We start from the raw sequence: 122437 nt of genomic DNA, 5'->3' as shown, positions 1-122437 counted from the left end.
TCTGCCCGGTTGCTTGGGTGGGCGTGGCCATGGTGGGCGTGGCCTAGTTGGCCTCCTGAACCATGGTAGGCGGAGCACTTTTGCCCTCCCCGGGCTCCGGAGCAGTGGTGAAATCCAATATTTTTTTACTATTTTTTACTATTCTGTGGGCATGGCTTGGTGGGCATGGTGGGTGTGGCAGGGGAAGGATACTGCAAAATCTCCATTGCCTCCCCACTCAGGCCAGTTAGAGGTGGTATTTGTCCGTTCTCCAAACTATTCAAAATTTCCGCTACCGGTTCTCTGAACTACTCAAAATTTCCGCTACCGGTTCTCTGAACTACTCAAAATTTCCGCTACCGGTTCTCCAGAACCTGCTGGATTTCACCCCTGCTCTGGAGGCTTTCGTCTAGCCTCCGGGAAGGCAAAAACGGCCTCCCCAGGCTCCGGAGGCCCTCCGGAGGCCCTAAAGGGGTTTCTGGGCTTCCTGAACTTCCGGTAGACCCGTTTTTCGCCCTCCCCAAACCTCCATGCGTGCTCTGAACTTACCTCATCCAAAACGGGCCGTGTGGGGACTCCTGGGAGGAGTGAGGTGGGGTGGGCGGGGCCAGCCAGGAGTGGGATTTGGGGGTTTTCCGAACTGCACAGAATCTTAGCTAGAGGTTCTCCCGAACCCCTGCGAATCCCCAGTAACCCCCCGGGGGGGGTTGCATAATGAGGGATATGCATGAGCTTGCCGGTAAGAATGGTGGTAACCATCTTTGGATTTTACCCTGATGAATGATGGTCAAAACTTCAGCGACGCAAAAAAGGAATTGAATGAAATTATGCCTCCTGTGTGATTTTAAAAAAAGCCACACATGAAGAGGGGAGAGGCTTAAAGAAAGTCAGTTCTGACTCTTGCAGATTCTGATCTCTTGCCGAACAGATCAAATACGAAACCATTTCTGATAGCGAGATGTCTTCTTTAAAAGAGGCCTCGCGATACAGGTAGTCCTTGATTTACGACCACAGCTGAGCCCAAAATTTCCGTTGCTAAGCGAGACAAGTTGCTCAGTGAATTTTGCCTCGTTTTGGGACCTTTGTTGGCACAGTTATTAAGTGAATGGTTGCGGTGGATAAAAGTTAACAACCTGGTTGATAGGGGAACCCGGCTTCCCCACTGATCTTGCTTGTCAGATGGTCGCAAAAGTGGAACATACGACCTCGGGACACTGTAACCGTCATAAATGTGTGTCAGTTGCCAAGGGAGTGAATTTTGAACACGTGACTGTGGGGATGCGGCAAAGGCCGCGTGACAGTCGTAAGTCACTTTTTTCAAGTGCCGTGCCGTGGTTAACGTCAAATGGTCACGAAATGAATTTTTGTAAGCCGAGGACTCCCTGTACTGGATCCTGATTTTTTTTTAATCTCCATCTCAGTCTCCGACATGCTATTAGTTGGCTTTCCTTTAAATCAGAGGTGAAATGCTCCTGGTTCGGACTGGATCGCCCGATCCAGTAGCAATGGAGGCGGGTGGTTCGGAGAACTGGTAGCAAAAATCCCTGCCCCTCCTCCCCCATGCCCAGCTGAGCCACACAATAATCAGAGGCTTTTTTTTTTTTACTTTTAAAAGCATTTTTTCTACAACCTCTTTGGCCGAAAAAATGCTTTTAAAAGTAAAAAAAAAAAGCCTCCGATGATCGCGCGGCTCAGCTGGGATTGTCAAAGGCTTTTAAAAGAAAAAAAAAACCCTTTTTTTCTTTTAAATGCCTCTGACGATCCAAGCTGAGTTGCCTGATCAGCAGAGGCACTTAAAAGAAAAAAAAGCCTCTGCCAATCAGGCAACTCAGCTGGGATTGTCAGAGCCTTTTGAAAGCATTTTTTTACAACCTCTTCGCCGAAGAGGTTGTAGAAAAAATAGTTTTAAAAGTAAAAAAAAAAAAAAAAATGGCCACGCCCACCGTCACATTACCCCACGCCCACAGAACCGGTAGTAACAAATTTTAGATTTCACCACTGCTTTAAATATATACACCGTTTCCCCCCGAAAATAAGACATCCCCTGATAATAAGCCCAGTTGGGCTTTTGAGTGCATGCGCTAAAGCCCTCTCTGAAAATAAGCCTCCCCGAAAATATTTAAACGCATGCACAGCTGGTCCCCGCCATTTCCTCTGGTTAGGGTTAGGGAGACAGAGCTGGAAATCAGGTAAGACAGCAAGAGGAGCCCCACGCGCCCCAAAATAATAAGACCTCCCTGAAAATAAGGCCAAGCGCTTATTTAGAGGTTCAAAAAAAATATAAGACAGGGTCTTATTTTCGGGAAAACGTGGTACATTTAAAAAGGCAAAGCACAATTGTAGCTTTTTGGAAAGGAAAGTAATGTAAAATTGTAGAGCAAAAAAAAAGAAAAAAGAAAAAAAGAACGGAAAAAAAAAGGCTTTTTTTTTTAATCTTTAACCTGAATGACTAAGATGCATAAGGCGGTGTGGACTCAAATCGTGCTCGGGACTAATGGCAGCCCTCTCGCGATAGAGAAAACGACCATGGCGCCAATAAATAATAAGAGATAAATTTCCTTTTTTTCCCCCCCCTTTATTTATTACAAATATCTAGCAAACCAGTCACAGGGGGAGGGGGAAAAAACCCGAACCAACAAACCAACTAGGCCTTAATACGACTTTCCTGAAAAAAATTCAAAACCTCGGTCACTGTCGGTAGGGGAAAACAGCATTTGAATCAAATTCACATCCAACGATACGGAATTTAATCCGCGGAACAAAAACACCAGCCCAAACCTTTAATTAAAGGGGAAAACGAGAGGCAATTCTTTCTTTTTTTTTAAAAAAAAAAGAAAATTCGGTTTTCTCAGCGAAACACGTCTTTCCGATCACCGTTCTTTCTGCTGGTGTGTATGTGTGTTTTTCTTCTTTTGCCCTTCCTCTCTCTCTCTCTCTCTCCATTTTATGGCTATAACTCTGCCCGGCTGTAGCAAATCACAGACCAAAAAGAAAATTGCAATGATTCATCCCAATTTTCCTTCCGTGTTTTTTTTTTTTTTTGGCAAAAGAGCACGTGATGGATGGCAGGCGGTGATAGGCTCTGGCAGGCATCCAAAGGTTTAAATCTTTGCTATCAGGGCTCCGGAGAGTTGCAGAGCACAGAACTGGTGGAAGGGGTGCCGCTTTTCCCCACCTCTTTGTCTTCTGTTTTTTGTTTTTTGTTTTACAGCTGTACCTTATGTTTTCAATTCAACTGTGGTTCATTTCATAAACAGAATGAAAGATGGTTTTTGATAAGCTAGAATTAGAGAAAGGATGCCCAACCTTGGCAATGTTAAGACCTGTGGACTTCAACTCCCAGAATTCCCAGCATGGCATGGCTGGCTAGGGCATTCTGGGAGTTGAAGTCCACGAATCTTGAAGTTGCCAAGGTTGGACACCTCACTCTCCAATCCCTTAACCTGTAAAGGGGAAGGCCAGGATCACAATTCAACTGCCTCGTGACAATCAACCTGAATTATAGTTGGAAAACCAAGCGCCGAATTTATTCGGGGTGGGGTATATGTCTGGGGTGGGTGCCTGCAATACATAACCAACAGCAGGCTGGCAAGAGGACACTGGGCACCGATTGTGCCCACGGTTATTACACCACTTGGCTCCAACAGGGAAACTGAGGTCTTGATTAAGGAGGGAAGAGACAGCAGGAGATAAAGACTGGACGTATATGGCTTAAAGCAGCTTTTTTTCCACCCGGTGCTTCCCACAAGGTTAGGGATACAAGATCCATCATCCACTGGTCTTCTGGGGTCATAGGTTGTGCCTCAAAAGCACTGGAGGGCGTCATATTAGGGGAACGTCATATTAGGAGAATGTGGCCATGTTGTGCCTTTTTTCTTTAAAAAAAAAAAAAGCACGAAAAAGATCATTTTTTAAAAACCGGATCCAATTCCGCCTTTGACGAATTATTCGGAAATGCCCTCAAAGCACCCTTTCGGGCTGAACCTCCAATCCTTTGGATCCTGCCTCAGAAACGAAGAGACGCGGTCGAGTCGAGTCTCGACGCAAGCCGACATAATCCCGAGGATGATCTCCAAAAACGGAGCTGCGTTCAGGATTGGGACTTCGGAGGCCCCTTGAGGAGATCCAGTCTAGAAAGCTTAAAACGGCTGCGGATGTATCGAGAGTTGCAAGTCCCGTTTTTGCTGAGGGAGGGGCGCCTGTTGCGACCGGCCGAAGCGCGCTGCACAGAATCACAACCTAGTTTGGGGGAGGGGGGTGTACGACGGACATTGTGTGACGTTTTGCCGGACGTCTCTATTTTCGGAAACGGCACAGTTTTCAGCTGGTCTTTGGAGAGGGTGGGGTTCTCTACATGTGGGGGCTTAGGTTGGAGCTTCCTCCTGGCTCAAGGGGGCGCTCCGAGAATTTAGCAGCGGGTGAGTACGTGTGAAGTCTTGAAGCAAAGGTACATCCCGATCCCACCCACGCCTGGCCCAGCACCCACCCTTTATGATTGGCGATCTCCAGAACCTGTGGTCGAGCTGAGGAGAGTTGCAAGATGTTATCGGTGTTCTCTGTAGCTTGGATGAAGCCCAATTCCAACATCCCCCCCCCCCAAAATCCATTAACATGTCACTGAAATGCAATTCCCATTGGCTTTGCGTGGAAGTGCCCATCGAAAGTGGCATTTTGTACGCTGAAACGTGGCGTTCCTTCCTTTAAGAGCTGGCTTGGAACAACCGAACGAAGGCAAAGCTGTTAAAAAAAAAAATAACATTCCTTCACAGCCTGCCTAAGGACTAACTCAGGGGACTGAAACTGTGCAGCTTCAATGGTCTGGAAAGACCCAACGTGGACTATTAAGAGATGCAAAAAAAAAAAAAATGTTCCTTTTCCAGCGGCAACCGAAAGGCCGGTCGACGTCAAACCGCTGCAGATCGGCTGTTTCAATTCATCGGATCTCTCGTGCGAAGATTCGTTCTTTTGCCAGGTCCTTAGCATCTACGAGAACTTGTAGTAAAGTCTTGAGTTCCTTTAGGAGAATGTTCCTAACTATCTGGGCATCTTTCTTTCTTCAAGTACTCTGAAGTCAACCTCCTAAATTAACTCACCGGGCGGGCCTCCCTTGGCCAAACTCCACCCATAACTAGAAAATATAAGGATACGGGGCACGGTTTTCACAACGGGAGGGAGGAAGTTCTGCATTCAGACTTTCTTACCTCCCGCGTTCAGTTAAGAAGCATAACCTTAACCATTACTACCAGTGGAGTAGGCGGGGCAAGCAGGAAGAGATCAGGTCACGTACTGAACCCTTCCCAAGAAAGCCAGATCTGTGGAATGGATGATGCGGCCTCCAAGACGCTCCTCAAATATAACGATCTGGAGAAGAAAGAAGAAAGGAAGGGACAACCTAGCTCAGATAAAAGAGTGCTTTTCTTTTGCACATACTCCTTCTTCCCATTTTTTCCCCATGACATCAGCTCCGTGAAGTGGGTTGGATTGAGGAAGAGGGACTGGCCCAAAATCACCCAGCTGGCTTTCATGCCTAAGGCGGGACTAGAACTCCCAGTCTCCTGGTGATTGGTTCAAAGTCACCCAGCCAGATTTCATGCCTAACGTGGGGGACTAGAATTCACAGTCTCCTGGTGATTGGCTCAAAGTCACCCAGCCAGATTTCAAGCATAAGGTGGGACTGAAACTCCCAGTATCCTGGTGATTGGCTCAAACCCACCCAGTCAACTTTCATGCCTAAGGTGGGACTAGAACTCCCAGTCTCCTGGTGATTGGCTCAAAGTCACCTCGCCAGATTTCAAGCCTAAAGTGAAGTAGAAATCCTAGTCTCCTGGGAGACTGGTTCAAAGTCACCCAGCCAGATTTCATGCCTAAGGCGGGACTAGAACTCCCAGTCTCCTGGTGATTGGCTCAAAGTCACCCAGGCAGATTTCAAGCATAAGGTGGGAGTAGAACTCCCAGTCTCCTGGTGATTGGCTCAAGCTCACCCAGTCAACTTTCATACTTAAGGTGGGACTAGAACTCCCAGTCTCCTGGTGATTGGCTCAAAGTCACCTCGCCAGATTTCAAGCCTAAAGTGAAGTAGAAATCCTAGTCTCCTGGTGATTGGCTCAAAGTCACCCAGGCAGATTTCAAGCATAAGGTGGGAGTAGAACTCCCAGTCTCCTGGTGATTGGCTCAAGCTCACCCAGTCAACTTTCACACTTAAGGTGGGACTGAAACTCCCAGTCTCCTGGTGATTAAAGTCACCCCGCTAGATTTCAAGCCTAAGGTGGAAGTAGAACTCCTAGTCTCCTGGTGATTGGCTCAAAGTCACCCAGGCAGATTTCATACTTAAGGTGGGACTGAAACTCCCAGTCTCCTGGTGATTGAAGTCACCCCGCTAGATTTCAAGCCTAAGGTGGAAGTAGAACTCCTAGTCTCCTGGTAATTGGCTCAAAGTCACCCAGGCAGATTTCAAGCATAAGGTGGGAGTAGAACTCCCAGTCTCCTGGTGATTGGCTTAAGCTCACCCAGTCAACTTTCATACTTAAGGTGGGACTAGAACTCCCAGTCTCCTGGTAATTGGCTCAAAGTCACCCAGCCAGATTTCAAGCATAAGGTGGGAGTAGAACTCCCAGTCTCCTGGTGATTGGCTCAAACTCACCCAGTCAACTTTCATACTTAAGGTGGGACTGAAACTCCCAGTCTCCTGGTGATTGAAGTCACCCCGCTAGATTTCAAGCCTAAGGTGGAAGTAGAACTCCTAGTCTCCTGGTAATTGGCTCAAAGTCACCAGCCAGATTTCAAGCATAAGGTGGGAGTAGAACTCCCAGTCTCCTGGATTATAACCTGGTGTCTTCACCACTAGACCAAACTGGTCCGGAGTAAATTGAGAGACATGAAAAGAAAGAGAGCAAGATTCAAATTAAGCAACTCACTTCGTTGTACCCTTGTTGGAGCCAGGTTCCCGGGAGGTAGAGAGTTTCCTGAGGACCAATTTTCCAGTAGCGACCGAGGTTCTGGCCATTGACAAATACAACTCCCTTTTCCCAGCCCTGCAAACACAAAAGAGGATCCCACTATAAATGGACTGAGATATTATAGAATTCTCTGATGGACCACCTGGTGCCCTTACAGGTGACAGGTGTCACCTCAATAATGAAATGCCCTGAGAATCACATCCAATAAGCCACGTTTCAGAAACTACTGCAGTGGTGCTAGAAGCCCTACACATATTTTTTCTAGTTCCTGCTGCAAAAAACTAAGAATAAAAAAAAGAAAGAGAGAGAGGACAAATGCATATTCATCTTTACAAATTAAGTATTCTGAGCCAAGCACACGTTTTAAACTATTGTCAACACATGGATGCTAACAAAATAACAGGTCAATCCCAAATGCGTGGAAAGAATACTAACTGGAAGTATACAATTGGCCGTCCAATTGTTTCCTTTCCCTTCCAGTGCCTTACCACCACAAAATGCCGATAGGCAACCACGAACCGAGGCACAATTAAGGCCGTTTCATCTAGGAAAGCAGGCGCCGATAAATCCAGGCCGAATTGGGCTGATCTCAGGGGTGAAATGCTCCCAGTTCAGACCGGATCACCCGATCCGGTAGCGATGGGGGCGAGTGGTTTGGAGAACCGGTAGCAAAAATCCCTGCGCCCGCCCCCTCCACCATGTCCAGCTGAGCCACACGATCATCAGAGGCTTTTTTTTTTTTGCTTTTAAAAGCATTTTTTCTACAACTTCTTCCACCAAAAAAAATGCTTTTAAAAGTAAAAAAAAAAAGCCTCTGATGATCGCGCAGCTCAGCTGGGATCTCAGAGGCTTTTCAAAGCATTTTTTTAACCACCTCTTCCCTGGAAGAGGTTGCAGGAAAAAAATGCTTTTAAAAGTGCCTTCCGCCGTGCCCTTAAAACTTTCTTTTTTCAACAAGCCGGGCTGGCTTAATTTCTTTTTAAGGGTTTTTTAATTGTTTTGTTTTGTTTATCGTTTTAATTAATGGGGCCAAATCTATATATATATTTTTAAATGTGTTTTAATATTTGTATTTGATGTTTTTATTTGGCTGTTCACCGCCCTGAGTCCTCAGGGAGAAGGGCGGTATACAAATTCAAAAATAAAATAAAATAAAATAAAAGTCTCTCTGATGATCCCAGCTGAGTTGCCTGATCGTCAGAGAGACTTTTCAAAGCATTTTTTTTCTGCAACCTCTTCAGCGGAAGAGGTGGTTACAAAAATGCTTTGAAAAGCCTCTGACCATCCCAGCTGTGTTCCTGATCGGCAGAGGCTTTTCAAAGCATTCTTTTGCATTTGCAGAAAAAATGCTTTGAAAAGTTAAAATTAAAAAAAAAAAAAACAAGTTGGCCACGCCCACCCAGTCACATTACTCCCCCCCCCCCAGCTATGCCCACAAAACCCGTAGTAACGAATTTTACATTTCACCCCTGGCTGATCTACATTTATCCTACACCTTGTACATCTCCTTTTTAGGGCTCTGGTCAACCTATCAACAACTTACCTCCAGCTTCAGGAACGTATCCTGAGGCACATACTGTACTTGGAGTGTTCCTCGGAAGAAGGCGGGGCCCACCGCGCTGTCAGGGATGGCACTCCAGGGGGACGCGCCTCGTAGACTAGGGGAGAAAGAAAAGGTAGTTTCTTCAAAGGGATCACCAGGTGGGGAAAAAAAATCCATCAGCATCCCCAATCGGTTTTGATGTAGACTAGGTCCTGCTTGAAGGATCCTTGGTGCTCTGAACTTGGCTTTCTTGCAGATGTTTCATTACCTAAATTAGGTAAGATCATCAGTGCTAGAAGGGGAGGGGGCATTGTGGAGAGGAAGAGGAGGAGGAGGAGGAGGAGGAGGGGGAGGAGGAGGAGGAGGATTATGGGGTCCTTGGTACTCTCTGAGCTTGGTAGATTTCTTGCAGATGTTTCATTACCTAAATTAGGTAAGATCATCAGTGCTAGAAGGGAAGGGGGTATTGTGGAGAGGAGGAGGAGGAGGAGGAGGAGGAGGGGGAGGAGGATTATGGGGTCCTTGCTGCTCTCTGAGCTTGGGTTTTCTTGCAGATGTTTCATTACCTAAACTAGGTAACATTATCAGTGCTAGAAGGGAAGGGGGTATTGTGGAGAGGAGGAGGAGGAGGAGGAGGAGGAGGAGGAGGAGGAGGAGGAGGAGGAGGAGGAGGAGGAGGAGGAGGAGGAGAATGATTATGGAGTCCTTGGTGCTCTCTGAGCTTGGTAGTTTTCTTGCTATTTATTTATTTATTTGTTTGTTTGTTTGTTTGTTTGTTTGTTCGATTTATATGCCGCCCTTTTCTGGAGACTCAGGGCGGCTTACAATGCGTTAAGCAATAGCCTTCATACCTTTGTATATACCTGCTTAGTAGGGCTTTCGGCCTCCCCTAAGTGGTGTTCTTTTTTTATACAAAGTCAGCTTATTGCCCCCACAATCCGGGTCCTCATTTTACCTACCTCGAAAAGACGGAAGGCTGAGTCAACCTGAGCCTGGTGAGATTTGAACTTGCAGTAATTGCAGGCAGCTTAGTGCTACTTAACAGCGCTTTAGTCTGCTGCGCCACCAAGGCTCATTACCTAAACTAGGTAACATTATCAGTGCTAGAAGGGGAGGGGGTATTCTGGAGAGGAGGAGGAGGAGGAAGAGGAGGAATAATCATCTTCGGGAGAGAAAAAAATCCATCAGCATCCCCAATCAGTTTTGATGCTAGGCCTTGCTTGAGGAATCCTTGGTATTCTCTGAACTTGGTAGTTTTCTTGCAGAGGTTCCATTACCCAAATTAGGTAACTTCACCATTTTTTATTTTTTTTTAAATTTGATTTATATGCCGCCCTTCTCCGGAGACTCAGGGCGGCTTACAGTGCGTTAAGCAATAGCCTTCATACTTTTGTATATTTATACAAAGTCAGCTTATTGCCCCCACAAACTGGGTCCTCATTTAACCTACCTTAGAAAGGATGGAAGGCTGAGTCAACCTTGAGCCTTGGAGAGATTCGAACCAGCAGTAAATTGCAGGCAGCTGTGTTAATAACAGGGTGCTTTAAACCACTGTAGTACCAAGGCTCCATCAACATCAAGGACCAAGGGGCCCCTCATTTCAACCCTGAGCTACAAATACTCTCCTTTGTAAGTCTTGCTTTTTGGGTAATGCATGCCTTTCCCCTACTTTCTAGCAACTTTCTCTTGAGTATACTTTCGTAGACATCCTCAACATCGTTCATCACCCCTCGGGTCAAACTCTTACTTCAAAAAAAATTGAGATTCTTTCAGCTGGGCATTTGAAAACCTGGCGAGATATTTATTTATTTATTGGTTCAATTTCTATATGTATTTGTATTTATTATGGCTGTTCACCGCCCTGAGTCCTTCGGGAGTAGGGCGGTATACAAATATGAAAAATAAATAAATAAATAAAATTTATATGCCCCCCTTCTCCAGAGACTCAGGGCGGCTTACAATGCTTTTAAGCAATAGCTTTCATACTTTTGTATATACCTGCTTAGTAGAGCTTTTGCCCCCCTCTAAGCGGTGTTCTTTTTTATACAAAGTCAGCTTATTCCCCCCACAATCCAGGTCCTCATTTTACCTACCTCGGAAGGATGGAAGGCTGAGTCAACCTTGAGCCTGGTGAGATTCGAACTTGCAGTAATTGCAGGCAGCTGGTGCTACTTAACAGCACTTTAGTGTGCTGCGCCACCAAGGCTCTTGGAGATATGCTAAGGGACCCACTGAGATTCCAGTTTGCAAACGTCAGAAGAACTTCTAAGACGGATAGAAAAGAATATGTGTAGCTGGGGGTTGAACCGTTGAGGTCCTTGGGTGGTCTCTGGGCGTGGTTGTGTTCTTGCAGACGTTTCATTACCCAATTAGGTAATGTCATCAGTTTAACAGTAACAGAGTTGGAAGGGACCTTGGAGGTCATCTACTCCAACCCCCTGCTCACCTCGCACAGGAGACCTGTACTAGGGATTCGAACCGCCGAACTGCCGACCTTTCTGACCGACAAGCCCAGTGTCTTAGCCACTGAGCCACAGTGCTCTAGAGCAGGGGTCTCCAACCTTGACAACTTTAAGACTTGAGGACTTCAACTCCCAGAGTTCCTCAGCCAGCTTTGCTGGGAGTTGAAATCCACAAGTCTTAAAGCTGCCAAGGTTGGAGACCCCTGCTCTACAGAGCAAACCCGTTCCCGTCTAACACTGATAACGTTACCTAGTTGGGTCACGAAATGTCTGTAAGTAAACCAAGCTCAAAGAGCAACAAAGACCACCCCAGAACATCTTAAGAAATGTTCACCCATGTAACCAGTGACCCGGAGAGATGACAGGCTCCTCTTGAGAGACACCTTCAAGGCAGTGGTGAAATCTAAAATTTGGTACTACCGGTTCTGTGGCCACGGCTTGGTGGTGGTGGGGTAATGTGACTGGGTAGGCGTGGCCATTTTTTTTTTTTTACTTTTAAAACCATTTTTTCTACAACCTCTTTGGCGAAGAGGTTGTAAAAAAATGCTTTCAAAAGGCTCTGACGATCCCAGCTGAGTTGCCTGATCGTCAGAGGCTTTTTTTTCTTTTAAATGCCTCTACCGATCAGGCAACTCAGCTTGGATCGTCAGAGGCTTTTAAAAGAAAAAAAGCCTGTGACGATCCCAGCTGAGCCGCGCGATCATCAGAGGCTTTTTTTTTTTTTTTTTTTACTTTTAAAAGCATTTTTTCGGCCGAAGAGGTTGTAGAAAAAATGCTTTTAAAAGGGGGAAAAAAAAGCCTCTGATGATTGTGCGGCTCAGCTGGGCATGGGATGGGGGGGGGGGGCAGGGATTTTTGCTACCGGTTCTCCGAACCACCCGCCTCCATCGCTACCGGATCAGGCGATCTGGTCCGAACCGGGAGCATTTCACCCCTGCTTCAAGGTGAGTTTAGGCAGCCGTCTGGCAGGTGCAGTTTGGATCCCTGCGGTAAGCAGGCTGGCTGCGTTTAATTGCCGCGCGGCTCCTTTTAACTTTTGCCGTTGTGGCGTTTTGCAATTCGGCGAACTTCCTCTGCTTCTGTTCTGTTCTGTGAATTGGTGTTCAAAACCACCATCCCTGCTGACAACAAATTTCAACGGTTTGGAAAACGGGAGGGGGAAGGAGGGAACTTGACAACCAAGCGTGCCAAATTTTGGGCACCTTTTTGAGGATTGTTAACGAGATTTAAAAAACACCGTCCCCCTCGCTCTGAACTGCACAAGGATATTTTGAAAGGAAGGAGAGAGAGAAAACAGAAGAGCCCTTTGTCAAAAGCTGGCATTTATTGGGATTTCTGCAGATGGCAGGAGTTGGAACTGATGGCCTCAAGGGTGCCTCCCGGCTATTATAGCTTTGAAGTGCTTACCTCTGTGATTGCTGTTATCCAGCCAGAGGCCTCTAGACTACAAGGACTCTAGTACCCGTGCTTTCCCTTCCCTCCTCCATCAGCCAACCTCCCTCCCTCGAAGTGCCCCCTGCCCTCCTATAAAGGGCGAGAATCCAGACTGAAATGACTCCAGCCTGTACTGTAACCAGCAAACAATAATGAGCAATAAAGGAGAATATTTGTAGCTCAGGGTCTACCGGAGGGGGTCCTTGGTACTCTCTGATCTTGGCGGTTTTCTTGCAGAAGTTTCATTATCCAAACAAGATAACATCATCAATGCTAATTTTTTTAAAGCTGGCAAGACACTTTTTCTTGTGGCAGTCAGTTCCACAGGTTCAGTAAGCTTTGTCTTGCTCTCCTCGGTGGCTAGTCTTTTCTTCTTCCAGCAGCGGGTGGGCAGGGAGGGGTTCCAGGCTGCCTCCTTTGCTTCGGGAGGGGAGGGGGGCTAATGAAAGCAAGACACCCCCCTCTGCAAACGCCTCAACCCACATTTCTAGAAATCCAGGGGAAGGACTTGAACTCGCGCCACAGGGGCTGCAACGGTTCCAAAGATCATGATTTGTGCCCTCCACAATTCAGAAAAAAAAATAATAATGTTGTATTACAGGATTGTCCATTTAGGGTGGGGTGGGAGGGGGGTCCGTCCAATTTTGCAACTGTCAAGATCTAAATTTAAATCTAGCACCAATGACGTTAGCTAGCTTGACGAGCACTCCTCCTCCTTCTCTTTTTCCTTCTCTTCCTCCTCCTTCTCCTCTGCTCCACAAATTGCACTCTTTGCTTGCACTGAGGATGTTATCTATTCTGGGTAACGAAACCTCTGCAAGAAAACCACCAAGCTCAGTAATAATAAGGCAATATTGCTTAGTGGTTCTCCAGCTAACAGTTTCAAACCACGACACAGCCTAAGCCAACTTGGCTTGTTCTTGGTCAGGTACAAGAGTGCTGATGTTTATCTCAAAAGCTTGAGTAATTGTGGAACCTTCCTTCCTTCCTTCCTTCCTTCCTTCCTTCCTTCCTTCCTTCCCTTCCTTCCTCCATCCACCCATCCATATCTCACCTTAATTTTTTTTTATATAATTAACTGAAAGTGGGTAATATATTTAATACGCCTGCCTCCTTCTATTTCCCCTACAACAACAACCTTGTGAGGTGGGATGGGCTACCAGAGAAAGACTGGCCCAAAGTCAAAGTCACCAAGCTGGCCTTTATGTCTAAGGCAGGAGTTGAATTCAGAGTTTCCTGATGTTTGACCCAAAGTCATCCACCCTAAGGAGGAACCAGAACTCACCATCTCCTGGTGACTGACCCAAAGTCACCCACCCTACGGAGGAACTAGAACTCATCATCTCCTGGTGACTGACCCAAAGTCACCCATCCTAAGGAGGAACTAGAACTCATCATCTCCTGGTGACTGACCCAAAGTCACCCACCCTAAGTAGGAACTAGAACTCACCATCTCCTGGTGATTGACCCAAAGTCACCCATCCTAAGGAGGAACTAGAACTCACATCTCCTGGTGACTGACCCAAAGTCACCCACCCTAAGGAAGAACTAGAACTCACCATCTCCTGGTGATTGACCCAAAGTCACCCATCCTAAGGAGGAACTAGAACTCACATCTCCTGGTGACTGACCCAAAGTCACCCACCCTAAGGAGGAACTAGAACTCATCATCTCCTGGTTACTGACCCAAAGTCACCCACCCTAAGGAGGAACTAGAACTCATCATCTCCTGGTGACTGACCCAAAGTCACCCACCCTAAGGAGGAACTAGAACTCACCATCTCCTGGTGATTGACCCAAAGTCACCCATCCTAAGGAGGAACTAGAACTCACATCTCCTGGTGACTGACCCAAAGTCACCCACCCTACGGAGGAACTAGAACTCATCATCTCCTGGTGACTGACCCAAAGTCACCCATCCTAAGGAGGAACTAGAACTCACATCTCCTGGTGACTGACCCAAAGTCACCCATCCTAAGGAGGAACTAGAACTCATCATCTCCTGGTGACTGTCCCAGTCACCCACCCTAAGGAGGAACTAGAACTCACCATCTCTTGATGATTGACCCAAAGTCACCCACCCTACGAGGAACTAGAACTCATCATCTCCTGGTGACTGACCCAAAGTCACCCATCCTAAGGAGGAACTAGAACTCACCATCTCCTGATGCCTGACCCAAAGTCACCCACCCTAAGGAGGAACTAGAACTCACCTTCTCCTGGTGATTGACCCAAAGTCATCCACCCTAAGGAGGTACTAGAACTCATCGTCTCCTGGTGACTGATCAAAGTCAGTCCAATAGCCATCCTGACTCTTCTAGTTTTATCTATCAAATGGCTTAGGACCTGGTTATCTATGGGACCGCCTGCTACCACCAATAGCCTCCCACCGGCCAGTACGCTCCCATAGAGAGGGGCTCCTCCGGGTGCCGTCGGCCAAACAAGGTCGACTGGCGGCCCCTAGGGGGAGAGCTTTCTCTGTGGGGGCACCTACGATCTGGAACGAGCTCCCCCCAGAGATACGGAGGATCCTGGATCTTCGCACCTTCCGTCGCGCGCTTAAAACGTTTTTATTTCATCAAGCTGGCCTGGCCTAAATCTTCTCCTCTTTTAAATTTAAATTTTAAACATAAATTTTAATCTGTTTAATTACGGGGTATTTTAAAATTCAGCCTAAATTATTTAATTCGTTTTAATTTATTTTAAATTTTGTATCTCTGTGTTTTATCTTCTGGCTGTTCACTGCCCTGAGTCCTTCGGGAGAAGGGCGGTATAGAAATTTAATAAAATAAATAAAATAATAAATAAAACCATTATCAATACTGGCGGTGCCAGTTGGCACGGAAGCGGGAAATTATATTGAAAAACGGGCACTGCTAAGAAGGGCTGCTGCACGGCTCTGCGGGTTTGAGAGCGACCAGCCCAATTCTTTGCCAGATGCCAGATTGCTGGCAGGTGGAGCTGCTAACTAGGATTTGGACCCTGGCCAAGCATAATTCCAGTAAACAAAGGGAAAGAGGGAAACAAATCACCGGAACGGAAAAAGCAGGGGAGGGGGAGGGAGGAGCGGGGAAGGGGCTGCTGTTGTTGCCGAGTTTCACTGAGCAAACCTTTCCATGAAGCTGGGTTTCATTTCAAGGCTGTAAATCTTGAAGTTTCTCAAGGAGGTTTTGTTGAAAACAATGTCGCCAATTAAGCCTGCAAGAGAAACGAGAGCAAACGTTGAGCGGAGCAGGGACAAGGCTGATGAATCACCTTTCAAAGGGGAGGCACGGCCCGTTGCCGAGAGCGGCAGCCGCTGCTGCCACCCTCCGTATTTGGCACACAATTCTGAATCAGCTGGAAGGGACCTTGGAGGCCTTGTAATCCAACCCCCTGCTCAAACAGGAGACTTAATTCCAGGTTGCTTCTCTCCTTGATTAGTTTCCATCCATTACTTCTTGCTTTGGGAAATAAGTTGACCCCCTTCTCTTTGTGGCAGCCTCTCAAATAGCAATAGCGCTTAGACTTATATACCGCTGCACAGTGCTTTATGGCCCTCTCTAAGCGGCTTACAGAGTCAGCCTCTTGCCCCCAACAATCTGGGTCCTTATTTTACCCACCTCGGAAGGATGGAAGGCTGAGTCAACCTTGAGCCTGGTGAGATTCGAACTGCCAAACTGCAGGCAGCCGGCAGTCAGCAGAAGTAGCCTGCAATACTGCACTCTAACCACTGCGCCACTGCGGCTCATATTGGAGTATTGGAATGAATGAATGAATGAATGAATGAACGAACGAACGAATATTTTTGTGTGTCCATTGTGCCTGGATCTCATCTTGGTTTGGGTTTATATTGATTTTTACGTCATTATTTATCAGTCGAGAGTCAGCTTGAATTTGGGTAGTGTCTAATTCAATCACAGCAACAAATAAAGAAAGGCAAATACAATTACAGCTAAAATAAAAGAGAAACTCTTTGCAGGGTTTGGAAACGAGCAACTGCCAACTCCCTACAAAAACAGAATAGGGGCTTAATGAAGACATTATTTCACAGAGGTTTTTCGGTGAAGGAATCCTGGCTGTGGCATACTCTCTCTGTCTGTCTGTCTCTCTCTCTCTCTCTCTCTCTTTCTCTCCCCCCCCCCTTTGTTCTTTGTTAATCTTCAAACGACAGAGTCCATCCTGCTCCTTTCAGCCAGTCGTGGCCAAGGATGCTGTTCATTCTATAGTAGTGGCCAAAATTGTGGAAACCTTTTGGGAAAAAGTGTATTTTTGAGCTTTGATGGCTAATAACACCACTTGGAGTTTCAAGATAATCCTATTCCACTGCTGGAATGGCCTGGGAATAGCCCAGACCTTCACCCAATTGAAAATCAATGGAGCCATCTAAAGAAACTTGTTAGTCAGAAGCGACCCAGCAATAAAACCCAGTTAATAGAAGCCATCATTCCATCTTGGTTTCACATTAGAATAGCTGCAGAACTAAAAGACTTGGTTCACTCCATGGGAAGACGTTGTAAGACCGTAATTCATGCTAAAGGTTACCCAACTAAGGATTAACTGACGTGGTGATCATTTTTGTATATCTCGTTTTTTCTATGGTGATCATTTTTGTATATTTCGTTTTTTTCTACGTCTTTCACTTTTCTTCTTTAAACTGTAACTGCTCTTCTAATAGCAAATCCTTCCTAAAAGTTATTGCATTACATTCTTGATTAAATTATCTTTCTACTGATATATAATTTTATTGCTACTACTCCAAAAAAAAAAAAAAAAAAGTGGTGTTATGAGCTATTTTTAGAAAATACACTCCCCCCCCCACCAAAAGGTTTCCACAATTTTGGCCACTACTGTAAGATTCTTGGCCTTGAATCTGATCCATTGAGCGGATTGGAATGGGACTCTGTGTCCAATTTCTCCTGATCCAATTTTTAAGATTCCTAGCGTCTGTTTCAACAATTCAAGAAGGGCGTATGTGTGTGTCCTTGTGACAAATGATTTTGCTGCCAAGTGTCTCTTATTACAGGCAGTCCTTGTCATACGACCACAATTGAGCCCAAAATGTATGTCGCTAAGCGAGAGTTTTGCCCCGTTTTATGACTCTTCCTGCCACCTGGGTTAAACAAATGGCTGCAGTCGTTAAGCTAGTCACATGGTTATTAAGTGAAAAGGGCTTCCCCGTTGACTTTGCTCGTCAGAAGGTCGCAAAAGTGGGTCACGTGATCCCCAGGGACGCTTACAACCGTCATAAATGCGAGACAGTTGCCAACGGTCTGAATTTCGATGACGTGAGCCTGCAACGGTCGTTAAGGGTGAAAAAAAACAATCCTTAAGTCCCTTTTCTGAGGGCCGTTGCAACTTTGGTCACTAAAAGAACTGTTGTAAGTTGAATACTATCAGTATTAGATTATTTGATTCATCACATTCAGCTAGAATCTGTCTTCCTGGAACTTTAAATTCATTCTTCTGTAATCTGATTGCTTGGCTTCCCCTCCCACCCCCCTTATTAACACCTTTTCTGGTGTCTACTAGAAATCTTCATGCATCTTTCTGAGTATCTATGGAGATTCTCAGTCATCCAGGTCATGACTGTCCCAAAGATGTTTTTTTTCAAGAGGCAACTGGACTTTCTGTTTATCCTTGAAGACGTTTCGCTTCTCATCCGAGAAGCTTCTTTGGCTCTGACTGGATGGAGAATTGAAGGATTTATACTCCTTGCAGACAGTTGGTCATTTGCATCCTTTTAGAGGGTCGTTGAGGGCACCTGGAGGTTTATCGAAGGGGCCATCTATGACAAAATTGAACAGCCCTCTCCCAACAGAGGGTGTCCTGCCCCAGCTACGGACCCCAAAGAACGCAGCACACACAAAGTCTGTACAAACCTTAGTTTACTAAATTAAATCAGTTTTTTTTTTCAAACAAAGGCTGTTAATTAACCTTCTTAACAGTTTACAAGAATCCAAAGAATAAATAATCGTAATCTTACTAGGGTTGGCAGAAAGCCCAGAAGCAATTTGCAAAGAACTGAGATCCAGACGCGAAGGAGTGTGAATGAAGTTGTTCCCTGCAAATTGCTTCAGTCGGCATTCTTCCTTAAATAGGCTAAGGGAGTGGCCAATTAGCCCCAAGCTTTACTCTCGAGGAGACCTCCTCCTGAGGAGCCACTCCTGCTTTTTGGCAGCTCTGCATGCCTGTGCATCGAGAAGAGGCTCCTCCTCTTTGTCCTCTTCACTTAAGGGAGCTTCTGAAGGCCCTGGCTGAATCCCCGCCTCTGATACCACATCTTCTCCAGCCTCCTCATTGTCTAACTCGAGTGCCAGCTGCACAGGCTGCTGGCGCAGCACCACACCAGCCTCCTCGCTGTCGGAATCAGCTACTAGCTGCACAGGCCGCTGACGGGCCACAACAAAAGGGGAGAGATACGACTTCATCTATCTCCAGTCTACAACACAGTCCTTTCAACAGTTCCAAGAAGGCTCCACAGCCATTTGCACCATTCAGGTGACCCCGATGACAGATAAACCTCCAGGCGGCCTCAACGACTCCCTAAAAAGGATGCAAATGACCAGCTGTCTGTAAGGAGTATAAATCCGTAAAGAACTTCAATGTTGTTGCTTTAAAGCAGGGAGCGGACAATACAGGCAAAACTTTCTTTCAATTACAATTAAAGTCACGAGAACAGTAAACAGCGTGACTTACCTTTCCGCTGGTTATTCAGATTAAGCCCATAGTTGACTCTCCCGGAGTTCTCGACTAAAATTTGCAGCTGCCTATATCCCTGCACGGGATAAGAAAGGAAAAACAGATCATCCTCAACTTACGACCACAATGGAGCCCAAAATGTGTGCTGTTAAGGGAGAAATTTTGCTAAACGAGCCTTGCCCCATTTTATTACTTCTCTTGCCACCTTTGTTAAGTGAATCCCTGCATTTGTTAAATTAGTTAAGGCCGTTGTTAAGTGAATCTGGCTTCCCCATGGTCTTGTGTTGCCAGAAGGTCGCAAAAGGGGATGAAGGGACCCCGGGACACCGCAACCGTCATAAATGTGAATCAGCTGTCAAGCATTCTAAATATAAATCCCGTTGTCAACTTATATAGCTTTCAAGTTGCCATGAGCAGGAGGGAGAGAGAACTGATGGAGCTGATTGATTTTCCTAACTGAAACTACATTCCATAGATGCTTTCTTACCGCAATCAGTAGGAGAGTGTTGGGTTTCACAGCCAGCCAAAGTGGTTAATTGGAGAATGTGATTTATGACACGGCCAGGGAGGAGGGGGAGAGAGAGGGTCATAGGGGAACGTAAATCTACGTGGGATTAGTTCTAACTAACTGCATCCAAATATTGCCGAAATGGTGCTCCTAACAAATGACTGTATTTCTTTTGAAGTTTGGCTCGTGGCTCATGAATTAATTAGGGCATCTTTCGGAAACTTCACACCTGTGACCATGCTGCAGAAGTGTGAAAAACGGTCGTAGGTCACTCTTTTCAGTGCCGTTCGGTCACTAAGCGAACTGTTGTAAATCGAGAACTACCTATACCTGAATTTTTGAAAGAAAAGGAAGCAGGGATGCAGGCAGAAATCTGGGTAGGTAAAGGAGATCTGCAATTCCAGCTGTTTTTTCTAGCTGCTCACCTGCAGGTTAGGAATGGACAGCTCCTGTACATTGTAATCGAGGTGACCGATGTAGCGAGTATTAATAAACACCTGCAGGAAAAGAAATCAAAGACAGACACCTTTTAATTTTCACAAAAGTCAGGAGATTAGAGGAGGATTTAAGAAACCGTAACAACGAGAAGGCCAGGAGTACCTGGTGAGAATCGCAGCTGTGGGAATCTGATCCAAGCACCGGATGTAGCCGTGTTATAATTAGAATCATTTAAACAGATCATAGAAACGAAGGGAATGAGGGGAAATTAATTAAGGAAACCTCGATTATTCAGCCTCAGCAAGTTACAGTTAAGCAGGTGATGGCCATCCAGTTGTTCCACAAAAAGAAAATATGTATATATATATATATATTCTGCTTTTAATGGCGTTCTGTAAATTGTGATCACCAAAGCTTTCTTCTGTGTGTTTAAAGCAGGTAACTAGCATTCAAACCTAGTTTAATGGGTCAACAGGTAAAGGGAAACCTTTCAGAACAGGGTCTAGATAAGGCAGTCCATATTAAAAGACCAGATTTCTGAGCACAACTGGAGATTATGTGTGTAACACTTACAGGTAATTGTCAACGTACGACCGCAATGGAGCCCGACATTTAAGTTTCTAAGTGAGAAATTTGTAAAGGGAGTCCCCCCCCACCCCCGTTTTACGACTTTCCTTGCCAGGTTTGCTGCAGTTGTTAAATGAGTCACACGGTTGTTCAGTGAATCTGGCTTGTCAGAAGGTCACACAAGAGAATCAAGTGACTCCGGAACATTCAACCATCATAAATACGAACCAATTGCCAAGCATCCGAATTTTGATGACATGGCCATGGGGGTGCTGCAATGGTCATAGGTGTGAAAAATGGTCATACAGCAGTGGCCAAAATTGTTGAAACCTTTTGGGAAAAGTGTATTTTTGAGGTTTGATGGCTAATAACACCACTTTGTCTTTGGAGTTTCAAGATAATCCTATTCCACTGCTGGAATGGCCTGGGAATAGCCCAGACCTTCTTAACCCAATTGAAAATCTATGGAGCCATCTAAAGAAACTTGTTAGTCAGAAGCCACCCAGCAATAAAACCCAGTTAATAGAAGCCATCATTCAATCTTGGTTTCATATGATAACAGCTGCAGAACTCAAAGACTTGGTTCACTCCATGGGAAGACGTTATAAGGCCATCATTCATGCTAAAGGTTACCCAACTAAGGATTAATTTACATGGTGATCATTTTTGTATATCTCGTTTTTTTCTACATGTTTCACTTTTCTTCTTTATATTATAACTGCTATTCTAATAGCAAATCCTTCATAAAAAGTTATTGCATTACATTCTTGATTAAATTATCTTTCCATTGATATATAATTTTAGGGTACGACTCCAAAAACAAGTGGTGTTATGAGCTAGTTTTAGAAAATACACTTTTCCCAAAAGGTTTCCACAATTTTGGCCACTAGTGTATGTCCCTTTTTCCAGTGCCGTTGTAACTTCAAACAGTCACTAAACAAACTGTCGTAAGTGGAGGACTGCCTGTATTAGGGCCAAATGACCTAAACACCTGGGAATTATGGCACCAGAGTGTCAATCTGTTTACTCCAAGAAAGTCACCTCGATCCAAGGGTAAATTATGACTTGACTAAGATCGAGCCAGCTTTTCCCTCCCAGGAGGAGGTAGTAATCTCACACGTCCATCCTCACCTGTGCTCGGTCTCGGATGTAATCCCGGGAATACAGGGTCCCTCCGCCAAGGATGACCGTCTCATAGAGGGTGTAGCCAAACGCCTGTCCGTTCCCATTATTTATCGGCAGGTTCTCCATGTTAATGGGGTATTCCGATTTCACAATCTGCAGAAACCAGAAACCAGAACAGGATCCTAACAGCGACTGCTAAGAAATAAGATGTTTGGTTTTTTTTTTTTTTACCCTCAATGGGTTCGTGAAACAAGATGCGGCTCCATAATAAGTTAACACCTTGGTGATAATAAGGAGGGAGAAAAAAATAGAGTTTTGCTTTGAGGGTGCTTGCTGCATTTTGAGTTTGTGTTGTGGCTCCGTTACCTGAGCCTGTGTCATTGGTAGGAGAGGACTCCGAGAGTGAAGGAGAGGAGTTGGCAAGGCCTCCCTCTCCAGGACCCTCCTCTCTGGCAATGCCTTCGGTGTCCGCCAAAGGGCAAGAGATAGGGCTGGGGCCAAGCACGTCCACGCAGCCACAGATGGACAGTGATGAGGGTAATGAGTCTTGGCTGGATCCACGCCAGTGTCACAGAGATAAGCACGCACAACAGAAGGAAAGGCGTGCCCGAGATTAGGCTGAGTCACTGGACCACACCCCACAAGGTAAAAAAGGGAGTGTGGTGGCCAGTCAAACCTTCTGACGAACAAAGCTGAAAGCTTCCACGCCATTCTGCATTGCCGGACTTTTGCTATAGACTTTGCTGGATTATCTTTGGACTTGATTGACTCTGTAATTATTCAGCTGTTTCCTTTGATGTACCAGAAGCGGGGAGAAGTTATCTCTCCTCTTCGTAAGTAATAAACTCTTGGCAGGCAGCCACTAGGTTGCTGCCAAGTTCCGTTATCATAAGGAAAAGGATTTTGCCGGCTGGTTTGGTCTTTAACTCTTGAACGTCTGTTGGTGTGTGTGCGTGTGTGTGACGGGGATAGAACAGTTTGATTGTTTTCCGGTAGACGTTTCATTACCCAAGCTAGGTAATATCATCAGTGCTAGAAGGGAGTGAGATTTTCTCTCTGTTTACATACAAGTCCCTTCTGGCACTGATGAAGTTACCTAGTTTGGGTAATGAAACGTCTCCAAGAAAACGTCTGTAGAGATTCCCCGTCATCCAAGTCATGGTTGTCCCAAAGGTGCTTTTTCAAGAGGCAACTGGACTTTCTGGTTTTTCTTTGAAGACGTTTCACTTCTCATCCAAGAAGCTTCTTCAGAGCTGACTGATGGTGGAGAATGGAAGGATTTATATTCCTTGCAAATAGTTGGTCATTTGCATCCTTTTAAAGAGTCGTTGAGGCCACCTGGAGGTTTATCAAAGAGGCCATCTATGACAAAATTGAACAGCCCTCTCTCAACATTATCTATCTCCAGTCTACAACGCAGTCCTTTCGACAGTTCCAAAAAGGCTCCACACCCATTTGCACCATTCAGGTGACCCTGAGGACACAGACAAACCTCCAGGTGGCCTCAACGACTCCCTAAAATGATGCAAATGACCAGCTGTCTGCAAGGAGTATAAATCCTTCCATTCCCCACCATCCAGTCAGAGCTGAAGAAGCTTCTAGGATGAGAAGCGAAACGTCTTCAAAGAAAAACCAGAAAGTCCAGTTGCCTCTTGAAAAAAAGCACCTTGGGGATCTCCAAGAAAACAACCAAGCTCAAAAAGCATCAAGGACCCCATAGTCATCGTCATCCTCCTCCCCCTCCCCACCTGTAATCTCCACCCCCTTCCAGCTCTGATGGTGTTACTCAGTTGGGTAATGAAAGGTCTGAAAGAAAACAACCAAGCTCAGAGAGCACCAAAGGCTTCTCATTTCAACCCTGAGCTACAAATTTTTTTTTTTTTAATTTGATTTATATGCCGCCCTTATTTGATTTATAGCCTTCATACTTTTGTATATTTATACAAAGTCAGCTTATTGCCCCCACAAACTGGGTCCTCAATTTACCTACCTTAGAAAGGATGGAAGGCTGAGTCAACCTTGAGCCTGGCGAGATTCGATCTTACTTTAATTGCAGACAGCTGGTGTTAAATTTGAGTTTTTGAGTTTGGTTTCATGTGAATGTGTCTGTAACACCTCCTCTTCAGATCCTGCATGGATCACGTCATTCAAACCAAGAAAGATCCAATCGTAGCAAAGACCTGGCTAATGTCTGGCTTCCTGCTTACACACAGGACATGACTTAGTCCCTTGTCAACTTGGAAATCTGTGATCGATTCGGATAGGTGAGCATTATGGGCACCAAGCAAAGCATCAAATGCTTGTTTGCAGAAACTAAATCAAGAAACCATATTTTTTTTTCTTCTTCTGAAATCTTTCCAGCTGAGAGACAAAGGGTTTGTGGCACTTCGAATGCTGCAGAGTTTAGACAACTAGGCTAAGGGTTTTCCCCCCCAAATGCCATGCAAAATAATCTCTCAGGGATGCAGAATTGTCCCTCTGCTTGCTCCAAAAAAAAAAAAAAAGTGTTAAATAACACTAGGAGCCTGGTGGTGCAGTGGACTAAACTACTGTTAAAGTAGTATTTAGCTGCCAGCTGCCTGCAATTACTGCGAGTTCAATTCTCACCAGGCTCAAGGTTGACTCAGCCTTCCATCCTTCCGAGGTAGGTAAAATGAGGACCCGGTTTGTGGGGGCAATAAGCTGACTTTGTATAAAATAGAACACCGCTTGGGGGGGGCCAAAAGCCCTACTAAGCAGATATGTACAAAAGTATGAAGGCTATTGCTTAAAAGCAGTGTAAGCTGCCCTGAGTCTCTGGAGAAGAAAGAAAGAAAGAAAGAAAGAAAGAAAGAAAGAAAGAAAGAAAAGAAAGAAAGAAAGAAGAAGAAAGAAAGAAAAGAAAGAAAGAAAGAAAGAAAGAAAGAAAGAAAGAAAGAAAGAAAGAAAGAAAGAAAGAAAGAAAGAAAGAAAGAAAGAAAGAAGAAAGAAAGAAAGAAAGAAAGAAAGAAAGAAAGAAAGAAAGAAAGAAAGAAAGAAAGAAAGAAAGAAAGAAAGAAAGAAAGAAAGAAAAGAAAGAAAGAAAGAAAGAAAGAAAGAAAGAAAGAAAGAAAGAAAGAAAGAAAGAAAGAAAGAAAGAAAGAAAGAAAGAAAGAAAGAAAGAAAGAAAGAAAGAAAGGACCAGAATGAGAGGATTGGGGTTCATTCAGACATGCATATTTAACCTTGCAAATGACTTTTCAAGCAACTTAAGTTCCACAGGCCTCTCATTATATTTGCATACAAACACAATGATTCAAAGTGGCTCAGTGGCTAAGACACTGAGCTTGTCGATCGAAAGGTCGGCAGTTCGGCGGTTCGAATCCCTGGCACCGCGTAACGGGGAGTGAGCTCCCGTTACTCGTCCCAGCTTCTGCCAACCTAGCAAACTGAAAGCACATAAAAAAATGCAAGTAGAAAAATATGGACCACTTTTGGTGGGAAGGGAACAGCGTTCCGTGCGCCTTTGGCGTTGAGTCATGCCGGCCACGAGCCCACGGAGACGTCTTCGGACAGCGTTGGCTCTTCGGCTTTGAAACAGAGATGAGCACCACCCCCTAGAGTCAGGAACGACTAGCACATATGTACAAGGGGAACCTTTACCTTTTACAATGATTCCATTTTAAGCGTGCATCTTATCCATCCATCTCACACCAGCGATATCCAAACACATAAGATACATGCTGAGTTCTTTAATGTGTGGTTTGTTCCATTTCCATCATCTGGGCCAATTGGAGCACATCCCTCCCTGGAGAATGACTTACCTCCATTCCCGACAACAATTCCCACAGTGAGATATATTGCTGCATCAGGATGGCCCCGTAGGATGCTTTATGTGAAATTATCGGAGGCGGAGGGAGAGGAGTCTCTTTGGAGAAGGAAAGAAAAAGAACCTGGTTGAATTCAAGCACTGGATTGGTGGGAGAAATTACTCAATTTCACAATTTTTGGGGGGGCTTGAGAAGAGCTTAGTTAGTCCTTGACTTATGAACACAACTGAGCCCAAAATTTATCTTGCTAAGCAAGGTTTCAGGGTTCCGATGCCTTAATTAAATAATGAGCCTCAAGCCAAGCTTCAAAAGAAATCCAGTTATTTAGCAGGAGTTTCATGTCGGCACGCTCCAAGTGAAGCCAACTCTGACCCCACTTAATTTATGTTCCGGCTCTGACCCTGTTTCCCCCCTCCCCCCAAGGTGTATCATCAGTCACATTCTCCAACAAAGCAATTTTGTGGGTTGTAGAGATCACTCCCCTCTGGCCACTGTGGGTAACCTCGGAGATGGCCTTGACAGAGATATGGCTGGAATGTGCTTTTGTTCTGACTGACGTGCTGCCTCGCTGTGGCTGCAAAGTTCATTTTCCCATCCCCCCTGCCTATGGCAACTCGAGAGCAGGGATGCTTTGCAAGTTGACACAAGGCAGTTGTTAGGTGAATTTGGGATGAGGGAGGGAGGGAGGATCATTCTCTGCGTTGAATGAGGTGTAAGACCTAGCTGATCTACAAAAGCTAAGCATGGGCAGACCCGGTTAACCCTAAACGGAGGAAATGTTAGGGCTCTTGGCTAAACTGGTAAGATGAAAAAACAAACAAACCCCACACCCTGGAGGAAGGCAATGGTAAAACACTGCGCTAGTGTACTACGGAGAAAATTCAGGAATTTATTAATGTCATCCAGAATGAAGCCCGACTCAAAGGAGACAGTACTGAAAAAGCCTCTTCCCAGGGTCAAAGAAAATGCTTACAAACAAAGGGAGACTGGGGAGGAGGTATTTACTACCCAGGGAAGAGTTCTACAAAGAAAAGACGAAGGAAGGAAGGAAGGAAGGAAGGAAGGAAGGAAGGAAGGAAGGAAGGAAGGAAGGAAGGAAGGAAAAAGGGAAGATGTACAAAAGTTTCTCTCTTTCCCTCCCTCCCTGCCTCCCCTTCCCACTCCCACCCCCTTCCCTCCCTCCCTATTCCTTCCTTTCTCCCTCCCTCCCCTTCCCGCCTGTCCTCATCCCTCTCCTCTTTCCAATCAGCATTTTCTTTAAGTCCACTAATGTTGTTATATAAGGACTCATCTTTCCTTACAGCCTTGGAAGTCACCAGTCTCATAACAAACCTCCCTCTCCAGAAAGCAGCCCCCCCCCGCCTGATCAACAGAATGAAGCTACACCAGAAGCATCTGGGGGTCCCACACGCCCAGTGGGGTGAGCCAGTTTTCAAGCTGGGCTCCTCTGGCCCCACCGGCCTCCAGAGAAGGCAGAGGAGCTGCTCCTTCGTCCGTGCAATTACCTATCATGCTGGAAAAAAGCTTGCGCAGTTTGAAGTACTTGGCGGTGTAATCTCCAGCCTCAGTCAGCACGGCATCGTAATCTGGAAAAAAGAAAAGTAGAGCAAATAGAAAAAAAAAAAAAAAACCCTTGTTTGCTTTACTTATAGGTGCATGTCATGAAAATCACAAGAATGTAACACACACGCAGACAGATATTATAAGACAATCATACCTATCATCTGATTCTTAGCTCACTCTTAAATTCGCTGTACTAACGCCAGTAGGACACCAACAAAGAAGAATATTTGTAGCTCTCTGAGCTTGTGTGTTTTCTTGCAGAGGTTTCATTACCCTAATTAGGTAACATCATCACCACCACAAGTAGGGCATCATAGCAATTTAATAATAATAATAATAATAATACAAATTAACAGAGTTGGAAGGGACCTTGTAGGTTATTTAGTCCAGGGGTGAAATCTACTTACCTTCCTTACCGGTTCAGAAGTGTGCAAGCCACGCGCGTGTGCTCGCTTTGCTCTTCTGCGCGTGCGCAAAACCTTCTGCACATGTGCAGAAGGTAAAAAAAAACATTACTTCCTGGTTAAAACCAGGAAGTAATGACACCCGGGCGGCGATCGCTACGGGATCGCCGAACCACAGGGAAAAATCGCTACCGGATCAGCCGATCCGGTCTGATCTGGGAGTATTTCACCCCTGATCTAGTCCAACTCCCCACCCAAACAGGAGACCCTACACCACTTTTGACAGATGGCAGTCCAGTCTCTTCTTGAAAGCTTCCAGGGATGAAGCTCCCACAACTTCCGAAGGCGACTTCTGTTCCATGGGTTGATTATTCTCATTGTCAGAAAATTCCTCCTTATTTCCAGGTGGAATCTCTCCTTGATCAGTTTCCATCCATTATTCCTTGTCTGGCCTTCAGGTGCTTTGGAAAATAGCTTGACCCCCTCCTCTCTGTGGCAGCCCCTCAAATATTGGAAGACTGCTATCCCTGCACAACTCCAGGGCACAATGGCCTTGACTTTCTAGAAAGAATGTTATTTTGACTACATATCATCTTCCCTCCATACAATCCCCTCTCCCATTTTCCCACAGTAGAATTTGTGGCAGGCCTCAAGGCTCAAAGGGAAAAGATGGCTTCCAGGAACCTTACCATAGCTGGTGATGGCTGCCTTGTAGTCGTTAAAATGCAGAGCGCCGTTCATGAATCCAAAATTGGTCCCTCCGTGGAACATGTACAGATTGATGGAGGCTCCTGCCCGGAGGACATCCTCAACCCTATCCAGCATCTCTGCAGAGAGAAACAAAGCCTCTAGTGTAGCACGGCACTGGCGCGTTATTCTTGTTACTACAGGTAGTCCTCGACGTACGATAGTTCATTTAGTGACTGTCCGAAGTTACAATGGCATTGGAAAAAGGGACTTCTGTTTTTTACACTTTAACGACCATTGCAACATCCCTGGGGTCACGTGATCAAAAGTCAGATGCTTGGCCACTAACTCACAGTTATGATGGTGGCAGTTTTTCCTGGAATCCTATGTTCCCCTTTTGCGACTGTCTGTTCTGCCCCAGCTACGGACCCCAAAGAACACAGCACACACGAAGTCTATACAAAACTTAAATTTACTAAAACTCCTCAGTCTTTTCCAAACAAAGGCTGTTAATAAACTTCCTTAACAGCCTACAAGAAACCAAAGATAAAGTAATCACAATCTTACTAAGGTTGGCAGAAAGCCCAGAAGCAATTTGCAGAGAAACAAGACGCGAAGGAGAATGAACTAAAGTTGTTCCCTACAAATTGCTTCAGTCGGCGTTCCTCCTTAAATAGGCTAAGGGAGTGGCCAATTTGCCCCAAGTCTTACTCTTGAGGAGACCTCCTCCTGAGGAGCTACTCCTGCCTTTTGGCCACTCTGTGCGCCCGTGCATCAAGAAGAGGCTCCTCCTCTTCTTCCTCTTCACTTATGGGAGCTTCTGAAGGTTTTGAAGGCCCTGGCTGAATCTCCACCTCTGGCACCACATCTACTCCAGCCTCCTCATTGTCTGACTCGAGTGCCAGCTGCGCAAGCTGCTGGCGCAGCACCACACCAGCCTCCTCGCTGTCAGAATCAGCTACAATCCGCACAGGCCGCTGACGGGCCACAACACCGTCTGACAAGCAAGGTCAATGGGGGGGAGCCGGATTCATTTAACGGCCGTGTTACTCATTTAAGGACTGCAGGGATTCCCTTAGCAAAGGTGGCGAGAAAAGTCGTAAAACGGGACAAAAGCTCGCTTAACGAATTTCTCACTTAGCAACATCAAACTGGGGCTCGATTGTGGTCATAAGTCGAGGACTACCGGTACTGCTACTTGACTTTATGCAAGTAGTCGTCGGCTTACGACCGGTGACTCAGCAACTGTTCAAAGCTATGATGACCTCCCCTAAAGATACTTATGACCCAGTTCTAAAGTTCGGAGGGCCGGGTTCTTCACCTGTGGTTGTGTAACCACATTTTGGGTGCTCAACATTTAATCCCGCATTTACAGCTACTTGCCGTGTCCTGTCACATGACTGTGATTTATGGCATTTTTGTTGAAAACCTGCTGCTTACTTCCGGGTTTTGGCAAAAAGGCCCTATAGCAGAGGTGGGATTCAGCTGGTTCTAGAGAACTGGTAGCGGAAATTTTGAGTAGTTCGGAGAACCGGTAAATACCACTTATGATTGGCCCCGCCCCCATCTATTCTCTGCCTCCCGAGTTCCAGTAGATCGGGAGGGAATGGGGATTTTACAGTATCCTTCCCCTGCCATGCCCACCAAGCCACATCCACCAAGCCATCCACGCCTACCAAACCACGCCCACAGAACCGGTAGTAAAAATTTTTGAATCCCACCACTGCCCCATAGCAAACAATGGATTTGCTTAACAGTTGCCAATTCTTTTAACAACCGTGGTGATTATTTCAATCATCATCTTCTTCCTTTAACGACCCCATAATCCCTTGCGGGGTGGAGTCTGGGCAACTGAATGGAGCAAGCAGAGTGTTTTAATGGCCGGATGCCTTTCCTGTCGCCAATGCGGAGTTTTGTTCAGCAGATATATTCTCATTTGTGCCCAGAGAGAGAAATATCTGCCTCTACCCAGGATCGAACTCACAACCTCCCGATTGTGAGGCGAGAGCTCCACCTCTAGGCCACACCGGTGATTAGCTCGATGATACTACAAAAAAGATGGCTGACAATCACGTGACCCTGGATTGACAATCACGTGACCCTGGATTGACAATCACGTGACCCTGGATTGACAATCACGTGACCCCGGGATATTGCAACTGTCGCAAATACATGCAGGCTGATAAGTGGCGAATTTTGATCAGGTGATTGTGGGGATGCTGCAATGGTCATAAGTGCGAGGACCGGTTGTGAGTCACTTTTTTTCCCACTGCCACTGTAACTCAGAATGGGCACTAAATGAATGGTTATAAGTCGAGGACTACTTGTATAAAGTCAACATGACCTTTGGTAACACAAAGCCATGCCAGGAGACCACATCTGGAGAGATACCTCTGCTTCTACTATTGTTTGGAGCAATAATTAGAATAAAGGAGGAGGGGTTGGGAACACAGATAGAAAAGGAACAGCGCCAGCAAACAACTTACCATCTGCATCAAAGACGTTGTGAGGTCCTCCCCAGCTATCAAACCAACCAGTCCAGTACTCCATCACCATCATTGGCATGTCATGCTGAAAAAGGGCAAACACACCAGGTGAAAACATGGCCTCGTTTGACATTGATGAGTACGTGTTCACTCTGCGATCATTTAACTGAACTCAGGAATTTTTGACACTAGAACTCCCAGTCTCCTGGTGATTGGCCCAAAGTCACCTAGCTGGCATTAATGCTTAAGACAGGACTAGAACTCATCATCTCCTGGTAATTGGCCCAAAGTCACCCAGCCGGCTTTCATGCTTAAGGTGGTACTAGAACTCACTGTCTCCTGGTGATTGGCCCAAAATTATCTAGCCAGTTTTCATGCCTAAAGCAAGACTAGAACTCACTGTCTCCTGGTAAATTGGCCCAAAGTCACCTAGCCGGCTTTCATGCCTAAGGCGGGATTAGAACTTATGGTCTCCTGGTGATTGGCCCAAAGTCACCTAGCTGGCATTAATGCTTAAGACAGGACTAGAACTCACCATCTCCTGGTGATTGGCCCAAAGTCACCTAGCTGGCATTAATGCTTAAGACAGGACTAGAACTCACCATCTCCTGGTGATTGGCCCAAAGTCACCTAGCTGGAATTAATGCTTAAGACAGGACTAGAACTATCATCTCCTGGTGGATTGGCCCAAAGTCACCCAACCAGCTTTCACACCTAAGGCAGGACTAGAATTCAATCTCTGGGATTGTAATACCATTGTGTTACATTAACTCATCCTTGATTTGTCTATTTTTTCCTCTCTCTCTCTTCTTTCCCGTCTCTTTTTCCTTGAATGCTGTACCTTTTAGAATTCGAGCCTACAGGCCAGTATCTAGCGTTACTGAGATATAAGCCACTTTGAAAGACCTCCTGGGTGAAGATCAGAGAATGAATGTCTCTTTTTAAAAAAATAAAATGAACACAGAATGCGACGGTAGGATTCAATGAAAACGGAAATGACTTTTGTTATCTTCTTCACGTCCAGATCCTGCACCGACCGAGGAATCAATGAGCTTCTCAGTGGGTTATTTACTGATTGTTGACAAGAAGGCTAAAGACAATCTTCCAACAGCACATCAAGTAAATACTGTATATTTCCCGAAAGCCAGCTTTGTCTGGGTATAAATTCTTTGGGGCACAATTGAGCAGCGACCAATTATGGGTCTCTAATGACCATTTTGGGCTGCAGAAAATGAACCCCAAGAAACCCAGGGAAGAATTTACATTTGGAAAGCAATCTTCTATATATATAAAAATGGCTGTGTGTATGTATGTTCCAGCATAACTCTGGAATGCCTCGAGCAATTTCAACCAAACTTGGTACACAGATGACTTACTCTCTGGAAATAAATACTGTGGGGGTAAGACACCCCTAACACCCCTCGGGGGGGGGGAGTGTTCTGTTAAGATGTTGTGCCTTAAAATGGCTTCTACTGTACTGCCTTAAAATGGCTTCTACTGTGCAGCACAGTGGAGTTGCCATGGTAATGGCTTCACAGTACTCCACAAGGGGGCTCCCTCTGGTAAAGGGGAAAATCCAACATTAGAAATTACGTTGGGTCTGGACATTTTCAACAAGGCTTTGATTATTCTTGAGGACAAATGTATGGCCATGATCAATAAAACCAAGATCAGGAAAAAAGCATACCAAATGATCAATGATCAGCTAGCAAAACAACAAGGCGGTATCATTTTACTGGATGCTTCTGGGGGCACAGGGAAAACATTTTTAACTAATTTAATTCTCGCCGAAATTAGGGCTCAGGGTGAAGTTGCTCTTCCTGTCTAATACAGGATTGGGATAAATAAATAGTCGGGCAATGCCGGGTTATAGCTAGTGGTAAATAAATACAGTTCCAGGAATCAAGAAATATCAGCATTTTTGGCACATGGTACCCTCCTAGTTCTCGGATCATAAAACACACAGCAAGAGCCTTAGAAGGTGAGGTCTCACCTTGGGAAGCATCTTCCTTACCTGCAGCTTCTTGAGGGAGGACAGGAGTCCCCGCTCCATCTTCTGAAAGTTGATCGTGGCCAAAGCTATTGAGAAAGAGGGGAAAACGGGCAGAACAAGGAAAGATTTCAACTAGGCTACAAGAAGTTAATTCATAAGAAATCCTTGACTTACTATAACTGGGACTAGAATTTCTGTGGCTAAGTAAGGCAATTGTTAATTGTACTTCTTCTTTTTTTTTGCTGTGGTCCTTAAGTGGAAGAGAAGGACACTGGGTGCTAGTCAATTAACGATTGCTTTGCTCAGCAGTGGAAATGGAGGTCATACGTCGAGGACTGCCTGCACTGCCTGAGATTCGAAGGTTCTGCTCATACGAGCAGACTCTCAGACTGACATGGACTCAGGAGGGAGTTACATAAACCATCATCCGCAAGCTCCTTCATTAGCAAGGAACAGAGCCTTCAGCTCGTGGCAAGTCATAGGAAAGACAAAACAAAATCCACCTTAAATTAGTTAGGGATATATCTATTATAGACGGGAAATCTTGTACTTCTTCTAAGTTCTTCTGTAAGCCACCATGAGTTGCCACGGACGAATAGGCGGCAATATAAATTCAACTAATCAACCAATCAATAAATAAATATATCCCATTCTTCAAAATGAATCTTGCTCAAGAGACTATGAGGCTGTGAAATAGTATAGGTCCGTGATTTATTATTATTTATTATTTATTATTCATATTTCTATGCCGCCCACTCTCCGAGGACTCTGGGCGGCTTACACCAAAGATAGTATACTAAATAGCATATTGCCCCCCAACAATCTGGGTCCTCATTTTACCCACCTCGGAAGGATGGAAGGCTGAGTCAACCTTGAGCCGGTGAGATTTGATCCGCTGATCTGCTGAACTAGCAATCAGCTGAAGTAGCTGCAGTACTGCACTCTAACCACTGCGCCACCTCGGCTCCTATGTATGGTTTGCCATGTGATGGCAAACCTATGGCACGTGCCAGAGGTGGCACGCAGAACCCTCCCTGTTGGCACGCGTGCTGTTGCCAAGTTGGTCTTCACGGGCACCGGAGCGCCAAAAAACAGCCTGAAAACGGCCAAAAAAACAGCCTGAAACAGCCAAAAACGGCATGAAAACAGCCAAAAACGGCCAAAAACCAGGCATGTGTGTGCCAGCCAGCTGGTCTTCGGAATTTTGCACTCTGGCGCGTGCACATGGATACACACACATGTGTGTTCCGGTTTGGGCACTCGGTGCCAAAACGGTTCGCCATATCACTGGTATAGGTTCTCCTGCTTGAGCTGGACTAGAAGACCTCCAAGGTCCCTTCCGGCTCTATTCTATTCTAAATTCTAAAGAGACTGTGAGAATCTTAATTTGAGACACGCTATCATTTTTGTTCTAGGTAGGTGCAGAAGAACATGATCACACAGGTAGTTATCGACTTACGGCCACAACTGAGCCCAAAACCTATGTTGCTAAGCGAATCATTTGTTTGGTGACTTTTGCCCCATTTTGCCCGTTGACTTGGCTCGTCGGAAGGCTGCAAAAAGGGGATCACATGACCCCAGGACACGGCAACCGACGCAAATACGAATCAAGTTTCCAAGCATTTTAATTTTGATCATGTGAACTGCCCCCGGAGATCTGCATGATCCCCAACTTACGTACATTTCGCTGTGCCCTTAAGACTCTTTTGTTCCAACAGGCCGGGCTGGCTTAGAAAATGAATTTTATTTATTTTATTTATTTATTGGTTCGATTTATATGCCGCCCTTCTCCGGAGACTCAGGGCGGCTTACAATGCGTTAAGCAATAGCCTTCATACTTTTGCATATACCTGCTTAGTAGAGCTTTTGGGGCCCCCTCTAAGCGGTGTTCTTTTTTTATACAAAGTCAGCTTATTGCCCCCACAAACCAGGTCCTCATTTTACCTACCTCGAAAGGGTGGAAGGCTGAGTCAACCTTGAGCCTGGTGAGATTTGAACTTGCAGTAATTGCAGGCAGCTGGTGCTACTTAACAGCACTTTAGTCCGCTGCGCCACCAAGGTCTCTTTTAATTTTAACTGGGTGTCTGTAGTTTTTAACGTAAGGGCCAAATTTTTATATATTTTAAATTGTTTTTAAATTTTGGGGTATATGTTTGTTTTAATATGGCTGTACACCGCCCTGAGTCCTTCGGGAGAAGGGCGGTATAAAAGATAGATAGATAGATAGATAGATAGATAGATAGATAGATAGATAGATAGATAGATAGATAGATAGATAAATAAATAAATAAATAAATGTGACTATGGGGGAAATGCTGAAACGGTCGTTAAGTGTGGAAAAACGGCCACACGGTCCCTAAATGAACCGTTTGTTAAGTCGAGAACGAACCTGTAGCTTCTATTCAGGACGACAATTGCAAGCACGCATCGTGCTTTATTGATAAACCAGAGGGACTAGCAGCTTAGTTCTTTCCAAAACGAAGACACTCCCCCCCCCCAAGGCAGCGCGGATATAAAATCCAGAGTGCAAAACTGGATCTCGACAGTTAATTGGACAGTCGGAGAGAGAAAAAAAGAGAGAGAGAGAGACAGAACTGCACCTAAACCATCCAGGATGGCATTTTCTCTCGCGGGAAGAAAACGCATCCTTTCTTCTCCTTTTCTCCAGCCTGCCTTTTCGTGCACCCTTTGTGTATTCTCACAGCCACCTCTTCCGAGGTTGTCATCATCGCGGCATCACTCAGGGTCCTCGTTATTCTGCATTCCTGATTAACTTGACATGTTGACTCTAATGAGCAGATTGTTGTGACATCTGAAGCAGGGGCTGTGGGATCCAGGCGCACGGGACACACAACTCCCAGCCAGAGGATGAATGAGCGAGCGAGCGAGCAAGCAAGCAAGCGCTCGCAGGCAGTCAACACATTTGTGCAAAAACACAGAACGACGAGAGCTCAAATCTCTCTCCAGCCCCCCCTCCCACCTCCATGGTCCCTAGCACTAGAAGGGAGAGAGCGCCTCCACCTGGACAAAGAAGGGAATGGCTGCCACGTACGAGAAGGAGGAAATATTTTAAGCGGGAGGTGTGATAGCCCAAATGGGCAGCCTGCTGGACAGTCCTCTGGGCTTGGGTTTCCAAAACGGGAAAGGCCAACAGGAAGGAGCCGTGAATGCTCAGGTTTTATTAATGTGGTGGGCATTGCAAGAGGTTCTGCTTCGAAGCCAGCAAAGAGAATCTCCACATTAAGATTGGGCAAAAGAATAATATCGAGAAAATGACATGAATCGAGCTAAGCCTTTGGAATAAGACCCAGGTAGGGTTTATTGACAGAATCGCAGAGTTCGAAGGGACCTTGGAGATCTTCTAGTCCAACCCATAGTTCTAAGTTGGCTCTCTCTTTGAGAAGTCTCCATCCGTTCTTTCTTGTCCTGCCCTCAAGGGCTTTGGAGACTGAGTTGACCCTCTCTTCTCTTGTGACAGGCCCTCAAATATTGGAAGACAGCTATCAAGTCATGCCTAGTCCTTCTCTTCATTAGATTGCCTAGTTTGCATTTATTTATTCCAGGAGTCGGCAACCTGTGGCTCTGGAGCCGCATGTGGCTCTTTCATCCCTCTGCTGCGGCTCCCTGTTGCCAGTCGGCTCCACAATTGATAGGTTTTTCGGTTAGGACAGGTAGAGGAAAAAGGACGCCGTGCTAGGAGGAAACTCTATGGTGGGGGAACCAAATTTCTGGTCAGCTCCAGAATTGAATTGGGGGGCGGGGGGGGGGCTTCCGGTTAGGACCTTTGTGGCGCTTTGAGTGTTTAAGGTTGCCGACCCCTGATTTATTCATTCATTCATTTTGGCCATCTCTTGAATAATTGCAGAGAAGGGCAAACCCTTTAATTTTGAACCAGAGCATTGTGATCTATCATCACGAAGTTCATCTTATCGTTTTGATTAGGTTTAGTGAAGTTCTTTCTGCATATCTGATTGGATGACTTGCCTGGAGCATACTAATAGGATGAGAATAAGTTTTAATAAATTAGCAGGCAGAGACGCACACACACACACACACACACACATATTCTGGAAGCCAACCGTATAAATGATGCACTCATCCTTCGCATGCAGGCCGCATAAAGTAAGGAAAATTGAAATGATTTCCTGCCAATCGTTACAGACTGCCTCTTGTGCATCCTTTTTTAATGTTAATTTCAGAAATATGAACCACAAACATAAACCAGGGTTACAGATCCAGCTTGCAAAATTTCAGGACAGCTGCAAAGGCACTTCTGTATATTGCAGTGGTCGAGACTTCTGTATCCCAACTTCAACAACTAGAAAAGAAACGTGGTACAGATAGTCCCTCGAGTTACGAACGGTCATTCAGTGACCATTCGAAGTTATGACGGAAACCCCCCCCCTTGTTGTGGCCCGTCAGCAGCCTGTGCAGTTAGTAGCTGATTCCGACAGCGAGGAGGCTGGTGTGGTGCTGTGCCAGCAGCCTGTGCAGTTGGCGCTCGAGTCAAGACAGTGAAGAGGATGGAGAAGATGTGGTGCCAGAGGCAGGGATTCAGCCAGGGCCTTCAGAACCTCCAGAAGCTCCCATAAGTGAAGAGGAAGAAGAGGAGGAGCCTCCTCTCGATGCACAAGCGTGCAGAGCTGCCAAAAGGCAGGAGTGGCTCCTCAGGAGGAGGTCTCCTCGAGAGTAAGGCTTGGGGCTAATTGGCCACTCCCCTAGCCTATTTAAGGAAGGACGACAACTGGTGCAATTTGCAGGAAACAACTTCGTTCATATTCCTTCGCTTCTTGATTTCAGAAACATTTGATTCGGTTCTTGTTTCTCTCTTGTCAGTTTTCCTGCAAATTGCTTCTGGGCATTCTGCCAACCACAGTAAGATTACGGCTATCTGAAATACTGTGCCTCAGAATTGAGTTATTATTCTTTGGATTCTTGTCGGCTGTTAATGAAGTTAAATTAACAGCCCTTGTTCAGAAAAGACTGATTTAAACTGTACTTGTGTTCGAACAACTACTAAGAAAGCTCATTAGTAGTCCTTAATTAGTAAACTAAGGTTTGTACAGACTTTGTGTGTGCTGCGTTCTTTGGGGTCCGTAGCTGAACACCCCCCCCCAAAAAAAAGCTACTAATAAGTTTTAATAAATTAGCAGGCAAAGACGCACAGATATAGACACACGCACACACATTCTGGAAGCCGACCATATAAATTATGCACTCATCCTTCGCATGCAGGCCGTATAAAATAAGGAAAATTGGACGTAACAATAGGGTGTCAGAAGCCATGGCCGGCAGCAGACAAGCCTAGCAATTTTAAGCATTATATATATACCCAAATTCTTTCTCATTAGCCTCACCAATATTGTTCTACTACCAGAAGGATTAGAGGCTTTATCGGCAAAGCAAAACGAGGGGTGGGTTGGGGGGAATGCAGCTATTTAAATTCTAAGCAATCAACCGTATTTTTAAGCAATTGGTGGCAAGTCTCTTTTTTTTTCCAGTACCATTGAAACTTTGAATGTTTGCTAGATGAATTGGTTACAAGTCCAGCATTACCCTTACACTCTGAGCTTTAAATAGAGGAATGATTTCAAAAGCTTTCTATGGCATGTACAAATACTTTACAGCGATGCTGGTTACTCGTGTGCGTTTAAACAAAAAAAACACCACACTGCCCTTTTGTAAAATTGCAGCAGATAGTTGTACAGTGGCACGTGTTTTTTTAAAAAAAATCTCTGTCACAACTTTGCTCCAGAATCACACAACTTACCTCCTTCTACGGTGCCGGCACTCAGTCCATCTTTATTATCCGAGGTCACCAATAATTCCACCACGTTCCTGCTCAACAGGGCCTGCGAGAAAGAAGGATCACCATGCTGAAGTTCAGAGCCGATACCCCCAGAAGAAGCCAGGATCAGGAACAAACCACGGTTTGAAGGGAGTTAACTCTTTCCGGGACCAATGTCATTCTGACCCAGATGTCCCAAAGATGCTTCTCCAAAATGCAAACTGGATTTTCTTGGTTTTTTTTTTCTTCTCGGAAAACGTTTTGTTTCTCATCCAAGAAGCTTCTTCAGTTCTAACTGAAGTTAAACCAAGAAAAGTCCAGTTGCCTTGTGGAAAAGCAAAAGTTTGGGACAACCGTGAGACCTGGATGATTGAGAATCTCCATAAACATCCTGACCCAGATGTCGCGAGGATCAAGAGAAGCTGAAAAACATCTGTTGTTGATCAAGATGATTTCTGATATTAGCCCTGGTCAATGGAGAGGTTTCATGATTTCCTGCCAATCGTTACAGACTGCCTCTGTTCTGCAACCCAACAAGACGGACACAGACTTCAGAGGATCATTAGAACTGCAGAAAAAAACAATGGCTACCAACCTGCCTTCCATTGAGGACCTGTCTACTGCATGAGTCAAAAAGAGGGCTGTGAAAATATCTACAGACCTCTCGCATCCTGGATATAAACTGTTTCAAGTCCTTCCCTCAAAACGATGCTATAGAGCACTGCACATCAGAACAACTAGACACAAGGACAGTTTTTTCCCGAACGCCATCACTCGGCTAAACAAATAATTCCCTCAACACTGTCAAACTATTTACTAAGTCTGCATTACTATTAATTTTCTCGTCGTTCCCATCACCCATCTCCTCCCACTTTTTTTTTTATTTTATTTTTAATTTGATTTATATGCCGCCCTTCTCCGGAGACTCAGGGCGGCTTACAATGCGTTAAGCAATAGCCTTCATACTTTTGTATATTTATACAAAGTCAGCTTATTGCCCCCACAAACTGGGTCCTCATTTAACCTACCTTAGAAAGGATGGAAGGCTGAGTCAACCTTGAGCCTGGTAAGATTCGAACCTGCAGTAATTGCAGGCAGCTATGTTAATAACAGGGTGCATTAAACCACTGTACTACCAAGGCTCCTTATGACTGTAACCTTGTTGCTGGTATCCTTACGATTTATATTGTTTCCTAGTATGATTTGATTGCTTATTTGTACCCTATGACTATCATTAAGTGTTATACCTTATGATTCTTAACAAATGTATCTTGTCTTTTTATGTACACTGAGAGCATATGCACCAAAGAAAAATTCCTTGTGTGTCCAATCACACTTGGCCAATAAAGAATTCTATTCTATTCTATTCTATTCTATTCTATTCTATTCTATTCTATTCTATTCTATTCTATTCTATTCTATTCTATTCTACTCTACTCTACTCTACTCTACTCTACTCTACTCTACTCTACTCTATTCAGTCAACCAGGTAACCCTGGCATTTATTCCTCCGCACCAGCAAGCTGTCAGCTTTGGAAACCATATTAGCACCGGAGGCTTCCACGCTGCCACTTTCTCGTGTGTGGGAAAGTAGGAGGAGGGGATTTAGTAGAGGGAATGTAGTTAGACGAAATAGCATTCTTCCCTTCAGTCGAGGTCAGGACAATCCTGCATCTGGAGAAGGAGTGGTTGGAGTGATGTCTCGAGATGGGACGGATGGTGATCGGAGCATGCGATGGACTGATGAGTGAGGGGATGCTTTTCGGGGTTTTGATTTACTGAGTGAAAAACCCAGAACTCTCAGATTCGGGTTTTCCCAGATGTGCCAGTCATACCTACTCTCATAAATGGAACTTTGAGAAAATGCTTGTCTCGGAGTTTTTAATTGGAGTTGGGTTTTTCTGGAACGCTGACACAAGCATTTCCACCAGGTAGGGGATGGGGGGGGGGGGGGGCGCAGCTTCAGGAGGATTTGCCAAGCTGAAACTGATCATCTCCCAGGACCTGCCCTGCCCAGGACACAAGTGGGAACTTGCCAAGTTCTCTTCGCTGGGTGAGATGACAGCAGGAGACCTTAATCAAATTAGCCGTCCTTCTGCTTTAGCCCCGGATTACCAGGTTTTGCAAGGCAGCTTCGGTCTACTTTGCAAAAAATAATCTACAGCAAAGGAGGCTCCACGTCTTTTATGACAGGGCCAAAGGTTCATTTCGTGATTCACAAACTATTTGCTTTGGAAGAGCAGGGAGATCTCTCTGCTTTTGCGAGAAAGCTCAGAGATCCCTGGGTTCGAGAATGGGAAGGAACCATCCACTCTCACCCCTGTTCTGTGGAGGAATTCCAATTAAAGCGGCCTTGATGGATGGCTGTCTAACCTTCGCAGGTCTTAACAGAATGACAGAGTTGGAAGGGACCTTGGAGGTCTTCTAGTCCAACCCCCTGCCCAGGCAGGAAACCCTACACCACTTCAGACAAATGGTTATCCAACATCTTCTTAAAAACTTCCAGTGTTGGAGCATTTACAACTTCTGGAGGCAAGTTGTTCCAGTGATTAATTGTTCTAACTATCAGGAAATTCCTCCTTAGTTCTAAGTTGCTTCTCTCCTTGATTAGTTTCCACCCATTGCTTCTTGTCTTGCCCTCAGGTGCTTTGGAGAATAGCTTGACTCCCTCTTCTTTGTGGCAGCCCCTGAGATGTTGGAACACTGCTATCATGTCTCCCCAGTCCTTCTTTTCATTAAACTAAGCATACCCAGTTCCTGCAACCGTTCTTCATATGTTTTAGCCTCCAGTCCCCGAATCATCTTTGTTGCTCTTCTCTGAACTCTTTCTAGAGTCTCAACATCTTTTTTTACATCGTGGCGACCAAAACTTCTAAGAACTGGCTCTGTTGCTCTTAGGAGCTTTGGAGATGGGCAGTCAATACATTTTAAAAATAGTAAAATAAAACGGATTAAATAAAATCATTTTACTATTTAACCAGCATCTCTCCTCCCCCGCCCCCCCCCCCGGCCCGGTAACGTTCATATATTACTTGTATCTGTCCCAAAGGTGCTTTTGCAAGAGGCAACTGGACTTTCTGTTTTTGTTTTCTCTGAAGACGTTTCGCTTCTCATCCAAGAAGCTTCTTCAGCTCTGACTGGATGGTGGGGAATGGAAGGATTTATACTCCTTGCAGACAGCTGGTCATTTGCATCATTTTAGGAAGTCGTTGAGGCCACCTGGAGGTTTGTCTGTGTCTTTAGGGTTACCTGAATGGTGCAAATGAGTGTGGAGCCTTCTTGGAACTGTTGAAAGGACTGTGTTGTAGATTGGAGATAGGTGATGTCATATATCTCCCCCTCTGTTGAGAGAGGGCTGTTCAATTTTGTCACAGATGGCCTCTTTGATAAACCTCCAGGTGGCCTCAACAACTCTCTAAAAGGATGCAAATGACCAGCTGTCTGCAAGGAGTATAAATCCTTCCATTCCCCACCATCCAGTCAGATCTGAAGAAGCTTCTTGGAAGAGAAGCGAAACGTCTTCAAAAGAAAAAACCCAGAAAGTCCAGTTGTCTCTTGAAAAAGCACCTTTGGGACAACCGTGACCTGGATGACGGAGAATCTCCATAGACATTACTCCTGTCTATTATCAAAAGTTGCTGGACAGTGAGATGGACGGCGTATAAATGTAAGGAATTAATAAATAAATATTACTCCGTCTCTTGTCCCATGAGATCAATCAGATCAACTCTTGGATGTATCAACATTTGTGTGTGTTTTTGTGTGTGTGCTTGTTTTGCTTTTATGTAGCCTTCAGCATTTTTTTTTTTCCAGTTCAAAAGAGGTGGAGGAATAATTTTACCTGTTTTATGTAGGCCATGTAATTTTGGTCTTGGGCATAGGAGCCGTATTCGTTCTCCACCTGCATGGCTATAATTGGCCCCCCGTTCTTGTACTAGGAAGAGAAGCAAGAGAACGTAAGCAAATGGGGTGCAGTTGGCAGATCTAATTACTGAATTTGGGAAGATTAATGGAGGAGGACTCTGTACAGTTTTGCCTTGCCTCTCCACGGCTTGGTCCAAAGTCCCATTTTAAAAGTGACCTAGAAAAATCTCTGAACCTCACCGGGACACGGAAATGGGAAACCAAAAGTCCTCTCTGTGTCAAGAACACTTTCAGGAGGCAGAGATTGAGTAAATCACTAAGTGCCTGCTGTACCCTCTCCTTACCACCAATGAAAGAAAGATAAGAAAAGAAAAGAAAGAAGCAAAGGAGAAAGAGAGAGAGAGAGAAAGGAAAAGAAAGAAAAGAAAGAAGCAAAGGAGAAAGAAAGAGAGAGAGAAAGAAAGGAAAAGAAAGAAGCAAAGGAGAAAGAGAGAGAGAGAGAGAGAGAGAGGAAGGAAGGAAGGAAGGAAGGAAGGAAGGAAGGAAGGAAGAAAAGAAAGAAGCAAAGGAGAAAGAGAGAAAAAAGAAAAGAAAGAAAAGAAAGAAGCAAATGAGAAAGAGAGAGAGAAAGAGAAAGAAAGGAAAAGAAAGAAAGGGAAAAAAGGAAAAAAGAAGCAAAGGGGAAAGAAAGAGAGAGAGAGAGAGAGAGAAAGAAAGAAGCAAAGGAGAAAGAGAGAAAGAAAAAAGAAAGGGAGGAAGGAAAGAAAGAAAAGAAAGACGCAAAGGGGAAAGAAAGGAAGGAAGGAAGGAAGGAAAGAAAGAAAGAAAGAAAGAAAGAAAAAAGAAAGAAAGAAAGAAAGAAAGAAAGAAAGAAAGAAAGAAAGAAAGAAAGAAAGAAAGAAAGAAAGAAAGATGGATGCTCAGGATACATTTGAACATTTAATAGCATCCCAGGAAGGTCTAGAAATTTAATCTGGGGCATTTGGACACGGGAGCAATTTTCAATTCTGGTGCGATAAAAGATTGTGTGATTTAAAAAAAAGAAACCTCAAGGAAGAAGTAAATAAAGGGTGTGATGTTATTTACCTGAAGATGGACCACCTGGGGCATTAGGTTGTCAAAGTAAGAATCTACAGCCTCGGTGAAACCCTTGTAGGTTGTCCTGAGTTGCATTTCAGGGTCCTGAAGCAACCAGCTAGGAAGGAAGATGATCAGGTAATCAATTAAAATAGGAGAAGGTGAAATAAAATAAAATAAAAAAACCTCATGACCCCTGACAGTTTTTGCTTCCCCCCCCCAATCCCCCCCCAACCCCATTCTTAAGAAACAAATGGGCTGGACCAGACTGGACATTCAGCTTGAATTTAAATCATTTTTAAATGCTTTAAGAAGTTCTTTAAAATATTCATACACACACGCACACATACACATTTTAGGAAAAGTGAACAGAATAAAGCTTATGCTGCACTGGTAGGTAGGTAGGTAGGTAGGTAGGTAGGTAGGTAGGAAGGGAGGGAGGGAGGGAGAGAGAGAAAGAAAGAAAGAAAGAAAGAAAGAAAGAAAGAAAGAAAGAAAGAAAGAAAGAAAGAAAGAAAGAAAGAAAGAAAGAAAGAAAGAAGAAGCAAAGGGGAGATAGAGAAAAAAATGAAAGGAAGAGAGAGACAGAGAGAGAAAGAGGAAGAGAAAGAAAGAAAGAAAGAAAGAAAGAAAGAAAGAAAGAAAGGAAGGAAGGAAGGAAGGAAAGAAAGAAAGAAAGAAAGAAAGAAAGAAAGAAAGAAAGAAAGAAAGAAAGAAAGAAAGGGGAGGGAGGGAGGGAGGAATCTTGGACAGTTCTAATAGGCACAATATAATATTTTTTCTACCCACTTTTACCATTTGTTTGTTTGTTTGTTAGTTAGTTAGTTAGTTAGTTAGTTAGTTAGTTAGTTAGTTAGTTAGTTAGTTAGTCAGTCAGTCAGTCAGTCAGTCACATTTCTATGCCGCCCAACTCCCAAGGGACTCTGGGCGGCTTACAACAAAGAATGAAACAATGCAAACAATCCCATAAAAAATGTTAAAAAGAAAAACATTAAAACATTAAAAACATTAAAAACGTTAAAACTCATTCACGCCATTCATGGCCGGATCTCGCCAGATCACAAGAGCGAGATCAACGGCCCCAGGCCTGCCGGAAAAGCCAGGTCTTCACCGCTTTTCGGAAGGCCAATAGGGTAGGGGTAGTCCGGATGTCAGGAGGTAACTGGTTCCAGAGAGCCGGGGCAGCCACAGAGAAGGCCCTCCCCCGCGGGCCCGCCAGCCGGAATTGTTTAGCTGACGGGACCCGGAGGAGACCGACTCTGTAGGATCTTACCGGTCGTTGGGAGCTATGTGGTAGAAGGTGGTCTCGAAGACAGCCTGGCCCTGAGCCATGTAGGGCTTTAAAGGTAATAACCAACACCTTGAATTGCACCCGGAGACCAATAGGGAGCCAGTGCAGCTCGCGGAGAATTGGTGTAATGTGGGTATATCTAGGCGCACCCACTATAACTCACGTGGCTGCATTCTGGACCAACTGTAGTCTGCAAACACTTTTCAAGAGTAGCCCCATGTAGTAATAATTGTAATAATAACAGTAATAGTTAAGTAATAAGTAATAGTTGTAATAATCCAACCATGAGGTGACAAGGGCTATGCATTTTCTAAACCTTTTCTAATGCAATCTACTTTTGTGTGGCATTTTTCCTAGAGAAACGACCCCATTTTTTCTTAATATCTATATACATTTCATGATTTCTGAGCCTAAAAAAAGGGAGATTTTTTTTTTTTTTTTTGCATGAGACTGCATTGGCCTTAAATACAAGTTCAAATTAGGTAAGTTTGTCCTAGAATGCAAAGCACATTATTTTTTGGGGGTGTTTTTTTTTTTGTCCTTTCTAAACTTGCCTCAAATTGCAGGTTTAAATATCTGAAAACATTTAAAATATGCAACGGCGTGGAATTGGACAAAACCATCTCAAAGTCAGCTCCCTGAAAAGAGGAAGGGGAAGGTTTTAAAAGAGAGGCAGAAACTCTCTTTGAGCCAAGATTCTCTAGAGACGCTCAATCTCTGGTGGCAAAGACAAGTGGAAAAAAAAATAAAATAAAATAAGCAGGACTGGTGCATGTCGGTGGGCCCCCCTTGGGACCCGGTAACTAGGAAGGATTTTCAGAGATGACGTTGGACTCGTCAAGCGTATTGCCTTAGGGCCTGACATCAACAGATTATCCCCAGAGGGAAGAAATAAAACCAGTGAAGGAAAAATAAAAAAAGGAACCCAGCTGGGGAAAATCAAGCCATTCGTTCCAGCAACTAGAAAGGAGGATGGAGGTTTATCTGGAGAATCAGCCAAAAATGCAGGCCAAATCAGCCCACCCACGTTAAATTCCCAGTCTAACTAAGGGCAGCTTCTGTGGAATTTTGCACAGGGCAAGAAGTCCGTCTGTAGGTAGACGATCAAAGACCAAAACTCTCTAATTAAAGGTAGAGAAGTGATGGCTTCTGTAGGGTTGAGTCCTTTGTCTATCACATTTGGAATGAACCAAGATACCAATGTAGATCCCCGGAGGTTTCACAGCAGTGATGTCCAACCATGGCAACTTGAAGACCTGAATTCCCCAGCCAGCCATGACCATAGATCATTCTTGTTAGTTGCAAAGTCATGTCCGACCCATCGCGACCCCATGGACAACGTTCCTCCAGGCCTTCCTGTCCTCTACCATCCTCTGGAGTCCATTGAAGCTCACGCCGACTGCTTCAGTGTCTCCATCCAGCCGCCTCGTTCTCTGTCATCCCCTTCTTCTTTTGCCCTCCATCGTTCCCAGCATTAGGCTCTTCTCCAGTGGTCCTTCCTTCTCATTAGGTGGTCAAAGTATTTGAGTTTCCTCTTCAGAATCTGGCCTTCTAAAGAGCAGTCAGGGTTGATCTCCTCTAGGACTGACCGGTTGGATGGCCTTGTAGTCCAAGGGACTTGCAGGAGTCTTCTCCAGCACCAGAGTTCAAAGGCCTCCATTCTTTGGCGCCTTCCTTATGTTCTGTCCCCGTCTCACACACGCACACAAACAGATAGCCAGGGGTTAAATAAAACTGGCAGACAACAAATTCTTTTGATAAGAGGATTGGCAGCAACCCAGTAGCTGCTTGCCAAGAACTTTACTCATAGAGGGAGGGGTTGTTCCTCCGTCAGATAAACCCAAACAAGATACACACAGTTCAAGAATTGTCAAGTCCAGTCCGTATTAAATCCAAGGCAGATAACGTTGTTTCAAAGATACAATGTGACTCGCTAGTAGTTAGTTTTGTCCGTCACAGAGTCTGAATGGCCACCTCACCCCCTTTTATCCTCTGTGGGGTGTAGTCCAGTGACTCAGCTTAATCTCTGGCACGCCTCCTTTTCTGCTGCGTGCACTTGTCTCTCCGACGCTGGCATGGATCCAGCCAAGACTTATCTCCGTCACTGTCCAACTGCGAGGAGATACCTGGCTCCTGACCAATCTCTTCTCCTTCGGGAGACACCTGAGGCATTGCCAGAGAAGAGGGTCCTGGAGAGGGAGGCCTGGCCAACTCCTCTCCTTCATGTTCGGAGCCTTCTCCCTCCGATAAGTCGGCCTTGGGGGTCGGAGTCAAAACACCTTGTGGTCCAGCTTTCACAGCCATCCATTGCAACTGGGAAAACCATAGCCTTGACTATACACACTTTTGTTAGCAGGGTGATGTCTCTGCTTTTTAGTATGTTTAGATTTGCCATAGCTTTCCTCCCCAGGAGCAAACGTCTTTTAATTTCTTGGCTGTAGTCCCCATCTGTGGTGATCTTGGAGCCCAGGAAAATAAAAAATCTGCCACTGGAGAAGGAAATTGCAACCCACTCCAGTATCTTTGCCATGAAAACCCCATGGGCAGTACCAAATAAGATCATGGCATCCGGCCCTCTCAATTCCTGGCAAATAGATGGGGAAGAAATGGAGGTAGTGACAGATGACCAAAAGTAGTGGAGTAAATTCAGAAAGCTTCTCCTAGGGGTTATTTAGCATATTATGACTTAGACTTAGAACTTAGAATAACTTTATTGTCACTTTAAATGTACACTAATCGGCATACATTAAAAATGAAATTTTGTTGCATACAGCTCTCAAAGGGTCACCACCTCCAATATACACCACATAAACATGACTAAATAAATACAAAATTATGTATATACCCATGCATATTATATGACACAGAGAAACAACACAATGTAGTTTGGATGTATACATGTACATGGCGAGAAAAACAAATTCTGCGAGTTTACCAGACAGATGGTGTATGGAACAAAGCTGTTACAGAATCTGAAAGCCCTGCTAGAAATATTTCAAAACCTCTTCCCAGAGGGGAGCAACAGAAACAGACCATGAAGTGAGTGTGTGGGGACTCTAACAACGCTTCGAGCTCTAAGCACATAGCGCTAATAAGCAGTATCCTGAATGACAGGAAGCGAGCTTCCTATAATCTTCTCCACTGTCCTCACCACTCTCTGTAGGGACTTTCTATCTGAGGATCTGCTGCCACCAAACCAAACAGGGGATGCGGTTTGTTCTCCATCGTGCCTCTGTAAAAAGTGGCCAGGACAGAAGGAGAAAGAGGTGCTCTCCTCATCCGACGCAGGAAATGCAGACACTGGTTTGCACGCTTCACTAAGGATGACGTGCGGAGAGATCAGTTAGCTATACACACAGAACTTTGCGGATGGTCCATAATCGGAACTCTATGCCTTGACAACTCTTGGGTTCATTTCAGAGCAAACCTTGGGCTTGTTAATTTGCAGGTACGGACATGAAACAATCCTGGCACATTCAACGTCCCTGCTGCCTTATAACCGGATCGATACCGAGTGCTCAGGGTCACCTTCCTTTGTTACTATAAGTGACTTCCTCACCTATAGTAAATCCAATCCAGAGTTTGCCCCATTTGTGGGGTCCTTGGTGCTCTCTGAGTTTGGTAGTTTTCTTGCAGACCTTTCATAACCCAACTAAGGAAATATCAGTGCTGGAAAAGACAGTGCCCTGTCACTGTTGGTGGGAGTAGGAGTCTTGATGGCTGTTTTCTCTTTGATGGTTAGTCTGGGTTGGGCTTTTATTTTCCGCTCAGTTGGTGGTCTATTATCAATACTGGTGTTAATCTCTAATTATCTGGGTGTTAATTACGGGCAAGGAGGTATTTTGACAGGCCAATCAAGAAACTGACAAGAAGAAAACAACACTCCCACTAATACTGACAGGGCAAGCCGGTAGTGTATTAACAAAGAGCAAACCCTACTTCCTTCTAGAGCTGATGATGTTGCCTAGTTGGGTCCTGAAACGTTTGTGAGAAAACAACCAAGCTCAGAAGGCATCAAGGACCCCTACAATTTCACCCTCATCATCATCATCTTCATTTAACCACCCCATAATCCCTTGCAGGGTGGAGTCTGGGCAACTGAATGGAGGTAGCAGAGTGTTTTAATGGCTGGATGCCCTTCCTGTCACCAATGCAGTTTTGTTCGGCAGATATATTCTCAGTGTGCCCAGAGACAGAAATATCTGCCTCTCTACATAGGATCGAACTCACAGCCTCCTGATTGTGAGGCGAGAGCTCCACCTCTAGGCCACTCCCCCGCACTTCCACCCCGAGCCACAAATATTCTATATTGCCCCCCCCAGCTCTGAAAAGACAGCCAGAAATCAAGATATTTAGGCGCGGGACACTACTTTTCGTGCCTAGAATGAACCAATATTTATTTATTTTATTTATTTATTTTTATTTTATTGAATTTCTATACCGCCCTACTCCCGAAGGACTCAGGGCGGTGTACAGCCATGAAATAAAACACATAGATATACAAAATTTAAATATGGCCTATTTATGCTCTCCGCCATTATGGATCCCCCCCCCCTCAAATTATTCTCTTGAAAAATGTTGTCCGCTGCTTTTATGTGAAATAGGCATGAAGGGAGGGAGCGAATGGAAAGAAGGAAGGCAGAAAATGCTTTTACGCTGAATAATTGAATGCAGAAAGAACAAATGGTGCTTTTTATTCTGGGTGGCAAAAAAAAAAACAACACTCTGGCATCGGGCAACTTCTCACCCCCGTCATCCCGCATAAGCTGGCCTATTGTTCCCTTTTCTCCCCTCTTCCTTCCCCATCTCCATAGCTTTGATGACAGGGCTCCTAATTCCTAAGATAGCATGTCCTTCCCCATTCGTCAGGCCATTCCCCCCACCCGCCGCCCCCGTTCTGCTTTTAAGTCTCTGAACTTCAGGGTCAAAATATCGCTTGCGGATGACTCCAAAGTGTGTCAGGAGAGAATTTCAACAGAAGGCCAGGCTTCGTGGACGCACTTTTCTGTAACAATCTAAACCGAGAAATGGGGGAAGTTGCGTTCAACAAGATGGCTGATTTTCCTCCCCCACCCCCACCCCTATTTTTTTGGGGGGGGGAGAAATGTTTCTGCGGGGAATTTTGCCTCAACTTCTGACCCAAAAGAGCGGTCAGTGGGGGTCGCAGAGGAACCGAGAAGAGCTGTTTTCTGACTCGGGTGAAGCAGAGCAGAGGTGAAATGCTCTCAGCTCGGACCGGATCGCCTGATCCGGTAGCGAGGGAGGCAGGTGGTTCAGAGAATCTGTAGCAAAAATCCCTGCCCTCCCCCCCCCCCCGTGCCCAGCTGAAATGACCAGCTTCCTGCAAGGAGAATAAATCCTTCCATTCCCCCCCACCATCCAGTCAGAACTGAAGAAGCTTCTCTGATGAGAAGCAAAACGTCTTCAAAGGAAACCCAGAAAGTCCAGTTGCCTCTTGAAAAAAAAGCACCTTTGGGGGAAGGAAGAGAAACCGACTTCGCAATACAGAACTTTAATCGGCAGGGAAATTTCCCCCCATTTTTTAAACAGGCTTCTCCCGTTTTAGGAGTTGCAGCTTATACTTTGAAGCTGCAACATCTAAAATGTCAGGAAGGTGAAAAGGACGAGGGAATATTGCTCGGAACCAAAAGAAGTATCAGTTGGAAGGACAGTTCCGTGGAACATGCCAAACAGAAAGCTTGCCGCTAACAGGAAACCAAATTAGTTCTATGCAGACCAGATACATGTCATTTTGGAAGAAACAGCCTATTACAGTGATGGCTAAATCTTGGCTAAACCCCGCCATGCGTGTGTGCCCCCACATGCCCCTCTCCCTGTGCATGCATGCACGCCCTCCTGCACCTGCCGTACCCCCGCGCATGTGTACGCACCCACCTGCGCGCATTCACATGCAACCCCCCTCCTGTACATGCCCTGCCCCCCACGGCAGAGAGCCGATGACCAGCTGGCCGATGGGAGGCATGTGTGCATGCGTGGCAGAGCTGAACTGGGGCAATGGCTCGTGTGCCCACAGAGAGGACGCTGTGCGCCACCTGAGGCACACATGCCATAAATTCGCCATCACAGGCCTATTATGTAGAATATATAAAATAAAATAATATTTTTGTCAGACTTCGATGCTATCTCAAAATAAATGAATTTCCAAACTGCCAATCTTTAAGGAAATCTTTTCTTTAATTGAGCACAGCCACCGGATCATGACTCGATGCGGACAAGACTGACCTTTTGCCCCCCAATCCCTCCCTTTCCGATCCCCAATTCTCTGCTTCTCATTGGCTATCTTCCAAGTCATTCTTCAGACTTCTTGTCTCGTCATTTCCCAGGAATGTTTCCCCCCTCTTCATTTCCACGACAACCCGACTTCAAAGCGATTTAGCAGGCAAAAGTTCAGAGCTTCTCTCTCTCTCTCTATGCCAGCGTTGAAGCGCTGACAATTTTATCAACAAGGTCCACTGCAAAAGGAATAACCGCTGAGTTTGTCTAGATTCTTATGTTCCATTTGGCTGCCTCTCTGTTCTATTTATGTTCTAATTATCTGATTTCTTCTCCTTAAAATTAGACTATGAAAGCTGCAGACACAGTTCAGTAGCAGCATTTTAGACAGAAGTCTAAATCATTCAGACTTACCTGGGGAGGCCACCGAGGTCCCATTCTGAGCATATATATGGTCCGGGACGCAGTATCACCCATAGTCCTACTTCTTCTGCTGTCCTAAGAAAAGCCCTAGAGAAGCAAAGGAGAAATGGCAACAGGACTGCAAGGGCAAAACGGCTTGAAATTTAGCAAAGGGAGCTCAAAATGGTGGTTTAATGCACCCTGTTATTAACACAGCTGCCTGCAATTTCTGCAGGTTCAAATCTTACCAGGCTCAAGGTTGACTCAGCCTTCCATCCTTTCTAAGGTAGGTGAAATGAGGACCCAGTTTGTGGGGGCAATAAACTGACTTTGTATAAATATACAAAAGTATGAAGGCTATTGCTTAATGCACTGTAAGCCGCCCTGAGTCTCCGGAGAAGGGCGGCATATAAATCAAATAAAAAAAAAAAATAGCAATAGCACTTAAAATTTATATACCGCTTCACAGTGCTTTACAGCCCTCTCTAAGCGGTTTAGAGAGTCAGCATTTTGCCCCCAATAATCTGGGTCCGCGTTTTACCGACCTCGGAAGGACGGAAGGATGAATCAACCTGGAGCCGGTCAGGATCGAACGCCTGGCAATCGGCAGAATTAGCCTGCAATACTGCATTCTAACCACTGCGCCACCACGGCTGAAAAACTACCCTGTTTCCCTGAAAATAAGACCTCCCCGGATAATAAGCCCAATCAGGCTTTTGAGCGCATGTGCTAAAATAAACCCTCCCCAAAAATAAGCCCTCCCCAAAAATATTTAAACGCATGCACAGCCGGTCCCCCCCATTTCCTCCGGGTTAGGGTTAGGGAGACAGAGCTGGAAATCAGGTAAGACGGCAAGAGGAGCCCCGTCTTGCTCCACGCGCCCCAAAATAATAAGACCTCCTTGAAAGTAAGTCCAAGCACTTATTTCGGGGTTCAAAAAAATATAAGACAGGGTCTTATTTTCGGAGGAACACTGTAACTTTATCTAAAGACCTAACTGTAGAATGTATGGATTATTAAAAGGGACCCATGAAATTTTCCTGCCAACTATAGAGTTTGCAAAAGTTATAGCTATCTACTATTAGAATAAAACTACTAGAATGAACTACTAGAATAAAATTTCTGCTTTTATTTATATGTCTCAAAGCTGTGTACATAATGCCCAATCGTTTTTATTACGATCAATAGCACAAGAACCTCCTGTACTTCTGATTTCCAACTCAAACTCTCTCTCCACCCCTTTACTTCTAAAACCATCCCTCCGTTTCCAAGTGCTGCATAAGAACGAGAAATTCAGCATATATAAATTTGATATCAGATGAAAACGGATTTTTAGATTACTAGATTCGTTTCGTAAAGAAAAGGAAAATCTCCAATACGTACTGCAGGTCCAAGTTTCCGCTGAAGTCAAACTTCCCCCTGACGGCCTCGTGAAGGTTCCACGGGACATACCTGGAACACGCAGTGAATAAATATCTCCGTAATAGAGGCCCGCGACCGATCTGATTTTACGACTTTTGCAGCAGATGTTAAGCAAATCGCCATGGCTGTTAAGCGAATGCCAGAGTTGTTAAGGGAACCGAATGGTTCGCTACGGGTGCAGATTTGGCAAAACGAGAAATACATGCTAGGATTTATTAGCTAGCAGGATGCTGCCGACAGCCATAACTGCAACCTGGGTGCTAAGCACCCCATGACTGTGGGGTTCCCCCTACCATCAAAACTACTGAATCTGGGTTGTAAGTACCACTCCCCCACCCCAGGTGTGTGCATCAGAACTTTGAATAGCCACTACATTACGGGTTGTAAATCAAGGACTATCTGTATTCCAGTAAAATCGGCAATTACCGTATTTTTCAGAGTATAAAACGCACTTTCCTCCCTCTAAGAGGGTGAAAATTTGGGTGTCTTATACACTGAATGTAGCCACGCCCACCTGCCGGCCCCCACCCTTTGGCCTCTGCCTCCCAGCAATTTACCTCCTTGCAGCAAGCAGCAAACAGTTCGTTTCAGCTTCAGCAGAGCCTGATTAGCACAAGCAGCTGATTGTCGGTGGGATCGGTCTCCCGATCCTCAGCTGTTTCAGGCTGCAGGGATTGCCATTGCCTATTGCCGCGTGCCCCATTTGCTGCAAGGAGGCAAATTGCTGGGAGGCAGAGGCAGACTTTTTTTTTTTCTTGTTTTCCTTTCCAAAAAAGGTAGGTGCATTGTCAGATTTCGACGTCATCTCAAATAAACTGCACTCCCAAACAATTAATCTTTGCTGAAATATTCCATTTATTGAGTACGACAGATCTGACCCCCAAAGCCTTCCCTTTCCGTTCCCCAATTCATCTTTCCCCAGCTTCTGACCTCACCCCACAGGAATGTTCCCCCCTCCCATCCCATCTCCTAGGGGATATTATCTACAGAGAAAATAAGTAGGTGAAAAGTCAAGCCTCGTCTTTTTATGGCAGCATCAGAATCCTGACATGCGTCTTATAATCCGGAGTGTCTTATACTCTGAAAAAATACGGTACATTGAGACAAAGCTGAGCGGGCCGTGAAGAGCAGAGAAGCCTTACGTTGTGAGGGTGTTCAGGCCGCAGGCCTTCATCTTGACCAAGCGGTCCCTCCAATATTCCTGGGGGATGCGGAAATAGTGCATTGAGCCGCCAAGGATGCGAAAGGGCTTCTCCTCCAGCAGGAACTGCGAGTGCTTGACCTGTAAGCCCAGCACTCGGCCCCAGAACCGCATGGGAATTACGTTCGTCAAGTTAAACCTGAAGAGGAGAAAAGGAAAAGAATACCGGTAGCAGAGCGAGGTAGAGTCGGTTTAATCTGGTGGTTAAGGCACCAGGCTAGAAAGTGGGAGGCCGTGAGCTCTAGTCCTGCGGTAGGCATGAAAGCCGGCTGGTTGACTTTGGGTAATCACCCAAACCCGGTTTTCATGCCTAAAGTAGGACTAGAACTCCCAGTCTCCTGGTGATTGGTCAAAGGACACCCAGTCGGATTCATGCCCAAGGTGTGACTAGAACTCCCAGTCTCCCGGTGATTCACCAAAGGACACCCAGCCAGCTTTCATGCCCAAGGTGTGACTAGAACACCCAAACTCCTGGTGATTGCCCAAGGGATACCTCGCCGGCTTTCATGCCCAAGGTGTGACTAGAACTCCCAGTCTCCTGGGGATTCACCAAAGGACACCCAGCCAGCTTTCATGCCCAAGGTGTGCCTAGAACTCCCAAACTCCTGGTGATTGGCCAAGGGACACCTCGCCGGCTTTCATGCCCAAGATGTGACTAGAACTCACCGTCACCCAGTGATTGGCCCCAAGTCACCCAACCAGCCAGCTTACATGCCTATTTTGCCTCTTCTCTCCTGTATTTAACCCATTTCATGGAGTCGTGCTATAAAACTTCTCTCTTCCGCCCTCTCTTTGCCGTCCCCCAAGTTCATCCTTCCAAAGAATCTTTTTATTTCCCTTCAACATCCATGATTTAACTTTGAGAACTCTCCTTCGCTTCATCAACTTGTGTTATCCTGGATCTCCGGGGAGGGGGAAAAAAAGAAGGAAAAAAAGAAAACCACAGCTTTCAGGAGGAAATCTTCAACCCACCCTTGAAAACTCCAAACAACGAAACTAGCAGAGAAGTTAGAAAATGGGAAGCTGTAAAACGATGGGTCTCTGCAGGTGTGCGAACACAGGTCCCGTTTTCAGAGACAAATGTTTAAAATGTTCCCTACAGTCTGCAACGTTATTCTGGCAGCACCAAGCTGTGTTGTCAAACAAGAAGCAGATATAAAGAGGCAGAGAGAATCCGGAATTCTGCCGTGCTCTGTTTCCTTAACCAACAAAACATTTTGCTTCCCCCCAACCAAAGTTTCACGACGCGAAACTAGCGAACCAGAAGAAAAAGAATATGATCTCTGATACCTGCTGTCAGCACGTCAAGATGCATTTATCCTAGTGCTGACATGAGAAGGAGAACGCAAGTGTCTGCAACGGGACGGTTGCCTTTCACCTACTTATTTTAGCTGGAGATAATGTCCCCTAGGAGATGGATGGGAGGGGGGAAATTCTTTGAGTTGGAGCAGTAGATTAGGGGTGAATGATTGGGAAGATGGCCAATGAATGCAGAGGAGCGGGGGAAGGAAGAGGAGGGATTTTGGGTCAGCACCGCAGTGCTGGCTGCATGGAGTCAGTGTAAAAGTTGCCGTGCTAAATAAAATGGAAGTTTGTTTCAAAAAAGACTTTGTTTGAGACGCAATTTATTTGAAGACGGCCTGAAAACCTGACACCTGCCTATTTACCATAAGTGAATAAAAACGGCCATAATCCAGTGGACTTCATCCAGGCTGACTGTTCTCTCTGTGGGTTTTTGTGCTCTTCAAGGCACTTGTGTTCAACTTACTATCTGAAATCACTGCAGGAGCCATGTAGAAACTCTGGGAACTGAGAATGCTAGCTTGTCTATGTATCGGTGTGATGGAGACAGGTTGGAGCAGGGATCTGAGGCCATCTTATTCCCAAACTGGTGAACACAATAATCACCAGAACTGTTAAACAGAAGTTGAATTGTTGTCTGTTCCTAGAAAGATATTTCTGCCATTAATGACTTATTCCTCTATTAGAGGAACAGTTATCCAGGGAAAAATGATTGCTCATGAGAAATAAGTGAAAAACAAGGAGGTGACTTTTTATTTTTTTTTAAAGAGGAATCTCATGTGTTAGAATAGAATAGAACAACAGAGTTGGAAGGGACCTTGGAGGTCTTCTAGTCCAACCTCCAGCTTAGGCAGGAAACCCTACACCACTTCAGACAAATGGTTATCCAACATCTTCTGAAAAACTTCCAGTGTTGGAGCATTCACAACATCTGGAGGCAAGTTCTTCCACTGATTAATTGTGCTAACAATTAATCAGGATTAATGTGTGTCAGGAAATTTCTCCTTAATTCTAAGTTGCTTCTCTTCTTGATTAGTTTCCACCCATTGCTTCTTGTCCTGCCCTCAGGTGCTTTGGAGAATAGCTTGACTCCCTCTTCTTTGGGGCAGCCCCTGAGATATTGGAAGACTGCTATCATCTCACTCCTAGTCCTTCTTTTCATTAGACTAGACATACCCAGTTCCTGCAACCGTTCTTCATACGTTTTAGCCTCCAGTCCCCTAATCATCTTTGTTGCTCTTCCCTGCACTCTTTCTAGAGTCTCAACATTTTGTTTTCTTGAACTTCCCAGATCCTGAGACCTAAACAAGCTAAGATCTACAGCAACTAGGGAAACGTCCAGATGTGCGGACTTCCAGCTCCACAGCAATGGCCTTGCTGGCTGGGGAATTCTGGGAGTTGAAGTCCCCATGCCTGGAAACTGTCCATGTTGGGACAGTTGCTCTATTGCAAAGAACCAAGAAGGATGCATGAAGAAGACAATTTCTACCGGGATTGTTAGGGGCTGGTAGACGAATCATGGTTTAAGATGAGACAGCTTGACTCTTGCCAATAGAAGCCCCAGAGAAAAAGTTAAAAAGGAAGAGTTGATAGGGAAGTTTAAGGACATAAATGTTCTGAATTACAATAGAGCACCAAATCTAGACAGCATACTAAAAAGCAGAGACATCACCCTGCCAACAAAAGTGCGCATAGTCAAGTCTATGGTTTTCCCAGTTGCAATGTATGGCTGTGAAAGTTGGACCATAAGGAAGGCTGAGCGCCAAAGAATTGAGGCCTTTGAACTACGGTGCTGGAGAAGACTCCTGCGAGTCCCTTGGACTGCAAGGCCATCCAACCGGTCAGTCCTAGAGGAGATCAACCCTGACTGCTCTTTAGAAGGCCAGATCCTGAAGAGGAAACTCAAAGACTTTGGCCACCTAATGAGAAGGAAGGAAGGACTCACTGGAGAAGATGCTGGGAAAGATTGAAGGCAAAAGAAGAAGGGGACGGCAGAGAAGGAGGTGGCTGGATGGAGTCACTGAAGCAGTCGGCGTGATCTTAAATGGACTCTAGAGGATGGTAGAGGGCAGGAAGGCCTGGAGGGCCTGGAGGAACATTGTCCATGGGGTCGCAATGGGTCAGACACGGCTTCGCAACTAACAACAACCACCAACGATATTAGACATAAAAATTGCAATGGTTGACTCTACAAACTTAGAGGGAACCTCCATACCACATCATACTGCTAGCTTACAGCAAGAACATGCAGGCAGTGGTAATAGCACTCAGAAAAGGAATCCTGAATAAAATGTGGGATGCCTAAATCCCACATGGATGAACTAGAAACTATAGTTTACAAACTGCAAACTACAACATTTTTTAAAGGGAAGAAGAACTTCTTCGGTATTATTACAAGCTACAATTTTTCTACAATCTTTGACACTAATTACAAGCAGATATTTCATTTCTTATTCTCAGCTAAGGTACTTTTTCGGCTGAGATTTTATTTTTCTTTTCATCTTTTATTCATCTGTCATTTTTTTAATACATCTGTAGATTTCAAACTATATCTAGAGGGCAGCCTCAAGTTCTATTTCAATATTATTTTTATTTTATTTTTATTTTTCATATTTGTATACCGCCCTACTCCCGAAGGACTCAGGGCGGTGAACAGCCATAATAAATACAAATACATATAGAAGTTAAAAACTATTAAGAAACAGATTAAGTAATTTAGGCTCAAAGATTAAAAACATCCAAATTTATCTAAAGAGGTTTAAAACCCAATTTAAAAGCCAGTTTAAAAGCCAATTAAAAAGGGAGAGTTAGGCCAGACCAGCTTGTTGGAATAGAAATGTTTTCAGGGCACGGCGGAATATGCGTAAGTCTTGGATGTTTCGTAACTCCGGGGGAAGCCCGTTCCAGATGGTAGGTGCCCCCACAGAAAAGGCTCTCCCCCTGGGGGCCGTCAGTCGACATTGTTTGGCCGACGGCACCCTGAGGAGTCCCTCTCTATGGGAGCGAACTGGTCGGTGAGAGGCTATTGGTGGCAGGAGGCGGTCTCGTAAGTACCCTGGTCCTGAGCCATGGAGCGCTCTAAAGATAGTAACCAAAACCTTGAAGCGCACCCGGAAGACCACTGGGAGCCAGTGCAGCTCGTGCAGGAGGGGGGTTACATGAGAGCGCTACATTGCTCCCATTACCACCCACGCGGCCGTATTCTGGACCAGTTGGAGCCTTCGGGTGCTTCTCAAGGGGAGCCCCATGTAGAGAGCATTACAATAATCCAGGCATGAGGTATATTAGCCACAGAAGGGACCAAAAGGAGAATCGGGAACTCCTAGAATTAAGGGAGACATTTCCTGAAGGTTAGAACAATTAATCGGTGGGACGGTTTGCCTCCAGACATTGTGGGTGCTTCAACACTGGAAGTGTTCAACAAGAGATTGGACAGCCATTTGTTCAAAGTGGTATATAGCAGGGGTCTGCAACCTTAAACACTCAAAGAGCCATTTGGGCCCGTTTCCCACACAAAAGAAAACACCGGGAGCCACAAAACCTGGGTGGGTGTGGCCAACTCGATGTCGCTCACTTCCACCAGTCACATGACCCTCTAGCCACGCCTACCCAGCCAGTCATTAGGGCAGAAAACTGGTTGTTAAAAAACACCGGGAACCACAAAACCCTTTTGACAACTCTCTCTCTCCCTCCTTCCCCCCTCCCTCTCCCTGTATCTCTCTATGTCTCTCTCTCTCTCTCTCTCTCCCTCTCTCTCTGTATCTCTCTGTCTCTGCCCTGACTGCTTCTCCATTCCCTGCCGTCACCCTTACCTTCTCAGGCCAGGCGAGGAGTGACTGGGAGGGGAGGGCGAGTGGCAGGGCCAGCCAGTGGTGGGATCACCCGACAGGGAGCCATAGCAGAGAGCCCAAAGAGCCACATGCGGCTCCAGAGCCGTAGATTGCCGACACCCAGTATATAGGGTCTCCTTCTTAAGCAGGGAGTTGGACTAGAAAACCTCCAAGGTCCCTTCCAACTCTGCTATTCTGTCACAAGGGAACCAGAACAATTTTCACTCATGAGACCTTCTCTTTTGATCCAATATTTAATCCGTTGTGAAGGCCAGCGTTCTTAGCTTTGAGGTTTACCTGCTCCGGGCTAATTTTGATTTCAAGATTTTTATTTTATTTTATATTGTTTATACATATCAATGTGTGACTAGTGTGAATGCATAAAAACATGATTAGCAGTGAAACATCAGAACTAAAACACGGGCGATTATTGAGGTGTCCTGGACAGGTTAGATGCAAGATATGGGATGACTGACAGGGGTCTATCATCTCTCAGAGAATTTGAGAGATACATATTCATCTCTCTCACCTGTAAGCACCAAGGCCACCTCGGCTTCTGTTGGCCCAACACGGAACTGATTTACTACATCAGCAATGTGTCTTCCTTTGTCCATTACTATTTACGATAGTCTTTAAATCATAGCCAGCTTGACGTGGCATTGCTCTCTGCCCTCCTTTCTGTATTTGAGGATCTGCCAGGGAAATTCTCCCCTAGGGATTTACTGATTCAGCAGGGGAGACACATACACAGGGGAGAAACAAGAGCCTGGTGGCGCAGCAGACTAATAGCCTGTTATTAACATTCAGCTGCCTGCAATTACTGCAAGTTCGAATCTCCCAAGGCTCAAGGTTGACTCAGCCTTCCATCCTTTCTAAGGTGGGTAAATTGAGGACCCAGTTTGTGGGGGCAATAAGCTGACTTGGTATAAATATACAAAAGGATGAAGGCTATTGCTTAACGCATTGTAAGCCGCCCTGAGTCTCCGGAGAAGGGCGGCATATAAATCAAATTAAAAAAAAAAAAATACGCATGCACACAAGTGTCTCTCCCCCAGGCGCTCCCGTGTTCCCAATTTCAGCTTTTCCAAATGAAATGCCACACGCCCACGTGCGCGCTCTCTCCATCGCCCCCAAAATGTCAATTTGTAGACATCGCTTTATTTTCCACACACCCCCCCCAGTCATCTTTTGATCTTCCTCCAAATTCCATTTGCATCATTTGCTCGGCTTTAATCTAATCAGAACATCTATTTCTTTTAGTAGCCCAGCTCACTAACGAAGCGGTGAAAAGAAAGAACGAACAAAAATAGACATCACATCCTTAAAATATACTAAAAAAAAATTGACAATGTTCGTGTGGGTTTAGTTTGGGTTGTTGGTTTGTTATTTACACATTAATGAACATTGGCCGGTTGTGTACATGAATTGTAGCCAAACCAAACAGAAGGACGTTAATGTGTACATTTGTCTGAACTTCCATTCTGGGGGAAAAAAATATTTGTCTGCTTTAACCAGTTGCAGGTTAGTGTTTAAATCTGCCAAAAAATGCAATTTGCAAAGCACCTCTTCCAAATCAAATCCTAAACCCGGGATGGCGAACCTATGGCATGCATTTCACAGGTGGCATGTGGAGCCATCTCTGCCCTAGGTCAGCTCCACCACGCATGCGTGTATGCCTCCCAGCTGATTTTCAGGTCTCCGCTGCGCATGTAGGAGACATGCGCGCTGTTGTGGCCCGTCAGCGGCCTGTGCGGATTGTAGCTGATTCTGACAGCGAGGAGGCTGGTGTGGTGCTGCGCCAGCAGCCTGTGCAGCTGGCGCTCGAGTCGGACAGTGAGGAGGCTGGAGAAGATGTGGTGCCAGAGGCAGTGATTCAGCCTTCAGAACCTCCAGAAGTGAAGAGGACGAAGAGGAGGAGCCTCTTCTCGATGCACGGGTGCGCAGAGCTGCCAAAAGGCTGGAGTGGCTCCTCAGGAGGAGGTCTCCTCGAGAGTAAGGCTTGGGGCTAATTGGCCACTCCCTTAGCCTATTTAAGGAGGAATGCCGATTGCAGCAAGCTGTAGGGAACAACTTTAGTTCACTCTCCTTCGCGTCTGGATTCTCTCCAAAATTGCTTCTGGGCTTTCCGCCTACTCTAGTAAGACTGTGATTACCTTATCTTAGAATGCTTGTAGGCTGTTAAGACAGTTTATTAACAGCCTTTGGTTGAAAAAGACTGAGTTATTAAGCTTTGTATAGAGTTTGTGTGTGCTGCGTTCTTTGGGGTCCGTAGCTGGGGCAGAACACGTGCACGCCCATGTTGCCCCACCCCTCCCAGGAGTCTCCACGCAGCCCTTTTTGGATGCCAGATAAGTACAGGGCTCACATGGAGGCTCTAGGAGGGTGAAAAACGGGCCTACGAGAAGTCCGGAAACAGGCCGTTTCTGGCCCCCAGAGGGCTGGGGTAGGCCATTTTTGCCTTCCTGGAGGCTCCAGGAAAGCCTCTGGAGGGCGAAAAACAGGTCTCCCGGAAGTCCGGAAACATGTCGTTTCTGGTCTCTGGAGGCTTCAGGGAGACCTGCTAGGCCCAAAACATGCGCAGAGTGGGGGGAGTGTGGGGGGGGAGGTTTGTCACACATGTAGGGGGGCAGGGTGTGCGAGAGGCATAGCATTATGGGTGTGGGCAGGCGCACGCGTGCTTTTGGCACCCGAGAAAAAAAAGTTTAGCTATCACTGCGCTATACAGATACTTCACTTGAAGTTACAACGGCACTGAAAAAAAAAAAAAAGACTTTACGACCATTTTTCAGGACTGTTGCAGCATCCCTGCGGTCACGTGACTTCCGTTCAGACACGTGGGCAACTGACTCACATTTATGGCGGCATCAGCGTCCCTGGGTCGCCTGATCCCCTTTTTGCGGCCTTTCTGACAAGCCAAGATCAACGGGGAAGCCAGATTCGCTTAACAACCTTGTTACTAATGTTAACAACCGCAGAGGCGACAAGAAGTCGTTAAAAAAAAGGGGGGGGGGCAAAATTCACTTAGCGAACATCTCCCTTGACAACAGAAATCCGGGGCTCAACTGTGGTCGTAAGTCGAGGACTACTTGTAATTTTTTTTTTTTTCAGAAGTCGCTACTTCCAAGGGCCAAATGTGACCTTAATTTTTTAATTCAGTCCTAGAGTAGCTTAACTCAATATGTCTTGTAATAAGAGGGCTTCTCAAACCCTTTGCTCCGCTAACCTGGAGATTTACTTGTTATCCAGCTTTAACAGAAGGAGGCAGCTAAGTAGGGCCATGAGTTTAGAAGGGCATTCGTCCTAAGGAGAGGATACACCAGCAAGCAGAATCACTAGTACAGTGATGGCTAACCTTTTTGCCGTCGCGTGCCAAAAGCGGGGGGAACGCGGGAGGGGGGATTGTTCAAATGCATGCCAACACCCATAATTCAATGCGCCCTGCCCCCCAACGCATGCGACCCCACACGCTCCCCCTGCTTTTGGCACAAGATAGCACAGTGGGCCAGGTAGGCCCGTTTTTTGACCTCCCCAGGCTCCAGAGGCTTTCTAGGATCCTGGGAAGGGCAAAAACGGCCTACCTCACCCTCCCGGAGGCCCTCTGCAGGCCGGAAACAGCCCGTTTCCCGACTTCTGGTGGGCCCGGATGGCCCAAAAATCAGCTGGCTGGTGCACGCATGCGCACTGGAACTGAGCTAGGGCAATGCTCGCGTGCCCACTGATATGGCAGGTTCGCCATCACGGCACTAGTAGATTGGGAGGCAACCGCAAGGAAGGTAGGAAGAATGTAAAAAGTGCTTTCTCACACATGCAGGACTTAAATCACCCTGATTCACATCCAGAAATAGGTGCGCAGGTATCGCTAGGAGAGAAAGGAACTAGGAGAAAAATGACACCAATTTGGGTCATAACAGGGCAGCAGATGGCTATTCTCCATTCCTCCTCTGATCTGTTGGGACTCCAACTCCCATCAATCCTAGCCAGCGGGGTTAACAGCAAGGGATGAGGGTAGTTGTGACCCAAAAATATTAAGAGAATGGAGGCTGGTTTTCGGTGGGTTTGAATCCATTCTCTGCAGTTTGCATATTCTTTGTAAATGTAAAGTTATAAAGAATATAGAAGTTTTGCAATAACGTCCCATGTAATTTTTGATTGCCCCCTATATTCAGACCTGAGGAAACACCAACTGGGCAGGATCTTTTATACCAGCACCCCTAAGTCTAAAGAGCACTTTTTGCGATATTGTTTATTAGGTTCCAACTTGCAGTTGGTAAGATGGATTGCTAAATTTGTGGTAAAGTTGATGGGAAGGAGGACAAAGTTGGTGCAGCAAAATGCGGTAGATTGTAAGAATGACCACTTGATCTAACAGTGTAATTTTAATAGCAGTTAACACTGATTGGGTAGACACAGGGGCGACATTATAATATAATTTTAATTATATGTAAACGGTATTTTAAATGATTGTATTTTATCCCGTATTTTATCCCGATTTTATTTTAGATCGTATTTTATTCTAATTGTATTTTAATTGCGAGTTATTCTAATCTCACTTAATTTGTTTTACCAAACCTTTGTAATGATTTGTCTTTGGAATTCTGCACTTGATATGGCCCAATCAATCAATCAATAAAATTGAACTGAATTGAATACAAGTTTTGCATCAAAAGTGGTTTTTTTATTTTTGAAAAAAGCAACTGGATTTATTTTTTATTTTATTTTTTTTGAGGAGGAGGAAGAAGAAGACATTTGGCTTCCAATCCTGGAAGCTTCATCCGTTGAATTAGATGGTGTGGGAGATGGAAGGAGCATCATCTGACCAGCTTTCTGCCAGGAGAATAAATCCTTCCATTCGCCCCCTCCATTCAGTCAGAACTGAAGAAGCTTCTCAGATGAGAAGCGAAACCTCTTCAAAGAAAAACCAGAAAGTCTAGTTGCCTCTTGAAAAAGCACCTTTGGGACATCCATGACCTTGGATGACTGAGGATCTTCACACACATAAAGTTTTATAGTTTTTGAATTCTCCCAAATGAATGCATTTCTCCCCCAAACTAATGATTTGATCAACTACAGGACATTTTGATGGGAATATTTTGCATGTGTCTGTCATGAACTGAAGCTGGAAGATAACACATTCTTTTTCATAGGTATATTTTTTGTTTGTTTGTGGTCACAACAGACCAGACTATTCTTCTTCTGTTTCTTGTACATTTTCTTAGAAAACTCACAGGAAACACATATATCCCAACATGGAAGTTTCAACATGGAAGAAGTTAAGTAGGGGTGAAACTAAATTGACAACAGATTAAGAGTGATTCTACTAGGAAGATGGCTCTTGATTTGCACTTTATTTTTTTTTTTAATTTGATTTATATGCCGCCCTTCTCCGGAGACTCAGGGCGGCTTACAATGCGCTAAGCAATAGCCTTCATACTTTTGTATATACCTGCTTAGTAGGGCTTTCGCCCCCCCCCCCCCAAGCGGTGTTCTTTTTTATACAAAGTCAGCTTATTGCCCCCAAAATCCGGGTCCTCATTTTACCTACCTCGGAAGGATGGAAGGCTGAGTCAACCTTTTTTTTTTTTTTTTTTAAATTTGATTTATATGCTGCCCTACTCCGGAGACTCAGGGCGGTTTACAATGCGCTAAGCAATAGCCTTCATCCTTTTGTGTATTTATACAAAGTCAGCTTATTGCCCCCACAACTGGGTCCTCATTTTACCTACCTTAGAAAGGATGGAAGGCTGAGTCAACCTTGAGCCTTGGCGAGATTCGAACCTGCAGTAATTGCAGGCAGCTGGTCTTAATAACAGGGTGCTTTAGACCAGTGGTCCCCAACCTTTTTGTCGCCGCGGCCCGCTGAGCGCGCGCAGGGGTGGGGCCGCGGCCCGCTGAGCGCGCGCAGGGGTGGGGCCGCGGCCCGCTGAGCGCGCGCAGGGGTGGGGCCGCGGCCCAGGAGCCTTTGCGCAGGCCCATTGCGCACGGCCCAGGAGCCTGAGCCTTTGCGCAGGCCCATTGCGCACGGCCCAGGAGCCTTTGTGCTGAAGCGTTCCTGTCCCCCGGCCGCTGCGCGGCCCGGTGCCAGGTACTTCACGGCCCGGCACCGGTCCGCGGACCGGGGGTTGGGGACCACTGCTTTAGACCACTGTACTACCAAGGCTCTTATCACTTTATCACTTCATGATAAATGACCTGTTTCATTCTGTTTGGCCACAGAGAAGGAAGTAATTAAAACACAGTTTAAAATGTACACGTCTGCTGTTCAGCTCCACAAAAAAACAAAAAAACAACAACTATTAGATCATATAGAGCTTGAAAATTCATCAGAGAGGCAGCCTTCAAAATTAATCTTTTGACAACTTGCAAGCAAAGGAATAGGCTGAAATCACTTTTGCCTTCCTTTGTCAAAGCAAATCCATTTTTATCATAGCCATAGATTGTAAGGGGCTAGGAATACAGCCCTTAGAAGGAAGTCTGTATAAAGGATATAAAAACTGTGAATTTAAATGAGTTATTAAAAAAAAAAAAAAGCTACAAGGTATAAAAGATGCACAAATTGAATATATGGAACAAAAGATTTAACAAGTGAGAAAGGACCATAAAAAGTTAGCAAGCGGGGAAAACTATTTGGATTAAGTTTTGGAACGCCGTAATACAATAATATTATTATATTATTAATAATAATAACCTGACAGTTAGAACAATGAATCAGTGGAACAACTTGCCACCAGAAGTTGTGGATGCTCCAACACTGGAAGTTTTTAAGAAGATGTTGGATAACCATTTGTCTGAAGTGGTGTAGGGTTTCCTGCCTGGGCAGGGGGTTGGACAAGGTCCCTTCCAACTCTGTTATTCTTTTCTTTTCTTTTCTTTTCTTTTCTTTTCTTTTCTTTTCTTTTCTTTTCTTCTTTTCTCTTCTCTTCTCTTCTCTTCTCTTCTCTCCTCTCCTCTCTTCTCTTTTCTTCTTTTCTTTTCTTCTCTTCTCTTCTTTTCTTCTTTTCTTTTCTTTTCTTCTTTTCTTTTCTCTTTTCTTTTCTTTTCTTCTTTTCTGTTCTCTTTTCTTTTCTTCTTTTCTTTTCTCTTTTCTTTTCTTTTCTTTTTTTTCTTTTCTTTTTTTCTTTCTTTTCTTTTCTTTTCTTCTTTTCTTTTCTTTTTTTTTCTCTTTTCTTTTCTTTTCTTTTCTTTTCTTTTCTTTTCTTTTTTTTTCTTCTCTTCTCTTCTCCTCTTCTCTTCTCTTCTCCTCCCCTCTCCTCTCCTCTCCTCTCTTCTTTCTTTTCTTTTCTTTTCTTTTCTTTTCTATTCTATTCTATTATTCTATTCTATTCTATTCTATTCTATTCTATTCTATTCTATTCTATTCTATTCTATTCTACTCTACTCTACTCTACTCTACTCTACTCTACTCTACTCTACTCTACTCTATTCTATTCTATTCTACTCTACTCTATTCTATTAAACCAGGCGCACACGGAAATCTAGTTTATAGTGTTGAGCCCCAAGTCTAAGCTAGAAGCCATCCTGTGGTGAATTTAGGAGTGCTGCTGCAGAGAATATGGCAATATTATATGTTGCAGCAGGAGTGGCATCTGAAATCAACAGGATGGTGTAGAATTACCTTGTGTGCCTTGTGTATTTATGTAGTGGTGGTAAGATGAGACTGGCATGGATGTTGCTACAGTACAAACATCAGAGAAGGACATGTGTTCAGATTCATCGATGTCTTTCCTTTACCAGCAGAAAACTACCATGGGGTTAATTCCCAGGAAACCGAGGCTTTCCTTCTTTTGCAATCAATATGAGATAGTTTTTTTTTAAACTATCTCATATTAAACACTGCATGAAATTATTTATAAAGCAACACCAGATTTATCTAAGTAAGCAGCTGATGAGGCGGGCAGTGCTGCCCATCCAACAGAAGGACCTGAAGAAAGAGGGAAAATGTACACAGCAATCTTTTAGCCAGGCATTCGGGATCAGTCCAACCTACCTCGCACGGTTGTTGTGGGAAAAATAGGTGGCAAGCATAGGTTAGGTTTGCTGCCTTGAGTTATGTATACAAATGAAAGGCAGTTTGGCGATAATCCTAGCTTAGAAACCAGGAGGCTGTGAGTTTTAGTTCCGCCTCAGGCTTGAAAGCTGGCTGGGTGACTTTGGACCAATCACTAGGAGAGAGTGAGTTCTAGTTCTGCCTTAGACATGAAAGCTGGCTGGGTGACTTTGGGCCAATCACCAGGAGGCTGTGAGTTCTAGTTCCACCTCAGGCGTGAAAGCTGGCTCAGTGACTTTGGGCCAATCACCAGGAGGCTGTGAGTTCTAGTTCCACCTCAGGCATGAAAGCTGGCTGGGTGACTCTGGGCCAATCACCAGGAGGCTGTGAGTTCTAGTTCCACCTCAGGCATGTAAACTGGCTGGGTGACTCTGGGCCAATCACCAGGAGGCTGTGAGTCCTAGTTCCACCTCAGGTATGAAAGCCGGCTGGGTGACTTTGGACCAATCACTAGGAGAGAGTGAGTTCTAGTTCTGCCTTAGACATGAAAGCTGGCTGGGTGACTTTGGGCCAATCACCAGGAGGCTGTGAGTTCTAGTTCCACCTCAGGCGTGAAAGCTGGCTCAGTGACTTTGGGCCAATCACCAGGAGGCTGTGAGTTCTAGTTCCACCTCAGGCATGAAAGCTGGCTGGGTGACTCTGGGCCAATCACCAGGAGGCTGTGAGTTCTAGTTCTCCCTCAGGTATGAAAGCCGGCTGGGTGACTCTGGGCCAATCACCAGGAGGCTGTGAGTTCTAGTTCTGCCTCAGGTATGAAAGCCAGCTGGGTGACTTTGGACCAATCACCAGGAGAGAGTGAGTTCTAGTTCTGCCTTAGACATGAAAGCTGGTTGGGTGACTTTGGGCCAATCACTCTCTCTTTGTTGTGTGGGAAAAATAGGAGGAAGTATTAAGAATGTTTTCTGCCTTGGAGCTACCTATAAAGTCATACAGGAAGGATAAAAATCTAATAAATAAATAGATAGGATACAAATCTATTATTATTATTATTATTATTATTATTATTATTATTATTATTATTATATTTCTTAAAGAGGCAGGCTATGCACTAACTTGTCCGATTTCTCGTTGATGCAACCATCGCTTATTTGTGTTAGGAAAAGCGTCTCCTTTGCAACCACAAGGCAACAAAAAACAAACACCAGGTTGCCTGCCATTAAGGCACTAAGGCATTATCCGGGCAAAGGCAGCTTGTAGGCTTTACCCAACAGATCCGTGGGTCTTTTCTTCTAAAAACGGCGGGTGCAAGGAGGAGAGGGAGCCTCTTTCTGACATGCTTCCTCTGGTATCCGAAGCCCCGACAACCCCCTTCCCCCCCCCACCCAACCGGGCTGGCGTCCCCAAAAATCCTTGCCAAGTTTGCAATGGGCGCCTTCAGAAAGTTCGGCAGTTCGAATCCCTAGTACAGTGAGCAAGGGGGGGGGGGGTTGGACTAGATGACCTCCAAGGTCCCTTTCCAACTCCGTGACTGTTATCAGATGCTGCGGATGGGGACGGAGGGGGGGTGCAAAAGCCAGTTTGAAAGATGTTTGTAAAAGAAGTAAAGACAAAACAAAAAAAAACACTCTTTTTTGGGGAGGGGGGCAGTCTGCTTTTAAAGCATCGCTGTGCGCCTTTGTCTTTGTGTGTGTGATTTGTGTGATTGTGATTGTGTGTGTGTTTGATTGTGTGTTTGATTGTGTGCAATTTGATGTCCTTGCAAAGTCCCGACAGAGCAAAAGATGTTGGAGATGGAGGGTCCCGTTTTTGCAAAAATGGGGAGGGGGGTGTTTTCCTTTTCCTCCTAAGGGGATGATGGAGGGTGATGGGAAGGGATGGGGAGGGTGGCTTTCCCCCCCACCCCTCATTCCAGCCCTTGGCTGGCTGTGGATGATGGGCCTGGTGGTCATCACGCCCCCAAGGGGGGGGCGGCTGGGGATGATGGGGGCGGTAGTCGCAGCATCCATGGGAGGATTGTTGGGGGGGGATTTTCCTTAGGAGAGGAAGGGAAAAGGCAGCTGCAGGGAAGGAAGGTCCGGGGATGATGGGTAGGGGAACCCCCTGGGATGATGGGCTCTGTAGTATCCTGGGGAGAGGAGGAGGAGGAGGGGGGGATTGGGGAGAGGTGGGGGGGTCTCCTCCGAGGGGGCGTGGCCAGAGCGCGGCCTGGGGGCGGGGCATCGAAGCCACGCCCCCTCCTCCCCCTTTTCCCTCCGTCTGCCTCACCTGCGGATGGCGACGGCGGCCAGCAGCAGCGCGAAGAGGCCCGCCAGCAACCGGCGACGCCGGCGCCCCGCGCAGCTCCACATAGCCGACGACCTCCGGCGAGACCCGGCCCCGTCCAGCTTCGTTTCGCCGCTCCGGCCGCTCCGGCTCCCACGCACGGGCGCCCCGTTAACGGGCGGAGGCGTCTCCCATTGGAGGAGGGCGGGCCAGGCGCCGCCACTCCATTGGCCGACGGCGGGGGGAGGCGGGAGCTCCGACGCGCGAGGCCGCACCCGGCCCCTCGCGCCCATTGGACGGCGCCACCGTCGCTCTTTCGCCCCGCCCACTCGGGTTCACCTGTGGCCCGGTGTGGAGCGCTCTCTGTACGTGGTCAGGAGCCCTCTTGCCTCTCCACAGAAAGAGTGCTGAAAACACGAAAAGCCTCTTCCTATCGTAACCCCCGATTCACACACAACGATCCCCGACACACACACACCCACACCTAAAAAAACAAACAAACAAGGGAGGCGAACCCGTGGGACGCTTAACGTGTGAATGCAGAAAAGAAGCGTATCCTGCCCAGACACGTGTTGCAGCTGCAGCTGCGAATCGTTCTGTTCTTGAAGATGTGAAAGAAAATGGAAAAGGGGAGAGAATTACAAAATAAATGGCTTTCCACTGTCATTACAACAAGCACAGTTATAACAAATACAGAGAGTATCATACACACACACATATACATATATATGTCTCCCTTTATTTCTTATTCCCTATACTAGTCTCCTTTTATTTCTTTATCAGCAAAATAATAAATTTGGTATAAAATGGTTTGTCATGAATGCAACTGCTTGAGGGCTCCTGGATTGGAGCTGAAAGGCGAAAGGGAGCAGAATGTCCCCTCCCACATGTTTTTTATTTATTTATTTATTTTTTTAATTTGATTTATATGCCGCCCTTCTCCGGAGACTCAGGGCGGCTTACAGTGCGTTAAGCAATAGCCTTCATCCTTTTGTATATTTATACAAAGTCAGCTTATTGCCCACACAAACTGGGTCCTCATTTCACCTACCTTAGAAAGGATGGAAGGCTGAGTCAACCTTGAGCCTTGGAGAGATTCGAACCAGCAGTAAATTGCAGGCAGCTGTGTTAATAACAGGGTGCTTTAAACCACTGTAGTACCAAGGTTCTTGGTACTTGGTTGAGGTAGACCATATGTATATAATATCATATATGCGTGTATATATATATATGTATGTATGTATGTATGTATGTATGTATGTGCAAGTTTTGGTGTATTCGGGTCCATGTAAGATTGAGAGTATCTTGGCAACCTTTCGACGAGGTCCCACTCGTCATCTTCAGGCTGGTGTCTTCGGCTTCGTGCCTGTGCAAGCATCTCTGATCACGCTTTGCTCGCACAGGCACGAAGCCGAAGTGCATAACAATAAGGCCAAGCGCTTATTTCAGGGTTCAAAAAAATATAAGGGTCTTATTTTCAGGGAAACACGGTAGTTTTATTGATTTTTATATGAGGTTTTTATATTCTTGTAAGCCGCCTTGAGTCGCCATATGCGAATAGGCGGCAATATAAATTTCCTAAATAAGAATAACAATAATCACAGTTGTCGAAAACCAAAATGTACAATTTATTGATATCGCTGTACCAGGAGATGCCAGAATCGAAGAAAAAGAACTGGGAAAAAAAATCACGTCATATGGCGACCTGGCCATCGAAACTACGTGATTATGGATGAAACATATAACAGTGATGCCCATTGTCATCGGGCCACTTGGTACCATGTCCAAGAATTTTATATGATACATGAAGAAATTGCAGCTTCCTGCAATCACACCAGCGGAACTGCAAAAAACTGTGCTACTCGGAACATCGTACATCTTAAGAAGGTACTTGGTTGATCCCTAGGACGCTGGCAGCAATGCATATCAACCATTAGCACCAGTCAATGGTATTTGTGACGCATTTTTGAATGTTCAGTTGACTGAGTTTCATGAATAAAAGAGATAATAATAATATAAATAGACAACGATGGATTCAAAAGCCAGTTCTCGTTTGCAAGCCTCAAGAAGGCGGGATAAAATCCTTCACCCTAAACAAGCCAAAATCGAGCAGATGCAAAAGACAAGAAATCACGAGGCATTTATTGATTCCAACATTCGGAAGGAAATAATCCGAGATTTGCAGTTCACTGTGGGCGAGATTCATTTTAGCTTGTACAGATTTTAATCTTGTGATTTTATATTTTCAATTGTGTGTGGGATATAGTACGTCTTATTTTAATTGTGATGCTTCTGACACACACACAAAAAAGGAAACAAGTTCATTTTTGGCTTTTCTGTGGCCATCTAATAGGATGGCAAAAACATTTTATTTTTTTTTTCTTTGAAGACGTTTCGCTTCTCATCCAAGAAGCTTCTCCAGCTCTGAGAGGATAGTGGGGAATGGAAGGATTTCTATTCCTTGCAGACAGTTGGTTATTTGCATCCTTTTTTAGGAACCTTGAAGCACGAAAGAGGAATGGATTTCCAGAGGAAAAAAATGCAGACTACAGGAAGCATGACCCTGAGGACACAAATAAACCTCCAAGTGCTTCGATGACCCTCTAAAAGGATGCAAATGACCAGCTGTCTGCAAGGAATATAAATCCTTCCATTCCCCACTATCCACTCAGAACTGAAGAAGCTTCTTGGATGAGAATCAAAACATTTTCAAAAGAAAAAACAAGAAAGGTTTTTTTCCAGAGAAAGCACCTTTAGGACAACCTGACCTGGATGACTGAGAATCTCTACAGACGACGGCAAAAAGTTAGGGGGAAAAAAAAAATCAGGTTCCTACCATCACAATGCTGAAAATCGACTTACCGAGAGCACGGCAAGCCTTTCCATGTTAAAAGATTGAGAAAACAAAAAAAAAAAAGAGAGAGAGATTTTTGTCTCCTTTGGCAAACAACTCTCCCTTTTTTCTGGAGAGAAATATGAAAATGAGCAGGTTTCCCAGCCTAAGCAAAATCCAGAAGGGATCCAATTCTTCCCAGATGCTGCTGGGATGCGGGAACTCGTGATGATGGAAGGCTGATGCAAAACTCCCACATGCAGATGTTCAGCGTTGGTATTTTGTGGACAAAGGGATCTATTGAGACCAGCCCGTCTTTGTCGTGCCTTTGCAGTTCTGCCGGGCTGTGCCTGTCGCAAAAACTGGAGTTTAGGTCAAGGAGACAGGATGAGAAAAATGCATCGCGTTCTCCTTTGTCCCCAAAGGCAGCTTGTAGCACACTGAGGCCGATGACCAGCTCTGGACACTCATGCCTGTAACAGAGACCTGGCTATGATCATCTTCATGATTTCATTGGTCCCTGCAGTCCACAAAAAGGAAAACAAGAGATGGGTGTGTTAAGTTAGCAAAAACTGCAAAACAGCTTGGGTGCAGAAGAGGTACCGAACGGCAGGGAATCCCCATTTAGCATCCTAAGAAATGGGAGCTTCAATCAGGGGTGCTATTCAGCGGGTTCTGACAGGTTCTGGAGAACCGGTAGCAGAAATTTTGAGTAGTTCAGAGAACCGGTAGTGAAAATTTTGACTGGCCCCGCCCCCATCTATTCTCTGCCTCCCGAGTCCCAGCTGATCGGGAGGAAATGGGGATTTTCCAGTATCCTTTCCCCTGGATTGGGGAGGGAATGGAGATTTTACAGTATCCTTCCCACGGAGTGGGGTGGGAATGGAGATTTTACAGTATCCTTCCCCTGCCATGCCCACCAAGCCACACCCACCAAACCATGCCACGCCCACCAAACCACACCCACAGAACCGGTAAGAAAATTTTTTGAAACCCATCACTGCATAAGCCCCTTTTTGGGGTCTCCATTGTAACTTTAACTGGTTGCTAAAACCTGTAATCAATTCAAATATTACATATAAACTGCATTCAATGTTCCAATTTTCTTCTAAACCGTCACTCACCTGACCGAATTACAGAAATGGGGAAATTCCTAAGTACAGGTAAACCAAAAATAGTAAGTTTTTAAATACAGCAAATTCCCAAATTACATTTTCTCTGATGTTCACAAACTCTCACGTTATGTGACAATTTGCAAACATCAGAGAAAACGTTATCGCATTTGGGAATTTACTACACTTAGGAATTTGCTATGTTTACTTTAGTTTTTCTTTTTTTCCGTGTGACTGGTTTATTGGCCTGGCCTTTGCTACTCTCTCCTCTCCCTCCCTCCCTCCCTCCCTCCCTCTCTCTCTCTCTCTCTCTCTCTCACTCACTCACTCTCCCTCCCTCTCTCTCTTTCTCTCTCTGTGCGTAACTAGTAGCAGCACTTTTCAAGCATGTTTTCTCAAGTCACACAAAAAAACTATTGTGCCAAGGACTTGATCGAGAACTGAGAGCAGCTACTGGACCATCAGTCCAATATATAACTCAGGTTGTATTTTTTTTTTTAAATTTGATTTATATGCTGCCCTTCTCCGGAGACTCAGGGCGGCTTACAATGCGTTAAGCAATAGCCTTCATACTTTTGTATATTTATACAAAGTCAGCTTATTGCCCCCACAAACTGGGTCCTCAATTTACCTACCTTAGAAAGGATGGAAAGCCGAGTCAACCTTGAGCCTGGTGAGATTCGAACTTACAGTAATTGCAGACAGCTGGTGTTAATCACAATACTATTAGTCTGCTGAGCCACCAGGCCCGTGGCTCAGCAGACTAATTTAACTGGACTTGGTATACATTGTTGTCGCCTGCCAGCGGCCAGTGGATCTGGCAGCAGATTCAGACAGTGAGAAGGTTGGGGAGGAACATGGGCCAATCCTGGAGTCTGGGGAAGGCTCTGACGAGGACTCTGCGTCAGAGGCAGAGAGTGAGCCAGGGCCGTATGCCAGTTATCAGCTGCCTTCGGAGTCAGACATCAGTGAGGCAAACAAACAGCTGGAGCCTGTTCCCATTGTGAGAGTTGCCAGACGAAGGGAACAGCTAAGGGACAAGGGCCGACTCAGGAGTAAGGCCACAAGTGGACAATGAACGGCCCCTCCCAGAGGGAATAAAAGAGGAGCGAAAGGGGAGTGGAGTTTGCAGGAAACAAGTAGTTCACTTAATTGGTTCGTGACTCCTTGCCAAGTTTTGAAGATATCGGCCTGGCAGCTCTCCAAGCCAGATAAGGTCTGTGACTGTAAATTCTCCCTTGAAAGACTTCGCTGGATGTGAATGAGAAGAATTCACAGTAACTTAACAAAAAGGGTTTTTTTTTGTCGGGACAAGGAGTCTGCTTCATGCTCTTAGGAAGCCTAGGTCAGAACATACATCAGGGAGATGCCGACAAGAGTGGGCAAGGTTGTGTCCAATCCACAGCACCTGTGTGTGTGAACAGCAAGGGCCAAGCTCCTAGGAACTGCCTGGGACAACCTACCTTCTAAAATCTGATGCACTCTGATGTCCCGCACGAACTGTTGCACGGCGTAATCCTTCAGATAGCCGTAGCCGCCATGCATCTGCAGAGCTTGATTGCAGATCTATGAGGAAGAGGAAGAGAAACCCAGTGAAAACTCAGGAGTGAGAAAAAAATCTTTTTTTTCTTTCCAAGAAGAGCACGCCAGGGCCTAGAAACTTAGGAGGGAAAAGCATGCTGAGACGGACAAAGCCGACAACGAAACTGTGCGAATATACAGGTAACTCAACTTAACAAACACACCTGGCAATTAGCAATTTCTTTTCTTCTTTTTTTTTTATTGAAAAGTTTTAAAATATTTTTACAAACAAATTTCCCCTCCCCTTCCTCCCCCCACCCTTTCCCTTCTGCCTCCCCTCCCCCCCCCACTTCACAGAGCAAAATACAGGGTATAGCATTTCCATTGCTAAGATTGCCGGGAGAAATATCAACAACCTCAGATATGCCGATGATACCACTCTAATGGCAAAAAGCGAAGAGGAACTAAAGAGCCTCTTGATGCAGGTGAAGAAGGAGAGTGCAAAAATTGGCTTGAAACTCAACATTAAGAAAACTAAGATCATGGCATCCGGGCCCTCTCAATTCCTGGCAAATAGATGGGGAAGAAATGGAGGTAGTGACAGATTTTATTTTCCTGGGCTCCAAGGTCAGCGCAGATGGGAACTGCAGCCAAGAAATTAAAAGACGCTTGATCCTGGGGAGGAAAGCTATGGCAAAGTTAGACAGCATACTAAAAAGCAGAGACATCACCCTGCCAATAAAAGAGCGTATAGTCAAGGCTATGGTTTTCCCAGTTGCAATGGACGGCTGTGAAAGTTGGACCATAAGGAAGGCTGAGCACCAAAGAATGGAGGCCTTTGAACTCTGGTGCTGGAGAAGACTCCTGCGAGTCCCTTGGACTGCAAGGTGATCTAACCAGTCAATCCTAGAGGAGATCAACCCTGACTGCTCTTTAGAAGGCCAGATCCTGAAGAGGAAACTCAAATACTTTGGCCACCTAATGAGAAGGAAGGACTCACTGGAGAAGAGCCTAATGCTGGGAACAATTGAGGGCAAGAGAAGAATGGGACAACAGAGAAGGAGGTGGCTGGATGGAGTCACTGAAGCAGTAAGCATGATCTTAAATGGACTCCAGAGGATGGTAGAGGACAGGAAGGCCTGGAGGAACATTGTCCATGGGGTCGCGATGGGTCGGACATGACTTCACAACTAACAACAACAAAGCACTGTGCTGGTGAGCATGTCGCATCCAATTTTATGACCCTTTTTTCGGCCATGGTTCTTAAGCGAACCACTCTACATTAAATAAATTTGGCAGTCATTAAGTGAATATGGCTCCTCCCCCCCCCCATTGATTTTGCTGATCAGAGATATCTTGGAAGGTCTCACATGATGATCAAAGGAGCTCTGGATGCCACAAATGTCATGATTGATGTCCTAATTTATGTTAACAGTAGGGATGGTCAAACGGTCGTAAGTGCAAGGACCGGTCATTAATCTTTTTTTTTTCTCCAGTGCGGTTGCAACCTCCGTCACTAAACAAATTGGTTGCAAGCCGAGGCTCACCTTTAATTAATTTCTGAAACTCTGCAATGCACGCAGCTCCACAGTTCGATGTCGTTGTTTTAACCGTGTAGATGGAGCACAAGGCAATCATTTTTCAGACTTTTCTCTTTTTTTCTCCAGAAATGGGGATGGGATGGCTGTCCAGATGTTCCTGAATCCTATTCTGGATGGACAATTTTCAGGAATTCTGGGAGATGTAGTTTACAATGTCTGGGCCGACACAGCATTCCGATCCTTAAGTGTGTGCATTTGTCAATGAAAGGGCAAGACTGCCCTCTAGCAGCCAAATTTAATTAATAATAAATAATAAATGAAGGACTTTGTAGGATAACAAGAGAATCCCACAGGGCTGGAAAGGAACTCAGAGGTCTTCTAGTCCCGTGATGGTAAACCTATGGCACGTGTGCCACCTGTGGCATACGGAGCCATATCAGTGGGCATGCAAGCGTTGCCCTAATTCAGCTCCGATTTTCGGGCCTTCCGGGCCCACTGGAAGTCGGCAAACAGGCTGTTTCCGGCCTCCGGTGGGCCTCGGGGTGGGGAAGGCCGTTTTTGCCCTCCCCAGGCTCCTAGAAAGGTTCTGGAGCCTGGAGAGAGTGAAAAACAGGCCTACTGGGCCCACCGTGCCATCACATGCCAAAAGCGTGGGGAGCGTGGGGGGGGTGTCGCACGCAAATGTGTGGCACATTGAATTATGGGTGTGGGCATGCGCACACGTGACCCCCGCGCTCCCCCCACTTTTGGCCCAGAAAGCAAAAAGGTTAGCCATCGCTGCTCTAGTCCAACCTCCTGCACAAGTCAGAAAATCTTATACCAGGGGTCTGCAACCTTAAACACTCAAAGAGCCATTTGGACCCGTTTCCCACAGAAAAGAAAACACTGGAAGCCACAAAACCCTTCGGTGCCTGACTATTTCTTGAGCGGCCATAAAACTGACATATGTAGTTGAATTAAATGTTCTGTTTTCTTCTGAAACTTTTCTTTTCTTGGATTTATCCATGGTTGGCCTCTACTGGGGTTTGAAAAGCTAAATAAATCCTGTGCCGGCAAGTGTCACACATTGGCAGCTGTGACTGATATTTTGAGTGACAGGGAGTCGCAGCAGAGGGGTGAAAGAGCCACATGCGGCTCCAGAGCCGCAGGTTGCTGACCCCTGCCTTATATCAATCCGGGTCAAAGCATTGTCCTGTCTATTTTTCAAAACTTCCAATGATGGAGCGTCCACAACCCCCAGGAGGCAAACTATTCCATTCATGAATTAATCTCGCAATGAATAATCTCAATAACAAATTAAATATTAATTAATAAAATTAATAACGGTGAAAGCGACTTTTGGGAGGCGCGCTGCATTTCTTCTCAAATGACACCCTGGGCTCTTTTGGAGAGGAAGCACAACAGAAACAACCTCAGAATGCTCAGCCTTGATGGACAATCCAACGTGTAGATTTCATTTCAAGGAGAAAGAGGGAGATTCTAAGAGCCATAAGTGGCGCAGTGGTCAGAGTGCAGTACTGCAGGCTACTTCTGCTGACTGCCAGCTGCCTGCAAGTTGGCAGTTCGAATCTCATCAGTCTAAGTGATATTGCTATCTATCTTCCTTCCTTCCTTCCTTCCTTTCTTCTTCCTACATAAGATCTCTGACCTCCGGGTGTTCCGCTGCGCACTGAAGACCCTGTTGTTCCGCCAGGCAGGGCTGTCAATACAATAATTTTAAATTGGGGTATTTTAATTTTTGGGGTTTTAAATCGGCCAAATCTATTTTAATTATTTTAATTTTTAATTATTGTTGTGTGTTGTGTTTTTAAATTGGCTGTACACCGCCCTGAGTCCTTCAGGAGAAGGGCGGTATAGAAATAAAATTATTATTATTATTATTATTATTATTTCCTTCCTTCCTTCCTTCCTTCCTTCCTTCCTTCCTTCCTTCCTTCCTTCCCCTTTCCTTTCCTTTCCTTTCCTTTCCTTTCCTTTCCTTTCCTTTCCTTTCCTTTCCTTTCCTTTCTCCCTCCCTCCCTCTCTCCCTGTGGTTAGAATGCAGTATTGCTGGCTAATTCTGCCAATTACCAGGAGTTTGATTCTGACCGGCTAAAGGTTGATTCAGCCTTCCATCCTTCTGAGGTGGGTAAAATGAGGACCCAGATTGTTGGGGGCAAGAGGCTGACTCTGTAAACCCTTAGAGAGGGCTGTAAAAACACTGTGAAGCATTATATAAGTCTAAGTGCGATTGCTATCTTCCTTCCTTCCTTCCTTCCTTCCTTCCTTCCTTCCTTCCTTCCTTCCTTCCTTCCTTCCCTTTCCTTTCCTTTCCTTTCCTTCTTCCCTTCCCTTTCCTTTCTCCCTCCCTCTCTCCCTGTGGTTAGAATGCAGTATTGCTGGCTAATTCTGCCAATTACCAGGAGTTCCATTCTGACCGGCTAAAGGTTAACTCAGCCTTCCATCCTTCCGAGGTGGGTAAAATGAGGACCCAGATTGTTGGGGGCAAGAGGCTGACTCTGTAAACCCTTAGAGAGGGCTGTAAAAACACTGTGAAGCATTATATAAGTCTAAGTGCGATTGCTATCTTCCTTCCTTCCTTCCTTCCTTCCTTCCTTCCTTCCTTCCTTCCTTCCTTCCTTCCCTTTCCTTTCCTTTCCTTTCCTTCTTCCCTTCCCTTTCCTTTCTCCCTCCCTCTCTCCCTGTGGTTAGAATGCAGTATTGCTGGCTAATTCTGCCAATTACCAGGAGTTCCATTCTGACCGGCTAAAGGTTAACTCAGCCTTCCATCCTTCCGAGGTGGGTAAAATGAGGACCCAGATTGTTGGGGGCAAGAGGCTGACTCTGTAAACCCTTAGAGAGGGCTGTAAAAACACTGTGAAGCATTATATAAGTCTAAGTGCGATTGCTATCTTCCTTCCTTCCTTCCTTCCTTCCTTCCTTCCTTCCTTCCTTCCTTCCTTTCCTTTCCTTTCCTTTCCTTTCCTTTCCTTCTTCCCTTCCCTTTCCTTTCTCCCTCCCTCTCTCCCTGTGGTTAGAATGCAGTATTGCAAGCTAATTCTGCCAATTACCAGGAGTTTGATTCTGACCGGCTAAAGGTTAACTCAGCCTTCCATCCTTCCGAGGTGGGTAAAATGAGGACCCAGATTGTTGGGGGCAAGAGGCTGACTCCGTACACTGCTTAGAAAGGGCTGTAAAGCACTGTGAAGTGGTATATAAGTCTAACTACTATTGCTATCTTCCTTCCTTCCTTCCATCCCTCCCTAACTCTGTAAACCGCTCAGAGAGGGCTGTAAAGCACTGTGAAGCGGTATATAAGTCTAAGCTAACAGGTAACAAGTTTAACAGAGTTGGAAGGGTCCTTGCAGGTCATCAAGTCCAACCCCCTGCCCAAGCAGGAGACCCTACATCTGCCTCTACCTAGGATCGAACTCACAACCTCCTGATTGTGAGGCAAGAGCTCCACCTCTAGGCCATCGGGTCGTAGTTCGCTAGTGCTATTCTGCCCCCTCCATAAAGGGTTTTACATACATCAAAGCACTCGTCTGTGGCAAAGAGCTTGGCCATGGAGCACAGAGCGACAGCATCATTCCGCTGTTCCTGCAGAGCTCGGGCGGCGTTGCGCACCATCAGACGAGCTGCCACTAACCGGGTCGCCATCTGAGCCAGCTGGAACTGGAGATACTGACAAGGAGAAAGAGGAAGCAGTTAAAACATGGGCCAGTCCTAGGGACCGGGGAAGGCCCGGATGAGGGCTCTGCGTCGGAGGCAGAGATGGGGCCAGGGCCATCGGGGAGTGATGTGCGGACTCCGGAGCCTCCAGAGGCTGACAGCAGAGAGGCAGAGGAACAGGAGGAGCCTGTTCCTAGTGCATGTATGAGAAGAGCTGCCAGAAGGCAAGAGCAGCTCAAGCAGAGAGGACGACTCGGGAGTAAAGCCAAGAGATGATTGGCCCCTCCCTCTTGGGCTCTTTGTCGGAAAGCAACGTTGATAGTCTTGCTGCACTTATCTCTTGTCGGCGTCTTCTGCTTCTGAACTTTCGCCAAGAGAACCCTTTGGCAATTTGCCTAATTATACCAAGGTTGGTGATCAGACTGAAGAATTGGTGTTATGGAGAGTTTGTTTTAATTTAGTTTGGACGACGCTGAGAATGAGTTAAGCCAAGCTGTCTCGGGAATTGTGGGAGTTGAAGTCCACAGGTTGTAAAAGGGCCACAGTTGCCCACCCCTGCCCCAGGCAGATGTTTAAGGAACCCACAGAAAACACACCTGATTGGTGGCCAAGACCTCCCCGAATTGTCTGCGGACATTAAGATGCTCTCGAGCCAGGAGAACCGAAGCGTGGGCGGCCCCCAAGGAACAGGACGCTGGAGAAGAAACCGAACACAGCCTCTGAACCACACATTCTATCCGACTGTGGTCGGTGACCCCATAACACCTTCCTTACCGATATTAATTCTCCCTCCGTTGAGGCCCTGCATGGCGATGTTGAACCCGTGGCCTTCCTCTCCTAGCCGGTTGGCCACCGGAACGGTGCAGTCTTCGAAGATGACCGCCCGGGTCGGTTGCGAATTCCAACCCACCTGCAGGAAAACAGGCACCGTTCTTTGATGCTCCAGGTGGCCCCCAACTCAACCCGGGACATAGGAGACAACCCACCGGCTCTTACTTTCTTCTCCTTTTTGCCAAAACTCAAGCCGGGAGTTCCTTTCTCCAGCACCAGGCAGGAGATGCCCTTCGGGCCTGCCCCGCCCGTGCGGCACATCACCACGTAGAGGTCGGCGGCGCCACCACCGCTGATGAAAGCCTGGGAGAAGAGGAGCAGAAGTTAACAGGTTAACAGAGCGTGAAGGGACCTTGTAGGTCATCTAGTCCAACCCTCCGCCCAAGGAGGGGACCCTACACCATTTCTGAAAGATGGCAATCCAGTCTCTTCTTGAAAGCCTCCAGTGATGAAGCTCCCACAACTTCTGAAGGCAACTTCTGTTCCATGGGTTGATTGTTCTCACTGTCAGGAAATTTCTCCTTATTTCCAGGTTGAATCTCTCCTTGATCAGTTTCCATCCATTATTCCTTGTCTGGCCCTTCAGGTGCCTTGGAAAATAGCTTGACCCCCTTCCTTCTCTCTGTGGCAGCCCCTCAAATACTGGAAGACTGCTCTCCTGTCTCCCCTGGTCCTTCTCTTCACTAGACTAGCCAGGCCCAGTTCCTGCAACCGTTCATTGTATGTTTTAGTCTCCGGTCCCCTAATCATCTTGGTTGCTATTCTCTACACTCTTTCTAGAGCCTCAATATCCTTTACAGATTAACAGAGTTGGAAGGGACCTTGTAGGTCATCTAGTCCAACCCCCCACCCAAGCAGGAGACCCTACACCATTTCTGACAGATGGCAATCCAGTCTCTTCTTGAAAGCCTCCAGTGATGAAGCTCCCACAACTTCCGAAGGCAACTTCTGTTCCATGGATTGATTGCTCTCACTGTCAGAAAATTCCTCCTCATTTCTAGGTTGAATCTCTCCTTGTTCAGTTTCCATCCATTATTCCTTGTCTGGCCTTCAGGTGCTTTGGAAAAGAGCTTGACCCCCTTCCTCCTCTCTGGGGCAGCCCCTCAAATATTGGAAGACGGCTATCATGTCTCCCCTGGTCCTTCTCTTCACTAGACTAGCCATGCCCAGTTCCTGCAACTGTTCATTGGAGGAGTTGTTGTAGGAGGTTGGTTGCTCTGTTAGTTTCTCTGGTGAAGGAACATCAGAAAGGATCCGGTAGCCCCTTTTCCACCTATCCCTTTTCCAGGTAGTCCTCGACTTATGACCACAACAGAGCCAAAATTTATGTTGCCAAGCGAGACAGGTTGTTCGGCGAATTTTACCCCATTTTACAACCTCGAATCACTGCCGTTCTTGGTAACACGGTTGTTAAGTGAATCTGCCTTCCCCCGTTTACTTCACTGGTCAGAAGGTCGGCAAAAATGGGGATCGTGTGACCGTCATAATCGTCATAAATACGAGTTACTTGGCAAGTATGACCATAGGGTTGTAACTTCGAACAGTCACTAAACAAACTGTCGTAAGTCGAGGACCACCTGTCTGAAGAGGCATAAGTTACAGTTCACAGTTTTAATATGCGGGTTAATTAGAAAAGAAACTTCCAGAATTCTTCACAGTGGTTCTGTCAGAGAGGGAGAAGGATACCTTGGAGCCGTTGAGGATATACACGTCTCCACGTTTCTTAGCCGAAGTTAGTAACGAAGCCGCATCACTTCCGCTTCCTAGTGACAAAGTGATAATTCAGAATATTTTCATTAGGAAACGCCTGCTCCGGTTCCCCTTTTCCCTCCCATCGCCCATCGCTCATCGATTCGAAGCTCTCCCAGGAAGAGTCTCTCTTATCCTCAGTTCCATCTTCATCATCACCCTCCATCTGAAAGTGAAAGGATCACCTCTGGATTTGAACCCGGATCTTTATGTAAAGGTAAAGGTTCCCCTCGCACATATGTGCTAGTCGTTCCCGACTCTAGGGGGCGGTGCTCGTCTCCGTTTCAAAGCCAAAGAGCCAGCGCTGTCCGAAGACGTCTCCGTGGTCATGTGGCCGGCATGACTCAACGCCAAAGGCGCACGGAACAACACTGTTACCTTCCCAACAAAGGTGGTCCCTATTTTTCTACTTGCATTTTTTACCTGCTTTCGAACTGCTAGGTTGGCAGAAGCTGGGACAAGGAACGGGAGCTCACCCCATTATGCAGCACTAGGGATTCGAACCGCTGAACTGTCGACCTTTCGATTGACAAGCTCAGCGTCTTAGCCGCTGAGCCACCGCATCCCTGTAATCCCAGTGTGGATCCACAGCACTGTTATAACAATTGGCCGATTTTATAACAATTTCCAAGAGTCCCAAAGGGACACAATTGTCTCACCTGGCTCTGTCAGGCAATAAGAGGCAAATTTTTCCATGCTGCAAAGGGAAGGGCAGAATTTCAGCCTCTGTTCCTCGTTCCCAAAAGTGTCGATCATCCAAGCACACATACTGCAGCGGGAGGAGAGAAACAGGGCCACAGATTATGGAGTTATCCATTACAGATCCAGTTAGTAGTTAAGGCATCAGGTTAGAAACCTGGAGACGGTGAGTTCTAGTCTCACTTTAGGCATGAAAGCCGGCTGGGTGATTTTGGGCCAATCATCAGGAGACTGGGAGTTCTAGTTCTGCCTTTAGGCATGAAAGCCGGCTGGGTGAATTTGGGCCAATCACCAGGAGACTGGGAGTTCCAGTCTCACCTTAGGCATGAAAGCCGGCTGGGTGATTTTGGGCCAATCACCAGGAGACTGGGAGTTCTAGTCTCACTTTAGGCATGAAAGCCGGCTGGGTGATTTTGGGCCAATCACCAGGAGACTGGGAGTTCTAGTCTCACCTTAGGCATGAAAACTGGCTTGGTGATTTTGGGCCAATCACCAGGAGACTGGGAGTTTTAGTCCTGCCTTAGATATGAAAGCTGGCTGGGTGATTTTGGGCCAATGACCAGGAGACTGGGAGTTCTAGTCTCACCTTAGGCGTGAAAGCCGGCTGGGTGATTTTGGGCCAATCACCAGGAGACTGGGAGTTCTAGTCTCACTTTAGGCATGAAAGCTGGCTGGGTGATTTTGGGCCAATCACCAGGAGACGGGGAGTTCTAGTCCTGCCTTACGCATGAAAGACACTTGGGTGCCTTTGGGCCTATCACCAGTGAACGGCGAGTTCTAGTCCCACTTTAGGCATGAAAGGAGACTGGGTAACTTTGGGCCAATCCCTCTCTCTCTCTCAGTCCAACCTACCTCACCAGATTGTTGTAACGAGGAAAATAGGATTAAAAAAAAGGCGCATTAGATAAATTCACTGCCTTGAATAACTTATAAAGTCATAAAGGCAGGCTTAAATAAAATAATAAAATAAAATAAAATAAAATAAAATAAAATAAAATAAAATAAAATAAAATAAAATAAAATAAAATAAAATAATAAAATAAAATAAAATAAAATAAAATAAAATAAAATAAAATAATATAAAATAAAATAAAATAAAATAAAATAAAATAAAATAAAATAAATAAAATAAAATAAAATAAAATAAACTTTTCAGATTTTTCGTCAGGCCCTGAAAACACATCTATTTCATCTAGCCGGGCTGGCTTGATCCCATCCTTGCTGTTTTAATTTGTAATTGGTTTTAACTGGGTTATTTTAAATTGGTGGCCAAAATTATTTAATGTCTTTTAAACTGCTTTTAAATTTTATATGTTGTGTTTTACCGTGGCTGTTCACCGCCCTGAGTCCTGTTGGAGAAGGGCGGTATAAAAATAAAATAAAATAAAATAAAATAAAATAAAATAAAATAAAATAAAATAAAATAAAATAAAATAAAATAAAATAAAATAAAATAAAATAAAATAATAAAATAAAATAAAATAAAATAAAATAAAATAAAATAAAATAAAATAAAATAAAATAAAATAAAATAAAATAAAATAAAAAAATAAAATAAAATAAAATAAAATAAAATAAAATAAAATAAAATAAAATAAAATAAAATAAAATAAAATAAAATAAAATAAAATAAAATAAAATAAAATAAAATAAAATAAAATAATAAAATAAAATAAAATAAAATAAAATAAATAATAAAATATAAAATAAAATAAAATAAAATAAAATAATAAAATAAAATATAAAATAAAATATAAAATAAAATAAAATAATAAAATAATAATAAAATAAAATAAAATAAAATAAAATAATAAAATAAAATAAAATAAAATAAAATAAAATAAAATAAAATAAAATAAAATAAAATAATAAAATAAAATAAAAGCAGATTATAAATGTATAACCCCCTCCATACCTTCAACGGGACAATCCCTGGGTGCTGGATGTACCCAGAAGAGCCTTGGTAGTACAGTGGTTTAATGCACCCTGTTATTAACACAGCTGCCTGCAATTACTGCAGGTTCGAATCTCGCCAAGGCTCAAGGTTGACTCAACCTTCCATCCTTTCTAAGGTAGGTGAAATGAGGACCCGGTTTGTGGGGGCAATAAGCTGACTTTGTATAAAATATATACAAAAGGATGAAGGCTATTGCTGAGCACATTGTAAGCCGCCCTGAGTCTCCGGAGAAGGGCGGCATATAAATCGAATTAAAAAAAAAAAAAAAAAAGAAGGCCCAGTGTGGAGGCTGAACCCACAGCAGAAACTCACTTGTGGATGCTGATGTAAGCTGTGGTGCTGACGCAGCCGGTCGAGAGAGCCTCGAAGATGACGGAGGTGTCAAGCCGAGAGAGTCCAGAGCCCCCCACGTCTGGCTTCACGTAGATGCCCCCAAACCCCAGCTGAGCTGCTTTCCGGAGTGTCTCCACCGGGAAGATTTCCTGTCAGTAACAAAGACGAGAGGGAAATGGAACTGCGTCAATTGCAAGAGCTTTACCCAGCTCCCATTGCTACGGAATAAACAGTCAAATTGAAATTGTGAATTGTTATTTCCCCGACAATTTTCATGCCAAGGAAGGGAAAGCCTCTATAGAAACAAAAGTTGTAAATAAGAGCAATATTTGGAGCGTAAAACAATGTCTCCCTTTCCATTTTCTTTCAGATCCTTAAGTCCTGCATTAGCCCAGTTTTTTTGGGGGGGGTCACTTTAAGCTGTGTAGACTTCCACTCCCATAATCCCCCAGCCAGCAGGGGAATTCTGGGAGTTGAAGTCCACCCATTTTAGCATCCAAAGTTGAGAAACGCTGCATTAGCCTTGCACCAAGTAAGAACATTTATTGACTGAGCTTACTATGTACTTACACCAGCCTTGTTTAATAAGGTTTGCGAAACCTATTGTGATCTGGTTGACCTCGACTGATCTTGAAAAAAAGATAAGCATGGACGGACCAGCTTTGTGCTCGGAAAGGAGACCACTAAGAAATCCCAAAACTGTAGAATACAGTGGCCCATCAAAAATAATCCCCGAAGGCACCAGAAAGCAGCTTGCATCTTTTCACCAAGAAAGTAACACAGTTGTTTGTGTCTTTCTTTCTTTCCTTTCTTTTTCTTTCTTTCTTTCTTTCTTTCTCTTTTTCTTTCTTTCTTTTCTTTTCTTTTCTTTTCTTTCTCTTCTTTCCTTTCTTTCTTTCTTTCTTTCTTTCTTTCTTCTTTCTTTCTTTCTTTCTTTCTTAGGGCTTTCAGTCCCCCCTAAGTGGTGTTCTTTTTTTATACAAAGTCAGTTTATTGCCCCTACAATCCGGGTCCTCATTTTACCTACCTCGAAAGGATGGAAGGCTGAGTCAACCTTGAGCCTGGTGAGAATTGAACTCGCAGTAATTGCAGGCAGCTGGCAGCTAAGTGCTACTTTAACAGCAGTTTAGTCCGCTGCGCCACCAAGGCTCCTTACAACCTGTAGGGCATTTTTCCTTGACTCATGAATCTTATTCACTCCAGGCAAGCCACCGGTAGTGTCAGTAGACCCAACGGAGACCATTGGACCATATAGTCCAAGCTGGACACCTTACACCATTTCTAACAAATGGCAGTCCAATCTCTTCTTGAAAGCCTCCAGGGATGAAGCTTGCACAACTTCTGAAGGCAACTTCTGTTCCATTGGTTGGTTTTTCTCACTGTCAAGAAAATTTTTCCTTAGTTCTAAGTTGCTTCTCTCCTTGATTAGTTCCCACCCATTGCTTCTTGTCCTACCCTCAGGTGCTTTGGAGAATAGCTTGACTCCCTCTTCTTTGGGGCAGCCCCTGAGATATTGGAAGACTGCTATCATGTCTCCCCTAGTCCTTCTTTTCATTAAACTAGACATACCCACTTCCTGCAACCGTTCTTCGTATGTTTTAGCCTCCAGTCCTCTAATCATTTTTGTTGCTTTTCTCTGCACTTTTTCTAGAGTCTCAACATCTTTTTTTATACCGTGTTTCCCCGAAAATAAGACATCCCCTGATAATAAGCCCAATTAGGCTTTTGAGGACATGTGCTAAAATAAGCCCCCCCTTGAAAATAAGCCCTCCCCGAAAATATTTAAACGCATACGCAGCTGGTCCCTGCCATTTCCTCTGGTTTCCTCCACATGCCCCAAAATAATAAGACCTCCCCGAAAATAAGGCCAAGCACTTATTTCGGGGTTCAAAAAATATATATAAGACAGGGTCTTATTTTCGGGGAAACATGCTAGTATAGACCAGGTAGCTGTTCTGGGCAGGCAGCAATTCTCCAAGATTTATTTAAAATCTATTTTTCTGCTGTTTTTTTTTCTTTTTTAATTTGATTTATATGCCGCCTTTCTCCGGAGACTCAGGGCGGCTTACAATGCGTTCTGTTTTCTTCTGAAACTTTTCTTTTCTTGGATTTATTTTTGGACATTCAGACTTACCGTAGCTTGCCGAGTTTCTTATCTTTAAGCTAACTACACATGTCTACATTCCTTCACTTTCTTCTACTGTTTTTTTTTTTTTTAATTAAATTTTTTTTAATTTGATTTATATGCCGCCCTTCTCCGGAGACTCAGGGCGGCTTACAATGCGTTAAGCAATAGCCTTCATACTTTTGTATATTTATACAAAGTCAGTTTATTGCCCCCACAATATGGGTCCTCATTTTACCTACCTTTGAAAGGATGGAAGGCTGAGTCAACCTTGAGCCTGGTAAGATTCGAACCTGCAGTAATTGCAGGCAGCTGTGTTAATAACAGGGTGCTTTAGACCACTGTACTACCAAGGCTCCTGTTAACCCCTCTCTGAGGATTATTTTCACACAAAGCAAAGCCTGACTAGGTGGCTCAGTGGCTAAAGACACTTGAGCTTTGTCGATCAGAAAGGTCGGCAGTTCAGCAGTTCGGCGGTTCGAATCCCTAGTATAGGTCTCCTGCGTAAGCAGGGGGTTGGACTAGATGACCTCCAAGGTCCCTTCCAGCTCTGTTACTGTAAGTATACAAACACATCTCAAAGTGTTTGTAAAAAAGGACTGTTCCTTTTTTTTTTTTCCTTACACAAACTGGCTCAAGAAAAGAATTTCCTTAACCTTGGCAGAGAAGGCAGGAGGCGTGAACTGTACAGTCATCAGCATGATGTCCCAAGGAGAAAAAAACCAACAGGTGTCTCACCTTTTCGTCCCACTCAGCCATGTGCGGGGCCATCTCCTTGGCAGCAAAGTCGAAAGCCACTTTTTGAAACTCCTGCTGCTCTTCCGTCAGGCCCAGGGCAGCTGGGGAAGGCCAGGAGAGAATCAGCTCGCAAAAGCGGAAAGCGGGAAGGAAAATTTGGGGGGGGGGGGGGAAGAAGGGGGGAGGAAAGGAAGAGAAAGCCCAACTCTTGAGAATTGAGGAAACTTCTTGGATGAGAAGCAAAACGTTTTCAAAGAAAACATCCAAGAAAATCCAAAGGTGTTTTGGAAGACAAAACACCTTTTGGGACAGCCATGACTTGGATGATTGAGAATCTCCGTAGAGAACCCCAAACTCTTTTTTTTTTGTTCTTTCACCCCCATCCTGCTCTCCTTTCTCATACCTTCCTCCCTCCCTCCCTCCATGCTCTATTCCTTCCTCCCTCCCTTCTGCTCTATTCCTTCCTCCCTCCCTTTCTCTTGCTTCCTTTCTTCCCTCCCTTCCTTCCTCCTGCTCTATTCCTTCCTTCCTCCCTCCCTTTCTCATGCTATTCCTTCCTTCCCTCTCTCATGCTGTATTCTTTTATTCCTCCCTTCCTTCCTTCCTCCCTCCCTTCCTCCTGCTCTATTCCTTCCTTCCCTTCCTCTTTCCCTCCCTCATGCTCTATTCCTTCCTTCCTCCTGCTCTATTCCTTCCTCCATCCCTTCCTTCCTCCCTTTCTCATGCTATTGCTTCCTTCCTTTCCTCTCTCCTTCCCTTTCTCATCCATCCTTCCTTCCTTCCTTCCTTCCTTCCTTCCTTCCTTCCTTCCTTCCTTCTTTCTCCCCCCCACCCCGCATCCCTCCAACAAGGGGGAGTTACTCTGAGCTCCTTTCTCACCCTTCTCCCTTTTTACAGCGCAGGCAATCTCTCGTGCAAGTCGCCCCTTAAGATTTTCACCCCAACCTTCCCCAAATCCAGCTCTCTGTCCCTTTTCAATGAAACCCTGCTTTGGGGACCAGATCTGGAGGTCCCTCCTGCAACGAGGACCTCAGAGTTAGCCTTCCCACTTCGTGCCGAAATTCAACAGGTGAAGCAGCTTTTCCCTCCCCACCCCCACCCCCACCCCCCCAAAAAAGGCAGATTGCCCCCTCCCTGGCTAACTTTTCCCCATAAATTCGAAGCAAAAGCAGAAGCACCTGAAATAACCACAGGGGTCTTTTTTCCTACCCATCCTTGGGCTAACAGCTGTCAAGCCTGGGTACCACCTCCCTCCCCCCTCCAGCCAAGAATGCCTTCCTCCCAGCCCAAGGACCCTTCCCCAACCTGGCGCCCTCCAATGCTGGGGTTACAAATGCCATCATTAGGGCAGTCTGGGGATGATGGGAGCTGTAGTCCAGCTCAACCAAGGGGAGTTCGGGTTAGGGAAAAAGGCTGCAGCGGGGCACTCCCCTCTCCAGCTGAAAGCACCACCTGTTGGATTTCCGCCTGCAGCTCTAGACAAGCCAACTTTGCAATAGTTGATTTTTTTTTTTTTTTTTTAAGATAAGGAAGGTCAACCACCCCCCAATTCCCACCCCATCTCCCACCCCCCCTGGAGCCTTACGGTCTATGCAGGAGGCAACCCCTCTGCGCCCCCAGGCTCGCTTCGGGGCAGAGCCCCGCAGCCGGACCCCCAACCTAAAACAGCCCCTCCAAGCCATTGCTTCTCCTGGATCTCTACGGCTGCGGCTAGGGAGGCCGCATGGCCTTGTGGGTGTCGAAGTCCGCGCCTCTCCATCCCCTAGCGGGGAAACCCTTCCCAAAGAACTACCAATCCCGAAAGCGCTCGCGGCGAAGCGGCTTTGCTTTCTGGTATGGGCGTCTCCGGCTCGGGGCTTTCTGATTGGTGGAAGGGAAGGGGCTGGTCTTAAAGGCACAGCGGCGTTTTTTTGCAAGGAAGCAGAGCCCGTCCGGACTCTCCATCTGGGCTTGGAAGGAGAAGCGGCTGCTGGGGACGGAGAGCCGAGCAGGTCGAGGCGCGTTTTTCCCTTCTTCCAGGAGATTGTTTCTGCAGCATTCACTTACACGGGAAGCCTCTTCTCAACCGAAGGCATGCAGCTTTGCCCTCCCTCCCCTTCTCCCCTTCCTTCCTTCCCTCCCTCCAATCCATCCATCCATCTATCTATCCATCTACCTAATCTAACATCTATCTATCCATCCATCCATCTAATCTATCATCCATCCATCCATCCATCCATCTAATCTATCATCTATCCATCTAATCACCCACCCACCCACCCACCCACCCACCCATCCATCTACCTAATCTAACATCTATCTATCTATCCATCCATCCATCTAATCTATCATCCATCCATCCATCCATCCATCCATCTATCTATTTATCTATCTATCTATCTAATCTATCATCCATCCATCCATCTAATCTATCATCCATCCATCCATCCATCCATCTATCATCTATCTATCTATCTATCTATCTATCTATCTATCTATTCTTTCATCCATCCATCCATCCATCCATCCATCCATCCATCCATCCATCCATCCATCCATCCATCTAGAGACTGGACAGCCACTTGTCTGAAATGGCATAGGACAATGATGGTGAACCTTTTCGACACCAAGTGCCCAAACCGGAACACAAGTGCACGTGCCTGCATGTGCGCACGCTGGAGCGCCGGAAACCCAAAGACCAGCTGGCTGGCACACCCACGCCTGTTTTTAATGGCCATTTTTCTGGCCGTTTTCAGGCTGTTTTTAGCCCAAAAAGGCCTGGTTTTTTTGCCGTTTTTAGGGCCACTTTCAGGCCATTTTGGAGGGCTTTTTCAGGACATTTTGGGGGCCATTATCAGGCTGTTTTTTGGGCTTCTGGGCCATTTTCAACCTGTTTTTTGGGCTTCTGAGCCATTTTCAGGCCATTTTTCGGGCCATTTTCGGCCCGTTTTTCAGAAACCAGAAGAGCAGCTGGCGACGGCACACACCATTCCAACTCTGTTGTCTTTCCTTCCTTCCTTCCTTCCTTCCTTCCTTCCTTCCTTCCTTCCTTCCTTCCTTCCTTCCTTCCTTCCTTCCTTCCACCTACCTGTGAGAACAAGTGGAACAACTTGCCTTCAGAAGTTATGGGTGCCCCACCACTGGAGGTCTTTAAGAAGAAACTGGACAGCCATTTGTCCAGAATAATATAGGCCCTCCTGCTTGTGCAGGAGGTTGAACTAAAGACTTCCAAGTTCTCTTCCAACTGGTATCCCTTCCTCCCTCCCTCCCTCCTTCCTTGGTAAACCGAGTTTTCAGTGCAGTCATCTTTATGCAATGTTAATAAAAAATTATGCATAATATTTGGAAAGTTTTAAAGTATTGAAGAGAACAAGGGAAAGGTGAAAATTCTATCAGCATCCATTGCCGCTTAGGATGTCAGCATTACAAGCATAAGAAACGTTTGACTTTTTGTCCAAAATAGAACATAAAAGAGAACCACTGCAATTCATTCGAAGTGTTGGCTATACAATTAAGACCTGACCTAATTGTTTAATATTAAGTTTCTCCATTGTGTTGTTACTTACTGTAACACGCACTATCTCCTGGACTCCGCATTTCTAAATCTGTGGGTCTCCTACATCCAGGCATGATCTGTCTCCGTAGCCATGAGGACTAGCAACATGAAAAGGAACTGAAACCTGAACTTTCACTAGAAATTAAACTGGCTGCTCGGGGACCCCCGCTGGGTGTTTATTTATTTATTTAAAACCTCTTTACATTCACCCATCTTCCACCAAACTGGGCAGCTGCCAATCAGAGAAGGTTTCCACTGATTCACGAGTGAAATCTTTTTTCTTTTTTTACAGGTGCCCAATCTACTCCTTGCCAGCGAAAGAATGCCTGCCCGTGGGAAGAAAAGAGGCCGTCCAGCTTCAACGGGTCAGTGGATATTTCCCCTTAATGCACATTTTTCTATGTTTCCTTTTTAAAGTATATGCTTCTTCTTCAGCCATGCCTGTTTTCCAATTTGCAGTAAGCTCTAACAGCTCAGCACTGTTTTTTTAATGTTTCCAGTCGCGTTTGCTGTTTGTTTTCCTATGCAGAAGAGGGATAGATGATCCTCCGTAGCTGCTGCTGTTGCTTCTTCTGTCGTCTCCTCCTCCTTCTCTTCTTCTCCTCCTCTTCCTCTTCTTTCTCCTCCTCCTCCTCTTCTTTCTACTCTTCTTCCTCCTCTTCCTCTTCCTCCTATCTCCTCCTCCTTCTCTTCTTCTTCTCCTCTTCCTCTTCTTCCGCTTTTCTCTTCTTTTCTTCTCCTCCTCTTCCTCCTTTTCCTCCTCTTCCCTTCCACTTCCTCTTCTCCCTCTTCTTTTTTCTCCTCCTCCTCTTCCTCCTCTTCCCCCTCTTCTCCTCCTCTTCATCTTCCCTTCCCCTTCCTCTTCTTCCTCCTCTTCCTCTTCTTTCTCCTCCTCCTCCTCCTCCTCTTCTTCTCCTCCTCCTCCTCCTCTTCCCTCTCCCCCTTCCCCTTCCTCCTCCTCCTCTTCCTCCTAGCATATTCCCACAGGTGCAGGGTCCGATTTTTGGATGATTGAATGCCACTTTGCACAGTCAGCTGCATATCCAGGGTCCAGGCCCGCAGTTTGCATATCTTTGTTGATGGTATCTTACCAGCTCTGTTTTGGGTGCCCGCGAAGTCGCCAGCCGTTGACTTCTAGTCGGTAGGCAGTCTTGGCCACGGTGGAAGGTGCTGCTCTCAGGACGTGTCCATCCCAGCGGAGTCGGCCTTCTCTCATCTTCTCTATAATTGGTGCCACCCCAAAATGTTCTCGAACGGTGTCATTTGTGATGTGGTCGAGAAGGGAGATGCCCGCTATCCAATGGAGCCTTTGCATTCCCATGGCATGGAGATAGCTTTCGGTCCCTGTTGTTGCTGCCTAGCATTCAATGCCATACAATGCAACAGGGCAGATGGTTGTCTTGTAAAACTTAGATTTAAGATGGGTTGGCATTCGTCTGTCGCATAACACCACCGGTGAGTTCTCACCAACACATCCAGTCTGCATTCACCCTGCATTCAGTGGTGAAATGTAAAATTTGTTACTACCGGTTCTGTGGGCATGGCTTGGTGGTGGTGGGGTAATATGACTGATCGGCAGAGGCTTTCTTTTTTTTTTTTTTAAAAGCCTCTGACGATCCCAGCTGACTTGCCTGATCGGCAGAGGCTTTTTTTTCCTTTTAAAAACACTTTTTCTATAACCTCTTCGGCAGAAGAGGTTGTAGAAAAAATGCTTTTAAAAGCCTCTGATGATCCCAGCTGAGCCGCGCGATCATCAGAGGCTTTTTTATATTTCCTTTTAAAAGCATTTTTTCGGCCGAAGAGGTTGTAGAAAAAATGCTTTTAAAAGCCTCTGATGATTGCGCGGCTCAGCTGGGATCATCAGAGGCTTTTTTATATTTCCTTTTAAAAGCATTTTTTCGGCTGAAGAGGTTGTAGAAAAAATGCTTTTAAAAGCCTCTGATGATCCCAGCTGAGCCGCGCGATCATCAGAGGCTTTTTTATATTTACTTTTAAAAGCATTTTTTCAGCCGAAGAGGTTGTAGAAAAAATGCTTTTAAAAATTAAAAAAAAAAGCCTCTGATGATTGCGCGGCTCAGCTGGGCAATGGGGAGGGGGGGGGCAGGAATTTTTGCTACGGGTTCTCCGAACCACCCACTTCCATCGCTACTGGATCGGGCGATCCGGTCCGAACCGGGAGCATTTCACCCCTGCCATTGATCCTCCGTAGCTATCACCTGTATTTACAGCCGTGTTTCTGAATTGTGACAACTTTTAAAATCTGTGGACTTCAACTCCCAGAATTGGCTGGGGAATTCTGGGAGTTGAAGTCCACAGATCTTAAAAGTTGCTACAGTTGAGCAACGCTGATTTAAAGTCACTGCAAAATTCACAGGCACTCCGTGACAAAGCAGCCTAACCAATTATTAAGTGCACTTTGCAAATATCAAGTGAAAAACAGACATTTCAACGTGCCCCACCAGAAACCACTTGACAAAACATGAGAGGTGTACTTCCCCCCAAAAATAAAAATAAATCAAGAATATATATGGTAGTTTTCCAGAAAAAGCCCTTTTTTTACTTCTTTGTGATTGTTTCATTTAAGATCCATTTTCCATGACTTAATAAAATCTACTCAAAGGTGCTTTTTCAGGAGGCAACTGGACTTTCTTGGGTTTTTTTTTTTTTTTTTGAGGATGTTTCACTTCTCATCCAAGAAGCTTCTTCAGCTCTGCGAGGATAATGGGGAATGAGCACCCAGTCAGAGCTGAAGAAGCTTCTTGGATGAGAAGCAAAACATCTTCAAAAGAAAAAATCAAGGAAGTCCAGTTGCCTCCTGAAAAAGCACCTTTGGGACAACCATGGATGATGGAGAATCTCTACAGAATCCACTCAACATTCCGTATTCTGGTTTTGTCACCTCAAGGTGCCAAACAGCCCAAATTGCCTAAAACTGAGATCCAAAAGGAGAAGGAAGGATCCAAAGTACCCAGTTCTGGGATGGGAAAAACTGGGACAAGCTTGAAAGAAGATGCTGGAATTGAGGAGAAAAGCAAAACAGTTTATACTCACTGGCTTATGAAGTCCGAACCGGAGAGCAGGTTTCAAAAGGGAGTCGACATGAAGGTGAGCAGGTTATTTTACCTTTTAATTCATGAGTTGGTAGAGGCAGTGTCTTGAAACCAGTGGTGAAATCCAAATTTTTTTTACTACCGGTTCTGTGGGCGTGGCCTGGTGGGTGTGGTGTGGCTTGGGGGGCATGGCAGGGGAAGGATACTGCAAAATCTCCATTCCCTCCCCACTCCAGGGGGAGGATACTGCAAAATCCCCATTCCCTCCCCACTACAGGGGAAGGATACTGCAAAATCTCCATTCCCTCCCCACTCCTGGGGGGGGAAGGTATTGCAAAATCTGCATTTCCACCCCACTCCAGGGGAAGGATACTGCAAAATCCCCATTCCCTCCCCACTACAGAGGAAGGATACTGCAAAATCCCCATTCCCTTCCCACTCCTGGGGGGGAAGGATATTGCAAAATCCCCACTCTGGGGCCAGCCAGAGGTGGTATTTGCCAGTTCTCCGAACTGCTCAAAGTTTCCGCTACCGGTTCTCCAGAACCTGCTGGATTTCACCCCTGCTTGAAACAGCAAAAGGCAAACCTAACTACAGGTAGTCGTTGACTTACGACAACAATTGAGCCCAAAATGTCTGTTGCTAAGCAAGAGTTTCACAGGAGTTTTGCCCCCATTTTACGATGTTTCTTGTCATGGTTAAGTGAATTCAGTGCTCTTGTTAAATTAGTAACGCAATTGTCAAGGGAATCTGACTTAAGGTAAGTCAAGGACTACTTGTATCTAACGTCTAGATAGGCTCTAGAAATGTAAAAAGTGAAAATCGGTTTACTGGAGATCAGTGGTTCTTAAGCCCCATCAATTGCGTTAGCAAAGTATCTGAATCCCACCTTAACAGAAAGAAAAATAGTCCCTTAAATCAGCAGAATGCATTATTATTTACAACTGATTTATGTTCCATGGACAGATTGTCGTCTGAGGCATTTCTGGATACCTCGCTTATTCATTTATATTTGACTGTTTATTCTCCCTTGTCTTCTTTTTAAAGTTTGATATAGCGTGTTCAATTTAAAATGTTTAAATATTTTATGGAAGAAAACAGCAGCGCTTTGAGTAATGCGATGTTTGCCGTTTCATTCACCAGTTTGGCATTGAAGACTTGAAAGCTCAGCCTAACCAAACAGCTTGTTGGGACGGAGTCAGGAATTATCAGGTAAAACGGTTGTGGAATATATATGTGACAATTTTTGTTCAAGTTATAAACTGGGAAACCAGTTGTTGTTAGTTGCGAAGTTGTGTCTGACCCATTGCGACCCCATGGACAACGTTCCTCCAGGCCTTCTTGTCCTCTACCATCCTCTGGAGTCCATTTAAGCTCACGTCGACTGCTTCAGTGACTCCATCCAGCCACCTTATTCTCTGCCATCCCCTCCTTTTCTTTTCCCCTCCATCGTTCCCAGCATTAGGCTCTTCTCCAGTGAGTCCTTCCTTCTCATTAAGTGGCCAAAGTATTTGAGTTTCATCTTCAGGATCTGGCTTTCTAAAGAGCAGTCAGGGTTGATCTCCTCTAGGACTGACCAGTGTGATCGCCTTGCAGTCCAAGGGACTCACAGGAGTCTTCTCCAGCACCAGAGTTCAAAGGCCTCCATTCTTTGGCGCTCAGCTTTCCTTATGGTCCAACTTTCACAGCCATCCATTGCAACTGGGAAACCAGAGATAAGGTTTAATATCTTTGAGAAGCTCCCGTTCATTTCTGTTTTCTTTTCCCCTGGAAAAAATATGGTGAGTCCTCAATTTACAGTCATTTTTTAAAATGACCATTAGAAGTTACAACAGCAGTGAAAAAAATGACTTACAACCAGTCTTTAGAACACTTGCAACATCCCCATCAAGGTAACAGGAACAAAATTGGCCAAGTGTATTACATGTGGTTGCAATTTGTGACTGTCCCAGCTGGCTCCTGATAAGCAAAGCCATTGGGGAAAGCCAGATTCACTTAACAACAATTTATCCACTTAGCGACCACAGCAAAAAAGGTCATAACATTTGGCATGGCTCACTTAACAACTGCCTTTCTTAGCAATAGGTGTTCAACTCCCAACTGTGCTCATAAATTGAGGATTACCTATAAGTAAAATATATTGAATGGGATAAGTTTGAAATTGACTAGTTTTTAGATCATTTGCTTTGGGATCAAAATCCGTTAAGGGAGCAATTAATACTGCTTTTAATACTCTGTGAATTTCCACTTCTTGCAGTTTACTTCTGAGTAAGCCACACTTAGTTAAGTTTAGGCCAAGGTAAAGCCAAGCCAATGTACAATGATATGTCAAACCAGCTATTTCTTGCTCATTGTGCAAACTGTGGTTACCCTAAAACATGGCTTAGTGGGACGTGGGACTTAGTGGGAACCTGGCTCACATTACGGTTACTCATTATAATTGCATCTTTTGCTAATACTGTATTCTTACTTGGCGGCAGCCAAAAAATCCTAAATTGCATTAACAGAGGGATGCAATCAAGATCAAGGGAGGTACTAACACCACTCTATAAAGCCTTAGTAAGACCACACCTAGAGTACTGCATCCAGTTTTGGTCACCACACCATAAAAAGATGTTGAGACTCTAGAAAGAGTGCAGAGAAGAGCAACCAAGATGATTAGGGAACTGGAGGCTAAAACATTCAATTAACAGTTGCAGGAACTGGGCCTGGCTAGTTTAGTGAAGAGAAGGACTAGGGAAGACACGATAGCAGTCTTCCGATATTTGAGGGGCTGCCACAGAGAGGAGGGGGTCAAGCTGTTTTCCAAAGCACCTGAAGGCCAGACAAGGAATAATGGATGGAAACTGAACAAGGAGAGATTCAACCTGGAATAAGGAGAAATGTTCTGACAGAGCAATCAACCAATGGAACAAAAGTTGCCTTCGGAAGTTGTGGGAGCTTCATCACTGGAGGCTTTCAAGAATAGACTGGACTGCCATCTGTTAGAAATGGTGTAGGGTCTCCTGCTTGGGTGGGGGGTTGGATTGATGACCTACAAGGTCCCTTCCAACTCCGTTAATCTGAATTTTGTTTTTGTTTTTTTTTTAACTTCTAAAACTGGAGCAATATAGATTGCCGTGGGGCTTATATAAAAGCGAGCGAGCTTCGGCTTGTTTCCTGCACACACAAAAGCTGGAAATTCACTCTTCTCCTTTGGCAGGCACGGAATTTCCTGCGGGATATGAAAGTTGGAGAAGACGCATTTTTCTACCACAGTAATTGCAAGGAACCTGGGATTGCAGGTATCATCAAGGTGAGTGCAGAGTTTGAAACGAGCCCATAATTCTGGAAAAGCACAATACCAACAGGCTGAGTATTGGCTTCACATGTGAAAGGCAAGATTGAATGTTGGTATTTATGATGGAAGGTCCAAGCACTTGCCACACTGTTCACGCATTGATATATATAAGGTGAAGGTGCCCCTCAAATATATGTGCTGGTCATTCCTGACTCTAGGGGGCGGTGCTCATCTCCGTTTCAAAGCCGAAGAGCCAGCGCTGTCCGAAGACGTCTCCGTGGTCATGTGGCCGGCATGACTCAACGCTAAAGGCGCACGGAACGCTGTTCCCTTCCCACCAAAGGTGGTCCCTATTTTTCTACTTGCATTTTTTACGTGCTTTCGAACTGCTAGGTTGGCAGGAGCTGGGACAAGTAACGGGAACTCACCCCATTATGCGGCGCTAGGGATTCGAACCGCTGAACTGCCGACCCTTCGATTGACAAGCTCAGCATCTTAGCCACTGAGCCACCGTGTCCCTTTTGATATCTATACTTCTCAAAAAAATAAAGGGAACACAAACAGAAGACATCCGAGATCTGAATGAATGAAATAGCCTTATGAAATACTTTGTTCTTTACATACAGTAGTTTATACACTGCTCAAACAACTAAAGGGAACACAAAACTACGGTATGTAACGAACAATGTATTTCATAAGGCTGTTTCATTCATTCAGATCTCGGATGTCTTCTGCTTGTGTTCCCTTTATTTTTTTGAGCAGTGTATATAAAATAAACTTGAAAAGAAAAAAAAATATTAATTCAGTGTGTGAACAGAGTATAATAAAAAGCTAACCTTTACTGAAAAAAAAAATGGATGTTTTTTGCTTTGTGGCTGTGTGACTGCAGCCACTGACTCCCCTCTCCCCTTTTTCCTTCCCAGATTGTTAAAGAGGCTTACCCCGATCACACCCAGTTTGAAAAAAGTAATCCGCATTACGATGCTTCCAGCACAAAAGAAGACCCCAAATGGTCCATGGTAAGGTGGATTTCATCTGTGCCTTGTGGTTTGCCAAGGTCCTTCTCTAATTCTCTTCTACCTCATCTTCACCAAACTGTGTTCTGCCCCAGCTACGGACCCCAAAGAACGCAGCACACACAAACTCCATACAAATCTTATTTTACTCAAATAACTTAAGTCTTTATCATTCAAAGACTGTTAAAGAACTGTCTTAACAGCCTACCAGAATTCTAAGATAAGGTAATCACAGTCTTACTAGAGTTGGCAGAAAGCCCAGAAGCAATTTTGCAGACACGAATGAGAGTGAACTAAAGTTGTTCCCTACAGCTTGCTTCAGTCGGCATTCCTCCTTAAATAGGCTAAGGGAGTGGCCAATTAGCCCCAAGCCTTACTCTCGAGGAGACCTCCTCCTGAGGAGCCACTCCTGCCTTTTGGCAGCTCTGCGCGCCCATGCATTGAGAAGAGGCTCCTCCTCTCCGTCCTCTTCACTTAAAGGAGCTTCTGGAAGTTTTGAAGGCCCTGGCTGAATCCCTGCCTCTGGCACCACATCTTCTCCAGCCTCCTCACTGTCCGATTCGAGCACCAGCTGCACAGGCTGCTGGCGCAGCACCACACCAGCCTCCTCGCTGTCGGAATCAGCTACAATCCGCACAGGCCGCTGACGGGTCACAACACTTTGTGCCCAGTAATTTCCTATTCCCAGTGACATGAAAAATAGTATGGATCCTTTTACGGGTAGCCCTCGACTTACGACACCAATGGAGTCCAAAATTTCTGTTGTTCAGTGAGATATTTGTTAAGTGAGTTTTGCCCCATTTTACGACCTCGCTTGCCACGGTGGTTAAGTGAATCTGTCTTCCCCATTGACATTGCTTGTCAGAAGGTCGCAAAAGGGGATCATGTGACCTCGGGACACTGCATAAGTACATGCCAGTTGCCAAGCATTTGAATTTGGATCACATGATCATGGGGCTACTGCAAAGGTCGTAAGTGTGAAAAATGTCCTAAGTTACATTTTTCAGTGCCTTTGTATCTTTGAATGGTCACTAAATGAACTGTTGAAAGTTGAGGGCTACCTGTATTTAATTTGTATCCCAGTTTCAACCAGTTTTTCAGAATTCTTTAGTGCCATCACACAGTTTATATGGTGGTTTCTTGTCTTTGTGTACATTGGTTGCTTGTTTAGTATCCATGACGATCACTAAGTGTTGTTATCTAATGTTTTATGGTGAATGTATTTTTACAAGGACTATGATAATGATCTATCACTGTGTTGTATGTACACTGAGAGCTTATGCACCGGAGACTAATTCCTTGTGTGTTTAATCAACCTTAGCCAATAAAGAATTCTATTTCTATTTCTAAATTCTAATTCTATTTCTTCTACTTCTATTTCTTCTATTTCTGTTTCTAAATTCTAATTCTATTTCTTCTATTTCTATTTCTAATTCTTCTATTTCTATTTCTTCTATTTCTGTTTCTAAATTCTAATTCTATTTTTATTTCTTCTATTTCTGTTTCTAAATTCTAATTCTATTTCTTCTATTTCTATTTCTAATTCTTCTATTTCTATTTCTTCTATTTCTGTTTCTAAATTCTAATTCTATTTCTTCTATTTCTATTTCTAAATTCTAATTCTTCTATTTCTATTTCTAAATTCTATTTGTATTTCTTCTATTTGTATTATTTCTATTTCTAATTCTTCTATTTCTATTTCTTCTACTTCTGTTTCTTCTATTTCTGTTTCTAAATTCTAATTCTAATTCTATTTCTATTTCTTCTATTTGTTTCTAAATTCTAATTCTATTTCTTCTATTTCTATTTCTAATTCTTCTATTTCTATTTCTTCTACTTCTGTTTCTTCTATTTCTGTTTCTAAATTCTAATTCTATTTCATCTATTTCTGTTTCTAAATTCTAATTCTATTTCTTCTATTTCTATTTCTAATTCTTCTATTTCTGTTTCTAAATTCTAATTCTATTTCTTCTATTTCTATTTCTAAATTCTAATTCTTCTATTTCTATTTCTAATTCTTCTATTTCTATATTCTAATTCTAATTCTTCTATTTCCATTTCTTCTATTTCTAATTCTTCTATTTCTATTTCTCTTAATTTTATTTCTAATTCTATTAAGTCTAATTCTTCTATTTATATTTCAATTCATATTTCTATTAATTCTATTTCTAAGTCTATTAATTCTATTTCTAATTCTATTAATTCTAATTCTATTAACTCTAATTCTAATTCTATTAATTCTAATTCGGCAGAGAATGATTTTCTTACAGCCTTCCTAGTACAAATTGGCTGGAACCAGGGAAATTTATAGTTCATTATTTACAGCAGGTTTTTTTTTCCCCCCAACGTTTTAGGTATGTGGACTTCAACTCCCAGAATTGCTGGCTGGGGAATTCTGGGAGTTGAAGTCTACACATCTTAAAAGTGGCCAACATTGGAAAACTCTTCTTTACAAAATTGTCTCCCGAATCTTTTTTTTTTTTCAATTGAGGAATCAACATCTACTGGGGGGAGTCACGTCTAGTGAGTAATGGGGCCACTTCCTGAATCCCACCGATGTCCTTCCCTTTTGCTTTTGTAGGTTGATGTCCAGTTTGTGCGAATGACCCAGAGGTTCATCCCTCTAGCTGAGCTCAAAGCCCATCGTGAAGCCCACCGGAAGTCAGGAGGCCCTCTGAAAGAGATGGCTCTCTTCACAAGACCGAGGTTGTCCATCCAACCCGTCACAGATGGTAAGGCCTTGAGAGAATCAGAAGCTTTTTTGCGCCTCCTGATTAGCTCTGGTTTGTAACATACAGATAGTCCTCGAGTTATGACCATTTGTTCAACGACTGTTCAAAGTTACAATGGCACTGAATCAGGGGCGAAATGCTACCGGTTCGCACCGGTTCAGCAAACCGGTATCGGTGGCGGTGCATGGTTCAGACCCACTAGTATGATCTCTTTCCCCAACCTGTCTGCACCTGCATACACACACACACACACACACACACACACACACACACAGAGAGAGAGGGGGGGGAGTGTCTTACCCAGTGGTGGGATTCAGAGGTGGGTTTCAGCAGGTTCTGACCAGTTCTGGGGAACCGGTAGTGGAAATTTTGAGTAGTTCGGAGAACCGGTAGTAAAAATTCTGACTGGCTCCGACCCCATCTATTCTCTGCTTCCCAAGTCCCAGCTGATCGGGAGGAAATGGGGATTTTACAGTATCCTTCCCCTGCCAAGCCCACCAAGCCATGCCACGCCCACCAAGCCACACCCACAGAACCGGTAGTAAAAAATTTTGAAACCCACCACTGCTGGGGTTCAAATAATGTCATAACCGGTTCTCTGCCGTAATGACCGGCTGGGTGGGCGTGGCCATGGTGGGCGTGGCCAGTGGGTGTGACAGGCAGCACTTGGCCTCCTGGACCTCCCTAGGAGCAAAAACAGGCTGCAGGGGGGAACGTGCCTCCCCCTCCGTGCCCCGTTTTGGGCCTAGGAGGCCTCCCTGCATTTAACCTGGGAGCTAAAGTAGGGCGCCTGGGGACTCCTGGAAGGAGCGGGGAGGGGCCATCCAGCAATTTAACTACTGGTTTACCTGAATCGGCCCAAACCGGCTGAATCCCATCACTGGACTTACCCCAGCCTCTGAGCTTGTACCACACTGCAACAGCACTCTCAACTCATGTGCGGCCTTGATCAGTCCTCTCATTCCCCACCCTTATGGACTTCTTACCTGGGACTCTCTCCGCTTCCCACTTAACAACCCACATATCTTGGGTTTACGTCGACAGTCAGAACCGATTGCTGTCACTAAGCGATGCGGTGACGTGACGTTGTGGTTTATAACCGTAGCCTTGCTCAGCGACGGCAATCTCGATCTCAATTGTCATCATAAGTCGAGGACTATCTGTTACGTCAAGCCAGGGGTTAAGAAAAGGTAAATAGAGCAGGACACCTTGACTGACTGACTTTTCTCTTTTTTTCTCAAGAGGAATTTCAATTCATTTTGAGCCTTGAAAAAGGGACAAGGAAGACTCCCGAGAACTGATTTTAAAGCCGCTTCCTTTCAAAACCACCCAGAGAGCAAAGCACACGAGAGTTTACTGTTCAATTTGTTTTAGTTGCTTTTTTGATTGCAGTGCAACCTTTCCTAAATAAATGTGAGTTTTTTAGTGATTTTTTTAAAAAAATTTCGAGGGAGGGATAACTATGTTCTTCAAGGCCTCGAATTAGCTTGCACTTAAAAGAGATCGATTTAATAATTAGCTCGTTTGTATTTGCTAAAGTCCAAAGGTCGTAATTATCTGTCTTCTCACTACCACAGGTTTTCCAATCAAGCTCCATGAGGTTATGTGCAAAAAATTCCCAAACGCAAATAAAAATAGAAAAAGCGCCAATATTGCACAACGCCTGTATACAAATGTACACATCTGTGCGAAAATACAAACCAATTCTAAGGCAGAATAAAGCCATTATAAAATGATGTAGAAACAGGAATACAAGTCTGGAAAACCAACGAACCAACGGAGAATAGATTTGTGGATCTTGTGTGATTCTACTTGCATATTGTCTTTAAATTGCCAAAGCTTTCTATTGCTTTAACAAGGCAAGACAGCTGTCAATTCTCCTGGTAAGCGCTGAGAAAATCTCAGAGAATCGCCTGAGCATACAGTAATGGCCAAAATTGTGGAAACCTTTTGGGAAAAGTGTATTTTTGAGGTTTGATGGCTAATAGAAGAGCCTGTAGTACAGTGGACTAAAGCACTGTTATTAACAGATTAACATCTGCTGCTTGCAATTACTGCAAGTTCAAATCTCACCAGGCTCAAGGTTGACTCAGCCTTCTATCCTTTCAAAGGTAGGTGAAATGAGGACCCAGATTGTGGGGACAATAAGCTGACTTTGTATAAATATACAAAAGTATGAATTGCTTAATGCATTGTAAGCCGCCCTGAGTCTCCGGAGAAGGGCGGCATATAAATTAAAGCAATTTTTTATATTTTTTTTTAATAACACCATTTTTTTTTTTTTTTGAGTTTCAAGATAATCCTATTCCACTGCTGGAATGGGCTGGGAATAGCCCAGACCTTCATCTAATTGAAAAATCTATAGAGCCGACTAAAGAAACTTGTTAGTCAGAAGCAACCCAGCAATAAAACCCAGTTAATAGAAGCCATCATTCAATCTTGGTTTCACATGATAACAGCTGCAGAACTCAAAGATTTGGTTCACTCCCTGGGAAGACGTTGTAAGGCCATCATTAATGCTAAAGGTTACCCAACTAAGTATTAACTGACAGGGTGATAATTTTTGTATCTCGTTTTTTCTACGTGTTTCACTCTTCTTCTTTATACTGTAACGGCTATTCTAATAGCAAATCCTTCATAAAAGTTATTGCATTACATTCTTGATTAAATTATCTTTCCATTGATATATAATTTTAGGGTACTACTCTCCCATAAAGTGGTGTTATTATCTAGTTTTAGAAAATATAATTTTCCCAAAAGGTTTCCACAATTTTGGCCACTGCTGTAAGCAGAATGCCTCTCCTCCTGCCAATAAAATTTTGCACTCAAGAGGTCAGTTCGGGCCAGTGGTAAAAGGCACTAGGCTTAGAAACTAGGAGACAGTGAGTTCTAGTCCTGCCTTAGGCATGAAAGCCTGCTGGGTGACTTTGAGCCAAACCCTAGGAGATGGTGAGTTATAGTCCCACCTCGGGCATGAATGTTGCCTGGGTGAGTTTGGCCTAGTCCCTCTCAGCCGGGGTGAAATCCAGCAGGTTCTGGAGAACCAGTAGCGGAAATTTTGAGTAGTTCAGAAAACCGGCAAATACTACCTCTGGCTGGCCCCAGAGTGGGGAGGGAATGGGGATTTTGCAGTATCCTTCCCCAGGAGTGGAGATTTTGCAGTATCCTTCCCCTGGAGTGAGGTGGGAATGGAGATTTTGCAGTATCCTTCCCTTGCCACGCCCACCAAGCCATACCACGCCCACAGAACCGGTAGTAAAAGAATTTGGATTTCACTACACTGCTCTCAGCCTATCTCACAGCGTTATTGATGTTGTTTTGTTGTTGTGGGGTAAATAGGAGGAAGGGATGTTGGAACTGCTCGCTGCCTTATTTTTTAAAAATAAATCAAGCAGGATAACCAACCAATACATTGCTTCAAGGCAGAGATGTCTTGAGTTTCTCGTTTGAAAGACAGCTCAAGGACCCAGTTTGTGGGGGCAATAAGCTGACTTTGTATAAATATACAAAAGTATGAAGGCTATTGTTTAACGCATTGTAAGCCGCCCTGAGTCTCCGGAGAAGGGCGGCATATAAATCAAATTTAAAAAAATATTGGAAAAAAAAAATTGGGAAAAAGTCACACCAGTCCATAACTTTTCAAAGTGTGTGTCCCTTTTTTTAAAATTGGAGTCAAAAGAAAATTTCCCATTCTTTTAAAAATACAAACATTTAAAAGAATGGGTTAAGAAACAGGTAAACAATGGAGAGGCTTAAAATTTACATGTCGCTCAGCTTACCTATAGAATCCCCTTTTGGACCTCACCTCCCCAAATGCGTTTTTTTTCCTGATTGTCACGGAATCCCATCATTTCTTATCTACAACTTTTTATTTCCCTACTGTCCCAAACCGGAGACAAACGAGGGGACTTTTCCTAAGCTGGAACTGATGTGAAATAAATATGGGTAGCCCTTGACTTAACAACTATTTGTTTAGTCGCTGTTCAAAGTTACAAGGGCATGAAAAAGTGACTTGCCGTGTTTCCCAAAAATACGACCTACCCCGAAAGCAAGCCCTGGCTTTATTTTTACACGTCTGCCCAATGTAAGCCCTACCCACAAAATAAGCCCGTTAAGACCCCGCCCACTCCGGGGTGCACGAGGTGGGGCAAGGCGCACGGGTAAAAATCAAGTTGGGGTGGGGATGGCGGGGTGGGGCTGCCCTACTTACCAGGCCTTGCACACCCTGACACCTTCCTTGCTGTTGTGGTCCGCCAGCAGCCTGCAGAGCTGGCAGCAGTCGGACAGTGAGGAGGCTGGGGAGGAACATGGACCAGTCCTGGAGTCTGGGGAAGGCTCGGACGAGGGCTCTGCATCGGAGGCAGAGATGGGGCCAGGGCCATCTGGGAGTTATGTGCTGCCTCCAGAGTCGGACATTAGAGAGGCAGATGCTAAAAACCTGGATTTCTCACTCGGTCCTGGTTTCTTTCTGTAAAATAATGGAATGTGTCTACACCTCCATTTCCCCGTCTCAGAAGACCAATCTAGCAGCTGAATTTCACAATCAAAAGCTTTCCAGCTTTCTCTCCTACGGCTGGAGAAGTAAAAGGAAGAGCAGGTTTAATTCTTTCAGCAGCTTCAAAATAATATTTATCTCAGAGCCAGACTTGTCACAGAGAATACAAGTACAAGGTACGAACGGTTCTCGCAAAAAGTCCCGTATAGATTTATCGCGCCCTACTTCAAAGTTGTCATCAGCCATTTGGGGAAACTTTTTTTTTTTAAAAAAAATTACATTTACAAGTAAATGTCTCTGCAGTCTTAATAGATTGAGCTGAGAGCAAACTGGATTATTAATTTAAGGTGTCCGCATCCTTTTTGACAAACGGCGATTTTTCTTTTGAACCCACAAAGAACACATTGATAAGGACTCCCAAGTGGCAAAGTTCTCTGAGAAAATGATGGGATGGTTTTGTCATCATCCTGGCTTGGCAACGATGCTGTAACTGAAGAAGGAACTCAGAAAGAACAGGAAAAGTTTCAAGCAGTCCGTGAAGTTCTCCAGAACAGTGGTGGTACCACTCACAAAACTTTCCATCTTCATCCTCTTTCTTGACGAAATATTAGAAAGTATCCTCAGAGGAGGCTTGTATACAGGTAGCCCTCGACTTACAACAGTCTGTTTAGTGACGGTTCGAAGTTAACAATGAAAAAAAAATGACTTACGATCATTTTTCACACCACCATTGTAGCAGCATCCTCATGGTCTCACGAGCTAAAATCCAGACCCTTGCCAACTCATAACTTACGACGGTTGCAGTGTGGATCACCTTTTGTGACTTTCTAACCAGATAAGTCAATGGGGAAGCCAGATTCACTTAACAACCCTGTTATTGGATGTTTTAAATTTTGGGGGTTTTAAATTAAGCCAAATTTATTTAATATTTTAAAATTATTTTAAATTGATGTTGATTCTGTTTTTAAATAGGCTGTACACCGCCCTGAGTCCTTTGGGAGAAGGGCGGTATAGAAATAAAATTATTATTATTATTAACTTAAAACAATGGCAGTGGTTCATTTAACAACGGTGGCAAGTTAGGACGTGAAACGGGGCAAAATCCATTGAACTGTCTCGCTTAGCCACAGAAAATTTTGGGCCCCACTGTGGTTAAGTGGAGGCCAGAACAAAGACTGGTGAGACCAAGAATAAAAATATATACACGTTTTTTTAAATAGAATAAAATTAAGTTATATACAGTTAGTAATTTCCTTCTTCAAATCATTGATCATCATCTCTCTTCTTCCCATCTCAATTGAGTGACAACTTTTGAAAGCATTCTGGACACCCCAAAGTTTCAAGAAGTCCATACGACCATTTGGCCTCTAATGCGCACTACTGCACTAAACCATGGTTTATTTTAATTAAGGTCCATCTGCTTTATCCTTGCTTAGTATCGTGTATTAGCCATGGTCAATATAATTAGGCTGTAATGGTTCAATTTACACCTAATGCTAAATCCATAACTAAGATTTACAAGGCACCTGGGCCAGTTTCGCACAGTGTTCTAAGTCATATTGTGGATTGGCTTGATATTGGCTCATTGTGAACTTGGACACTGTGATTTAAACATGGTTTAGCCCCCTTTCTCTTAGTCAACAAGCCACCTTTAAACCAAACTGGCTTATAACAACAATGCCTACTGAATGAAGTTTCAACCGTTTGGACAATATTTTTTCTCTTGAATATAAAAATGAACAGCTTCAATCATTCTGAAAATGTTCCAAGTTCAAAATAGTGTCCTATACCCAGTTGAAGAAAGATTTGAGGTACTTTCCCACATTGGTCTGCAGGCAAAGGGGCGCCCCAGAGCACCCCAATTTCTCATGTTTTTTCCCAACGGAGTCACTTTTCTGGCCAAGAGGAAAGAACCCCACTTGATACCCCTGGAAATTTTCCACGGTGAAATTGCTACTTCTGAAATCTGGACAGGGTGCAACCCACAAACTTTAGATGCCGACATCCATGAGGACTAGAAACCTGACTTTATTGCAGAACAAAAAGCGAGACGGTTGGTATCTTTCCATGTTTTCACAGAAACTTCTGTGAAAGGTGATCAGGAATAAGATTGGTCCAGAATTCTTAAAACCGTTAGCTACTTACCTTTCAGTTATTCATTCAATTTATATTCAGATGGTATACTACAAGTAGTTTATAAATAGTATAGCGAGTAGAACCGTAATTTCCCTTTTCTAGAGGAAGACGTTCACAATTCTAATTCTCATCCCGTATGGCAGAATCAGGCAACTAATTTAGACACCATTATTTTAAAAACAAAAGGCAACTGAGATGCTAAGTCAGTTTATCAGTAGCCTTAATATATATAGTTCTTTTTTTTTTTTTCCTTTCCCCAAATTGGTGGGGAAAACTGCACCTTTGTTGCTGAACTCTGGTGATGCAAACACCAGGATCGGAAGCCTCACGAAGTCCCCGGACAATCCACTCCAATTTAAGAGCATGTATAATGTAACATTTTTTAAAAAAAATTAAAAATAAAATACCAGGGGAATCCTAAAAGTGCTGAAGTCCAAAAATGGACCGAGACAGTACTGACCATGCTGCTAAATGAGTGAACGTGGATTGATTTCACACACTCTTCAGAACATTTGCAAACAATAACCCATGATTTCAATCCACCTTTAGGACAAAAAGTGCTTATTTATCACACAACGGAGCCAGGGAATAAGAAATCAAACAAGACTGGCCACAACTGTCCTTAATTTGTCTGAAATGGCATAGGGCCGTGATGGCGAACCTATGGCACGAGTGCCATAGGTGGCACACGGAGGCATGTTACCTGGCACGCCAGCTCAGCTCTGGTGCGCGGCGGCCAGCTGATTTTCGGGCCTTCTGGGCCCACCAGAAGTAGGGAAACAGGCTGTTTCCTGCCTCTGGAGGGCCTGGGGGGGGTGAAAGCCCATTTTTCTTTCTCACCTGGCTCCAGATCCTCTCTATGCATCTGGGGAGGGCAAAAAACAGCCTTCCCCACCCCTCTTTAGGAGTCTTTGGAGGCTGGGGACAGAAAAAGTCACTTCCTGTCCAACTGGAAACGGGCCTTTTCTGGCCTCCGGAGGGCTTCCGAGGGGGTGGGGAAGGCTGTTTTCAACCTCCCCAGATGTATAGAGGGGATCTGGAGCCAGGTGAGAAAGAAAAACGGGCCTACTGGGCCATCGCATGCCAGGAGCGGGGGGAGGGGGTCGTGTGCGCATGAGCGGGGTGGGGCGCATAGAATTATGGGGTGTGGGCACGCACGCGTGCGAACCTCCCCCACTTCCCGGCACGCGATGGCAAAAAGGTTAGCCATCACTGGCATAGGGTTTCCTGCTTGAGCAGGGGATTGGATTAGAAGACCTCCAAAATTCCTTTATTCTCTTCTGTTATTATTAATTCCTTTTGAAAGGAACGGGGAACAAAACCCAAGAAAATTCAGCTTGCACTATATTTAAGATGCACTCAGCTCATTCCATACCCTGACTAGGGTGGCTCAGTCACTGAGCTTGTCGATCAGAAAGGTCGGCAGTTTGGCGGTTCGAATCCCTAGTACAGGTCTCCTGCGTGAGCAGGGGGTCAGACTAGATGACCTCCAAGGTCCCTTCCAACTCTTGTTACTGTTATCTTCAGCTAAAGTTGAAAATTTGGTTTCTCTGCATGGAAAGGTGGAAGATCTCTGCTGCAGGCGACTGGACGTCCATTTTTCTAGCCTGAATGAGCTCAGGAAGCAAAGCAAAAGTAGGAAGCAGACGGAGAGCGGTCACCGCTGTGGCAACATCGCTAAGTTAGGTGGGCTGGTGGCTCATTGTTCACAGAAGACATTTGTGTCCGTGATCCGCTCTTTTTGGCTCTTTTCCTCCAAAAGATGATTTTCTGCAGAAGAACAGCTGTACGGTTCCCAGCAGAGACACACGCTGTCCCAGCAGGAAACAAATCCAGAACAGTGTCATCAGGCAGAGATGCAACAGAGAAACTCCTCTGAGAGGAGGGTAGGCGGTTGCTTCCATTTTTCTCACCGCACACTTTACGAATCCCAAGAGTGGGAAGCAACAGAATTCTTGGGAATCTCGAGAAAATAAATTTGACTGGGCTTAAAAATAGGGGTGGGGAAGGATGGCCCTTTTGTGACTTGTGGACTTCAACACCCAGAATTCCATGCTGGCTCAGGAATTCTGGGAGTGTTCTGCCCCAGCTGTGGACCCCAAAAAACGCAGCACACACAAAGTCTGTACAAACCTTAGTTTACTAAATTAAATCAGTCTTTTTTCAAACAAAGGCTGTTAATTAACTTTCTTAACAGCCTACAAGAATCCAAAGAATAAATAATCGTAACCTTACTAGAGTTGGCAGAAAATTTGCCAGAAGCAATTTGCAAAGAACTAAGATCCAGACGCGAAGGAGTGTGAATGAAGTTGTTCCCTGCAAATTGCTTCAGTCGGCATTCTTCCTTAAATAGGCTAAGGGAGTGGCCAATTAGCCCCAAGCTTTACTCTTGAGGAGACCTCCTCCTGAGGAGCCACTCCTGCTTTTTGGCAGCTCTGCGCGCCTGTGCATCGAGAAGAGGCTCCTCCTCTTCTTCCTCTTCACTTAAGGGAGCTTCTGAAGGCCCTGGCTGAATCCCCGCCTCTGATACCACATCTTCTCCAGCCTCCTCATTGTCCGACTCGAGTGCCAGCTGCACAGGCTGCTGGCGCAGCACTACACCAGCCTCCTCGCTGTCGGAATCAGCTACTAGCTCCACAGGCCGCTGACGGGCCACAACAGGGAGTTGAAGTCCACAAGTCATAAAAGGACCATCGTTTCTCCCACCTCTGGCTTAAAAAGGATAATTTTTGACAGAAGCCAGGACAGGGTGTTTTTAAGTCGTTGCCATTTAAGCGAAAACTGTTTGGCTTTTCCTGCTTTGCTCCCTTTCTCTCTCGGCAAAAATCAGCCTGGGGGAAGCTGGTAGGAAGAACTGTTTTCACCTGATACTTTGCTCACAAACCTGAAAAACGTTAAGACAATGTGTGTCAGAACTAACCACCAGAAAAAAATGGCTCCAAGGAGGTTTCCCGCTGTCTCCCTGAATGATTCAGGCGTTTCCATCTCTTTCTTTTCAGACGGAGTGGTTTGTCCATCACGATGCTCAATCCTCAAAATTTTTTGTCCCCCGTTTACGAGGTGCTTTCGGAACAGGGACTCATGCAGAAACATAACGCTAATCCTCTCTAAAGGTTAAGTCCTTTTTTTCCCCCCCAAGGGATAAAACTTCTAGCGATAAAAATCCTTAGGAGCAAAGTGTGTTTTACCTTCTTCCAGAAACCAAAATACAAAGAAACTTCTTGGCATCCGGTACAAACCGCCATGACTACGGGCACAACATGATGTGCCCAATGTGCAAAGGCCAGGAATTAATGAAGCGGCTTCATTTGGATGACAGAACATTAAGAACGGGTGCTGCTTTGTACACACCGACATACCCGCTGTGATTGCCTGCGCATCTCAGCCATCCAAAGTCTGGGAAACATTTTGACCCGTGGTATATTCACAGATGATTGTTAAATACGTGGTTGAACCTCTCTGGCAGCAGCCATGTTCCAACAGAGAGGACAAAAATTGGGACACTCTTGAAATCAAAATATTCTTCCCTAGTTCTCTTCCGACACAGCATCCAAAACTCCCATCTGTCCTGGCCCCTTTAGCTTATCCACAAATACTGAACGTAGAGAGAAACGGCTGTATTCTTTTTTTTTTTTGTGCGCCAACCCCTTTCCACGGTCCTGTTAAGCTGCTAGTCCTCAAGATAAAAGACGAAACACACACACGCACACACACACAGAGAGATAGACAACCTGACAGATAATTTTGCGTTTGCAAGTTTCTGGCGGAAGAGCCCTTGATGCTTCTTCCCCTCCTTCCACGGTTCCTTCGAGGGCCCTCACTGCCGCCCGTTGTTCTCTGAAGCCTGGCTGGCGGTCCTGTTCTCCGTCTGGGACGAGGTGCCTTCGAAGCGCTGGGCAGCGATGGCTGCCTGGTGGGACATGCTTTTCCTCACGATGTCTCCTTTGCGCCACAACACCACCTCCTGCATCCCATAGGAAAAGAAGACAAGGACAACGTCAAACTGGCGACTCCCAGGGGGAGGGCCTTCTCTGTGGGGGCTCCAACCCTTTGGAATGAACTGCCCCCGGAGATACGGAATATCCCTGATCTCCGTGCTTTCCGCCGTGCCCTCAAGACCCTGATGTTCCAACAGGCGGGGCTAAACATACGAACATGTGAATGATTTTTTAAATGTTATCTAATTCTGGGTTTTATTTAATTGACCAAACTAAGTAATAATTTTAATTAGCAATTTTATGATGTTTGTGTGTCTATATATTTCTTGACTGTACACCGCCTTGAGTCCTACGGGAGAAAGGCGGTATAGAAATATAATAAATAAATAAATAAATAAATAAATAAATAAATAAATAAATAAATAAATAAATAAATAAATAAATAAAAGTGCTGCCCCAAGCTAATCCAGAAGAGGAAATTTAGGGGCCCCAACGGATGCTCAGGACTACATCTCTCATCGTTCTGGACCCCGGATGTTCTGAAAAAGTCTGGGCAGGGGCAGCAATGTGCACCAGAGGCCTTGCTGTGCATCAAACAGGGATACGCTAGAGAGCAAATGCATGGATACCCTTAAATGCCAGCAGGAAACCAATTCCGTAAGAAGGCTTAAAGCCATTTTTAAGATTGAGTATAAGAAGAGAAAGAGGGACGTGGTGGCTCAGTGGCTAAGACCCTAAGCTTGTTGATCGAAAGGTCGGCAGTTCGGCGGTTCGAATCCCTAGTGCCGCATAACGGGGTGAGCTCCCGTTCCTTGTCCCAGCTTCTGCCAACCTAGCAGTTCGAAAGCACGTAAAAAATGCAAGTAGGAAAAATAGGAGCCACCTTTGGTGGGAAGGTAACAGCGTTCAGTGTGCCTATGGCGTTGAGTCATGCCGGCCACATGACCACGGAGACGTCATCGGAGAGCGCTGGCTCTTCGGCTTTGAAACGGAGATGAGCACCGCCCCCTAGAGTCAGGAATGACTAGCACATATGTGCGAGGGGAACCTTTACCTTCGTAAGAAGAGAATCTGGCCAGTCTGATTTTGCTGGACTATAAAGGTAGTCCTCATTTAACAATCATTCACTTATCAACTGTTCAAAGGTACAACAGATCCTCCACCCCAAAGGTACTTATGGCTCAGATCCAGAGTTATGATGATGACACGCATCCCCCCAGATACAAGACCTTGATAACCTACAATCTGGAACGAGCTCCCCCCGGAGATACGGAGGATTCCGGATCTGCGCACCTTCCATCGCGCGCTCAAGACTTTCTTATTTCATCAAGCTGGCCTGGCCTAAATCTTTTTCCCCTTTTAAATGTAAATTTTAATTTGTTTTTAAATCATTGGGTATTTTAAATTCGTCTCAGCCAAATTATTTAATTCGTTTTTATTCTATTTTAAATTTTTGTATTTATGTGTTTTTTTCTGTGGCTGTTCACTGCCCTGAGTCCTTCGGGAGTAGGGCGGTATATAAATCCAATAAAAAACAGAACAAAAAAACCTGCTCACATTTATGGCTGGTTGCTGTGTTTTGTGGTCACGCAATTTATGTTTTTTTTCCCCAGAAAACAAGATTTTTGGCCCCGTTTAGGGCAATAAACGCCCGTAAGATTGCATTGACCCGTTTTAACGACTGTGTCTTTTGCTCAACCGGCACAAAAAAGGTCATAAAATCACGTGAATCAGGGTGCTCGAGTGACAGTCGTCATAACGTAGGATGGGGACTCTAGGTTCCATTACGACTGGCTGGCTGGGGAATTCTGGGAGTTGAAGTCCGCTCAAGCTTCAAGTTGCTCAGGTGGAGAAACATGGCTCTTAGGGCCGTGGCAGGGGGTGGGGGGTGGGGATAAGGGTTTGGGGAACTCCCTGCCTCAGGATTTGACTCCTGTCCCAAACCCCCTCCAGATAATTCGGTTTTCTCACCTGCTGTTTAAAATAACGTCGCTCCTCCTCATCAATTAGCACCAGGTTGAGGTAATAGCGCACCGAGAACTTCTTATTGATGTCTCTCATGGTGGGAGTCAGTTCATAGCCAGCCAGGAAGAGCCGAATTGGGATGGACTCTCCTGCAAAGGAAGGGAGTGGCAGTTAGCCGACCGAGTATTATTATTAGGCCTTTATCCTTCTTTGATATATTTGAGGGGTCCTTGGGGCTCTCTGGGTTTTGTTTTCTTGCAGACGTTTTATTACCAAACTAGGTAACAAAATCAGTACTAGGAGAGAATGGGGATTTGCTCTCTGTTTATAAACCCCCACTCACTCGTAGCACTGATGATGTTACCTAATTTGGTAATGAAGTGTCTGCAAAAAAACAACCAAGCTCAGAGAGCAGCAAGAATTTTACAAATATTCTCCTTTATATATTATGTATTATATATATATTATATATACACTCACACACAAAGGGAGAGAGAACACTGGTGTATGATTGAATAAAAATACACAAACACACACACAACCAGTTATTTTTATTATTTAATTTTAGTATTCATTATTACTGTTTTATTTATTGGTTTCATTATAGTTTTTATTATTCAACGTTGCTATTTTATTTTTCTAGGCTTCATTTTGAGTTTTATTATTTATTTTTAACATGCAACTTTGTTGAGGAATTTTGATTGTAAAATATCAAAATGTGTTTTTTTCCCCCAAATATATATTTATTTTATTCATGCATCACTGCGCTTTTATTCTTATATTTATTTTAGATTTTACCTATGTAGATGATATTATATAATGATATACAATATATATTTTTTAAAATTTATATCTCCAGGCGGTACACATATCTAATATCCCTACCTCCTATAATCCTGGAGTATGCCATAAACAAGACATTAGAATAGTGTTGTGGCCTGCCAGTGGCCAGCAGAGCTGGCAACAAATTCGGACAGTGAGGAGGTTGGGGAGGAACATGGGCCAGTCCTGGAGTCTGGGGGAGGCTCTGATGAGGGCTCTGCATCAGAGGCAGAGAGGGGGCCAGGGCCGGATGCCAGCTATCAGCTGCCTTTGGAGTCAGACATCAGTGAGACAGACAAACAGCTGGAGCCTGTTCCCAGTGTGCGCATGCACAGAGTTTTCAGACGAAGGGAACCGCTAAAGAACAAGGGTCGACTTGGGAGTAAAGCCACAGGTTGACAATAAATGGCCCCTCCCAGAGGGAATAAAAGAGGAGCGAAAGGGGAGTGGAGTTTGCAGGAGACAATTAATTCGCTTAATTGGTTCGTGACTCTCCGAGACTCCTTGCCAAGTTTTGAAGATATCGGCCTGGCAGCTCTCCAAGCCAGATAAGTTCTGTGACTGTAAATTCACCCTTGAAAGACTTGGCTGGATGTGAATGAGAGGAATTCACAGTAACTTAATAAAAAAGGGGTTTTGTCGGGACAAGGAGTCTGCTTCGTGGTTTGGGGAAGCCTAGGTCAGAACAGATGGAGAGAAGTGAGGAAAAGTTAGATGGCTTTCTCTGTCCCCACCACTGGCCACAAGGCCCTTGAAAGCCCCCTCCCCTTCTGCCATGGAGGTGGTTCTTTCACCTCACCTCTCACAGGGGCTCCGTCCATGATCTCATATTTAGCAATGGTGTCATTTTCATGGTAGACGTTGGGCCCCGTGCCAGTGGTTTCCCTCTTGATGATGTCAATCTCCATGTGTTTGATCTTGATCCGGACGAGAAGGAAGTAGATCTTCCCGACAATCACGTCTTTTAAGTGGTACCTGGAAGAGATGGTATAGAATAGCTCAACAGGGAATGAGGCTGGTGGATCAGAATAACCTGTTCTCTTGACAGACCCTTAATTTAATCTATAGCTGTGGAGCTGCTTCGTCCTTTCCTGCAGGGACTCAAGGTTGGAAGTTCTCTTCCAACATTTCTCCGTCACAACAGCTGTAAAAGGGACACTAAAACAGGGTAGATAAAAATCGATGATTTTTTAAAATAAATAAATTAAAAAATGGATTTTTAAAAATTTAAATTGGATTTCTGCACTGTGAATGTTTACATGTTATGTTCAATTAAATCATGGCAACATCTAATGTTTGTGTAGTATTATTTTAAGCAGACTGTGTTTTTCTATTGTTGTGACTTAGATGAAGTTCAGAGCACATTTTATGACCAATTCATGCAAAACTCCACGTAATACCAAGGGGTTCACATACTTTTTCTTGCAACTCTATTATGTCAGCCCTGGTCGTCCTTTTCATTAAACTAGACATACCCAGTTCCTGCAAACGTTCTTCACATGTTCCTTGGCTGCATCAACCACTACAAGACTCACATATCACCCGCCACAAGACTATTAAGAAGTGCACCATAAACCAACTTACTTGGATTTATTGTACTCAAACTCAATATGTAGACAGTCTTCAATCCCCACCTCCATCTTAATGGAGGAGTTGAGCTCTGGATAAGTGCTAAGGGTATGTACCACAATGTCCATCTCTTTCACCACGTCGTTCAATCTGCGGCTCACAGTGGCTCGGAGGAAGTACCTGCAAAAGGGGAAAAGGTGGATTAAGATGCTTCTAACCAGGTGTCAACTCGCAAAGCATCCCTGGCCTGCTCTCAAATTGCCATAGGCCAGGGGGGATGGGAAACTGGCGAAACTGCACAGCAGCCAAAAACGGATGCACATTCCATGCTTATCTCCCTCAAGGCTGTATCCCAGGGATACCTATAGCAGCCGAAGGGGAGCTGCTCTGTTGGCCAATGTGATTGATGACACACCTGGGGGGGGGGGAGGGGGAAAACAGGGTCATAATTGGAGCGTAAATTACGTAGTGTCAGAGCTGGCTTCATTTGGGAACGTTCAGATATGAAGCTCCTAATAAATAACTGGATTTCTTTTGAAGCTTGGCTCAAGACTCATGATTTAATTAGGGAAGAGGTCTTCAAACTTGGCAGCTTTAAGACTTGTGGACTTCAACTCCCAGAATTCTCCAGCCAGCATAAATTCTGGGAGTTGAAGTCCACAAGTCTTAAAGCTGCCAAGTTTGAGGACCCCTGAATTAGGGCATCCGTTGGAACCCTGACACCAGGTTTATCTCCTGGGGAAAAAAACAGAAAAGACTTGGCTAGAGAAACCCACTCGTGGGAATTGAACTCACCTGAGCTTCACATTCTGCCCAGTGTAGGATTCGTACGGTTTCTCCACATGGGTGAATTCAAAGTCAAAAGTTTGTGATTGGGTGAATTCACCAGGACGGGCCAAATCTTTTACCAGAGACACAAATTCATGATGATTCCCTCGGTCGTAGTATAATTCTAGGGAAGGATATACTCTCAATTAAAAAGGATACTTCCATGTTAAAACAAAATTAAAATAGCAACATCAATAGCACTTAAAGACTCATATACCACTTCATAGTGCTTTACAGCCTTCTCTAAGCAGTTTAGAGTCAGCCTATTGCAGGGGTGGGCTTCAAAAATTTTAGCAAGGGGTTCTCTGCCCGGTTGTTCGGTGGGCGTGGCCATGACGGGCGTGGCCTAGTTGGTCTCCTGCACCACAGGAGGGCGTTTTTGCCCTTCCCAGGCTCTGGAGGCTTTCCTCGAGCCTCCAGGAAGGCGAAAATGGCCTTCCCAGGCTCCGGAGGTCGGAAACGTTCCCAAACTTCCAGTAGGCCCATTTTTCGCCCTTGCCAAGCCTCCGCACACACCCTACACTTACCTGCATCCAAAACGGGCTGTGTGGGTACTCTTGGGAGGGGCGGGGCCAGCCAGGAGTGGGATTTGGAGTTCTCCGACCTGCACAGAATCTTAGCTAGAGGTTCTCCCGAACCCCTGCGAACCCGTCAGCAGCCCACCCTTGGCCTATTGCCCCCAATAATCTGGGTCTTCATTTTACCGACCTCGGAAGGATGGAAGGCTGAGTCAACCTTGAGCTGGTGAGAATCGAACTCCTGGCAGTGGGCAGAGTTATCCCTGCAATATTGCATTCCAACTCATTGCGCCACCACGCCTCTGATGCCACCCTGATGTATCACCGTGATATCTGATCCCTTTGAGAAACGTGGGGTGGGGGGAGAAAAAACCCAAAATATTTTGGAGAAAACTTTCTACTAAGTTATTCTGCTGTGCTGATGTTATTTTTCCCTCCCAGGTTTAATTTTGGCCAACATGACACAGAACAGTTACTAGTGCAAGGAAAGGACAACTACAAACTAGGTCAGGCAAATGGATTCAGTTCTGAGCTATTATGTAGAAATGGCCTCTCCTGAGCCACATACACACACAAAAAAAACCAGGCATTTTGAGTTAAGCCATCGCCAACGGTTTTCTCTGGGAATCCAGAATGCTGCGTGAATAATTGAACGAAAGTCGAATGCAACTGAGCAGTCGTTATCTTAAATTACGCAGCATTTTAATAAAGCAAGCTTTACGTAAAAAGGTTGCTCGCCCATTTCCATCAAGCCTGGCGCAGTTCATTGATCTGAGCAGCTCAGAGTTGTTGGCTGCTGTTTTTTACAAAAAGAATTACTACTGTTCCATCTGTCTTGATCAACCAGAAATAGTAACCACTTTTTTTTTTTTTTGCAAAAAGTTTTTTTTATTATTATTTTTTTTTCAAACACACAAATTACATCTTTTCGGAACAGAGCTTTGATCCGGTCATCAATTTGTTCAATTTTTTGTCATCTTTAACAAAATTTTATATATTCTATTTTGCCATAACACTTATTTCTTAATCTTAAATCACATATCTCAACTAATACCATCTTAGAAAAAGTTTACTCATATTTACTTAATCAAAACAATTACGCTTCTATTAACCCACCTTAATTCTTAATTCAATTAATACCTCATAATCAGGGTGGATAAAAATCAATGATTTTTTTAGAAAAATCAAAAAAAATCAGAATTTTTTGATTTTTATTGAATTCATAAATCTATCGTAAGATAGTTTTCTATTTAAGATACATAAACAATTTAGTTTATTCAGCATGAAATGGAGCTTAGTTATGTAGCACAAGGCTGTATATTCTGCAACACTGGGAGTATCGGTGAGTCAACAGTGGGTCAAAGGAGTAGCAAAGATGACAGTTGCTCTTTAAAAATTATGATTTAAATCGAGTTGATTTAAATCAAGTCTTTTTACTAGTGATTTAAATCGACTTGATTTAAATCAAATCCACCCTGCTGACAGTTATTTACTGTTGCCCAGTTAAAATGCTGTGATATTCTATCAGGGAAGAGTGAAATAGAATCAAATCTGGTGCATGCAAGTTCTCCCTGATTAAAAATAACAACAACAAAGAAAATTTACTGGGAAAAAAGTTCAGCAAATTTGCACTCGGAGTATGCGTGACATTCAAAATTGCCAGTTGGCATTTTCAAGATAATTAATAGGTCCTCTGGGTAAACTCTCAGATCCGAGATAAAAATAAATAAATATGTGTGGCCACAGCGGTGAGCTTTGAAAATGGATACAGGATGTTTTCATTCCATGAATATAAAATAAGAAGTGTCACCCCAAAGTGTTATTTATTTTTCACATTTTTCAACCATCCCTCTCCTTTAGGGATGAGTTTAGAAAGTTTCCAGTCTTATGAAATTTGAACGATATAATTCAACAAAGTCTAAAATTAACGTGACGGGGAAAACGGTGGCTTAGCCTAAAGTGTTATCTCAAAAAGCAACATCCATTTGTGAGATGACATTAAGATAACCACGAATCATAAAAACTCCTCCTGCAGCTAAATCTCATAGAAAATTCAATTACAGCCTTCAAGGAAAGGTCAGCGGTAAGCTGACCTTAAAAGAAATAGTTTTTCTTTAAAACCAAGCCACCTCTACATCCTAACAAAAATTTAAGACTATCATCATAAAAACACTGAAATCTGAAAACTCATCCACTCCTTAAAAGTTCAATTTAGACCTGAAGCAAGCCTAATCTAATCCAATAGAAAAGCATTTATTTTACCTAAATTAGTCAAAAAGCGATCGTCACTCTAATAGGATTATTGCCAGTGACCATAAAAACTCACCTTAAAGCTAATCCAATTCCCTTGCCAAATTGAAGCAGTCTACAAAGACGCCAAACTCTAAACCTGACTTGACTTTGGTAGGGATGTCCAATATGGGCAACTTTAAGACCAATGCCCAGAATTCCCTAGCCAGGCATAGCTAGCTAGGGAATTCTGGGAGTTGAAGTTCACAACTCTTAAAAGTTGCCAAGGTTGATACCCCAGCTCTAAGGCAAAATATTTTTTGCTGCAAAGCAATTCAGAAAGTTACTCTTTGTAGTGAGAATAAAAAACTGCCAATCATCGTAAAAATATACCCCAAACCTCAAACTCTGTTTAAATTTTATCCCAAACACCAAAGATATTTTCCATCCTCAGAATTACCTACTCTTCTCTGACTGTCAAAAACTTTTACCATGTTTCAGTGATGTCCTTTGATGGCATGCCAGAAGACACCAAAAGCTGGCTTCAGAAGTATCATCCAGGTTCTTTTACGGATAGTCCTCATCTAGTGGCCACAATTGGGACCGACAACTTGGTCGTTAAGCAAAGCGATAGTTAAGCAAAACGGCAACTGTGCTTACGACCTGACTTCAGCTTTGGCTTGTTCTGAAGACCTTGCTTTACCCTTTGCAGTAAAGTTACCTTTTCATCACTCTCATAACAATGATTGGTCACTAAACAAGTCAGGTGCTAAACGGGCACTCCTTGTACTTGCACTTGGCTTAAGGGACTACTGAAATAAAGCATCGTGAATGCAGTTTCTGCTTATCAAGGTAAAGTTAAAGGTTCCCCTCGCACATATGTGCTAGTCATTCCCGACTCTAGGGGGCGGTGCTCATCTCCATTTCAAAGCCAAAGAGCCAACGCTGTCCGAAGACGTCTCCGTGGTCATGTGGCCGGCATGACTCAACGCCAAAGGCGCACGGAACGCTGTTCCCTTCTCACCAAAGGTGGTCCCAATTTTTCTACTCGCATTTTTTACGTGCTTTCGAACTGCTAGGTTGGCAGAAGCTGGGACAAGTCACGGGAGCTCACCCCATTATGCGGCACTAGGGATTTGAACCGCTGAACTGCCGACCTTTTGATCGACAAGCTCAGCGTCTTAGCCACTGAGCCACCGTGTCCCTTGGGGCAAAGAGAACCAGTATTAATTCCCTTCCTACTGTCAGGTGACCTAGCCAGAATGGGTCAAATTCGGGAACCAGGATGAATTCCCTTCCCACCGTCACGCCAACTAGCCAGCATTAGCCCATCTTACCAATTTGCCCAATGAATTCCACCTTGATGCCCTGGTGTTCCAGGCGTTTGTTGGGGTGCTTCAGGGTTAAGATGACCCTCCCGGATACGGTTTCGCCGTCATAAAAGAGGAAATATTTCTCCTTCTTGCCTTCCTCCGTCTTATGTTCCGCCCGGCGCCTGCTCTCGGCATCGCTCAGGACCAGTTCCAATTCGGCGCTTTGTCCAAAGCCAAAGAAGCTCATCTCGGGGGTCGGGAGAGGGGGGGCGGGGCGGAGGGCACCACCCCTACCAAGAACTCCAACAGGACCCCAGCCCAAGCCAGGGAAAGCGGGCCCTGCCTAAAAGATGCTCAAGGCTGGGAAGATGCTGAAATCCGCCCTAGAAGCAACCTGGCCTTTGCTGGACCACTCTGCTGGACCACTCTGGCTCAAGCCAGAGATGGGGATGCAGGAGCCAAAGGGGATGCTGACTGGCTGGGGATGCAGGTGATGAAGCTTTTAAGGCCGGGAAAGGCTCAAGGGCAGAAAGGACCCCCACTTGCCTCTTGAGACCAAGGCAGACCCGGACATAAGGGAACCTAAAGTGGGGGAGAAGGGGGACCCCGAGATGCAGAGCCCAGCTGCAAAGGAGAGCCGAGGGAGCCAA

The 122437-nt window shown here is 44.9% G+C and overlaps 4 protein-coding genes across 8 annotated transcripts; 1 reads left to right on the top strand and 3 right to left on the bottom strand.

The window, feature by feature from the left end:
• Positions 1-2559: 2559 nt before the first annotated feature.
• Positions 2560-69331, bottom strand: GLB1L2 (galactosidase beta 1 like 2). The gene is made up of 19 exons (XM_070952455.1): positions 69275-69331; positions 53835-54032; positions 52654-52722; positions 51283-51378; positions 43353-43461; positions 42244-42336; positions 38385-38466; positions 32636-32700; positions 30622-30706; positions 28138-28275; positions 26987-27067; positions 25476-25579; positions 21700-21846; positions 19989-20060; positions 19053-19131; positions 15485-15572; positions 8479-8593; positions 6894-7010; positions 2560-5340 (listed from the first exon to the last, which is right to left on the bottom strand). The coding sequence occupies exons 2-19, from the start codon at positions 54005-54007 to the stop codon at positions 5254-5256; spliced, it is 1800 nt and encodes a 599-aa protein (XP_070808556.1). The 5' UTR covers positions 54008-54032; positions 69275-69331; the 3' UTR covers positions 2560-5253.
• Positions 69332-71785: 2454 nt separating this feature from the next.
• On the bottom strand, positions 71786-90051 carry ACAD8 (acyl-CoA dehydrogenase family member 8). Its single transcript, XM_070952309.1, has 11 exons — positions 89947-90051; positions 88362-88462; positions 85478-85647; positions 83169-83278; positions 82447-82523; positions 80926-81063; positions 80704-80839; positions 80526-80623; positions 79789-79941; positions 74680-74782; positions 71786-72624 (listed from the first exon to the last, which is right to left on the bottom strand). The coding sequence occupies exons 1-11, from the start codon at positions 90041-90043 to the stop codon at positions 72572-72574; spliced, it is 1236 nt and encodes a 411-aa protein (XP_070808410.1). The 5' UTR covers positions 90044-90051; the 3' UTR covers positions 71786-72571.
• A 220-nt stretch (positions 90052-90271) lies between these two features.
• Positions 90272-103582, top strand: THYN1 (thymocyte nuclear protein 1). 4 transcript variants are annotated; one of them, XR_011600965.1, is made up of 9 exons: positions 90272-90432; positions 92189-92261; positions 94802-95001; positions 96090-96158; positions 98149-98241; positions 99150-99245; positions 101824-101974; positions 103217-103387; positions 103552-103582. XR_011600965.1 is itself a non-coding variant. In XM_070952392.1 (8 exons), exons 2-8 carry the CDS (start codon positions 92219-92221, stop codon positions 103273-103275), a joined length of 711 nt encoding a protein of 236 aa, XP_070808493.1. In that variant the 5' UTR covers positions 90272-90352; positions 92189-92218; the 3' UTR covers positions 103276-103403. The 4 variants fall into 4 exon arrangements, 3 of the variants coding, with proteins under 3 accessions (XP_070808493.1, XP_070808492.1, XP_070808491.1); XM_070952392.1 differs by lacking the exon at positions 103552-103582 and having other exon boundaries at positions 90272-90352; positions 103217-103403; XM_070952391.1 differs by lacking the exon at positions 103552-103582 and having other exon boundaries at positions 90272-90358; positions 103217-103403.
• A 3031-nt stretch (positions 103583-106613) lies between these two features.
• VPS26B (VPS26 retromer complex component B) lies at positions 106614-122034 on the bottom strand. 2 transcript variants are annotated; one of them, XR_011600963.1, is made up of 7 exons: positions 121812-122034; positions 117695-117851; positions 116915-117079; positions 116130-116305; positions 114515-114657; positions 112337-112569; positions 106614-107132 (listed from the first exon to the last, which is right to left on the bottom strand). XR_011600963.1 is itself a non-coding variant. In XM_070952344.1 (6 exons), exons 1-6 carry the CDS (start codon positions 122032-122034, stop codon positions 112423-112425), a joined length of 1011 nt encoding a protein of 336 aa, XP_070808445.1. In that variant the 3' UTR covers positions 111030-112422. The 2 variants fall into 2 exon arrangements, 1 of the variants encoding a protein (XP_070808445.1); XM_070952344.1 differs by lacking the exon at positions 106614-107132 and having other exon boundaries at positions 111030-112569.
• Between the last annotated feature and the right edge of the window lie 403 nt (positions 122035-122437).

This window comes from Pituophis catenifer, unplaced genomic scaffold (genome assembly GCF_029215685.1).
Source record: "Pituophis catenifer annectens isolate HBS135680 unplaced genomic scaffold, rPitCat1.0.hap2 SCAF_12, whole genome shotgun sequence".
Taxonomy (NCBI): Eukaryota; Metazoa; Chordata; class Lepidosauria; order Squamata; family Colubridae; genus Pituophis; species Pituophis catenifer.
This window is presented reverse-complemented; position numbering and strand designations above follow the sequence as displayed.

Bases quoted from the DNA above. Each gene is read 5' to 3' on its own strand.
- GLB1L2 (XM_070952455.1), bottom strand. From the start codon at position 54,007: ATGCGGTTCTGGGGCCGAGTGCTGGGCTTACAGGTCAAGCACTCGCAG. The intron at 51,379-52,653 runs GTACGTATTGGA...TTGCTTCTCTAG, and splicing joins AGCGGAAACTTGGACCTGCA to GGCTTTTCTTAGGACAGCAG. The intron at 8,594-15,484 runs GTTTGCTCAGTG...TTTCTCCCCTAG, and splicing joins AAACCCAGCTTCATGGAAAG to TCTACGAGGCGCGTCCCCCT.
- ACAD8 (XM_070952309.1), bottom strand. From the start codon at position 90,043: ATGGCTTGGAGGGGCTGTTTTAGGTTGGGGGTCCGGCTGCGGGGCTCT. The intron at 81,064-82,446 runs GTATCCTTCTCC...CTCTTCTCCCAG, and splicing joins ATATCCTCAACGGCTCCAAG to GCTTTCATCAGCGGTGGTGG. The intron at 80,840-80,925 runs GTAAGAGCCGGT...GTTTTCCTGCAG, and splicing joins TTGGCAAAAAGGAGAAGAAA to GTGGGTTGGAATTCGCAACC.
- THYN1 (XM_070952392.1), top strand. From the start codon at position 92,219: ATGCCTGCCCGTGGGAAGAAAAGAGGCCGTCCAGCTTCAACGG. The intron at 99,246-101,823 runs GTAAGGTGGATT...TTGCTTTTGTAG, and splicing joins AAGACCCCAAATGGTCCATG to GTTGATGTCCAGTTTGTGCG. The intron at 101,975-103,216 runs GTAAGGCCTTGA...TTTTTTCTCAAG, and splicing joins CATCCAACCCGTCACAGATG to AGGAATTTCAATTCATTTTG.
- VPS26B (XM_070952344.1), bottom strand. From the start codon at position 122,034: ATGAGCTTCTTTGGCTTTGGACAAAGCGCCGAATTGGAACTGGTCCTG. The intron at 116,306-116,914 runs GTAAGTTGGTTT...CATCTCTTCCAG, and splicing joins TTTGAGTACAATAAATCCAA to GTACCACTTAAAAGACGTGA. The intron at 112,570-114,514 runs GTGAGAAAACCG...TATGGGATGCAG, and splicing joins GACGTTATTTTAAACAGCAG to GAGGTGGTGTTGTGGCGCAA.